Genomic DNA, 115,205 nt, shown 5'->3' on the forward strand with positions numbered 1-115,205 from the left:
AATAATCCTATCAAAAGACAGGCAAAAGATTTGAATAAATACTTCTCAAATGAAGACATACCAATGGCAAACAGGCATATGAAAGGATGTTCAACATCATTTACCATCAGAGAAATGCAAATCAAAGCTACAGTGAGATATCATCTCACCCTATTAAAATGGCTTATATCCCAAAGACAGGCAATAACAAATGCTTGTGAGGATGTGAACAAAACAGAACCCTTGTACTCTCTTGGTGGGAATGTGAATTAGCACAACCACCATGGAAAACAACTTGGGATTTCCTCAAAAAACTAAAAATTGAGCTGCCATGTGATCCAGCAATCTCACTGCTGGTATACATCCAAAGGAAAGGAAATCAGTATGTCAAAGAGATATCTGCACTTCTATATTTGTTGCAGCACTGTTTACAATAGCTAAGATTTGGAACCAACTTAAGTGTCCATCAACAGATGAATGGATAAAAAACATGGAACATATACACAATGGAGTGCTATTCAGCCATAAGAAAAGAATGAGATTCTGTCATCTGTAACAACCTGGAAGGAACTGGAGATCATTATGTTAAGTGAAATAAGCCAGGCACATAAAGACAAACATTGTATGTTCTTACTTGTTTGTGAAATTTAAAAATCAAAACAATTGAACTCATAGACATAGAGAACAGAAAGATGGTTACCAGAGGCTGGGAAGGATAATGGAGGTTGTGGCAGGGAAGATGGGGATGGTTAATGGGTACAAAAAAAATAGAATGAATAAGATCTATTATTTGATAGCACAACAGAGCAACTATAGCCAATAATAACTTAACTGTACATTTTTAAATAACCTAAAGAGTTTAATTGGATTGTTTGCAACTCAATGGATAAATGCTTGAGGGGATGGATACCCCATTCTTCATAATGTGCTCATTTCACATTGCATGCATGTATCAAAACATCTCATGTACCCCATAAATATATACACCACCTATGTACCCCCAGCAATTAAAAATTAAGTAAAAATTTTATAAAAGAATTGAGCTATCAAGACACAAAAAGACATGGGTTGAATCTTAAATGCACATTGCTAAGTGAGATAAGCCAGTCTGAAAAGGTGAACTACTGTGATTCTAATTATGTGACATTCTGGGAAAAGCAAAAATAATATAGCAATAATAAAAATATCAGTAGTTGCAAAGAGTTTGAAGAATTTTTGGAGAGTTGAACAAGTGAAGCACAAAGGTGTTTTAGGACAATGAAACTATTCTGATACTGTAATTGTAAATATATGGGGTTTTTTTAGTCCATATAACTTTACAGCTCAAAGAGTAGAACTTGACATAGGCAAACGTAAAGAAAAAAACAAAACCTAATTCAGGAGATGAAAGGAATCCCAAGATGAAATGCAAAATGTAATAAAACAATCTAACAATATGTATGAAACAATCTTATCGAATTGAACAAGGGAAGAAAAAACAGTGCTCACCTATTTTGGAAATGAGTGGAGTCTGTAAGAGTAAAGGCAAAATGAGCTGTACATAAGCACTGCACTCTAGTTGATAAAGTGCTTCCCATAGGGGTACAGGTTAACAATGTGGAAGCCACTACATATGTGCACTGAAAATGAACAATTATGTAAATGGATGACAAATGATAGGAGCCAGATTTCTCACAGTTGGCATGGGAGTTCACATGGGAGTTCCTGATAAGCAACAGGAAGAGGCTAAAGTGATCCACGTGGTAATGGATTAGATTGGAAACACCAGTATAAACTCATGTTTGGCTTAATATGGATACAAATGGTTTCATATAGAAACACACACACACACACACACACACACACACAATACACAATATCTTTGCTTGGTCTCCCAGTTAAAAGGGCTTAGATGCAACGATACCCCAGTTGCAATAAACACACCTAATACTCATATCTTGGGTTCTAATATTATCCTTCAATAAAAGGATCCTTGGAGAACGAACTGGTTCTAGGACTGGGGCAGGAAACATACAGGATGAGCCTGGAGCATTTTGTAATGACTAAAAGCAAGGAAGTGCTCAAACACACGCATGCGTGCTCACACACGCACACCCCCACACCTCACACAGGCACATGTGATGAGGACAGCTAAGAGACATGGGAGTCACTAAAAGAACCCTGAGTGGCCAAAGCTGGAACAATCTGAGTAACAAAATAAAGTAGTATTGGATTATAATCCAAAGTATTAAATAAATATCCATGAATCTATACTGATATAAATGATTGAATAAATAGGTAAGTGGCAGAGAAGAGGCAAATCTCTAGGTAGGATTCCAAATAATTCATGTGGAGTATCTACATGCACATTGCTAAGTGAGAGAACCCAGAATCCAGCTCCTTAAGGACCCGGAGCATAACTCTCCCCGTTCCTTAAAGGTGGGCTGGACATAGTGACTTCCTTCCAAAGAGTACAGTATGGAAAGGGGGGGAAAGAGTAGCTTCACAGTGGAGAAATCTGAATAATACCTTAGCTAAGTATCAAGTTTAACATTAGCAAAGATAAATCGCCCTTGATTTTAAATACCCTTGATATGATGTGAGGATAATGGCACTTTACCTCTGTGGTCTTTCTCCCAAAAAAACTATGACCCCAGTCTCACGATGAGAAAAACATCAGAAAAATCCCCATTAAGAAACATTCTACAAGATACCCAACCAGTATTTCTCAAGATCATTAAGGTCATCAAGAACAAGGAAAGTCTAAAAAACTGCCACAGCTAAGAAGAGACTAAGGGGCATGACAGCTAAAGGTAATATGGTATCTTGTGTAGGATCCTAGAACTGGAAATGAACCTTTTATAAATAAAAATGAAATTTGAATTAAGTGCAAACTTCAGTTAATAATAATCTATCAATATGGACTCATTAATTGTAACAAATGTACCAAATTATTGTCAAGTGTTAAGAAAACTGGTGTGGGATATGTCGGAATTCTCTGTGCCATCTTCTTAATTTTTCTATAAATCTAAAACTTATAAAAAATAAATTTTACCTAGAAAAACACAAACCTGATGATGTGCATACTATTACTACTCCCACTTTATAGGGGAGGAAACCAAATCATGGAGAAAATGATTACCTCCTCACAGCTGCCAGAGCTGGGATTTGAACGAGTCTGATTGCTGAATCTGTGTTCTCACCCACTATGCTCCACTGCCTCAAAAAGGAACTTGCTTCTTTCCCCATCTTTACTAAGGGCTGCAGTGACCTCAGGGAAAGGGATCTAGTGAGCGCTTTCTCCCTTTCTTTAGTGATATCCTCCCTACTGATTACCAGCTTTGGGCCAGGAAGGCTGAAGCAGAAAGGTTGCCGAAAGTACTGGAAGTTCCTGCTTGGCTGGCAACTGGGAACTACTGCAAGTTGGCATCAGACTCTCTGGGTCCAACATGCTTAAAGCTGAAGGTGTTTCCATGGGCTCTTTGGAGGCTACTTGTGTGGCTCCAACTAAGGTCCCAAGAAGTAGGTATTTTTCTCCATATCCCCTCAGCCCTGGCTCTTGGCAGTTTATGTCCTGCCAGGCTGTTCCCTAAGGCAGGACATAAACAACTCTACCCCACCAGCGTCAACAGCTGAAAGGTTCAGAGAAACACACAATACTAGACTCTCTACTCTCTCTTTCCTGCCATAGCTGCCTTAGATATCTGAGGTGTTCTCTACCTGCAAGGAGCACACAGTGTGTACTTTTAATCACCTGAAGCCCCTCTCCTCCCCCTCCCCTCCCCTCCAATTGGGCTGGCAGGGAGGAAGCAGGTGCATTCACACACACACACACACACTCTCTCTCTCTCTCTCTCTCTCTCTCTCTCTCTCTCACTGTCTCTCTCTCTCTCTCACTGTAGGGTCAAAGCTCAGTTTTCTCTAGTGAAATCCTGTGTGCAAAATGTAATCCTCACACTTTGCACTTGATCTGATTTGGGTGATCCAAGAATCGTGGAACCACTCTTTTTTCTTCTTTTTTTTTTCTTTTCTTTTCTTTTCTTTTCTTTTCTTTTCTTTTTTTTTTTTTTTTTTTGAGACAGGGTCATGTTCTGTCACCCAGGCTGGAGTGCAGTGGCGCTATCTTGGCTCACTGCAACCTCTTCCTCCCAGGCTCAAGCAAACTTCCCACCTCAGCCTCCCAAGTAGTTGGGACTATAGATGCCTGCTACCACACCCGACAAATTTTTGTACTTTTTCTAGAGACGGGATTTTGCCATGTTGCCCAGGCTGGTCTTGAACTCCCAGGCTCTCACCTTTGTCTCCCAAAGTGCTGGGATTACAGGCGTGAGCTGCCACACCCAGCCATGGAACTCTTCATAACCATTGCTTTTGAAACTCTTGTATTTTTTTTCCCCACATCTCATTTTGGCAAACCATATCTATTACCTCAGTTGAAACCTCAACTTTAGTGCCCTGGGCTTTTTTTTATTGTTATTGCTTTTTAACTGTTACTTTAGGTTCAGGAGTACAGGTGAAGGTTTGTTACATAGGTAAACTCATGTCATGGGGTTTGTTGTACACATTATTTCATCACCCAGGTATTAAAAACAGTACCCAATAGTTATCTTTTCTTCTCCTCTCCCTCCTTCCGCCCTCCACTCTCAAGTAGACGCCTCAAGTTGTTCCCTTTTTTGTATTCATAAGTTCTCATCATTTAGCTCCCACTCATAAGTGAGTGCATGTGGTATTTGGTTTTCTCTTCCTGCATTAGTTTGCTGAGGATGAGGGACTCCAGCTCCATTCATTTTCCCACAAAAGACATGATCTCATTCTTTCCTGAGTTAATGTCCTGTTATGTATGTATATAAGCACATATTCAGGGACCAAGAAATACTTGTGAGATAGCTTAGTCATTAGGGAATGCTAAAGATAAACCTATAACATCATATGTTACCTCCCTAACTAGATTATAACGTCCTCTAGTGTTATAATCACATCTTCTACATTTTTGCAGTGCATACACACATACACACACACAAACACACAGATACAGAAACATAATTCTCTCCTAAAATTGACTCAAGAAATCCTGGTAGTCATTTTGATGATGTATCTCTGTATACTTAATTCTACAAAAGCAATCAAGCAGGAATCTGAGGTTAGAAATACATACTTTGGAGCCAGAACTTGGACAGCTGGGTTTCCAGCTAAGTCACTAGTAACCACCTGCAAAGCTGGCTTGGTTTATCAGCCACAGATTCAGACTAGCCAACCCTGAATATTAAATCAATGGAATGCCAAATCTTGCATCCAGAGCAAACTGAACACCCAAATATACATCATAATACATCATCCAGGTCGAATATTATTTTTTACCTTGTAATTTATCTGAATCTGTAAAATAATATTATCAATTGGAAGATTAACCCCTCTAAAATTGGCAGCCACAGAGCTTAAAATTCAGGTGAAATGCATCATTTTCACCCACAAGCTAGAAAATCAGCTCTGTTCACTAAGTATGTAACAATGGGAGTATGCCCATGGCTTCCCTGGTTTAAAGAAAAATCTTTTGTTTCTGAGTGGTTCTGAACTGTTCTTCCTTGGACAGTGATGCAGTTTCCCTTTCATAGCTCCTCCCTTACACACGTGTCCCAAGTTTCTCAACTTCTATGTAGGGCCTTACAGGGATCCAGCACTGTAGGACAATAGGCTGCGCATGGACAATGGATGAATTGGTGGTAACTAAGGACCAACCACTTGCTCCATCCCAAGTCCTCACCGAGGCTAAGTTTTTTTCCCTCCTCATTTCAAACACTCCCATCTGCATTGTTCCTCCACCTCCTCTTCCTCCTCCCTATTCACTAGCTCCAGGCTTGCCTGCCTTTGGGGATGGAAAACTCTAGCTAAATATAGGCATGCATCAGAGTTTTCTTTTCTCCTGTTAGGCCAGTGGCTCATAAGTATGTTTCTGCTTCTGTATAGTTTGGAGAGGGGAAGACAGCCCCTAGGGCACCCATGAAAGCAGAGAAAGAAAGATATGCTGAACTTGCAAAACTCACAGATGAATACTTTGAGCTATAGCTGCACCATAAATGCTTTCCAATCAGTGTCATCTCCTCTTTGCAAAAACTGCTCTCCTTGTTCACCTCCCATGTTGTGTTCTTTAAAGGCAAAATGGTTTGAAAACAAAAAGTGGCACAATTTGAACATGTTTAACCAAGCTAGACACAGAGAATAATAAACAGAGCCAGGATCATGGCCAAACAAGAGAATTTCATGTGAAACTATGTTGAGACCATGGTCAGGGACAGTAGAAAAGGGAATCTTAGGCAGAGTTAAGACCACAGTTGGTGGCCAGTGACCAGGCAAGAAAGGAATCGTCAGGCAAGGGAAGCCATGCCTGGTGCCATTCACAAGGTGGTAATCCTCAACAGCTAGCTACATTTTTCCTGATTGAGAGAGGAAAAGGTACTAAAAGCTCTATAGGAATTCATTAGATCCAAAAGAATGAATTGGAGCTCCTCTAGGTTGAATATTTGAACCAAATCAGTTAAGATGGAAATAAATTCTAGAATAGCTTCATAGATGTTCCATTTCCTATGTCTGGTCTGAGAAGTTTTTAATAGACATGATTTTCTGGATTCTTGGTGGACTTTGAGTTTACTCTAAGAAGGCAATCAATGGCAGTATAGACCAATAATCCTACATCTTCATCTCTAACTCTCATCTCAAAGTGCATAATAATCTATGAAGACCTAACACCAGGATTTTTATTATTTGCTTCTGATTAAGATAGCACCTGATTAAGGTATTAGGAAAAATCTATGTTTTCATCCAGAAACTTTTACAATTTCTTACTGATAAAAGTAATTATGACTTATAATTATAAATATAAATATAAAGCTGATAAAACATAATTATAATTTTAACTGATAATTACTTTTGCCTTTACTCTCCTTGTTCACCTCCCATGTTGTGTTCTTTGATGGAAGAATGGTTTGAAGACAAAAAAATTGCACAATTTCAACATGTTCAAAGGGACACTTACATCCTTAAAAGAAAAGTTTATCGTATAAAAGTAATTACAACTGATAATTACTTTTATATCATATAAAAGTAAAATAAACTTTTCTTTTAAGGATATAAGTGTCCCTTTTGGAACAAATCATGTTCCAAAGGCTTGTAACCAGTATATTGCTCTGTCTCAACTCAATGGTGTATGAACACAAAGCAATTTCATTTTTCTCTAATTTAATTACTCCTTCACTGAAGCTCAATCAAATCTGCCCTTTGCATCCTTAATTGCATCCTAGGCAGATTTCAAAGCTTTATCCTTTATTTTCTATTATTAAAACTCAGTCCACCACAGCTAACATCTTACTGAAAGGGGAAACGCTGAAAGCCTGTTCTCTAAAAACTAGAACAAGACAAGGATGACCACTCTCACCACTCATTCAACGTAGGACTGGAAGTTCTATTCAGAACAATTAGGCAAGAGAAAGAAATAAAGAGCACCCAAATTAGATAGGAGGAAGTCAAATTGCCCTTGTTTGCAGATGACATAATTTTATAGACAGAAAAACCTAAATATTTGACTAAAGAACTCTTAGAACTGAAAACGAATTCAGTGAAGTTGCTGAATACAAAATTGATACACAAAAGTTAGTAGCATTTCTGTACATGAACAAATTCATGTAGCTGAAAAAGAAATCAAGAAGGCAATCCCATTTACAATAGCTACAAAATAATACCTAGGAATAAAGTTAACCAAAGAGGTAAAAGACCTTTGCAAGGAAAACTACAAAACACTGCTGAAAGAAACTGAAGAGGGTACAAACAAATAAAAAGACATCCTGTGCCTATGGGACAGAAGAATTAATATTGTTAAAATGGCAATACTACCCAAAGCCATCTACAAACTCAATGCAATCCCAATAAAAATACCAATGACGTTTTTCACAGAAATAGAAATAAAATGCTAACATTTATATGGAATCATAAAAACCCCAAATAGCCAAATCCATCCTGAGCAAAAAGCACAAAGCTAGAGTTATCACACTTCCAGACATCAAAATATACTACAAAGTTGTAGTAACCAAAATGGTGTGGTGCTGACATAAAAACAGGCACATAGACTGATGGAATAGAACAGAGAACTCAGAAAGTAATCCACATATCTGAAGCCAACTGATTTTTTACAAAGGTGCCAGGAACACTCAATGGGGAGAAGACAGTCTTTTCAATAAATTGCTGGGAAAACTGGATATCCATATCCAAAAGAATGAAACTAGACTCCCCATATGTCACCCTTTATACAAATCAACTCCAAATGGATCAAAGACTTAAATGTAAGACCTGAAACAATAAAGTTACTAGAAGAAAACATAGCAGAAATGGTTCAGTACTTTCATCTGAGAAAAGATTTTATGAATAAGACCTCAAAAGCACAGATAACAAAAGCAAAAATAAACAAATGGGATTATATCAAACTAAAAAGCTCTGCACAACAAAGGAAATAATCAACACAGTGAAAAGACCACCTTCAGAATGGTAGAAAATATTTGCAAACTACTTATCCAAAAGGGGATTAATCTCCAGAATCTATGAAGAACGGAAATATCTTCATAGCAAAAAAAAAAAAAATCCAATTAATAAATGGATCTGAAGAGACGTTTCTCAAAAGAAGACATACAAATAGCTAAAAAATACATGAAAAAAAATGTTCAACATCACTAATCATCCGGGAAATGCAGAGCAAAACCACAGTTATTGCTATTATCAAAAAGACAAAAACTAACAAATGCTGATGAGGATGCAGAGAAGGGGGAATTCTTATACACTGTTGGTGGGAATGCAAACTAGTACAGCCACTATGGAGAACAGGATGGAGGTTCCTAACTACAAATAGAACTACCATATGGTCTCACAATCGCACTGCTGGGAATTTATCCAAAGGAAAAGAAATCATTATATTGGAGAGACATCTGCACCCCCATGGCTATTGCAGCCCTATTCACAGTAGCTGAGACATGGAACCAAGCTTGGTGTCCAACAACAGATGTGTGAACAAAGAAAATGTGATATATGTACACCATAGAATGCTATCCGGCATTAGAAGACAATGAAATCCTGTCATTTGTGGCAATATGGATGGAATTAGAGGACATTATGTTAAGTGAAGTAAGCCAGAAACAGAAAATTAAACACCTCATGTTCTCACTGATGTGAAAGCAGAAAAAAGTTTATCTCCTAGAAGTAAAAAGTAGAACAGAGGATACTAGAGACTGGGAAGGGCAGGAGGAAGGAAGAGATAGGAGAGATTTTTTAAAGGATACAAAATTACAGCTAGATAGGAGGAAGCCGTTCTAGTTTTCTACACCACTGTAGGATAACTATAGTTAATAATAGAGAGTTTCAAAGAGCTAGAAGGAGGAAATTGAATATTCCCAGCACAAATAAATAATAAATGTTTAAGATGAACATGCTGACTACCTTGATCTGATCACATTATATGTATTGAAACATCAATATGTACTTTATGAATATGTAGAATTATTACTTGTTCATTAAAAATAAATAATTACATTTTTAAAAAGCAGGGTGGAAGAGAAATCAAGGCTTCAGATATTGTGAAGCAGAGGTAGGCTACACACCCCCACACCGGGGCTTGTCCAAATTTGTGAAGCACAGAATCTGTGAGCAAAGTAAGATGGTGTTTGTTTTACTCTACTAAGTTTACTCTGCTAAGACTTGGAGGTTGTTGTTTGTATATGACAGCTGGAACTGTGGTTGCCACCTGGGGACCATGAGGTAGTGAGAGTAAGAATCAGCCAACAGAATTGGAAAGGACCCTATTCCCAATGACATTATTGAATAAATTAATTGACCAATCCAAGAACTGCTCTGCCTACTGACCTTTTATTATATGTGATTATAAATTCATTTTTGTTTTGATCATTTGGGGGAAAAAACTACTCCAGTTAAAACTTTAATCTCAAACTTGATCTACACATCATGTCCTCTCCTCCTATGAGTACAATTGGTTTAAGCTAAGACTCGGTCATGAAGGCTCGGAGGTGCTTCCTCTACCCACTTTTCAAGGCCTGGTTTCTTCAGTTGGTCAGTAGGAAGGAGGCAGAGGGCTGGAAGGAGGTGTCTCTTATAATTGACTGCTGTGGTTCCTCTCCCCATAGGTTACTCTGCTTCTCAGGGCAGCATGGACTAGCTCTAAACACCCTCAATGTGGTTGGTGTTCAAATCCCTGCTCTTTCGAGGAGCCCATGTGAGAGTTCTCCTCAGGGCTCCCAGGCCCCAGCATAGCACACTTCCCTGACCCAGGAGACTTGGCTCTGGTCCTACCTCTCCGCTCCCCATAGCTTCCACTTCTAGGGGTACTTGTGACAGCACCATGGCAATTCATTGCCAGAGTTCCCTTCTCATCTGGAAGCTCTTTTTTTTTTTTTTCCTTTGAGATGGAGTCTCACTCTGTTGCCCAGGCTGGAGTGCAGTGGCACAACCTCAGTTCACTGCAACCTCTGCCTGCCAGGCTCAAGCAATTCTCCTGCCTCATTCTCCTGAATAGCTGGTACTACAGGTGCACGCCACCATGCCTGGCTAATTTTTTCTATTTTTAGTAAAGACAGGGTTTCACCATGCTGGTCAGGCTAGTCTCGAACTCCTGACCTTGTGATCCACCCACCTTGGCCTCCCAAAGTGCTGGGATTACAGATATAAGCCACTGCGCCCAGCCAGAAGCTCTCTTAAGTGGCTCAAGCTACCTTCCCCTATGACCTCTAGGCCCATGGGTGACATGTTCATACTTGCCTTGGTCACACCCCCACCCTGCCCTGCCATCTCTCAGTTCTCTTTCTCCTGCTTAGTGGGGCCCAGAGCAGATCAGCAAGTCATCCAACTGGGGACCAAGATGTCAGTCTCCCCTTCCAAGGCACCTCCAATTGCCACAAGTAATTTTCTTGGAACTTCACCTCATGGGGCTTGCTGGGTGTGAGAGAGTGGGGATATAACTTTCACCTCACCCAGGGGGAAGAGAAGAAATAATTTCTCAACATAAATGCCTCACACTCATGGCTTTCTTTCCCACTCCTCCTTCTTCACACACCCCCATCTTAGTTTATTCCTGCTGCTATAACAAACTTAGACTAGGTAATTTACAAAGAAATGTATTTCTTATAGTTCTGGAGGCTGGGAAGTCCAAAATCAAGGCACCAGCATTTGGTGTCTGGTGAGGGACTTCTTACTGCATCTTCACATGGCAGAAGGGGCAGTGTGTCCTCATATGGCATAAGGCAGAAGGGCAAAAAGGGCTGAGTTAGTTCCCTTGCACCCTTTCACAAAGGCAGTAATCTCATTTGTAAGAGTGGAGCCCTCATGGCTTAATCACCTCTGAGACCCACCGCTTGATACTATCACATTGGGCCTTAGGTTCCATCATAATGAATTTTGGGGGAACACATAGATTCAAACCATAGCACCCCCTTCCTAGTTTTCTTATGTAGACTTGCAGGAGGGATACAAGTGGCTGATGGTAGAAGGAGCTACTCATTACCTCCTAACCAGTCTGGGTGGGGGTGGCTTCCAGGGACCTCCAGGGCTTGGTGGGTCTCCTTACAGTGGAAGATAGTTCACACCTCTTCTTTCCAGCTATGGCCCTAGTGCCCATTTGGGGATATCAGGAGAAGTACCACTCAACATCCTTCAGCAGTCTTCAACAAAAAATTGCAAGCTTTAATAAAAGAAAAAAAGAAGACAAAATATTTTCACCACAGAATCCAAGGCACAAATCTGTTTGTCAGAGATGAGTGAGACTATGTGTATCCTTTGTGTGTAGGCACAGAAATCCTCTCCTAACCAAAAGGTTCATCTCCTGTGTGAGCTGATCAGGAAGGAAGGGCTAGTTCTCCAGCTAAGGAAACCAAACAGCTGTTAAGGGACAGGGAACAGATCCCAAGGCTTCAAGACCCTGACACCTGAGGTGAATCATCTCAAAAATCCTGAGCTCATGGAAGATTTTATTTTCCCCATTATCCAGTCCTCACTTACCCGCAACAGTCGGTTAAGAAGCCACTAACTGGAGGACAAATTGGAAGGACATAAAGCACAAACAATTCAGAGAAGTCGGAGAAGCCAAGAGTTGTTATCAATAAGAGTAGAGGTTATTCCCTCAGTGATTTTCAGAGTGAGCCCCTAAGAAGATGGGAATTTCATTTTAAACTTAATAAAGAATAGAGGACTACTGTATCCAGGGAACCAACTCTGTTCTCCCTTCACAGTTCCGTGCGTCCAATAGTTGGCCAGTGAACCAATGACTTTGCAGTCCCTACTGTTTGCAATATGGAGATAGAGAGGAGAGCCCGTTCCCACTCCTAGACTGCGGGGAGGAAAGACACACACTCCAGTGATGATGCCCAGAAGATACAAAGCATATTGGCACACTACCCGGCCATAAGAACCACTGAATAAATGCTTTTAAACCAAACTGATTTCAAAGGTTTTATACCAGAGTACCCAGAAATGTAAACCAGAACAAAAATGCTAAGTTTGATGCACAGTGGTTACAAGAGGAGGGAGTGCCGAGAGCAGGCTGATTGCGGGTGGGATGGGGGGTGGGGCAGCCAACTTTGAGTTGGAACGCTGGAGTCACGCTGTAGATATTCTGCCTCCCATGGAAAGAAGTTCAAGACCACGAGAGCAGGTTAACAATCTTGTGTCAGCTTTGTGGTCGGAAGTAGAAGTAGCATTCTCCCAGTCCTGGAAGGAGGAGGCATACCAAGGATCCTTCTTAGAGAAAAGACTAGAAAAGATGTGGACTCATATTTTGTCATGAGGGCCAGCAAGATGGCAAATGGAGCCTACCAAGGACCAAAGTTTGCTTGGTTTGATCTAGTGTCTCACTGGATCAAATAAATCTAGTGCTAATAAATAACAGCTACATCACGACAATGGAACAATCCTGAGACAGGCCAATGTCCTTCTTTACATTTCCCAGATGAAGAAACTGAGGCATAGAGAAACTGTGTGACTCGCCCATGTTTACAACATTTGTAAGTGGAATCGGGATTCAAACCTGGCCCTGTAGATCCAGAGCCTGTGCCCTTAACCACATGGCTCTCCCACCTGTGGTAAACTAGAGAGGTGGGCATGCCTAGACCACTCAGAGAAAGAGGCACCTCTTCTATGTGCCAATTAGTACATGCTACGTAGTGATCCACAGCAAAGGGTGGGGGAAGGAGTTGAAGGGATAGGCAGCGAAGGTCGGGAAATGGATTCCTTCTCTGCAACCAGTCATGGAAGGAGCATTTAGGTTGATGTCCGCTATTTTCAGGAAGAAAAGAGTACATTCCTTCCAGTTCACTGCAGTTTCCAAAAAATCCTCGCTCCTGCCCAGCTGTCGGAGCAAGCCCTTTTGGTGAGCTGCGGATAGGGTTGAGGCACCACCTAGCGGCTTAAACTGAAAATACTCCCAAATGAATGTCCCTGGTGAAAGGAGGCGAGGGAAATCGTGATCGCCCAAGGCTGGAAAAGGGAATCGAAAGCAAAAACTACTCATGCTCAAAGCCTCCTTTCTGTATTCCCTTCTAGCCTACAGCTACGCATCATTAAAAGATGTCCTTTTTATGCCAGCCTGGTCAAGAACTATTATGTTGTTGTTGGGGGTTTTTTTGGGGTTTTTTGGTTGCTGTTTTGAGACGGAGTTTCGCTCTTGTTGCCCAGGCTGGAGTGCAATGGCCCGATCTCGGCTCACTGCAACCTCCGTCTCCCGGGTTCAAGCAATTCTCCTGCCTCAGCTTCCCGAGTAGCTGGGACTATAGGCGCGTGCCACCACACCCGACCAATGTTTGTATTTTTAGTAGAGACGGGGTTTCACCTTGTTGGCCAGGGGTCTCGAACTCCCGATCTCAGGTGATCCGCCCACCTCGGCCTTTCAAAGTGCTGGGATTACAGGCGTGAGCCACAGCGCCCGCTGGGGTCAAGCACTTTTATGCGAGAGAGGTTGGTAGGTCAGGTCAATGGATTTCAAGACCCCCAAAAGAACTATAGTCTAGATTAGGCATGTGAATAAGGAGAGTTATGGGAAAGAAGGGCAGATGGGAGACTCAGTCTGAGGGAAAAGGTTTAAATCCAGCTTCTAGAACTCTGAGCAATGTTCATACATTGGCGTCAGGTGCAGATGAGGCTGTCAACTGGTGACATCAATTCGGGCTGGTTGATAAGAAGGGTTTGTGCCAGGGTCCATCCTCAGGAAACTAGGCAGCTGATTGGCTCCCTCACCCCACCTCTAGGAACCTGGGGAGATGGGGAAATTTCAAACGTTCAAAGGATCACACAGGAGAGGTCAAAAACAGACAAAATCAGATTCAGGAAGTGGCCAAATTTAGTGTCAATTTGTGCCAGGTTGAATAATAGTCCCTCTGTACAGATTTGGTCCCAAGTCTGTTTAGGTTAGCAGCGTGCAAGGTGTGATGGAACCCTTGACCCTGCAGGCATCGATATTCTGTTATGTTTTCTAAGAATGATACTCTAGATGTTTCTCTCTGTCCTGGGCTTTGTTACATCTGCTCTCCAGGCACCCCAGCCCCTGAAACCCCTCAGTATTCAGACCAAGGCAGAGGAAGGTATTTCTTCTATTTGGTCATCAAGAACTTGCCCTTCGGGCATAACAGGACTGACATTGCAACTCACTCCTTCACCTTTCCTTTAGCCTCTGTAACTCAGGTCCCTCAAGTTTCAGGCTCCCCTGCCCCTGTTCTCCCTTTTCTATTTTGACTCACCTTTATTTTCACTTTTTAATGTTGGCTCTATCCTTGAAAGTGTGACTTCGCCTGTTGTTCTAAGCTGAGCTCAGGGCTCAGTCTCTCTAGCATCAGATGGTTTTGCTGGTCAGAGTCACGTCAGGAGCCTCTTCACTTTATCTCAGATTCCTGCCACAGCTGCCAGACTGCTGTTTCTCCTTACTGCAAAGGCTCAGACCATTGAAGAGCTCCCTAAACGTATGTAGGCTAAAGGGATCTCCCTTGGGTCTTTATTTATTTATCATACAGAACTGATCATCCCCAGAGATCAATGAATGAATGAGCCTTCCTCTGTCTATGTTAGTGGTGTATTTATGTGATAACATACTTAATATGGTTGTGTTTCCCATTGTATTTGCTTGAAAGGCTAAACTGCTGTAACAGAGGCCCTGAATTACAGTGTCTTCACAATAAAGTTTATTTATCTCTCATGTACAGTTCAGATAAATATCAAGCTATTTTTCGGGGCACAGTCATTCAGTGACTTCCATTTTATTTCCTCACCACCTTTTAGAGAGTTTTCCTATGTTCAGTAAATATTCGAGCACTTACTGTTTAAAAGGTCCTGGGTCACATTTTACAGGAGATCCGTAGTTCAGCCTTCTCAGAACTCATGATCTAATGGGAACACAAAGCAAGAAAAGGAATAAGTATAGGTCAAAGAAGAAAAACAAGTACAATAGAGAGATCTGCAGGGATCAAATGAGGAAAGAATCACCTTCAGTTCAGGGACAACAGGAAAGTCTTCACAGAGGACATGTGTATACGATAAGATTTGAAGGATAAATAAAATTTTAGTAAAGAACAAAAGAAAATGTTACCAGTAGAGAAAACAGTATGAACCAAAGTTTGAGGATTAAAATATATATAGAAATGCTCCTAAATGCCCATCAATGATAAATTGGATAAAGAAAATGTGGTACATTGGTTTCACCGTGTCGGCCAGGACGGTTTCTATCTCTTGGCCTCGTGGTCTGCCCGCCTTGGCCTTCCAAGGTGCTGCGATTGTAGGCGTGAACCACCATGCCTGGCCTTCATTTTTTCTTTGAGTCAGGATCTCACTCTGTCACCCAGTCTGGTGTGCAGTGGTGCAATCATGGTTCACTGCAGCCTCAAACTCCCAGGCTCAGGGCATCCTCCTGCCTCAGCCTCCCAAGTAGCTGGGACTACAGGCACATGCCACCACACCTGGCTAATTGGTTTTTATTTTTTATAGAAATGGGGTCTCACTTGTTGTCTGGGCTGGTCTCAAAATTAAATAATGCTCCTTCCTCTGCCTCCTGAGTTGCTTGGATTACAGGCGTGAGCCACTACACATAGATATGGTTGTTATCTTTATTATACTGATGCATTCATGGGTATATGTCAAAACTTAGCAAATTGTACACTTTAAGTGTGCAAGTAATTGTATGTCAACTATACCTCAATAAAGGTATTCAAAAAACTGCACACACAAAAAAAGAAAATATGGTACATATACACCATGGAGTACTATGCAGCCATGAAAAGGAACAAGACCATGTCCTTTGCAGGGACATGGGTGGAGCTGGAAGCCATTATCTTCAACAAACTAAAGCAGCAACAGAAAACCACACACCACATGTTCTCACTCATAAGTGGAAGCAGAATGATGAGAACACATGGGCACATAGTGGGAACAACACACACTGGGGCCTGTCGGAGGGAGTGGGAGCAGGGAGAGCATCAGAAAGAATAGCTAACGGATGCTGGACTCAATACCTAGGTGATGGGATGAGCTGTGCGGCAAACCACCATGGCACGCGTTTACCTGTCTAACAAACCTGCACATCCTGCACATGAACCCCTGAATTTAAAATAAAAGTTGGAAATCTAATAAATACATAAAAAATTTTACCAAAAAAAATTAGGAAGAAATGAGGATAACAGAATAAGGCATATGGAGAATACAGCTTTGAGAGAAGTTAGAGCCTCATTGTGGAGGACTTGGATGACAGGTGAGGAACCAGTTCTTCACTGGTGGGCCAGGGGCAGTCACTTGAGATTTCTAGTTGGGGAGGAAATGATCAGAGCTCTAAGTTAATTGAGATGGACTAAAATGGAGACATTGAGCATGGGAAAACTAACGGAAAACTACCATAAGTCAAGGAGGAGACAGCACAGACTGGATTCAGGTCACAGGTTCAGAGAAGGGGCCTGAAGAGAAACCCACGGTGAAGTCAAGACCGACAGCTGTGGAATGCTGGAAATGAAAGGGGGAAATAAAGCATAACTCAGAGTTTTCAAGGTTTACACACTCAAAAAATGGTGATGCTGCTAACTGAGATATGGAAATCAGAGCGTGATCTGAGGTTGGGTAAGGGTGGGAGGGTGAAGAGTTCAGTTCCAAACATTAAGTTTAAATTCCTAGCAGACTCAAATACAGCTTTCTAGAAGCAGCTCAAAATGTATATCTGAAGCTGAGAAGATAAAGTTGTTTCTTGTATAAGATATGGATTTAAAAGTAGTCTGTAGGAAAAGAGACATGAAGAGGAAAGAGGGCACCAAGAAAGAGAATACAGAGCAAGGGGCTGGCGGTACATTAGAAAACTCACATGGGTTAATTGTAGGGGAAGAAGCTTCAGGGAAAGAAGAAGAAAGAAAACAGATCTGAAAAGCTAAAAAATCAGGAGTGTGCAGTGTCTTGGGAGGCAAAAAGAATTCTCAATGAGGTTCAGCTATGTCAGAAACAAAGAGAGGGAGGAAAAAATATTGAATTTGATAACTAGTTTGTAAGTTACAACTTTTAGGATGGTAGTTTGGTAAGCTGAGAGGGATAAAAATGAACAAATTCAACAGTGGTTTGGGAAGTTAGGAAACAAATATGGAAAGTTAGGAAAGGAACAACAAAATAAACCAAAAGGAAGTAGAAGTGAAGGATTAATAAAGCCAAGATTAATGAATTAGAAAATAACACTAATAAATACAAAAACTGTATTTTAAAAAAATGAACTATTAGCTAACCTAGTTTTAAAAACAAAGCACAACATACATAAACAGAAATAAGTGACCAGGCAAGGTGGCTCATGCCTATAACAACAGCACTTTGGGAGGCTGAGGCAAGTGGATCACCTGAGGTCAGGAGTTCGAGACCAGCCTGGCCAACTTGGTGAAACCCCATCTCTACTAAAAATACAAAATTAGCCAGGTGTGGTGGTGTACACCTGTAGTCCCAGCTACTCAGAAGGCTGAGATAAGAGAATCTCTTGAACCCAGGAGGCAGAGGGTGCAGTGAGCTGAGATCGCACCACTGCACTCCAGCCTAAGCGAGACAGAGTGAGACTCCATCTAAAAAAATAAAAGGAAGGAAGGAAGGAAGGAAGGAAGGAAGGAAGGAAGGAAGGAAGGAAGGAAGGAAGGAAGGAAGGAAGGAAGGAAGGGGAGAGAAATAAGTGAGACACTCCAATACATAAATAAGAAATTAAAAGAATCATAATAGGCTACTTTGTTCAACTCTACACAAATGAATCTGAAAATCCAGATTAAAAGGATAATTTTCTATGGCTATATAATCACCAATAATAACCTCAGATGGTATAACATATATTTTGAAAACACAATATAAATTACTATAAAACCACTAGAAACAACAAGATATTCTGTACCATAAAGGAATGACAAACTAATATATAGAAATCAACCACTTTCATACACACAAACAATGAGTGAGAGTATAATGGAAGAAAAGACTCCATTTTTAATATAAACAAAATAGATAAAATCACTATAATTAATAAGATGAGTAAAACATATAAATAAAATTTTAAAACTATAAAAATATGCAAAATAATACTGGAACATATTAAAAATCACTAATTTGCAAATATAACATATACCCAATTAATAAATATACCAGAAGAGTTGTTTTCTTGTTGTTTCTTTTCTCTATCCTTCTTTTTCCTTTCTTTTTTTATTTTTTTGACTAGACAGCTTAATTCTAAAGTTCATATGAATAATTAAATAAATTATTGGAATAGTTAGGAAAACTCTGGGAAGGGGAATAGCTAGGAAACAGGAAGGAGAACATCATACACTGGGGCCTGTTGTGGGGTGGGGGTAGGGGGAGGGATAGCATTAGGAGATACACGTAACGTAAATGACGAGTTCATGGGTGCAGCACACCAACATGGCACATGTATACATATGTAACAAACCTGCACGTTGTGCACATGTACCCTAGAACTTAAAGTATAATAATAAAAAATAAATAAATAAATAAATAGAATAATGAAGAATAGTGACTAGCCCTACCAGATATTAAAATATTAAATATCAGTGATTCAGTAATGTCATTTTGGTCCATAAGTAGACTAATCGAACAGACACCTAAGTCAAGATATACACTGAAATATATGTGTGAATTCGGGTTATGATATAAGCGACATCTCAATCAGTGTGAGAAAGATAAAGTATTCAAAACATAGTTTTGTTGTTTGGGTTCCAATTGGATGTAAGAGTTAAATATGTTTTAGAATAACAATAAAAATACTAAAGGAAAACAAAGAAGAATTCCTTTATAAACCTGGCATGAAAAAGACTTTACTTACTTCGACCCCATAAAGCCCTGGAGAAAAGATGATATATTCAGCTAAGTGAAAAATAAAAGCTTCTGTACAAAATAAAAAACTACAACTATTAGACATAAGCAACATCAAAAGAGAAATGGCAAACTAGGGGGAGTTATTTGCAGCTCCTATTACAGTGCCTTAATTTATAACATACTCCTAGAATTTGATAAGACAAAAACCAGTCAACCCAATATAAAAGTAGACAGGTCACAGGAAAGGAGATAAATGTATGAAAAGATGTTTGATCTCACTCCTAATAGGAGAAATGCAAAGTAAAACTACACTGAGAGCATTACTTTTAGATTGGCAAAGGTCTTTAAGTTTGATAACATGATGTATAGTTTTCAGTTGCTGCTATAACAAATTACCACCGACTTAAAGGCTTTTACATTGACAACACAAATGTATATCTTACAGTTTTGTAGGTTAGAGCCCAGCTTGGGTCTCGCTGGGCTAAAATCAAGGTGTCAGCTGGGCTGTGCTCCCTCTGGAGGCTCCAGGAGAGACTGTGTCCTTTTGCTCTTTCCAGCCTCTACATGCCGCCCGTGTTGCTTTGCTCATGGTCCCCTTCTTCAATTTGCAAAGGCAGCAGCATTGCTCCTCGCTGTCTTTCTTCTATCATCACATCTTCCTCTGACTGACTCCTCTGCTGCCTCCCTCTTCCACATTTAAGGACCTTTGTGATTACACTGGGCCCATCTGGATAACGTAGAAAAAAGTCTTATCTTTTTGATAAGTCTTATCTTTTTGATTAAAGTCTTATCTTTTTGACTATCTTTTTTGATAAGTCAGCTGATTATCAAACTTAATGCCTCTTTGCCGTGTGAACTAACGTATTCACAGGTTCCAGGGGTTAGGATTTGGACATCTTTGGGGGCCACTGTTCTCCCTACCATGCAGACTGTCAGTGAGGTTGTGGGAAACAGACACTCTCATCATTCCTACTGGGAGGGAATATCCCCTACAAGGACTATGTAGGGTAATTTGGCAATATCTATCAAGATTTAAAATCCACATAACTTTTGATCCAACATTCCATCCTGAGAACCTAGTCTACAGATATACTTACTTGCACTAGATGAAATGATGAATGTCCAAGATTATTTACTATAGCAATGTTTGCAATAGCAGAATAGCATAGTAATGTTTGTAATAGCAATTTGAGATGTAATAAACAACTCAAATGTTTATAAGTAGGAAACTGATAAGATTAATGATCATGCATCCATACAAAAGAATGCTACGCAGAAATTTAGAAGAATATTCTCCAAGGTAATTAAGTGAGGAAGAATAAAAGGAAGGGGGAATAGGATAGTATATAGTGTGCTAACTTGCTTGTAGAAGCTGGGAACCAGATGAGAATTTATATTTGTATTTACTAGTAAGTACGTAAAGAAACCCTTGAAAAAATACACAAGAAACTAAAAATAATGACCATCTATGGCAGAAAGAATGAATACGTAGGAGACTTTTAATTATATCTCAAAACACGGGTTCACACATGTATGCACACACGTACACGCATCTTGCAAGACTCAGCTGAAATGCCAACTTCTCTAAAAGACCTTCCTCCTTTCTGAACCCCTTTTCTAGGCCATTTATAACTCCCTGGACATTTGTGCCATATTAGGGCTCCTGCACTCTTTGTATTACCTTAATTTGTGCAAAACCAGAACAGTGATTTGAAGAAGGACAAAGAGAAGGAGACAAGAAAACATAAAGAGGAAGAAGCCACTTTCTGAATCTTTAGGAGGAGGAGATTTAAATGTTTATCAAAAAGAAACATGAATTTTCAAATGATTGAGAAATACTACACTGACATAAACACTTGGGGGGCTGGGATAATAGTCTCCAAATGGCACTCCTCACACTGCATTCTGATCATTCATTTATGTCTGTCTTCCCCACTAAATCATCAGCCCCTTCAGAGAATGGATTTTGCAATTTCCTCACACACCATACATGATCTATTTGAAAGACTGAATGAGAATTGACTTCTATTCCTTAATAGAGGAAAGGGATGGCAGCTTGAGAAAAATGAACTCTCAGGCACATCAATGTTAGAAAAGTTCTTCCGTATCCTATGGACTGAAATATAGCTATGTTTTCACATGGGTATCTTTTACTACATTCAGTGTCTCTGAACTGGAATTGTATCCACAGTGGCTGTTGTTCAGGCAATGGTTGTGGTGCAGTTGTCACTGCCCACATCACGACAACTTGACAGAGCTGTTTATGCTGTCACGTCCAATGAGGTCTGTGCAAGACGACCACATAATTTTATCCTCCAAACTCACTCTTTTGAGAATGAAAAGGGACACTAACCAGATGGGTCACCATGACAAGAGCAAACCTAGATCGTTGCAGGCAAATGTGGACAGATGAGGTGCCGTGTTAGTACTGCCTACGATGGATTTAAATGTCATTCAAAATGTCTTCAAAAAGAGTGCACTATGATAATCATTTAAATTGGAAATGACCACATCCACAAAAAGCACAGAAACGACCATGAACATAAATTTGGTAATCGTAAAACAAATATTCATTTTTGAAGGAATGAGCATAGTTCCGTGTTTTCTTACAAAGCAAACACCTAGTATTCATGAAACCTTAAGTAAATACTTACAGGTATCCAAAGCTGTGTTACATCATTTTGATGGGAAATATGCAAAAGGGTTGCCTTTTAAATGACAGACAAGGCAACTGAAAGCAGGAGAATTTGCCAAGTCCCTCAAAATTGATTAAAAAATTTAAAAAATTAGAAAAAATCCTCCAAAGTAACGAGAGGCTCTGTGACTAATCTATGTTTCAGGGCTATTGCTAGGCATTATGGCATAGGCTAAAGCAGCTTTTTCCTTCTTTCTCAGTGACACATGAAGTCACGGTGTATCTAACAATCAATGGCACCTTAGCTTCAACGAGATACCATATTTTGTCTAGATCAATGAGAAAGAACCCTTCTCATCAATGCATACCCGCTGTATCTGGATAGAGACGATTTCTGAAGGTGGTTTTATCACATCCCCTCGGTTCTTCCTGGGGATGTGCTCAAGCCAGACTTCAAGCGAAGCCTCCAGCCAGAAAGCAAGAATCCTTGAATGGACTTGGCTAGCTCTTTTACCCAGATATGTCTGCTAAAACTCTAGCAGAATTAAAAGATTGTAAAAGCTGTCTTTAGCAAGCCATAACATTTGAATCTAACATCTGGGACCTTGGTACTATTTCATGTTACACCACCAGTACCATTGCCCATAGGTTACATAATAATGACACTAACAAACACAGTCACTCTGCAATTGTGGAGTGATGAGAAGTTTGTGGACACAAGGGGTCAGCTATTTACAATGTCACATTGTTGGAGAGTGGGTGAGCACAACACATCTGGCCAGGGTCTCCTATCCTTTGGCCAGCTTGCTGCCTTGCACCTCATATGAGCTAGTCCTGGATTATCAAAAATGCACCTCATATGTGAAAGAAAATCCCTACTTTGTTTGTTTTGTCGTTGTTGTTGTTGTTGTTGTTGTTGCTGTTTTATTGTTGTTGTTGCTTTGAGACAGAGTCTCACTCTGTCACCCAGGCTGGAATGCAGTGGTGTGATCTCGGCTCACTGCAACCTCCACCACCTAGGTTCAAGCTATTCTCCTGCCTCAGCCTCCTGAGTAGCTGGGACTACAGGTGTGCACCACCACGCCCAGCTAATTTTTGTATTTTTAGCAGAGACAGGGTTTCACCATGTTGGTCAGGCTGGTCTCAACTCCTGGCTCAAGTGATCCGCCCGTCTTGGTCTCTCAAAGTGCTGGGATTACAGACATGAGCCACCATGCCCAGCCCAAAATCTCTATTTCAATAAAACTACTTAAACCTGTTTCTTGACTTACATAGTCAAAATCTTCAACTGTTATATTAAATTATACATATATACACATATACATGTGTGTATGTATGTACACTATGTATATTATATAGAGTTATACATATATACACATACACATATATAACACATATGTTCTATATACATTTATGTGTGTATACATACGTGTATGTGTATATATGTATGTATAACTGAATATATAGGAAAATTATGATTCTAAAATCCTGGCATTTTTGATAATCCAGGACTAACTCATAGTTGGAAAGAGGGTTTATTTTTGTCCCTAGTATCTCTACTTCTTTCTCTCATGACACCATAGTTAAAGGACCCAGAGGCAGAGCCTTTACCAAAGGAAGAAATATTAGAGTCAAGATAGAAATGACCAGTCAGGCATTCACCTTTAAGACCACTAGCCCAGCTCACTCAGCTTTTTTACCAATCTCTAAAATTCCTTCTCTCCTGAATTCTGGGAATAGGCTTGGGGAACTGACTGATTTCTCTAAGTGTGAGGCTGATGGACCAAGGCCCTACACACTGCTCAGAAATAAATCCAGCCTTCTTCCCTGTCCCAAATAAATAGTTTCAGCACTCTCATTGCTTTCTGGAGGGCACATTGGGTGTCACAAAATGGTGCAGCCTGAGAAGTAGAATAACTGCATCCCAAAGGCTTCCCCAGCCCATTTCATCTGTCCTCACCCATGGTTATAGGCCAGCCACTCCCTGCAGCATGTCTTACCACCAAAGCCATACCCCTCAGGTGGGGCCTCTAGACCCCTGAATGTCTGTAGCTCCAATGTAACCAAACAAAATGACGGGGTCAATTTAACCATTTCCCCAGTGTTGGTGATTTACTCTGATCCAGCAGAACTAGGACTGGGTTTTCTCCCATGTAAATCGAGGAATATAAGTTGTCGGATCTCGAGTGCCCCTTCCAGTGGAAATAGTCTCTCATCCACATTATATTCTCCAACTGAGCTTCCATATGCCCAAATGACATAGTATTTGCAAGACAGCTGTTTCCAGATTCAAGGGAAAGCTTGTGGCCACAAAACTGACCACACGTAGAAAGATCCAGATGGTAAGTGACCAGATCATCCCATTCCAAATCCCAGGGTAGGTCCCTTTAAGTAACAGTTTAGTTGGCCTGGAGTAACCTCTCTGGCACCTTTCCTGCCCTTTGCTGTACCCCAGGTCAGCCAGTGGCTCTGTCCTCAAGCCATCTTCACTTTTGCATGCAAACCGTGGTGGACAAGCCTATTCTCTCTGCTCATGCTTCACCAGAGGTCACTGTGCACCCCCCAAAGAAGCATGTGGTCCACAGAGCAGACCCAGAAACTTGAGTTTGTGTCACTGGAGCAGACACAGCAACCTCTTTGGGGATGCCTGAGTCAAACAACTCTTCACATCTCTCCAGTGTAGGGAGGAGAGAAAATTGCATCTGCATGTGAGGAGCCCACTGGGCCCGGTGCGCATGCACTTGTTCATGCCCATTCTGTTCTCCATTTGGGAGCATCTCTTGTGTCACCAGTACATTTCTCCTCTGCCTCCTCATGGATCCTGCCTCACCTGTACCTGGGCTCCCATGCACTCTGCCAATGGAGCATAGCATCAGCCCACACCACTGAGCAGCCCTACCTCCTTCCACTGCCCGTATAGATAGGCCTGGGAAATAGGGAAGCCTTAGAACAAAGGCAGGATAAGGGAAACAGAAGGTGCCTTGGTTGCCACCTTGGTGTGCCTGCTTCAGGGTCCCTCACACCTGCCCTCCACACTTTTACCTTCATTATATCTGCCTTTTAGCAAACTTGTCGACAAAACCCCTGCCAAGTCATCAGGAGCTACCCAACCCACAGAGCAGGTGCCCAGTCCTGGAATGAATAAGGAGGCTGATACAGAAACGTTGTGGTTTGGAGTATCTGAGGGGTGTTCCCAATACAAGATAAAGGGGAAACTACCAGTCATTTCTCTGCTCTGTAGATCTGTGTTTATTCTACCCAAACTTACCCTCGTTTTCCCTCCTTCTTAACAGGGTGCCCCAGACCATCATCAGACCTTGCTATGACCCGGCAACCCACCTGATAACACAGGTACCAGGCTTTTGAATCCTTCAGCAACTGAAGTAAACAGCCAAAGCCACATGCATCCAGCAGAAACCATCCCGCCAGTTCTGTGGAAGACTTGTGTCCTTGGTATAAGAAAACAATCTTTAAGAAATATATTTAATTGTGTGTAATCAATTTGGAGTAAGTAATTGCATCTAAGCAAATGTAGCACATGTATTAGAGGGTATTTTGAGGAACAGGCAAGTGTTTATTGCAAATCAATTTCTCAGTTTCAATGCACTTCAGCTCTTCCAATGACATCTCATCTCTCAAATGCTTCTACGGGGCACTAAATATTTCTACATCAAACTTCATTACATCTTTGAATTTCAGACATAGTCCACCCACAGGGAGATGGGTATAAACCCTTCGGTGCTCCGTTTGGTTTGTGGAAAGACAAATATTATGCAGTAATTCCCCCTTATCCACAGTTTCGCTTTCCAAGATTTCAGTTACCCGTAGTCAACTGCAGTCCAAAAATATTATATTTTGAAAGAGAGATGGAGACCACATTCATATAACTCTTATTACAGTACATTGCTATAATGAGTTATTATTGTTAATCTCTTACTGTGCCTAATTTGTCAATTCAACTTCACCATAGACATATACGTATAAGAAAAAAAAATAGTGTATATGGGATTTGGTACCATCTATGGTTTCAGGAATCCACTGGGGGTCTTGGAACATATTCCCTGTGGATAAGGTGGGCCTATTGTTCTCATGGTCGTGTTTCTTTACCATGAAAAATAATAGACTCCCCCTTGATATACTTTATCATTTATATATTGCTGCTTACCCAGAAACCATCCTCTCTGATGCATTCTGCGGAGGGTTCAGCGTGGCTGGCCCTCACTGGGGTCCTACTATGAGCACAGCACCATAAACATATTGAAGTGCTGTGGGACTATAGAGAAGAAAAGAGAGAAAGGGACAATACAGTTGGAGCTGGGGAATGGATATGCAAACCACTGACAAGAATGGGAAGCAGCATGAAATCAGTTCCATTACAGAGAGTCATCCAAGGAGCACCGTGAAATGGGCTATTAACTCAATCTTGGTGAATATACAAGCAAATTACAATCTACATGGAGAAGGTAGTTGTGCTGAATCTTGAAAGATGTGTAGTACTTTAATCTTGCCACTAATCTGACTTGCTTCAAACACATTATCTGGCATGATAACCAGATATTCTGATTCAGTCAATCTGGGATAGACTGAATTTTATAAGCATTGCAGGTGATTCTGAGGCAGGTGGCCCAAGACCACACTATGAAAAACCTGCACCAGGGCACAGGCTGCCTGGAAGGAAGCAAGCACAGATGAGGTAGAAAGGTAGGATGGGACCAGGTCACAGAGAGCCTTAGGTGCCATGCTGTGAAGGTTCGTCTTTATTCTATCAGCAAGGGGGAGTCATATCTGTTTTTAAATGGTTTCCTTTGCTGCTTGAAAGGTTTAAAAAGTTCTAACCTCTTTTAAAAGCACAGTGTTTAGAAGAATCCACATGCTTCCTAGGTATCTACAAAGCAATTGTAACTACTTCACTTAATAATGTTATGTTTCATTTGAATACAGAGCTTTTGGTATGAAGAGTTAGCAAGAATAGATTGGGATGACTCTTGGGGCTCCCCTGCTTGGAAAAAAATACAAATCTTGGTGGCTGCCGGGTCAGCGTGACCACGCTTTCCTTTTCTTCTCATTTGCTTAAAGGAGTGAGGGAAACAGGTACAGGAAGCTGGGAAATTGAGACAAATGTATTTTGGTATTCTTGTATAAATGCGGAAACCACAAGTGCAGACACCTTCAGGTTTGTGCATTAGAAAGAGAAGTGCAGACACCTTCAGATTTGTGCATTAGAATGCCCTAGAAGTTCATTTAAACTACAGGTGTTCTTCTTGAGAAGCAGTTCTCAAACATTCCTGTTTCAGGACTCCTTTATTCTCCTATAAATTATTGAGGACCCCAAGAGCTTTTTTACTTAATATGAGTTATAGCCACATTATGTATTAAAAATTAAAACTAAGAATTTTAAAACGATTCATTTAAAAACAATAATAAATCATTACACGTTAACATAAATAAACTTCTATTTTAAAAATATATTTTACCAAACCAAAACAAAGATTGAATGAGAAGAGTTGAACTGCTTTGCATTTTTGCAAACTTTCTTAATGACTAACTTCATAGGAAACAGCTGGATTTTCATATCTGCTTCTCCAATATCAGATATCAAAATCTGTTACGATATCGCTGAGTTTTCTCTAGAAAACTCCCCTGTGCCTTCATGAGAGAATGGGAGAATAGAAGGCAAATGACCGACTAGTTTTATTGTGAAAATAGTTTGGACTTTTGCAAAACCCCTCAACCAGTCTCCAAGACTCTAGAGTCTCTAGAACATATTTTGATTCTAGAGTCCATTGCTCTGACATAGGGCAAGAGTACCAGAGGCACAGCTAAGCTTGAGAACCACTAGATGATACCCACTGGAAGTCCTGAAATGCCACGTGTTGTACAAATCTAGAATGCCTAGGAAGATGTCCAGGAACTCTAACTCTATTTAGGACTGGGAAGTAGAACCAAAATTAGGTTAAGCAGCAATTGTGAGTAGTTGAAAATGAATGAGAGGAATGTCAGAAAGTATCTAAAAATTGGTTTTTAAAAATTTTTTGCTCCAGGAGAGCTGACAACACTGACTGTGTATCAAAAAGACTCTTTTTTTAAAAATGAGAAAGCTTGTTTTAAAACATAACCATTCACGTCCTACTTCAAAAGATTCTGAATTCCACAGCAGCGAGAGCTGGACAAAGGTATTATTAACCACTTTTACAATTGATTCTGACGTACTAATAGGATTAGGGACCTCAGCTATACATCATGTATTTATGTTTTAGACATAATAAAAAGGCAAACCAATTGTATTAAAGTGACATTAATAGTGATTCCTATTCCTAATTGAAAACATTTTCCTAGAATTTTCATCTCCACCTGAAAGATAAAAATCATGTGCCCATAACCTAAGTATTACAGGCATAGTACCTACTGGCAAATATAGGCTTTTGCATACATACATATACACATATATATTATTTTTAAAATCTAACTCTAAATTTAAAAGGATGGAAAATTCCACTGTTAATCATAAAAGAAATAAGAGATTCCTTGTTTTCATAATAAACTTTTAAGAGAGTTTGTTCCTAATGGAAACTCATTCGTGGGGAATCAAAATCTTCATGGAAGGGGAAAAGTACCTTCATATATCATCTACATTGAGGATGCAAATTGTAGAGAAACACACACCAAAGGATTTGCATTTAATCAAATCTAGAGCAAGACATTTCAGAAGCATCACTACCGTGTGTAGAAGGCTTTCCCACCAGGGTCAGGCTGAGCTTTCTAGGAGACCAGGACCCCTTACCAAGGAGTAAACACCACTCACAAGAAATTGTGCACTGCTGTTAAGAAGAAAATCCACCAGAAACATCCAGAATGGAAAGTGGTAAGTCAATGTCAAATTATCATAATTTTAAAAAACTTTAATCCTAATTTTTATTTTTGATAACACAAAGCCGTACCATAAAACAAAGATTAAGGAGAAATCTCCTAACTCTGGCCTAGAACATATAAAAATATAAAACACAGATCAAGGACTAGCTATTTAGAACTCTTGGTAACATTTCCTCATTCTAGTTACATTTAATTACTAACTGTTAGATTTTGTTTTGCTTCATAGAGTTTACAGAGATATTCTGAAAGATCAACTCAATTGAACATTATTTTCATAAAATGAGGACTTGAATATCAAAGCATTCTTTTCAATATATAGTGAAATTTTATGTTAACAATTTTCAGTAAGCTCTCAACTATAAAGTGCAGAAGAAGAATTCACATTCATATAGAACCTGAAACATCTTTTATTCATGCATCTTGCTTTAGACTTTTAAGACTAAGAAGCAAGGTCATTCTATTTACATATGCTAAGGAAGAGTCTGAGCTGTTATTTCATGAATTCAGACTGCATATAGATCTTTCCCCGGTTGTTCATTCTGGGATACAAATGTGAATGGTCAACAGAGAGCAAAGCCCACCTGTTCAGGAACAAATTTAAAATTGAAAAAGTCAGCACTTTAAATGTTAACAAATGATGACAGTGGGAACATTTCAAATATGCCTTGTAAAGTACTTTAAAAGAAAAATTAATATTTTTTAAATGCCATAATTCTTCAAAGTCTGAACTCAAAAGATAAGAAGATAGAAAGAGCCCTAAGAGCATCTATCTTCTGCAGCATAAAATTGGTTATTAGTTGTGGCAATTTTTAAAAATAAATAAATTGTATTGTGTATACTTGAGATTCACAGCATGTTATCATATACACACAGATAGTAAAGATGGCTACTATAGTGAAACAGATGAATACATCTATCATGTCACTTATTTACTTTTTTGTGACAAGAGCATCTAAAATCTACTTACTTACAAAAATCCCTAATGCACTGCAATGTGCTTAACGATAGTCCTTATGTTGTACATTATATCTCTAGACTTTCATCCTACATATTGGCTACTTTGTATTTTCTGATCTACATCTCATTTCCTCCCCCACCCCAATCCTACCTATGGTGACCAGTTTTATTCTTTATATATTTGATCTTTTTTTTCCCCCTAGATTCCACATGCAATATTTTTCTTTCCGTGTCTGGCTTGTTTCACTTAGCATAATGTCCTCCACTTCCAACCAAGTTGTGGCACATGGCAGGATCTCCTTCTTTTTAAGTCTGAATTTTATATATTCATACACACACACACACACACACACATACACACACACACACACACAGAGACATCATATTTCTTTATTCATCCATCAACAGATGGCTGTTTAGGTTGTCTCCGTATCTTGGTTATTGTGAATAATGCTGCAACGAACATTGGAGTACAACTTTTTTTACAAGATGTTAATCACACCTTCTTTGGGTATTGGATTCAGCTATGAAGGTACATTAGGAGGGGTTTGTGGATACCTATGGTGTGGGCAAATCAAACGTCAAAAAATCCTAATATGTTAACTGATTTGACCTTGCATCTTTAAAAGTTAGTCTTTATTTAAGTTTAAGACTTCATAAATAGGCCGGGTGTGGTGGCTCATGCCTGTAATCTCAGCACTTTGGGAGGCTGAGGTGGGCGGATCATGAGGTCAAGAGAGTGAAAACATCCTGGCCAGCATGGTGAAATGCCGTCTCTACTAAAAACACAAAAATTAGGTGTGGTGGCACACACCTGTAGTCCCAGCTACTTGGGAGGCTGAGGCAGGAGAATCACTTGAACCCAGGAGGTGGAGGTTGCAGTGAGCTGAGATAGTGCCATTGCACTCCAGCCTGGTGACAGAGCAAGACTCCATCTCAAAACAAAACAAAAACAAAAACAAACAAAAAGATTTCATAATGTGTATTATTTTCTGCTTAATAAGGGATGCCCCCAGTACCTGAGCCAGACGCTGACCCAACACACTATATTGCCATTGCACTGTCCAGGGCCTGATTCTTGGCATTTCCCTGACAGGCAGAGAATGGTCAAACATAGATCCATCCACCAATGACCCATTCAGGATTTTAATTCTACTCTGTCTTGAATGACAGTGTAGCTACATTCCAGTGTCACGAGGGACTATAATTCAGAGAGGTATTCTCTACCATCTTAATTGTGTCGTTGTCCATCACGTAACTCAGAATATAAATTTTTTATTTCTAAAGTTATGGGATGTTTTTGCTTTTTCTTTCTTTTTCTTTGTTTGAACTATCTCTTTATTCCCTTACATAAAGTCACAAACTCCTGCTTAAAAATATTAAATAATTTAAAAACAGTAACAGGTACCTCAGAGAATGTCATCAAAAATAGTAAAATAAGAAGGTGCCTTAAGTGCCATAAGTGTATTTGATAATTAATAACTAAAACAGATTAAAAATCACCTGCATTTTAAATGACAAATTGATGTCAGAATATGTGTTTGATTTGATGGAGAAAATGTTTAATTTTGAAAAACAATCTTAAGGTAACATCACCATTAAATCTACTATGGACCAAATTCTTCATCATTAAAGTAAATGAGAAGAAGGAGATGACGTGACTGAGACAATTTGTTGCATGGACACAAACACAGTCCTACACTGCAAAAAAACAAAAACAAAAACATCTTTTTCCAAATTCTGAAGGATGAGTTGAGTCCTATTAAATTTGCCTGTGCTTTCTTTCCGGAAGCACATGTCTTTGTTTTCTTAACAACTAACCTGAATGTAAGTTTGTATCTAGAGTATTTGAATAAAAACTCTTAAGCTCTCCTGGTGTATGCAGGTGTGGATTCTTTAAATAGACACAATGCAGAAGGGAAAAAAATGTTTCGAAGTAGGCATCCTGGTAAAATTTTTAAACTCTAAATATCATTCCTCTCCAAAAAAAAAAAAAAAAAGGTGGGAGGTAGGATAGATTATGAAACTTTCAGAATTCTCAAAAACATGAAGAATACTCAGCATGATATTTTAAAGAATTTGTACCAGTTTCCATTGCTTTGTTCAAATTTACTTTAATTCACCTTTTGTGCTTTTGCAAAATGTAAGCACTCACTTACCTACACCCCTGCTTCAGAGCTCAGTTATCCCATCAGTCCTGGTTTGTTACTACCCAAACTCCCATGAAACCCCAAAGAAAGATTTCACCCTCACCTCTTAGGAAACTGCTCTTTCCCATTTTTCTAAAGACCTTCACCTTTCCAGACTCCACGGTCTTTCTTACCTTCGTTTTCCTCAACTTCTCTAAGGCATTTCCTTTATTTCGTAAGTATTTATTGAGCACCTACTAAATACCAGATACTTGACACCACTGATTATTCCTTTCTCTCTAACGCTCTTTCTTTCATTTTCCTGATGCTACTACTCTGGTACATTCCCACATTTCTGGTCTCTCCTCCCTGCATGCCTCCCCCTTGAAGTATTTCTCTGTCCCCTCCCTTCCCCTGGGTAGCAGAATGGTAGCATTTCCTAAGGCTTGAGGCTTGAATTTCTACTCTTCTCTTGCTACAAAGTCTTCCTTTGAGAACTTTACTTTCTTAGCTTCAATTACCATAATTCTAAAGATGCTTCTTAGATGTACAGTTTTACCAGGTCCAGGTTCTCATATCTCCAGGATATTTTTACTTTTTATTTTTTCATGTCACCACAACCTCAAAGTCAACATATTAAAAACTGCATTCTTCTTCCCCCGTCAAAACCGACTCTTTCCCCGACCTTCTTGACTTCTCTTATTCATCATAGCGCTGTTTTTTGGTGTGTATGTGCATATGCGTGCATGTGTGCACGTGTGTGCACATATGTGTGTGCATGTGTGTGCACGTGTGTGCATGCGCGTTTGCACACGTGTGTGCATGTGTGTGCATATGTGCGTGCACGTGTGCGTGCGTGCGTGCGTGCGTGTGCACGTGTGTGCACGTACACGTGTGTACATGCATGTGTGTGCACGTGCATGTGCGTGTTTGTGTGGGTGTGTGTGCATGTGTGTGCACAAGCGTGTGTGCATGTGTGTGTATGTGTGTGTTCGTGTGTGTGGTGTGTGGGGTATGTGCACATGCGTGTGTGTGTGCATATGTGTGTTTGCGTGGATGTGTGTGTGCGTGTGTGTGCATGTGAGTGTGTGTTCGTGTGTGTGCATGTGTGGTGTGTGTGGTGTGTGCACGTGCGTGCGTGTGTGTGTGTGGTGTGTGTGCGTGCGTGTGTGTTTGCATGCGTGGTGTGTGTGCATGTGTGTGGTGTGTGTGCATGTGTTTGCGTGCGTGGTGTGTGTGGTGCGTGTGCGTGTGCGTGTGTCTTTTCCCTTGAAAGGTCTCTTAAATATGTCCTTTCCTTGTCATTTCCAGTGTTTCCGGCTAGCCTCCGTTTTACCATTTCCCACCCTCTCAGTTTTCTCATCGCCAGCCCATTCTAGAATCTACCCTCAGACTGAACTTCCAAAAAATATAAGAGCCATAATACTCTTCTGTCCAAAAAATTCAGTGGTTTCCGTACCTTACAACATAAACTGTAAATTTTTGCAGCCAACTTTTTAGACCTTTAAGATGTCCATTATTTTCAACCAAAAACAAACGTTTTCAAGAAATATTTACAGAAAGCTTCCTGTGTTCCAGGCACTAGCACTTGGGATGCATCCATGAGTAAAAACAGGCAAAGCCCCCACTTCGTGGAGCTTCCATTCTAGCAAGAAGCAGACAGACAATAATAAATGTGCTCCATAAGGAAACGACATAGGACATAATAGAGTGGCAAGTGCAGCATAGACAGAAAAACTAGAGTAAGGGGATCAGTAATATTTTCTGGGGAGGATGCAATTTCAAGTATGTTCTCCTTGAGAAGATGACATTTGAGCCAAGACTTGAAGGAGACAAAAGCATTTAACCATGTGGATAATGGGGAATAGAGTACTCCAGACAGTAGAGACAGCCAGTGCAGAAGTCTTAAGGCAGAAGTGTGCTTGGGGCACTTCAGAAACACTGGGGTACAGTAAGCAAGGAGATGAGTCTTCGGAGATGAAACCCTGTTTCAGGGAACAGGGTCATGTAAAGTCATTATGAGGACTTTGGTTCTTCCTGTGAATGTCATGGTGGACCACTGTAGGGTTTACAGCAGAGCAGTGACACAATTGAACTTGCTTTTTCCAAGGATCACCCTGTCTACTGTGTTGCAAATAGACCAGGGCAGGGTGGAGGTGGAAGCAGGAAAACCAGTTGGAAGGCTGCTGCATTATTATAGAAATTGCAGTGGGTGGAGCCTGGATATTAGCAGAGGAGTAAATAAAAGTCAGCAGACTCTGGATGTATTTTGTAGGTAGCACCATCAGGAATTGCTAAAGAATAGACTGTGAAAGATGAGAGAGAGGAGCCTAGAATGACTCTATAGCTTTGGGACTGAGTGACTCCAAAGACGGGCTGCCATCAACTGAGATAGGAAAAGTTTCAGATAAAACAAATGTGGAAAGGAAGAATGCAGTTCATATTTGGACATGTGGAGTTTGAGATGTCTACTAGACATCCAAGAATAGTTGGATATCCAAGACTAAAGTCCATGTCTGGGCTGGAGATACCCATTTGAAATGCAATTACATCTATATGGCACTTAAATCTAGTATCTCCAACTGTACTCATTCCTTACCCCTGCACACATCTTTTCTGCTTTCTGCCTCTTTGTTCTTGCTCACCGATGCCTGCTGTCTACCAGGCTGTTCTCCTTCCTCCTAACCTGTCCACATGCTTCTCAATCCAGCCTAAGTCGCATCCCTTCCCACAAAACTTTCATCAACAATCCAAAGTGTACTCTTCCCCCTCCCCTGCTCTTTCACACGTGAATGTCTGATTTCTCTCACTAAAATAATATCTCTTTGAGGACATCTGCTATATGTTCTAAAGTTATTTTGCATCCCCTGTGGCATATAGCCCCATGCTTTGCACTAAGTCGGTGCCAACTGGTACATAAGACTGATTGTTTTATGACAAAACTTCAGAAGTTTTCATCTGGATATTTGCCATCTCATGAACTTTATTCCTCTATTAATCACCATGTGGTTATTTGTTAAACTTATTTAGAATAGGTGTATTTCCCCTAGGCTTTTTGGCATACACATAAAGTATAGATTGCTAATTCAGATTAAAATCATCAATTAAAAAGCACTTTAAAAAAAAAAAACCAAAGCAGAGACAGTCTGCAAATACACAAAGGATCCAGCCTGGACCTCCTCAACTCCCAGGCCCTCCTCCTTCCCAGAGCTGTCTAAGTCCACACCGACCTCAGTAAGTCAGATACTCCCCCTCTTGCTCAGCCAGGACTGTATACATTAGAGTTGACCACCCCACCTCCACAGGAACCTTCTAAAGGCCTAACTCATATGTATATCTGTGGTTCTCCAACGTCAGAGAGCATCAGAATCACCTAGAAGGCTAGGCCCCACCCTAGGGTTTCTGATTCGGTACATTTGGAGTAGGGTCTGAGAATTTGCATTTCTAGCTAGTTCCTAGTCAATGCTGATGCTGCTGGTCCAGGGATCACATTTGAGAATGACCAATGTATATTCTTTGACTTGTCTGTCTGGCTTTGACCCCTGCCTGGTTCTGCCTGGTTTGGAGTTGCTCTCCTACACCAGCCTGCTTGATGTGCACTAGAGCTGTCGTAGTCACTGGCCGTACCACTATCCCACCCACACCCTTACTTTCTGTACTTCAGTCTCAGAAGTTGAGGGTCAATTTGTGCCCTTGGCCTTAATTTCTTTCTGCCTTTTCAAGACCTCTTTCCATCATTCTGTCTCTCTTTTCTAAGCCATTAGTCTTCCCTCTGTCCTGTTTAAATATTTTCAACTCTCTCTCACTCATAAATGCATAAATAGATATAAGAACATAAGCAAACCTCTCCTTGACACCCTAATTCTCTCTAATTATCACTCAATCTCTTGTTTCCCTTTCTCATTCAAACTTCAAGAAGAAATAGTCTCCCTTTCCTGTGTCTACCTCCTCCATTGACATTATTATCTGCCTTCCAGCCACCCCACACTTCTGAATTACTCTTGGTAAGCTCAATGCCAACCACTGAATTGAAAGCAAGAGATGTTTTTCTGTCCTTATCTTCCTGAACTACTCTGTTGCCTCTGACTTTTTTTTTTTGTTTCTTTCTTGAAATCTCTTCCCCAGATTTCTAGGATGCCTTATTCCCCTGGTTTTTCCTGTTTCTTCTCCAATTAGTCTTCCCATATCTTCTTCATAGGGTTCTCCTCCCTTCCTCTGACAACCATTCAAATGTGACTGTTCCCCAGGCTTCCATCTTGAATCATTTAGTCCAGAGCTTCCAAACCTGTGTGTTGGAAATCAGTGTTAGAGGCATTACAAAGATACTGATCCTCTCAGCTCTTGGAATTAGACTGGCCTGTTTACCCCAGTATGCCAGGTGCTCATTATTCTTTTCTATGTGTGCCACCATGTGACTTTATCTTTCAATCACTCCCCCAACGGATTTCATCCTCTTTCTTGGTTTCATTACCATCCACATCACGATGGTTCTGAAACTTACGTACTGAGAGCAATTCCATGGTGCAAACTTGAGCTTCACCTTTGAATCTTCTTCTCTCTCATGTTTAAATAATGTTCAAACCTGTCTGATCCTTGCCCTCCCATCCACCACTACTCAGACCCCATTAGCTCTTGCCTGGATTATTCTAGAACATTCCTGACTGATCTTCCTGCAGCTTTGTGATTCTCAAAACCACCTTCCTCTCAGCTGCCAGAAAAGTTGATCTAAAATGCAAATGAAACCAACGTCACTCTCTTAAAAGCCCCCAATGGCACATTGCCTACAGGATGCATTCCAAACTTTTCCCTATACCAGAAACATCATAATTGACCCCAGCCTGACTTCCTGCCACTTCCTCTTTCTGTCCTTGCCTCCAGGACTTTGCCCGTGCTGTCTTCCTGCCTATTTTGCCATCACCACACACACCCTACCTTGCTTTAAACCCCAACTCAAGTATCACCTTGCCTTCGCTGAGTCTCTCTCCCCCCTACAAGGAAATGATGCATTCTGGGTTTCTCTGACTATCCTAGGTATATTTCTGTTCTTGCAGTTAGCACGTTTGCCTCACAATTATTTTATTTTAAAGTATTTCTCTCCCCACTAGACAGCCATGTTCTTTTGTATCCCCAGTTCTGACACACCGAAAACACTCAATCAATAATCGATAAATCAATGTGGCCTTAGGCTTTTCCAAAAGTAGAGCATCACACACAATTCTAGAAGCAACATTTAGATTCCTTTGGAACAATCATAAGGTCAGTAAGCTTTAAATTTGAAGCTGATTTCAAAAAAGTATTTCAAGCTTCTTTAATTATAACATATATAGACCATATTCCATCAAAATTAGACCCAAATGATGATTCAAATAACTTTGTTTTGCTGAAATAAGGTTGTATGTGCTTTACTTGAATTAAATAATACATTGTCTTGAAACCTGGATTTGTTTTTCTTCTTCATTTTGTATCAGTGTTTTATATGAAGCTTGTTAGTTTTCAAGGAATTTTCACATGTATGTCCTATTTTTGCCTTCTGATCCTCTGAAGACAGCTAAGAAGAGGTGATCATACCCATTTTACACATGAGGAAAATGGAACTGAGAGATTATTATTGTTCCAAGTTAGTGACTAATGTGTAGTTGTGATTACCAGCAACCTCTTTTCTCCAATGCACCATACTACCTCTGGTTGTAGCTTTCATTTCTTCCTTTCTTCCTTCCTTCCTTCCTTCCTTCCTTCCTTTCATCCTTTTTACAATGCAATTTGACTCATAAATGAAATATATTCTAGACTATCTACAAATTCAGCCAGATTAGAGATTAATTTAGGTTATGTGGCTCATACATACATTTGTTTTTATATTCTGCCACACACACTGATGCTGAATTCTGTACCAGCTGAATTTGCCAGTAAGCCAGCAACACCTCAACTATAATGGATTTAATTTTAATTAAATGGAAGTTATTTAACCTACTACAGAACAACAATTATAGAGTTAGAAAACATCTTAGAATTCCTCTAGTAGAACCACTAATTTGGTGCATAAATGCTTTCTAGAATAGGCCAAACAAAAGATTCTCTTATTATTTCCTCACCATCCTCAGTAATAAGGTTCTCACTATGCCTAGAAGAAATGTTGTCAATTTTAGAACTTTGGGGAAATGCTTTTCTCTATAGTCTGTTATCTGTCTGTAATTCCCCCATGATGAAAACAGCAAATTTTTCTGGTTGTTGATACTACAAACTGACCTAAGTCTGGATTCCAGTTCCATTGCTTATAAGCAGCTATGAGACCTTCCAAATAATTTAGTCCCAGACCTCAGTTTCCCCATCTGTAAAACAGATCAAATGAAGTAATACATGTAAATTGCCAAGCACCTACAACGTCTTCAGTAAGTGAATATAGTAAGTGCTCAATAAATATCTGTTAAATGAATGAATGATTCCTTATTTATCCTCTGCCTTATTTCAAAGCAGTAACTCCTCAGGTTGAATCACCGATTTTCAAAAACAAAACATATTTATTTCGTGCAGTAAACCAATAACAAACAACTTTCTTCTTAAGAACATAATCTTCTTAAAACTCCTGTTGACCTGCTCACTCCCATCAGATATAATAGGGCAGGAATACTGTTATGCTGTAACCTGAATCATACAAATCTAACTTCTACCTCATGCATTTAGAAGCATCATTCCAAGTTGCAGCCAATCCTTGGTCTTGTGATTAAAGCATAAATTGTAAACCTTGACAGAGTAAATCTTGACAAATCAGAGTACAAGGAAGGGACTTTGACGAGCTGTTGTGTAGATGATGGAACGGTGTGTCTGTCACTTGTAGAGCTTAGATGAGTCTCTATCAAAGACCAGGAGACAGGGCTCTATTGAAGCGACTCTATCAAAGCCACTTCAAATCCAAGAATTCTAGCATTCTATCAAGAAAATGACATCACAATGATCAGCCCCTAAATATGTCCTATGGGAGGTTAACCTAATGATTCCATCCACATTTGTTGTGACTATTCCATTTGCTTAAGTCCCAGGAGACCACAGCAAACGAGTGTATCAAGGCGTGAGAGTGAAGCATACAGTCAAAGATCTCCTGGCTGAAAAACGATCCAGGCAAACAAGTAACTCAAGACTTAATGTAAGTCCCAATTTAACACATTCTGAGATGCTTGCAGGTTCTCTCTCCTCTCCCTTTATCCACACACCAATCCCCCACTTTCTGGGTCTGATATTCTCAAAGCAAAGCCTTCCTTTAACTGGTACGCAGTACACAATCAACCCATGACTGATGATCTCTCTCTCACTTAGTGGTGCCAACATTTACACCTTAACTTACACTCCCTTTACTTCAATCTCATCCTAGTCTACTTTATGCTGGTTTTCATGCCCTTTTTGAAAGAGTTTTCATGTCTTTATTCATCTGCTATTGACTATATGCCCTTAGAAACAGAATTCCTATTCCCTTGTAACTGGATGTCACATAAATCACAGTCAATAAATGCTGGTGCTCCTCCTGACTGAGAAGCCTGTGGAGTGGAGGAACACCAGTAGAGAGGGGCCCTGGCCCTTGCCAGGAACCAGTCATGTGGCCCTGGGAAAGTCACTTTACTCTTCTGGGCCCAATATGAAATGAGTTAGGCAAAATGACCTCCGGGGTCCCCTCCAGCTATAAATATCTCTAACTGTTATTAAAATTATGGCATATCTGTTAGCAGCCAGCAGGAGCACCAGGAGCTCTGTGATCTTACTGGCTGGCTACTGTGGTTCACAGCAATTGAAAGATGGTATGTCCTGACTTTTTCATTTCCCCAACCCATGGATTACCAACAAGGGCTTGGTTGGTGGGAATAATACTCACCTTCATCCACATAATTGTTATTCTAAACCCAACAGAGATAACTTAAAAAAAAAATCTCTGTAACATGCAAAATCAGATTTTAAAATCCTAGTAGGAGACGTTCTGAGTCTAAAATCTTTATCTGCCATCCGTGTCTTTATAAATAGTTCTACTGTATACCCCAAATGTTTAAGTAGTTACATCAGATCTCAGAAATGATTTTAGAATGGCAGTATCATTTGGTTACCAAGATCAACATATAAACACCTATTCTATCAAGTAAAATATAATCACGTGAATGTCAGGCATCTGTTGGCAACAGCTGGGTGCAGGGCATGAGAGCCGATGACCAGAAATAAATGAGGCAACCATGTCCAGTACTAGTGCAGGGGCTGATACACAGCAGATACTGGCTCTTCCAGCATGTCTGCTGAGAATGTTGGCACCATGTTCAACTCTGCTCCAAAATCAAACTCCTGGGACATGCTTCAAATGAACGTTCAATTTCCTCCCATCCAGGAACAGCTTTTATTGCATATTTTATGTTATCCTTTCATTTTTTTTTTTTTTTTGAGATGGAGTCTCACACTGTTGCCCAGGCTGGTGTGCCGTGGTGCGATCTCGGCTCACTGCAACCGCCGCCTTCCAGGGTCAAGTGATTCAAGCGATTCTCCTGCCTCAGCCTCCCAAGTAGCTGGGATTACAGGCGCCTGCCATCACGCCCGGCTAATTTTGTTTTTTTGTATTTTTAGTAGAGACAGGGTTTCACTATGTTGGCCAGGCTGGTATCAAACTCCTGACCTCGTGACCGCCTGCCTCAGCCTCTCAAAGTGCTGTGATTAGAGGCGTGACCCACCACGTCCGGCCATTATCCTTTCTTTTAAGTCACCACCTCTCTTCTAGTTAAACAAATGGAGCTTATCTGCCACAGAGAAATCTGAAAAATTGCCTCCTTGTCTGCTCCTAGTTCAGTGCTTCTCACAGTGCCTGCTCAGAATCACCTGGGGTGTGTGATAAAAATATCAATACAGCAGGGCACAGTGTCTCATGCCTGTAATCCCAGCGCTTCGGGAGATTGAGGCAGGCAGATCACTTGAGGTCAGGAGTTCCAGACCAGCCTGGCCAACATGGTGAAATCCCATCTCTACTAAAAATACAGAAATTAGCCGGGTGTAGTGGTTCGTGCCTGTAATGTCAGCTACTCAGGAGGCTGAGGTGGGAGAATCTTTTGAACCTGGGAGGCAGAGGTTGCAGTGAGCTGAGTTCATGTCACTGCACTCCAGCCTGGGCAACACAGTGAGACTCTGTCTCAAAACAGTAATGATAATAAAAATAAAATATCAATCCAAATCTAGTCTCTTAGACTAGAGAGAGAGAGCAGGAATTCAGAATCTACTTAAAATGAACCATAGCTTCAAGTGGAATCATATGGGTTACTTGACCACAGTAACTGCAACTAACATGAGACAGCAACTAAATTATGAAAGTTGATGAAAGTTTCGGGCAAACTATCAACTGGAAAGACAAGAGTTGCACATAAGGGTAATATCCATCATCAAGGAACAAACATGGTGTCTGCCCAGGGTGAATGAGTGTGTAATTCACACCTTGTATCATTATCAATGCCTATATACAAATGATAAGGCACTATACCAGAGGTAGAGAAAAAGGAAATTTCCATTAAAGGGCATGAAGGCATAGATCCAAATGGTGGACATACTTTTTTCTTTAAAATTTACCTAATATGACTTCTTGCTCAAGATCTGTGGCTATCAAGTCACAGGTTTTGTTTCCTTTCTTTATTTTTTGGTGAGTTCTTACTTTTTATAAAATGAGACACTCTAAACATAATTAATAATAAACCATATTATTTCATTTCATTTTAAAATACAGATCCCTGGACCTGTCCCATTTCTACTATTATTGGGTTGGAGCCAAGCCGTGGTCATTGTATCATTTTTTTATAAGCTGCTTGGGTGGTGTCTTTGCACATCATTGTTTGAGAACTTTGCCATAGAGCAAAGAGCAAGTGTCTAAGCCTCACATGTCACTGCCAAGGTTTTTATCTCTCTTCAGATAAGAACTTGCTGAGCTCTTGCTATTGACCCAGTGACACGGGGTCTCTTACAGAGAAAGTGGATACAAGAAACATATATAATACATAGTTCATACCACTGAACACCAAATAACCTGGTGGAAAGAAAAAATACTTACATATTTGAAAAATACAAGAACTTAGCAACCAAGCAGCCCTAGACTGAATGCTGAAGACAAAATACCAGGCAGCATAGCCATATAATATGATGACTATAATAACATTTATGTAAGGACAGTTTAAAGTGCACTTTCTCATGTGTTGTTGCATTTGACAGACACACTTAACCCTCGGATTGATATTTACACAGTTTCCCAGTTTACAGATGAGTGCTTTGAGAACAAGAGAAGGGAAGTAATTATTTCAAAGCTGCACAATTTACAAGTAACAGATGGCTCCTAATTCCACATTCCCTTTTTTTTTTTTTTTTTTTTTTTTTTTTTTCTGAGACAGAGTCTCGCTCTGTCGGCCAGGCTGGAGTGCAGTGGCACAATCTCAGCTCACTGTAACCTCCACCTCCTGGGCTCAAGCAATTCTCCTGCCTCAGCCTCCTGATTAGCTGGGATTACAGGCGTGTGCCACCACACCCGGCTAATTTTTGTATTTTCAGTAGAGACGGGGTTTCACCATGTTGGCCAAGCTGGTCTCGAACTCCTGACCTCAGGTAATCCACCCACCTAAGCCTCCCAAAGTGCTGGGATTACAGGCGTGAGCCACCGCACGCGGCCCACATTCCATATTTAAAGGGAACGGCCAATGGGGACTAGAGTAGAATAATCTCTGATACATGCAAACAAAGAGGTTTTTTGAAAAGAAAATATACCATGTGGAGACAACTTCTAGAACAACAAAAGTATGCACTGGCTCTAACCATGGTAGATATTCTCAGGCATCAAGTGCATAGATGGTATGAACTCACCCTTAACTTCCTGCCCCCATCATATTATCTAGCATCTCAACACTAGTAGCTTACACTCATCCTCACTTCACTGACTTTTTAAATTCAGATAATTAAATGCATAAAGTCCCAAAATGCGGTTATTTGGACTTTAGACATTTGCATGAATTGCCCTTACTGTCCACTTACTGATGTTTCATCCTCTCAACCACTACTCTAGAATATCTGTAAATCTCAAGGATATCATATACATTAGTCATCCACTCTCGAGGGCCTATTTCTGTCCCTGTTGCAAATGCAACCCAATAAGAAAGAATCATGGAACATCATGTTATGGGAGACACTGTGGGGCTCTGATTTGGTGGCTCATACTGAGACCACCTCCCCTCTTTCATACCAATGCACTAGGACACAATGATTCTCATATCTCGAGCAAGTTCAGTCAGAGAAGTTATTCATTAGACATGCTCAAAATTTGCAGCTAACAGCATGAGTAATGACCAGTCAGAGGCCCTACCATACGGTTTACCATAAGCACATCGTGGTAGGTTAAAAAATGGAGCCCCAAAGATCCCATGTCAAATCCCTGGGACCAGTGGGTTCTGCTTTATATGGCAGAATTTGTGGTTAAGTGAAGTATCTTTAGAAGAGGCCCTTACCTGGCATTATTTAAGTGAGTTCTCAGTATGATCACATGCATCCACAAGTATCCTCCCTCACAAGCGGGAGTTTTGAGAGAGAAGCACACACCAGGGAGAAGATACACAAAGGCAATGTGACCACTTAAGCAAAGATTGGAGTGATGAGGCCACAGTCAAGGAATATCTACCAGCAGCCACCAGAAGCTTGAAAAGGCAAAGGCAAATTCTCCTCTAGAGTCTGATGGGCTCACAGCCCTGCTAACACCTTGATTTTGGACAGAATTCCAGAATTATGAGAGAATCAATGCTGCTAGTTTTAACCCATCCTGATTGTGATAATTTGTTACAGCAGTCCTAGAAAACTAATACTCACATATTCTGAAAACTATGTCCCCCACCCCTCTGGATAGGCGTACTTCAGGAGGTATCTATTTGATGCCCCAGTTGCTGCTCTTTTATTTGTGACGACACTGATAAACTTATACAAGACTCTGTTGATCCATTTTTACCGCAGTTTCCCTCATGAACATCTGTTTTTGATACCATGAAATGTTTCTCACATCTTTGCAGTAGGAACAAGAAAAAAATATCCCTTGCATCAAAAGAGACTTTCACCAAAGACTAGAAATTAAAACCACTTCTATACATTTTAGCTATAATTCTGTGGTTTCACAACTATTGCTATGTATGTCTATTTTTAAATAATGGTTTTTCTTTTTTCTTTCTCAAATTTTTCTGTTATTCTTTACCACACTACTAGATCTTCTACTAAGATATATAAATGTGAGCCATTCGCCACCATCTAGTGCCAAATACACACACACACACACACACACACACACACACACACACACACACACAATTAAGTTCTGATTGTTGCATTTTTTCAACCACACCATTTCAGTTGAGTTCTATAAAAGCTAATCATTGAATTATTTTCAAATAACATCATAAAATTCAATAACCTCTTTATTATATGTAGAAAAAAAACCAATAAGCCTAATAGCCACAATTTTTCAGTTTTGTTTTGAAAGTTGTTGAGTGATTTTCAGACCATTGTTCCTTTTAATCAAGTTTTTCTTAAGCTATCTTATGGATTTATTTAAAATTGTTGAATATACATTAGCTGGCATGAGGGGAAAATACATAAAACCTGCTGTGTAGAAAAGGAAATCAGCTTGGAACTGAAACTGTTGGGGAGATGGGGAAGTGCCGTGTGGTATAGGAGATGTTAAGATTGAGCCTAGGAATCAGGGTTTGATGTTCCATTTATTTTGTTGATTTATGGACAAACTAACAGCTCTCTTGCTCTTCTCATTCATCAAAATGCTATAGCCAGGAACAATAAGAAAATAGACATGAAAGTTCCTTTAAGTTAATATCCTACATAAACCAAAGGAAAAATAAATGAAGATTTCTGGCTCTGTTTTTATAAGGTCTGAATTGAGGAGAATGTTAAGGAGAAATATCCCAAGTGAGAAATAGATTTGGATTATAACAGCCTTGATTTTTACATGCTCTACATATAGAAACCAAAAGTGAACTATTTCCACACAGCGTGACTCTTGCATGCCAATCTCAAGTTTTTGCTTTTCAAATCAGAATGACTTACAGTTATTTTCTTTCTGTACATTATCCTAAATTCTTACATTTAAATTTGCTTCTAAAATCTTGACATCAAGGGCATAGAGGATAAAGCAATATGGTCAGCTGGGTCTCTCAGTTACTAATCTTTCCTAATTATTTTGGAGGGTTAATATTACAAGCAATGGAAAGAAGTATGACAATAGTACGTATTTAATGGGAAATTTTGGAGGAACAGAAGGTGAATAGGCACCATTCGGCGTGTTTATGACATAGAGCAATTGCCATAAAGTTGGGCAGACTCTAACTGTACAACAGATGTGCATTGTCTGTCTTAGTCCCTAAAACCAGCTGTCCTTCCAGCAGGACTGCTAGTTGGACCTTTGTTTAGTTCCACATTCACCTGCTGCTTTGCTATACCAATCATGTGCACAATTCAGTTACCACCAAGTGTAAACATTGTGATGTCCAGATCTGGGATTTGCATTTGGACTTTTTGTGAAGTATTAGGAGGGAAAAATACATGCAATTGGAAGCTGTATATTCTATCATCTTAAAGTTTCTTTGATTTCCCTGAAACTTTGGGTAACACATCTCTCCTCTACCAAAAGAGAAGCTGCTACTTCTTTAGTCTGTTTGAACCCCTCCTTCTGCCTGCAAATAGTCTTGGGTAATTCCCTTCTCTTCTCTGAGCCTCAGTGTCTCTGTCTATAAAAGCGGAGAGTTGGGTCACGTGTCTAAGATTTCCCTAGTTTCTGTGTTTATTTTTTTCAAATAAATTTTACTGTGTATAACTGATGTTTGCAACATGACCCTTATGGAATACATATATGTAGCAAAATTGCCACTATAGTGAAGCAAATTAATATACCCCCTATCTCATCAGCCTTGATTTATATATACTATACAAGTACAGACCAAAATTTAACTATTCCCAAGCGATCTGTTGTTTTCATTCCAACCTCAAGTGTTCGCTTTTCGAATCATTATTACTTACTGTTACTTAGTTACTTTTTGTGGCAAAAGCTGCTAAAGTCTACTTATTTAACAAAAATCCCTAACAATTCAACTTTATTAACTGTAGTCCTCATGTTGTACCTTTTATCTCTAGACTTGTTCATCTTACATAGCAGCTACTTTGTAGCTTCTGAGCTACATCTCAGTATTCACTTTTGAGACTTAAATTTTTTAATGTTTATTCCATTTATTTATCTTTGTTATTTTCATTATTCATACTTCAAATATTTCCATTTCTTTAAATATTTAAATCCTAATCTCATTGTTTAGGATTTAAAATAGACCTGAGTCTCAGACAACTAGCTTTTACCCTATTTGAAGCACGTCTGAGCTGACGTTTCAGATTACTCTGTTGTCTGGGAACCTACAGCACTTAGGTTTACTGAAGTTATTTTTTTTTTTTTCTTTTTTGAGATAGAGTCTCATTCTGTCATCCAGGCTGGAGTGCAGAGGCGTGATCTTGGCTCACTGCAACCTCCGCCTCCTGGGTTCAAGCGATTGTTCTGCCCCCGCCTCCTGAGTAGCTGAGAATACAGGCGAGCGCCACCACGCCCAGCTAATTTTTGTATTTTTAGTAGAGACGGGATTTCACCATATTTGCCAGGCTGGTCTCGAACTCCTGACCTCGTGATCTGCCCACCTCGGCCTCCCAAAGTGCTGGGATTACAGGCGGAAGCCACAATGCCCAGCCTGAAGTTCATATTCTAAGACACAGAAAACACAGCATAGCGAAGAGTTTGGGCTCTAGATCCAGATGACCTGAATTCAAATCCCCGCTCTGCCATTTGCCAACTGTGTGGTAACAGTAAAGTTGTTTAACCTAGCTGCTAAAGGAAGATAATAACATCTACCTTGCAAGGTTATCCTAAGGATTACACTTAATATTTGCCAAGAGGTTGGCACATGGTAGGTGCTCAATCAATGCCATTGCTATTAAACACTCAACTGCATGTGAGGAGTGATGTTTGTTAGAATTCAAAACAATATAAGAAATTCATTGCCCTTAAGAAATATACTGTTTAGTTGGGGGTAAAAAATTATAAGTGATTAAAAATAAAAAGATGGCTTTGCTCCAAGTGCCAAACGAGTTGAGTGTGACCATCAGTAAACATGAGGGAGGTTCAGAGGAGGGAGAGCAAAGCATGAAGCAGGTAGGTAGAAAAAGACTTATTGGCCAGGTGCAGTGGCTCACGCCTGTAATCACAGCACTTTGAGAGGCCGAGGCGGGCAGATCACTTGAGGTCAGGAGTTTGACACCAGCCTGGCCAACATGGTGAAACCCCATCTCTACTAAAAATACAAAAAGTAGCCAGGCATGGTGGGGTGTGCCTGTAATCCCAGCTACTCAGGAGGCTGAGGCACAAGAATCGCTTGAACCTGGGAGGTGGAGTTTGCAGTGAGGCGAGATTGTACCACTGCACTCCAGACTGGGCGATAGAGCAAGACTCATGAAGGAAGGAAGGAAGGAAGGAAGGAAGGAAGGAAGGAAGGAAGGAAGGAAGGAAGGAAGGAGGGAGGGAGGGAGGGAGGGAGGGAGGGAGGGAGGGAGGCAAGAGAGAGAGGAAGGAAGGAAGGAAGGAAGGAAGGAAGGAAGGAAGGGAGGGAGGAAAGATGGAAGGAAGGAAGGAAAGAAGGAAGGAAAGAAGGAATGAAGAAAGGAAAGAGAAAGAAAGAAAAAAGAAAGAGAAAGAAAGGGAAAGAAAGAGAGAGAAGGAAGGAAAAGAAAAGAGAAGGAAGGAAGGAAAAGAAAGAGAAAGAAAGAAGAGAAAAGAAAGAAAGAAAAGAAAAGAAAAGAAAAAAGAAAAGAAAGAAAAGAAAAGAAAGAGAGAAAAGAGAAAAAGACTTCTTGGAGGAAAGTATGCCAGGAGCTAAGCTTTCAAGGAAGAAGATGACCCAGGTGAGCTGTAAGCAGGAGTGGAATCCAAGCAGAACACACGGAATGGGCAAAGGCACAGGGGAAGGAAGCATTCCCTGTGACATGCAGTGGGTGAACCAATTTTGTCTAGAGGACAGAGAAGTGAAAGAGGAGGTTGGGAGGCCCGCACAATCCTTCAAAATTCAGATCTCTTCTTGCCTGTTAAGATCTCCTAGACATTCCCCTCTGCTCCCAAAGCCTCCAGCATATTTTTCTGCTAAAATATTCTTACATTACACTGTCACTTCTTGTTTTCTTAAATCTCTCGCCCAACTGGCTAACATCTTGCTATTTCTGTTTGTTTCTTTCGGAGCCTCCAGCCCAGGAAGAATGACAGTGTGGTAAAGTACTTAAGTGCCTGAATATCAGAGTCAGACAGACCGCGGTTCTGACTCTTGTGTGTGAAATTAATCTCACTTCTCTGGGCCTCAGTTTCTTCCTCTGTAAATGGGAACAGTGCTAGCTACCACGGAAGGTGTTGTGAGAGTGAAATTTGATAATGTCTACAAAGCACCTGGTACAGCACATGGCATGCTGTAAATGCTCAGCCAATGGCAACTTTTATGGTTTTTACAGTATCTGGTACACAGCGGTACTTGATCAATGTTTCAGCAAAGGTGTGCCACACTAAGGTAGATAGGCCCTGCATTATGAGGAGCTCTGGATAGCAGCCTTGAAAGTTAGATCCTCACGTCATCACTACTACTACTTCTAATATAATATAAATAAGTGAAATCATTAGAAAGGCTGCTGGGTAACTTTTGTAGGTTTGAAAACTTCATTCCTAGGAATGAAAAAAAAAAAAAAAAAAAAAAAAAACAGTGGAAGCAATAGTTACCCACCTTCATGACATGCTGACTGAGCTATGCCACTGTCCTCCATTCTTCCAGTCAAGAAGGCTAGAGTTGAAACTCCAACCTGGTGCATTTTATTAAGATAATTTCAACTGCTCCCATTCTGTAGTCCTAAATGTCCGAAAACTCAGTCAGTCTAGGATAACAAACCTATCATTATGCTTATCCGTCTCGAACTGCCATTTGAAAAAAACAGCTTCAAATGACAAGAAGGAAGAAATGAAAGTCTGAATATTTTGATCAGGATTTGCCACCGATTTGCTGACCTAACAAAGGATGTGACTTTCTGAAGCCTACATTTCCTGAATTTAAAAGAATCTTCTGAGTGGTGCAGATGGGAAAGGGTCAGTATTCAGTGTTCTCCGTGTGTTTCCCCCACTGGGTACAGCTGTTTCTCCTCCTGACTCAGTAGATTTTCCCAGAGCTCTGAATATGTCCCACCCACTGGCACCCCTACCCCCAACCCCCAAGGCCAACCTGAACCCCCTCTGCAATCTGAAAAAGATAAATTCCCTTTTCTCTAGTTCGACTGAAGTTTTGCAATCTGAGTTAGCCAGGAATACAGAGAATAGAAAAACACATAAAGCAGAAGAATGATTGTGTAGCCTCCGAAAGTTCTGATGCTAACATTAATATTGGGTCAAAGATGGGCATGGGGGGGAGGTACAATTGAGTTGATGTTTATTACTGAGTTCCCTTCCCACCTGTTCAGTTCTCTCTGGGATAAATAATAATGAATAATAACAATAACTATTACTTACCACTGGGCTATGAAATAGGAACTTTACAAATAATTTCATTGATCTATTTTAAAATATATTTCATTTATCAACACAAGCACGACAGCTTTCAGAGGGTGGTACCCATATCTATTTTTGAGATCAGAAAAATAAGAATCAGGTAGAAAGTAGTGGGGCTTAGATTTGGAACTAGGTTTGTGGGACTCCAGGTCTTCACTTCACCCACCCTACTGCCCTCTTACATTATGATTCCAGCCCAAGGATGGGCGAGCTTTGGAGTGGTCACTCTGCTTCAGGCCCTCCTGCTCAGCTCTCAAGTCATCCTCCAGATTTCGTGTGTGATGTGTGGCTCCAGTTATGACTTTTGCTCCCTCTCAGGAACACATTTGTCTTCCCAGTCAGCCCTACAATGTGCCTGCAGACTGTTCAAGAGATGAGGCCATACCCAGCCCAAACGAGCACCAGGACCTTCCTTTCCTATGATACTCAGACATCTTAGAAGACACTAGACCCAAGAAGTTTTCAATTTCCTTATAGAATTTACCTCCAGTTCTGTTCCAGAACCTGCTTTCTGTCCCAGAAACAGCTGCACCTAGCGGGGGGATCACACGGAGAACACTGAATATAGTCCCTCTTGGTCATTGCCCATCACTCCTGGACCCCCTGGCCTCATGGGGCTCTATGTAGCACCTGGCCCTCTCTGTATGAGAGGAAATCGCTTCCTGAACCAGAGTCAGACTGGGCCATCCTGACCTTGCAGAAGCCTCTTTTCTGTTCTCCAGAACCTCTGGGGTCTACTCTCGCGACCCATTTCTCTCTGAGTTTTTCTTCTTACCTGAAGCTTACTCCCCTGGCATGTCTTTGGATTTCTTTTCTGAATATCGCCAAGGTATTTGAGAGGCTGGCATCCATGGCTCACTCATGGGACTGGATGCAGAATGCCACTTCTTCCACCTTAGAAGGCAGAGACAATATCAGCCCCCTTTTGTGGGCTGGAAGAGGTTCCTGAACCCAGTGAAAAATAGAGTTTACCAGCTCAATTCACCTGCTGTCTCTGGTGAGCCATCCCTTCAGTGCTCTCCTAGCTCCCGTGGTGTCTGGAATTCTCTCATAGTCGTACACACTATGGAACCTTACATATATTCTCAATAAATATAACAGCTGATAAGGAAAGATGAGAATAATTTCCTTAAGGCTTTACCTTCTTATGAAAGTTTGAGAAAAGATGGGGAGAGGAAGCCCAGCAATGCTCTCATTTCCTAGATACTAAGCCAACTTTTAGTATTCCATGCTAGAAACAGATAGAACCCTTTACTAATGTAGAAATCTAATACCATACTACTTCTCTTTGGCATTCTAATGGTGGTGCTAAACAACAGTGAAAATGCCAGAAGAAGTCAAATACAAGTAAAAGCAAAAAGTGATACACAGGCCTTAAAATTAAGGAGTTGATCATACATAAATGCAAGGAAGAAATCACAGCCTCCGCAGCCATCAGCATGTTGTCACATCTGAGAACATAACACATGGATAGTATATGGAATCTGTGGTTGGACAAAGGATAAGCTTTGGACCGAGGCATCCCGAGCTCTGCAGGCATGAGTGCAAAACAGTTGGCACAACTGCAATTACAGGAAATACTCACGGTCTTCTCTGATTTCTTAAAATTTACCGTAGAAATTATTTTTCACCTCTTCAACTCATAACCTGAACCCACCCTACAACATGTTTTGATTTTAGTAAGATTGTCGTGTTTGCCTGGGCATAGCAAATGGGCATCAGGTGGCCCAATGTGTATTTTCTTGGTTAGTGCTATATTTTTCTTTTTTTTTTCTTTTTTTTTTTTTTTTTTCTTTTTTTTTTGAGACAGAGTCTTGCTCTGTCACCCAGGCTGGAGTGCAGTGGCGCGATCTCGGCCCACTGCAACCTCCACCTCCTGGGTTCAAGTAATTCTCCTGTCTCAGGCTCCCAAGTAGCTGGGATTACAGGCACATGCCACCACGCCTGGCTATGTTTTTTTGTTTGTTTGTTTGTTTGTTTGTTTGTTTGTTGTATTTTTAGTAGAGACGGGGTTTTGCTGTATTGGTCAGGCTGGTCTTGAACTCCCGACCTCAGGTGATCCACCCGCCTCAGCCTCCCAAAGTGCTGGGATTACAGGCATGAGCCACCATACCCGGCCTGCTTTATTTTTCTTATCTTCTCTTAGCTTTTTATTTCTTTCCATATTATCTCTATTTTTCTTAAATTTTTAGAAACACCTGTTGTTCTCTTTGTTTGACTGCTAAGGCTCCTAAGAAACCTGCAATTTTTCTTTAATAAATATATCTTATTTATCCTTGCTACTTTTTCATGAATGCCAGCAGAATAATCTATTTCTGATTTGAAATTTTGCAAGGTTATTGATAAACGGAATCAGTGTTCGCCCTGGGAACATCTCCCCGTATCTTTTACTCCATCTCCTAGCACAGTGCTTTGCATATTGCTTGTTAACATGGCCAGCTAACCCCCTCCACAAGCCTACAAATAATGTAAAAAGGAAAAAAAGAAACATTTTCTGAGCAGGCAGTGTCTAGTAAACTCAAAACACCAATGTTTGAATACAGAGGTACACACTATATTCTTGGCATTCATTTGAATGAATGCTTTACTAAGGCTTTCTAAATGGCCCATTGTCTGACTTTAATTAGCCCACTGTCCTGCCCTGTTTAGAGATCTGAACCACATTCCCAGTGCTTTCTGTGTTCCCCACCCAACCACCTGCTCCTTCACAATCACAGAAATTTTAAAAATAATAATAAAGGCAAACCTTTTGCAAGCAACTTATTTTTTCAGCTGCTGTATTGGTTCTGCAGGCTTTTTTTTTTTAATGTCATAAAATTTAAAATAATTCCTGGTGGTGAATTCTTTCATGCAGCTTGCAAAAATAATCAGTTTTTGCAGCGGAACAGCCGCGGCAAGTCCATCTGGCAGGGCTGAAGTTCTGCAGATTCTGTTCTGACCAAAGTGCCTCTCAGTGACTCTTGTTGTTCCAACTTAGCTACATAAATACAAATAGCATTCCAAAGGCATGCCAAGATCCAGGGTAAAAAAATGTGTTTCATTTTGTAACTTAGGCAACAGAAATCACTTTCTCATAGAGACAGCCTGGACATTATTTTGTGCCAAGCAGGAGAGTTTTAACAGTAAAACTTTAAGAAACTATATGAAAATGGGAATTCTGCAACCATCTGACCTTTCCAAATGACATAAAATAGTTTATATCCCCGCAATTGAAGACACTTGACATCACAGTTTTCAAAAGGTTTGAGATTTACAATAAATATATGACCTAAAGTCTATTTATTAATTTTTGTTAAATAGTTGCCTTAATTACAAAAGAAATTCAATGTAAAATTTCAGGCAGAACAAGAGTTAAAGTGAAAAGCAGAAGCTCACTAAAGTCTTCCCTGTCCCTAGTTCTCTTGTTCTACATCCCAAGGGCCACCCCAGTGAGTTTCACGTAAATTCTTCCAGAAAATTTGCTATGGCATTTTATTAAAGAGAAATTAAGTTGTCGCACCAACAAATTAATGAATATCAAAATTTGTTAGATAATTACATGCACTATTCCAAAAATGCATAAATTAATGTTTTTGTGGCAAAATCCCTTCCTGGGAGAGAATTTAAACATGGTTTTCAGTCTTCATTTTACCCCTATACATTTGAAAACCTTGAGCAAATCACTTAATCTTTTTATGTCAGTAACAGCCCCTACTGTCACCTGAGGCTGGTGATAATGGAGACAGGGTGCACAAAACCAGATGAACTCTTTCTTTGTAAGATAAATCCCCTATAACCTAGGCTTTGTAGACACAGGTAAATGCTTTTGAGGATATATATTTCAATATTCCCTCCTCAGTCAAAAATTCTTCTTGGCCTTAGAATTAGGCCCATACCATGTCCCATTAAATTAAATCATATAAAACGTAGAGTTTTTTCCTTTGTAAATATGTCAGTATGAGGAAGACCTGCCAGCCACCTCTCATACAGGTATCAGCAGGAAGGTTGGTGATAACAAAGAAAAGAGGAAGAGAGCCCCGGAAATTGTGCAGCATCCAGGACAGGTGGCCAGCAGTCCTTAGCACCTATGGGAACGTAGCAGCCCTTGTTGATAATCCTCTAAAAGGATGCCAAATAGAGGTGAATAGAAATGGCACCTGCTGGCCTTTTGAAATCCCAGCCCTACTGAGGGCCATCAGACCCTCATCACTGGGCTCTATTCACCTACAATAGCCCATACGCTCACCCCACCAGTCATTTCCAACCTGTCATTTTAGCACCAGATTAAATTCCCTCGAGCATCATTTTCACCATGTCTATACTGCTAAGAAAGTTCTGGGCCGGGCGCGGTGGCTCACGCCTGTAATCTCAACACTTTGGGAGGCCGAGGCGGGTGGATCAGGAGTTTGAGACCAGCCTGGCCAACATGGTGAAACCCCATCTCTACTAAAAATATGAAAATTAGTTGAACATAGTGGTGGGTGCCTGTAATTCCAGCTACTCAAGAGGTTGCGGCGGGGGAATCACTTGAACCCGGGAGGCAGAGGTTGCAGTGAGCCAGGATCGTGCCTCGAGCTGGGCTCAAGGGATCCTCCTGCCTCCACCTCCCAAAGTGCTGGGATTACAAGCATGAACCACTGTGCCCAGCACAGAAAAGGCCTGGCGCGATGGCTCACACCTGTAATCCCAACCCTTTGGGAGGCCAAGGTGGGTGGATCACCTAGGATCAGGAGTTCTAGACCAGCCTGACCAACATGGTGAAACCCCGTCTCTGCTAAATACAAAAAAAAATTAGCCGGGCATGGTTAATGGTGCCTATAATCCCAGCTACTTGGGAGGCTGAGGCCAGAGAATCACTTGAACCCAGGAGGCGGTGGTTGCAGTGAGCCGAGATTGTGCCATTGCACTCCAGCCTGGGCAACAAGAGTGAAACTCCGTCTAAAAAAAAGAAGAAGAAGAAGAAGAAGAACTTTATAAACTGGTTCCTGCATCTTCCTCCAGCTTCTCTTCAGCTTTCTTGTCGTCACACTTCCTGCCCGCATTTCCAGGTATGTGACATGCAGCTCCTCACATTTGAGCCTTTGTTTCTCTCTCCAGCAACAATACCCCTTAAACTAATTTCCTTTTATCTAGCCTTCAAACCCAGGCTCAGATATCACCTATGTTTTGATGTACTAAATCACATTCCCCCAAGACAGTAAATCACCCCATCACCTCCCAACCTTCCTCCCTGCCCCCACCCCCATACCTGCACTAAATCACATTTAGAATTCAGGCTATGTCACTTAGCAGTCTTGTGAGCTTGGACAAGTCCTTCAGAAGTATCTATTAATTTTCTAATCAATAAGCTAGGAATTATAACTTATAACAATCTATCTCATTGGTTAATGGTGATGATCTAATGAAATAATGCATGTAAATCATCTCACACTCTGCAGAATACATAAAGAACCCAGACATTAGTTGTCACTAAAAATTATCACACAGACAAACTAACATATGTAAAGTGCCTGACACGGAGTCCGGCGGGAAGTAGGCACCAGGAAATGCTAGTCTTCTCAACCACAACCCTTATTTCTATTATTGCACTAATTACATATATATTTATGCACCTGTTTTTGCTATGAAACTGTGTGCAGTCAAGAATAGAATCTATGTCTTACTCCTCTTTGTATTTCTGGAAACTACCACAATCCTGGTGCAGAGTAGGCACAGAATAAATTTTAATAGAATGAATGAAATGAAACTTCTGCTCTAGACAAGCCAGCTTGCTTATTATTTCCTGAAGAAGAGCTGTGCTTTCCCACCTTGTGCTTGGTTCACAAAATTCCTCCTTCCTGAGAGCTTCCCTTCTCCTCTCTGCATCCTCTCATCCTTCAGCACCTAATTCAAATCCTCCACACATTGACTTGCCCCTTTTCTGACACATAGTAGAGGCTTACATCTGTAGTTGATATTGATTATAGATTATTTTTCTTCTTTACAATTATAGATTATTTTTCTTATTTACAATATATAACTCAGGTAAGTGGCCTATAAATCAAAACCTGTTTCAAACTTTGCCAACGTAATAAGATTTATAAGAATACGTTTGAGATAGTTTAGCCAACACACAATATTTCACACCAACCGAAATGCCCCTGGTTCTACCATACACTTTTCCTGTTAACTAAGACATGTAAATCTCTATATCCATATTTTTTTCCTGGCAAGATGTTCCAACATAACATCAGTGCCCATTTAAAGACTAACTGTGTTAACATCCGGCATTAACCTTCCTTTAATTCCAAAGTTGGAGGAAAACCATATGACCTGTGATGGATCTAAATGTAGATATTAAAATGTGGTGTCAGAATGTTGAATATAGTATCATCAGCTCCACCTGTCTCACAACCATAGAAATGATGACAATGAAAATGTAAATGTATAAAATACTGTGAATGTCTCAAAGAGAGATATCACCTATTCACAAGTGGCTATGATTATTATTACTTAAGCATGAGTAGCAATATCTTTAAGTTTGAAGACTCATTTTCTAAACTAAATTTTATCTCAATTTGAATTAAGAAATAAAAGTATACGTGTAGTCCCAGCTACTCGGGAGGCTGAGGCAGGAGAATGGCGTAAACCCGGGAGGCGGAGCTTGCAGTGAGCTGAGATCCGGCCACTGTACTCCAGCCTGGACGATAGAGCCAGACTCCGTCTCAAAAAAAAAAAAAAAAAAAGTATACGGCAGTATGAACATGGCATGCTAGTCAGACATCACCTCCTTAGTACATTTCAATATGTCCTTCAACTAGGTTGACACCTAAAAATATTATAGGATCATAAAATGACTATAAATGTACTCAAGGGAAACTCCTAATCTTATCGCTTTATTACCTTGGTGACCTATTAGTTCAAATTAACTCATTTTCATGGAGGGGCTTTGGGGGCAGCTGTGAGGCTGCCGTGTTAGCTGCAGGAAGTTGCAGGCTGGCAAATTTCATTCAAATATAAACCTCTAAATTTGGCTAGCTGGCATTGCAGGATCCTGTTGTTTGCAGTATGCAAAATCAAAATTATATACCATCTCGCTTGGTCAAAAGTTATGGGCTCTTCAATAGTAATTTCAATGTTACTTCTGGAGGATTTGCAGGATAAGAGACAACTGTGTGAATACAATATATTGAACCAAGAAAAAAAATGGAATATTTCCCATCACATAGGAAATGACAATGACTGCACATGCTGAAAGACCCTGTTTTAGGCTTTTCTCTCCTGACTGGTGAAATCTGGAAATGGGATGGAGAAGCAAGTGGCAGCTCTGATATCTTCCCAGTGACCTTCTTCCCAACCCCATGCAGGCCCTTTAGGAGTCTTCTAGGGTCTGTGATACCAACTGAAGAGGTCCATTATCATTGACTTTTGTGTTTATCCATCAAAATATTTCCCAGGTCACCACAGAGCGGGCAGCACTAATTATAGCTATAAACTGACTAGTCTGATGAGAATGTTTTACATCATGATTGCGGTGGTAGGTCACAAGTGTTCATCAAATTTTGCCAAAATTCATCAAATTGTATCCCTTAAATTTTGTGAATTTTATTATATGTAAATTATATCTCAATAAAGCTGACCCCTTCAAAAGTAGAATGTCACTCAAAGGATTAAGGATGTGTGTGTGTGTGTGTGTGCGTGTGTGTGTGTGTGAAAAAAAGAGAGAGAGACAGATAGACAGACAGGAAAGTATCCCACCCAATCCTCCTTGTGAGCTTTTATATAATTATATGATCTCTCTGGATGTCTGTAAGTCTCCATTATACTAAATTTTTTCAAACTAGGATGCTTTTCTATTTTTAACTGTTGAATTACTAAAATGCTTCCAAAGCAGACTGGTGTGGTGGTTAAGAAACAGGCTCTGATATCAGAAAGGCTCTTGTCTAATTCCACCCACTACTACCATCGCCACAACCAATCCTCTCCTAGAAGGGAAATCAGGTTATTCTCTCTATGCTTAGCTTCCCTCATTGGCAAAATGAGAATAATATTACTGATCTTCTGGGGTGGTCATGAGAATTAAATGAGATGATACAGATAGCACAGTTGACCATAGCAATGGCTCACAGTGTGTTTATGAAATTACTATAAGTAAGTGCTTATGAATTACTTCTGTTATAATTTAGATCTCTGCTGGAAAATGTTGGAAGTCATGGAAAAATGAAAGCTTTTGTTCTGTGTTAAAACCAGGACGGTATCTACATCTGGGCTCAATATTTACAGATTCAATTCTGGTATGGGGGTGAGAAGAGCTCTCCCACAACAAAACTGTATCTTGCATAATACAAATTTTAGTGAGTTGTTGAGCTAGCAGAAAGTAAGAGAAATCTCCAATGGGGGTAGGGGCAGGAGTTGGCATAGGAGATTGAAAAAGGGTTTGAGCAGAAAGTAAAGCACTGAATGATGAGAAGGTGATCCTGCCAAAAAGACAGGTTTCGTGAGGACAGGTGTCCAATTGGCTTTAACTGTGAAGACTGGTCCTTGATCTGTTGCCAAGATTGGGAGGCTGAACCTTGGACTCCAGGATTAATGTGGGGAACCTGGTAGGCAGCCGGTTCCCCATAGATATAAACATAAATCTTCTAGAGGAAAGCAGCCTCAACTCAGGACCCCAGATCTCCACAGATTAGGTCAATAAGATGTGAGTTTCAATCAAAGATCACCCATGCATAAGAAAATAAACCACTGTGAATGAGTCCACACAAACAATAGACAATAAATTTAAATTCCCAGAACTTTCATGTGTTAGAATTACCGAATACAAAATACATAATACTTAATACTTAATGAGCACTCAACAAGAGGCTATCAAAAATTACCAAATAGATTCTAAAAATCAAATGGAATTTATAGAAATGAAAAAATATAAAATCATGGATATAAAAACTCAATGTGTGAGTTAAACAACAAATTAACTATAGTTGAATAAAGAATTAGTGAACTGAAAACACATCTGAAGAAATCTATGCCAATCTCTACCAAAATATAGAACAAAGAATCACAGACACAGAAAAAATAAATAGAGGTTAAGGGATTTTGAGGATAATAGTAAAAGTTCTAACGTATATCTAAACAGAGTCCCAGGAGGAGAGAACAGTCATAATAAAGACAAGACAATATTTGAAGAGATGATGGTTGACCTTTTTTCAGAATTTATGAAAGATATGAATCCCTAGATACATAAAGCCCATTCTATATCAAGCAAGATAAATAAAAAGAAATCTACCTCTAGATAAAATGAGGTGAACTTGAAGAACCTCGAAGACCAAGGGAGTATATTGGGAACAGTCAGAAATAAAGAAAAGATTGTCACAAAGAATAACTAAAAGACCAATAGCAGACACTGGCCAGGCATGGTGGCTCACGCCTGCAATCCCAGCACTTTGGGAGGCCAAGGCGGCTGGATCACAAGGTCAAGAGATTGAGACCATCCTGGCCAACATGGTGAAACCCCATCTCTACTCAAAAAAAAAAAAAAAATTACAAAAATTAGCTGGATATGGTGGCACATGTCTGTAGTACTCAGGGGGCTGAGGCAGGAGAATCGCTTGAACCCGGAAGGTGGAGGTTGCTGTGAGCCGAGATCGCACCACTGCACTCCAGCCCAGGTGACAGTGAGAGATTCCATCACACACACACACACACTATATACATATATACACACACTTTGTGTGTGTATATAAATGTGTGTGTATATATGTATATAGTGTGTGTGTGTGTGTGTGAGTGTGTGTGTGTATATACATATAGTGTGTGTGTGTGTATATATATATATGACCAATAGCAGACACGCAATTGTGGAAGCCAAAAGATAGTGGAATGAGATCTTCAAAGTGCTAAGAAAAAAAAAAAGAAAAACCTATAAAGTTAAAATCATAAATCCAGCGGTATTATCTTTCAAGTACAAGGTCAAAAGAAATAATATTTTCAGATAAATAGAAATTGAAACAGTTTACTTTCAACACCACTGACGCTTAAGGGATTTTTCAAAAAAATTACTTCAGAAGAAGGAAATGAACCTAGAAAGAAAGTCTGGGAAAGAAATAAGCAAAGCAAACGGTAGACATTTGAACCTTAATTCAAATTAGTAAATCTAATACAGAATTACTGAATTAAATGATGATATTGATGTCTAATTTGTGGCAGCTTAATAACAAGAAACAAGCTAAAAGAAAAGAGAATAGCACACACGTAAATTAGAAGAGGGACAGTTCTTATCTCTCAATTGCAGGGTTAAGATATTGTTTGCAGGTTTGTTAAATATGTATGGTAAAATTGTAAGGGTAATCATAAAGAATGAAGATAGAGTGTACAATTTCCACAGCAGGTAGAGAACAAAATCATACAGGAGACAAGAGTACAAAAAGCTTCATCAAGTAATAAATAAAATCAACTAGACCTTTAATTGTGAAATCTTTGTAGAGTCTACTGGTATAAAAATTGGGCTGGGGAGGAGTCGGTACTGTCAGTTCCACAGTAATAATTAAGCCTGGGCAGAAGATGGAGAAGGCATCATAGAAGATGCTGGAGATTGTGGGCAGTGGAGGAGAAAGACAGAAAAACTTTTAGAGCAGAGATGTCAAAAGGTGAAGGGGTTTTGTCAGCCACAATGACATAGACTGGGCTCTCTCCCTTCCTGGGGCAGAGGTGGGAGGCAGAGCCATTCCAGCTGATAGATAAATGGCTAACATACTGAGGGCAAATAGGGTGCTGATGCCGATGCTCATTAGATTGGGCGGGTGTGCAGCTGTGTCTCACAGGGGCCTTGATACTGGCCCCAGCCTTGGCCAGAGCAGTTTAAGGGAAGCAGGCAGGAAGAGAAGGTAGGAGAAGAACAATGGGACATCTCTGTGGGCAGTACCCAGGACAGCTACCACCCCCTTGCCACATCCTACTTAACCTGGAAGGAGGCTGAGGCTGAAGCCAGAAGGCATATGTGTTGGCACAGGTCTTCAAGGAAAGACCCAGCCACACCACAGAGCTGAAAACGGGAGGGTAACACTGGATAACATGGGCGCCTGCAACATGGGAATATGTGCCCAAATACAAATGCATGTATGGTTTAATCACTGCCCCTTTCCTTCTCAGAGAAATATTAGGGGACCCACTTCTGACCATTACATGCCCAAGAGTTCCCTTCTGCCACTTAAAAGTGTTAAAGTATTAATCAGGAAAACCCAGAAATCAAAAGGTTTGGAGAAACATACCACAGATTTGAAGGAACCAAAAAATGCATAATAGTAATAATAACTAAGGCATGTATGCTGTTTACCCTGTGGCAGACACTATTCTAAGTGCTCGATGTAATCATCTCATTTAATCTTCAGGTGCCCAAGATCCCACAGCTAATAAGAGGTAGAGCTGGGATTCAAACGTAGTCATTCTGGTTCCAGAGGCTTTACTCTTAATTAGCAGGCTGCTTCTGAGTTGTTGGAGGATATTTTGCCTGGAGAAGTTTGAATTCGAGGTTGATACTACAGATTGCAATTGCATGTTTGCATTCCCCTAAAATTCAAATGTTGAGGTGCTAATCCCCAATGTGATGGCATTTGGAGGAGGGGCCTTTGGGAGGTAATTAGGTAATTAGATCTTGCAGGTGAATCTCTCTAATGGGATTAGTGTCCTTATAAGAAGAGACATCAGAGAGATTATCTCTCTCTCTCTTTCTCTTCCTCTTCTCTTCTCTTCTCTTCTCTTCTCTTTCCCTTTCCCTTTCCCTTTCTCTTTCTCTTTCTCTTTCTCTTCTCTTTCTCTTTCTCTTTCTCTTCTCTTTCTCTCTTTCTCTTTCTCTCCCTGCCATGTGAACACACAGTGAGAAGCCAGCTTTCTGCAAAGCAGAAAGAGGGCCCTCACTGAAAACTACACCATGATCTCAGACTTCCAGTCTCGTGAACTGTGAGAAATAATTAATTGTTGTTTAAGCCACCCAGTATGGTATTTTTCATAGGCTTGTCTTCAAATATTTGAAGGGCTGTGTATGCAAAAAGTGTTCTACTTATTCTATAAGGACCAAAGGGATTAGAACTAGGAAAACAATTCTTTCCAGCCAACTTTGTAATTGGTAAAGGTTCCTAAAGAAGAAATGGGTTTCCTCAGAAGGTGCTAAGTTCTCTGTGCCTGGATATTAGATGCACTTGGTGTTGGTAATATGGAGAGAATTCAATCATTAAATGAGACTCTATAAAATTTCTTCCAACTCTTGAAAGTCTATAGAATCATTAGAGTCTCTGCAAAAGAACTCAGATTCAACGAACTGGGTGTTGAGGATTCTTAACTTCCATAGAAGCTACACCCTCTTCCCTTACTTTGCTCCAGGACATCTTGGAGCCATTATTTGAATATTTTAAGACTCTACACACCTAGATACTCTTCCTTCAGAGGTCCGCTTAGGCACTGTGTCCTGCAAGATGTGTATCCCACCCCATTCCTAACACCAGTTTAGGTGCCCCCATCACCCCATCTTTCCCTGGCCCTGCCACTTTTCATACTACACCAAATATTCTGTTTTGTCATCAGTCACCCCTGTATTGGTTTCTTAGGGCTGCAATAACAAGTTACCACAAATGGGATGACTTACAGCAACAGAAATGTATCATCTCATAGCTCTAGAGGCTAGAAGTCCAAAATCAAGGTGTCAGCAGGATCATGCTCTCTCTGGAGCCTCTGGGGAGAATCCTTCCTTGCCTCTTCCTACCTGGCAATTGTGGCTGGTGATCCTCGATGTTCCTTGGCTTGAGGTTGTATTACTCAAACTGCTGCCTTTGTCTTCACATGACCTTGTCCCATCTGCATCTGTGTCTTTGTGTGTCCCTCTCCTCTTCCTTTAAGGACATCAGTCACATGAGATTTAGGACACACCCTAATTTAGTATGACCTCTTAATTTAAGTAGTTACATCTTTAATAGCCCTATTAGCAAATACCGTCACATTCACAGATATCAAGGATTAATATATCAATATATCTTTGGGTGGATCATGCCTGAAATTCCAGCACTTTGGGAGGCCGAAACAGGTAGATCACCTGAGGTCAGGAGTTCAAGACCAGCCCGGCCAACATGGTGAAACCCATCTCTACTAAAAATGCAAAAATTAGCCAGGTGTGGTGGCTCATGCCTGCAATGCCAGATACTCAGGAGACTGAGGCAGGAGAAACACTTGAATCCGGGAGGTGGAGGTTGCAGTGAGCTGAGATCATGCCATGGGTGACAGAGTGAGATTCCATCTCAAAAAAGTATAGATACATATCTTTTGGAGAGGGCACATAATTCGACCCACCACGTTCCCCAACCTCCCCTACTCTCTAGCCTGTGGGTTCTTTGAAGATTGTGTCTTCATTCCACATATTTTTCTTAAGTCTATTATGACCTACACCCTGTTCTAGGAACTGAGGGCACATCCCAGTCAAGGTGCTTACACTTAGTGGAGCTTCCTTCTCCACATGGATTCAGACAGTAAAAGGTGGCCCTTCAGTGCTGAAGCCCAACACTAAGTGCATGTGTGTATGCACATACACACATACAGTAGGCGCCCCTTAGCCATGGTTTCCCTTTCTGAGGTTTCAGCTACTCATGGTTAACTGCAGTCTGAACACACTAAATGCAGACCTCTAGAAATAAACAATTCCTAAATCTTAAATGGCATGCCTTTCTCAGTGGTGTGATGAAATTTCATTCAGTCCCACTCCATGCTGCCCAGGACTTGAATCCTACCTTTGTCCAGCCAATCCACACTGTCTACACCACCTGCCCATTAGTGTCTCAGTAGCCAACTCAATGATTGGATCACCTGTCACTGTATGGCAGTGCTTGTGTTCAAGTCACCCTTATTGTATTGCATGATGGCCCTAAAGCACAAGAGTAGCGATGCTGGCAATTTAGATATGCCAAGAAGCCAGAATGTGCTCCCTTTAAATGAAAAGGTAAACGTTCTCAACTTAATAAGGAAAGAAAAACAAATGTATGCTGAGGTCAGACATCGGTAAGGTAAGAACAAATCTTCTGTCTATGAAATTGTGAAGAACGAAAAAGAAATTCATGATAGTTTTGCTGTTGCACCTCGAACTGCAAAACTGTGGCCACAGTGCATGATAAATTCTTAGCTAAGATGGAAAAGGCATTGAGTTTTGGGTGGAGGACATGAACAGAAACGTGTTCCGACTGATGGCAATCAGGTGTGGTACTATCCTCAGTTTTAGGAACCCACTGAGGAGTCTTGGAATATATCCCTCGTGGGTAAGGGGAGGCTACTGCATATGCATATATATAGTCACTTAATATATATTTAATGAGGGAATGTTAACTGGAACAGTAGAAAATGGAGGATAAATTATTCCATTTTATCCAGTCAGTGCTTTCTGGCATGTTTATCAAAATGTAAAAGTGTGGTTTCTCTTTGTCCCTTGTAAAACTTTGTTCTACAGTACTTGAATTCTTATTCTCAGTTGACCTAAGGGTCAACCCAACTCCCCAGATAATATTTCTGAATATCATAAAACCAAGTTTATAAGGGGTAGTCCTAATTTTTATTAAAGTCAAACTTACAACTAAAGAAAACATGTGAATTCTGTTTACCTTCCAGGGCAGCGTCAGCTCCTCTCAATCTCCATTTGTGCAGATGCCAGGTGAGTACTTCAATTCAATAAGCAATTATTCCCTTTGGAATTTAAATCAAGCATCTGGGCTTCCATTCTTCCATAACGACCTTACAGCACTTCCAAAACTCTGCTCCTTTAAAATAGTTTTGTCTAAAATACAAAATCAGCGAAGAACAGAACTCATTCAGTCATTTCTGAATTTAAAATTCATTTTGTCTTGAAAGCAGCCCTTTGATCCCAAGCTTTTGGGGCAAAGGCAATATAAATTATGCCCTTGCTACAGTTTTAAAATGTCTAAAGTTCTGACACCACGATCTGAGAGATGAGGCATCTGCTTTCAAACAGAAAGAGGAAAGCGGCCTGCGAGCAGAGGGAGCCAGGCACTTGGTTCAGCATTTTGAATTCATTTCAATGCCTGTGTCTCATTAAATACTCCTGTGGGGATGTAAAAAGGGAATTCCTAATAATAGGGTTGGACATTCTTATATACACACACACACAGGCAAAGACAATCTCATCTAGTTCAACTCAGAAGCGGCACAGTCCCTAATAGTTTTATCACCTTCAAAGCTGGAGAAGGGAAAGGAATAAGAGCAATGGAGGATCCCGAATATTTAAATGCCTGTATGTTGTTTCCCAATCATATATACTGCCATTGAAATTTGGTTGCATCTCCTGCCTTCTACAGAAAAAAAAAAAAAAAAAAAAAAAAAAAACACAATTCTATAGCTTCTCTTTATCTAGAAATTATCCTTTCTCTTTGTACAGAGAAAATCCATGCTAAGAGAGCAGATGCTTTTTTCTTTGTGGTTGTTTTGATTTGGAAATTGGGAGTATAGATGAGAGCCTGGAAACCTTGTTTTCATATTCTCAACCTTAACCACTCTCATAAACATAAATTCATTGTATGAAACAGAACCTTATATTAAGGTTCAGTTGCACAGATTTTTTTTCCCAGGGAAGTATGCTTATAATGAAAACCCTAACTGCAGTTTTCAAATGCATGAGCAGGTTAGAAGTTATAGAAGGTAAGAGGAAAGTGAAGTGAGTAGAATCGTGCTATAGGTTTTGATGGGGAATTTTGATTTCTTCTTCTGGATGAATAAATTCACATGCCATTCTTGAACACAATGTTATACTACTAGGTTTAAAGAAAATGTATAAGGCATGAGCTCTGCCCCCTTGGGCCTGCAGGTTGGCTGGAAAGATCATTGTGACTCAGGTGAAAGAGGAATGAACATAATATAAAGTTCCACGTCCTGTGGAATGGGCTGGAATTCTGGGTCTATAGAGTCAGAAGCTCAGAAGTGGTCTGCTGTGGTTGGGGTAAGGTAAGAAAGACAGGCACTTACATCTTCTGCCAAGCTCAGCCTTTTTGTGACCTGTGACCTAACGGTGTTAGTGTTTGCATTAGATCACACCCAAGGCCAGCTGGAACAATTAAACCATAAGTTTTATAGACCTCAAGTCTATGCCCTCAAACATGTTCTGAATGATCATGTGTTTTCTGCTACAACTGAGCTATTGTTGAGCAAACACATCTTTTTCTTTGGAAACCATTTCACTGCTGCGTTTACCTTAAATGAAGCTCTTATCAGTTTCTGTCCCTCCCTCTCTCCACCAAGGGAAAATTTTATTTATTTATTTTTTTGAGACGGACTCTCGTTCTGTCACCCAGACTGAAGTGCAGTGGTGCCATCCCGGTTCACTGCGACCTCCACCTACCTCCCGGTTCAAGCGACTCTCCTGCCTCAGCCTCCCGAGTAGCCGGAACTCCAGTAGCTGGGATAACAGGCACGGTGGCCCAGCTGATAAGTATTGTTTTTAGTAGAGACACGGTTTCACCATGTTGACCAGGATGGTCTCAATCTCTTGACCTCGTGATCCGCCAGCCTCGGCCTCCCAAAGTGCCGGGATTACTGGCGTGAGCCACCGCTCCTGGCCCACCAACAGAAACTTCCTGTACCAGGCACTGTCTTCCTAAACTTGCAGGGCCCTGGTGAGTTGAGGGAAGGAATCCGTGAGGCCACAAGAGGGCAGCAAATAACATGAAACTCATCAAAGCCCTGCAACCACAGGCCTCTAAAACTGGCTTCTGTGTAGCCATCTAACCCTTTTAAAGCAAGTCATTTATTGATGTCTGCCAGGTGTGCGACCCAGTGTAAGGTCAATGTGCGAAGAATTAGAAGATAGAGTACAGCCTGCCTCTGATTTGAGGTGGGGTTATATGTGTCACCTTATCCTGAGATAGTGATCTCAGACAACAGGCCAGGAGCAGCCTCTTGTTAACAGTTCTATGTATATGGAGAGGTAGCTCCGATGTTGTGAAAAAGATGCTTCCTTGGTTAAAATGTGAATGCCAAGAGATTCTTTTGTTTCTCTCTTCCTAGCACAGCCCCGGGGCACCTGGAAGGTACTAAGTGTGAATGAACGAACAGATACCGTACTGTCTAAAATGAACTCACCCCTAAAGGCGATAATGTTTTCAAACATCAGTTATTTGGGCTAATGCAGGAATATTTCACGCTTTTCAAGACATTTCTCTATTTCCATGTTAGCGCTGGACTCAGGCACGCGTTAGTAACATCATTTTCCAGGCAGAGACTCAGCTGCAACTGAGGCCTTGACTGCCCTGGGTGGGAGGAACTTTCTGCCCATGTGTTTTTCATTTGGAAACAGGTTCGCCGGTCACGTCAGGTTACTACGGTGTCAGAAGATCTTTCTTATCTGACTCAGACTTCCACAACAGTAAACAGTTTTCAAATGACGTCTACACCTCCAGCGTGGGGAAGCCGTTTCCCTGTGAGTCCTCCGCAGGGCAGAGCCATGCGGCCCTCCTGGAGCCCTATTTCCCCCCGGAGCCCTATGGAGACTACCGGCCTCCGGCGCTGACGCCCAACGCGGGCTCTCTGTTCAGCGCCTCGACCCTGCCGCCCCTCCTGCCGCCGCCCTTCCCCGGAGACCCCACTCACTTCCTGTTTGTGAGTATGCAGAGGCCTCCTGTGAGGGAGTAAAAGAGGGGCGAGGCTCACCCTCTGGCCCAGCCGCTGTGCTTGGCATCCGGGTTGAAGCCAATTCTGGCTCACCCTGGAGACTCCTGAGGCTGCTTTGCAGCTGCCTGGAGATGCCAGGACACCCTCTGAGGGAGCCTTGTTCAAGGATCCCTGTTAGCCATGACAGCCAGGAGGGTCTAAGCAGGGCTTGGAACCGGGAGGAATGTACAGCGGGATTTATATCCATTTTGTTAATGCTCTGCGGATACTGTCTGATGTTCCCCCACCCTGTTAGTGCCAGTCATCATCATTCCTGCAGCCCCTAAGGAAGGAACACTGAAGCTGCATCTCAGACCTGCTAGGCAGTAATGAGATGGGTGCTAATCTCCCAAGGAGGGTACATAGGACTCCTCTTTCTTTCCAAGTCCCCTGCCTCCCCTTCCCCACATTTTTAGCCTAAAAATCCTTGTTCTCTCTCAATCCTTCCAAACAGGTGAGTTCATAAAGATCTGAAGAATGCTAATGCTCATAGAGAATCGTAAAGGTTTCTACCACAAAGGAATGAATCTCTAAAGACAGCATTTTAGACAAAAGGGAGAGAATGAGAATTCACATTATTAAGTATATTCTGTGCCAGAAAATGTGATGTGTTCATTCAATACTTGCAACAACTCAGGATATATTTATGAAAGCCCCATTTTACAGATGAGCAATGTTGGGCTCAGAGTCAAGAGGAGCCATGAATGAATCCAAATCTTTCTAGCTCCAAACTTAAGGGATTCCTACCTCTTTCCTCCTGCCTTACTGAGGACAGAGTGGGCTTCTTAGTCCCCTCCAAAGCTCACCATGGAGTTGAAGGTCTACTGCAAGGAGTGGGCCAAGCGCTGACCTTCCCCACTGTATAAACGGCATTCTAGGACCCAGACTAATGGGAGACTCAAAAATAATCCAAGCAGCGTGCATTGTACACAGTAAAATGTTGCACGGATGTGCATTTTATTAGTCTCACATTTCACTCATTTAATGTTGTCTTCTGGGAAAAGGAATCTCAATATCTATAGCAAATCTAATTCTAGAGTAGGAAGGGAGGAAAACTTTACTGCTAGTGCCAAAAGCCAGAGAGAAGAGCAGCCTGAGAGCCAGGCTTCAGACAGCAGAGAGAGGGGATGAAGGCTGCCCTGAAGTCACAGTCTGGCAGCACGCAATGTATCATCAGAGTGTCACCTAGTGAATAACCTCTGTGGCCTTTCCATTCTCCTCAGAGGGACTCATGGGAGCAGACGTTGCCTGACGGTCTCAGCCAGCCCGACCCTGTGTCTGCCGATGCCCTGCAGACCTTGCCACCCAGCACGAGTTGCCTCTCCCAGCTTGAGTCTGGGAGCACCGCCCAGCACAGGGGCTCCAGCTGGGGGACCTCCCTGGCTGGGGCTCAGTCCTACTCGCTGCATGCTCTGGAAGATCTGCACCACACTCCGGGGTACCCCACCCCACCTCCTTACCCCTTCACCCCTTTCATGACGGTGTCAAACGACCTACCACCCAAGGTGGGGCCACTCTCCCCAGATGAGGAAGCAGACACCTGTTCCCTCCATGACCCTTCCCCTTGGGCGAAAGAAGATGGGAGCATCCCCTGGGGGTCATATGAATGCCGCAGAGCTTATTGAGGGGGAGGGCCAAAGGACTTCTGGGCTTTTCTTCAACTTGAGGTGTATTTCGAAGATTGTTTTAGGTGTGTCAGTTCATTCAGGACTGGATCTTCAGAATAAGCCACAATGCCGCCCTTTGTTAGTGGACGAGGGCATTTATTTGTAATCTTCTCCACCGTAGCCCCACTGAAATAAAACAGAACGTTAATTAAATGTATCACAGACCGTATTCTAGTAAGATAATCTTACAATGTGGTCTTTTTGGAACTGTTGTAACCCATTATGTTCTGAATCTTCTGTTATCTTTGAAGTGTCATTTTTGGCACTGATTTTTTTCCTAAATTACATTAAAAAGTTTATGCAGATCATAAAAAATACCGATTTTCCTGTCAAATGTTTCTTAGTTATAAACTATGTGTATTCTTCAGTAAAAGACACTAAATAGGATATAATATAGATATGACCACTAAAACAAAACTCATTTTATAGCATGTGACTTGAAAGAGAGTTTTATATACATATATTTATGCCTTATTTTAGTGATTTGTAAAAGCCCAGTTAAAAAAAAAAAAAGGCACAATCTATAAATATGTTATTGTCCATAAAAGAGGATGAGATCAGGAGACTACGGCTTTGTAAATAACAAAGTTATTTTTTGAGTCTATCCTAAAGCCCAGGATGTCCCCAAATTAGTTCAATCCACAAAAGTCCAAAAATTTTCTTTGATCAATGATGGCCTTAATTAAACCAGACATTGTCTCTCTGATGGAGTAAACCTACAGTTATCAGCATGAATGAGTAAAATAGGCATTCTGTAATCAAATGGAAATTTATGCTTTTTTTTAATTTTTGAGACAGGGTCTCACTGTCACCCAGACTGGAGTGTGGTGGTGTAATCATGGCTCACTGCAGCCTCAACCTCCTGGGCTCAAGCAATCCTCCTACCTCAGCCTCCCAAGTAGCTGGGACCCAGGTGTATGCCACCATGCCCAGCTAGTGTTTTCATTTTTTTTACTTTTTACTTTTTTTTTTTTTTTAGTTTTTGTAGAGACAATGTCTTACTATGTTGCCCAGGCTGGTCTCGAATTCTTGACTTCAATCTATCCACCCACCGTAACCTCCCAAAGTGTTAGGATTACAGGCGTGAGCCACCACAACCAACCAAACTCATACCTTTTAAAGAAAATACAGAAAATAGGACTAAACTGTTTGCAAGAAACAGACCACAAAACACCAAGAAGCAAAGGGGCTTTGGAGAAGGACATATCATGCCAATAGCTTGACAAACAGCCAATAGCTTGACAAACAGCACCTCCTATTTGGTGGCTTACTGGTCGGAAATGTACAGCTCTTACTATGTGTCAATGAAGATATTGACATCTGAAGCATGAATCTGTCCACATTTGATTGGTGTGGGTGCCTTTACTAATTGGGTTCCCAGCATAATTCCAGCATGCCTATCTGTGGCCAAGCTCATCATACATGCCGGCTATACACTGAGACTTTGCAGATGCATGAGTGGAGGCTCCCGGGTTGTACCTGCACCCTTCTTCCAAGGTTCCTACCACCTGTCTTTCTGCACTTCATTCTCACATCTTTTCCACCCTCTGGTCCCTCCTGATCCAATGCCATTTCTCTCCATCTTCTGGAGGCCAAGGCCTTCATTTTCCCTCTCGTTGCCCAAAGCCCCTGAACACAATGTCCATCACATCCTCTGTGACTGTCCCATACTCTACCTCAGCAAGGTAGAAGCCCAGACATTCCAATAAGGGGATTAATTCACACTTACAAGCAAATAATTTATATTCCTTTTTTTCCAGGCCTTCAGGGTATTTTCTGGTTAAGCAAACACTCTTCTAGTTTATGGAGTGCCACCAGAAATGCTTGGGTAGTGAGCTTTCCTTCACCTCATCCTTTCGGCTCCCTCCAGGCAGAGCATTCTTCAGGGAACAGATCAAGAGTGAACGCGTGGGGCCCTCTGCTCCTAGGCAGCACTGCCAGGACCCCTGCCCCACTTCCTTCCCCTCCACCAGCTCCTTTGGGCAGCCTGAACTTTGCTTTGCTTAGTGCTTGCTCTTCAGTGAAAAGTGGCAACGTTCACTGTGCAAGAAAGGAACTGTTCTTTCCTAAATCCAGCATGACTGCAACCTCAGTCGTGGTTCCCAATATGGCTGGCAGAACCATCTGTCACTCAGCAGTTACTGATACCTGAAGAGCAGACCTGTGCATCAGAAAGAAGACATGTGGCCCTCTCTGCAAGTATAGAGGTCTTCACAAGGGCCTCAGAGTCATTTTCCTAGATTGGCGTCATAAAGTTTAAAATAATTTGTCCTCTACTGCTTACCATTTGTTACTGGGTATCAATAACATGGTAATGGATGTGTAAATCATAAATATGGGTCCACATGACTTTAACTTTCATGTGGTTTATGACACTGAATATTTTGCTTGTTCATGCGTTCCTTCATCTCACAACTTGAGATGCACTGGCTCTCAGACAAAGACAGCTCAACAACCAGACCTTGGAACAGAGGGAAATACAGGGAGCATGATGATGTTTACATTCTTCTTAAAACTTCCAATCCCTTTCATAGCATTTGACTAAATTAACTTATAAAAAAGAGACACACCCAGGCCCACGTATGCCTGCTAGTGTCCACTTCAGTTATCTAGTCTAAAAGGGGTCGGGGGAGTAGAGCTGGTGCTAATAATTCCAAATAATAAATGATCTTTAAGAATTCTGCTTAGTTTGACATGTGTCTCTGTATTACATATATTTTAATTTGATTCTGTTTTATTGTTCAAGGAATACTTTGTTAAAAGGTGAAATCAAGCTACAAAATTATGACAGGAAAATTAATTCTATTTCCTTATCCCATCCCATTTTTCTTTCAAGTACTCTGTTTTCTTTCCTTTCGTTCTTTCTTTCTTTCCCTTTTTTTTTTTTTTTTTTTTTTTTTTTGAGACAGTCTCACTCTGTCACCCAGGCTGGAGGGTGGAGACCAGTGACACAATCTTGGCTCACTGCAACCTCCACCTCCCAGGTTCAAGCGATTCTCCTGCTTCAGCCACCTGAATAGCTGGGATTACAGGCATGTACCACCACACCTGGCTATTTTTTGTATTTTTAGTAGAGATGGGGTTTCGTCATGTTGGCCAGGCTGGTCTGGAACTCCGAGCCTCAAGTGGTCCGCCTATGTTGGCCTCCCAAAGTGCTGGGATTACAGGCGTGAGCCACCACACCCAGCCAATTTTCTACAACATGTGGGGACTAACCGCACCTTTTCATAACAATGCGTCATGCCAACATACAAAAATAGGTGCATTCTTCTCTCCCTCACCTTCCTTAAACCTGCTCTTCACTGACTTACAACCTTCCCGAGAAAGTCAGAGAAAATTAAAGAGCTCCGGTTCAACACTCCATCTCTTTCAGGTCTTGTAAGGACACAGAATATATTTCAGATTTAAAGTAATCAGAGATGGTATGTCAAATTCAAACCACTAAAGAAAGCTGACTAGATGGTAATGCCAAAAAGAAATCGAGCACAATTGGCCCATGCAAAAGCTGCAATATAGACAATCATGCCATGAACCACACGCAGTATGTAGTTGAAGGCATTTGCATTCCTCTTACAATATTATACAAACCCCAAAAAAGGAGAGAAGAAAACTACATCTTTACCTCATTTATTTAATAAATGATTTCAAGTGATCATTATGACTTGCTATAGCTCAGTTAATAATACAATATCACGGTACTATTGGGGTAGGGGGAAAAGACAGAAGTACTCTAAAAGAAATTGCACAAAGGGAAAATAATTACTAATGCCAATAGTAAAATATACATTGACATACATATATACATATGTATACACATGTATAAAAGTATTATAGTATCTTTGTGATCAGTTTTTCAATATTTAAATATCTAAATAGTATAGTCATAGGAATAAAACATCAGTTATATTTAAAGTACCAAAATAACGATTGATGTCTGAGGTTTAAGTCACATTACATTATAGTGATTCTACCAACCACACCCAAATTATACTCTTTACTTAAGGCTCCATCATTGGGTTCTGTCTACAGTATCCTCTCTATGCAAAACAATGTTACACTGTTCATCTCACACACCATAGACTCTAGAGAGGTTAAGTGCAAAATCACATACTCTAGACAAAGAGTGGTTCTCCAGCTAAAGAGACTCATGGGGAGGACTAATGAATGGCTCACCTCTGTCCCAGCACCTGGCTCAGGGCCTAGAACATTGTAGATGCTCAGTAAATTTTTTTTAGATTGAACTAAAATTATACCATAAAGATGAATAACTTTCTAGCCCTTAGTTCTATGGGTGACAGCTATCTGAAACCAGTGTCTGAGAGGATTCTCACAATGTTTAGCATCTAACATTAGACATACTCTCTCCAAATTCAGACAGTAGGTGGATATTGGGCTTCAGTGGCAATATATTTAAGATGACTGGTTTAGTATTTTTAGATTCCTTTATGAAGTAAAATTACTGAAACTTTGAAATAGCGCAGAAAAAATGTTGATATATTCATTTACTATATACATGTACTATGATCTGTTGCTAAGAAATTTTATAAATAAAAGTTATTCAATGTTTGATCATTATCCCTGGTGTGATTAAAACAAGTATGATAAATAAATCAGGAACTAGAATCCTCAAAGGTCAAGCTAAATAAACATTAAAATCTTCTATAGTTATTTGCAAATGATGACATTATATTATATTTGATTTTTGATACGGAAGTATCCTCTGACAAGGTGTGGCAGTTCATGATGCCTGTAATCCCAGCACTTTGGGAGGCCGAGGCGGGAGGTTTGCTCAAGCCCAGGAGGTCAAGGCTGCAGTGCACCACTGCACTCCAGCCTGGGAGACAGAGTGAGACCCTGTCTCAAAAAAGAAAAAAAAAAAGAAGTATCCTCTAATTATAACCTCTGATAAATTACATATGTGGATTTGCAATATGAATGTCTTTGTTAGTACAATTTAAAAAAAAGAAGAACAGTAAAAAATGTTAGAAGTTCCAAGAGGAAAAAAATGTGGACCAAACATACAATATCTAGGAATTAGCTCTTTTGGATTAGGAAAATTGATAGATGTTCCTGCTAAACTTCCTCCTAAGAAAATATCTTAAGAGGAATAATCCAAAAGTTTTAATGGTTTTAATAAGTTAATTTAGTCATAAATGAAAGATGACTCAACTGTTTTATTTCTTAAGCTTGATAATATAGTCATAGACTTTCATCATGGTATTCTTTATATGTTTTTGTGTGCCTTAAATGTTGCACAGTAAAAACATTTTAAGTAATAGAAGAGGAATTCTTCAAGCCGTGTATGATGGTGTTTTTCTTAGTTAAAGGATGAATTATCAAATGCTTGCTCCCCATGGAATCCTCTTAAGGAAAAGTTAAAACTTTGAATATGTCTTATGGGAAGAGACTAATGTAGCACAAATCATTAAAAAACCTTCACCTAATAGTCTTCCTGGTCATTGTCATATGGACCAAATGTTCACTCTAGGGCCCAAAAAGCATTTGTTTCCTGAATGTATTCAATCTTCTGGAACTTGGTATTTCCCACAAAGTTCAGTAACAGTGTCCTAAAGTCAAGGCGACAAAAGAACTTTGCATTAATAAAGACAATTTTGAGCTGTAGTCAAATTTGGAGGGAATAAACTATCCCTTTTCCTTATACTAAAAGTCTTTTAGTATGCATGTGCCTAAGTTGAATAAAATCTCCTACATTGTGGGGGGGAACAATGCTCTGCAGTGTCATTTGCATACAAAAGACTGCCAAAATTTTTCAGTCAAAATATTCAGTTTAAAACTTTGAAAAGAAATCTAATCTATTCCCATCACTTTGAGTGCCAACTGGGTATAAGAAGGTCGAGGTCAAATACAGGATTTCTGAGGTCAAAGGCAAGGATAGTCAGAGATCTGAAAAACAGTGATATGTGAAGAGCTAGAGAAACTGAATGAGGAGTCTCAAAAAGAGAAGGCTTGGGTTGGAGATGGGATCAGCATAACTTCTTCAGGCTTAGTACTGGACCTGGTCAGAGTAGCTCATCAATTTATGGTTGTTGAATGAATGAATGAATGAATGAATGAACCAATTAATGAACTAAACAAACTCACAATAGAAAAGCAGTAGTACAAAAGTAGGAGAAAAGAATAACTGATAGCAGAAATCAAGGCTTACTTATTTTTGTACTCCTGGTACTTGATAACTATGCCTAGGACATAGTTGGTGCCCAATTAATACATGATTGGATTATAGCGTAATCAGTGACCACTACATTTAAAGCAGTCCAATAGTGGAACAGGCTGCCTCACAAATAGTGAGCTCTCATTTCCTCTACACAGATTCTACTATGGGCCAGGATCTCAGCCAAGCAATGGAGCCAGAGGCTGGACAGACACAAGCAGAGATTTTGGAAAAAGACTCTGAGTCCCTCTCAGCACTTCAAAGATCCCTTCCAACACCCAAACATCAAAACCTTATGTTATATTGCCAAGCGAGGGTGCCTATGAATGCCTGTTGAAACCCCACAACAATTCAGTCATTTATTAAAACCCCAAAGAGACTACCAGGACTTCAGGGCAAACATCCTAGGGGTAGCAATGCCCCCAGCAAGAGGGAAGAGTTCTCAGTCTAAGAGGCACAAACTGTAATCAGTGTAATTAACAGCTTACCCTCACCTCTAGTCAGGCGTTTCTTCAAGGTTCTAGAGTTTCCAGTCCTTACAGAACATTCTCAAGTCAGCAAGCTACACTGTCTTAGTCTCCTCGTACAAACTGATGGTAAAACAGATAGCACCCCAAAATATTTCCACATGTACAAACAACCTTGAAACGTGTGTTCGCATATCTTACAAGCAGGTATTTTTCCAATGCCACTCACAGCCTATTAGTGGGTCATTAAATTAACTTAGTGACTCCCAGCCAACATATATTTTCCATAAATAGGATGAAATGGAAAAGGTGGACTAGAATAGAAAATATCAGACTGCCTCACATACATAGGTATACATTGTTTCATGAACAGTTTGTTTTAGAAATACAAATGTTGTTATAGATACACATGAACATGTAAAATGGATTTCTTATTGTAGGTTAAAGTCCAAAAAGTTTAAAAGCTTCTGGTAGGAAAGATCAGGAAGACAACATCAATAGTTAAGAGCAAAGGCCGGGCGTGGTGGCTCACGCCTATAATCCCAGTACTTTGGGAGACCGAGGCAGGCAGATCACGAGGTCAAGAGATCGAGACCATCCTGGCCAACATGGGGAAACCTCCTCTCTACTAAAAATACAAAAATTAGCTCGGCGTGGTGGCACACACCTGTAGTCCCAGCTACTCAGGAGGCTGAGGCAGGGGAATCACTTGAACCTGGGAGGCAGAGGTTGCAGTGAGCTGAGATCATGCCACTGCACTCCAGCCTGGTGACAGAGTGAGATTCTGTCTCCAAAAAAGCCAGGGCTTCGGAGTTAGACCCATCAAAGTCTGAATCCTAATTCTGCTACTGATATGTTCAATGATCTTGGCATGCCACTTATTCCTCTGAGCCTGTCCTCACCTGTGGAATGCGAATGCTATACAATATAGCACCTGATGTCCAGTAAACAATAATGGGTCTCCTGTGAAGTCTCCTATGAAGAACAGCCAATGCCGTGGGAACCTGGGGTCTCAGGGTTGCTCTGGGCCTGATTATCCACTCAGATCTGTTAGGAGGATTCTCAGGATCCATTTAGAAAGATTCTCCCTTACTTCCACAAGCATGGCCTTTGGCTCTTAAATACCTGTGCTGGAGTTTTGTAATTATAGAAACAACAGGAACCAAAACTCATTAATGTCGGGCTACAAACCAGAGGGAAGCTTCTTTCTCAAACAGGGCTCAGGCCTAGACAAATCCAGTTTTCCGAAATTGCTAGCCCGCAACAGCACTGAGATGGCCATCCCAGAAACAAGGTCAACACAGAAGCACCCAGACAGGCTGCTGGAGGTTGGGACAAAGAGATCCTTGCTGTCCCTACAGATCTCCTGACTTCCAAGGAGCTCCCCTCATACCCAGCCTGGCCTGCCTTCTCTACAGGGTAGCCGATCGTCAGCATCATCTTCAATGGTGTTGCCAAGAGCACTCAATGCTCCTGCCATCCCTGTCCATCTCCACATGAGAGGAGAGGTTAGGAAGGAGATGAAGCCTGAAAGCCTTGGGAGGACAGACCAGCACAGGGGAACACAGACACACGTGAAGCCAGGGAGTAAACCAGTAGGGCAGACAAGAAATGGAAGAAAGCAGCGACAGGAAGAGAGACAAAGAAATACGGAAAGAAATAAACAATAATGCAACAAAAAAAAAGAGAAGGTTTTTAAAAGCAAACCAAAAAATAAGAGTATAACAAAAAAGAGGAGAGCAGCAAAGAAAAGAAGTAATGGAAGAAGCTATGAGGACAAGAGACCATCCCTAGATTCCAAGCTGCTTGGTTCACTGTTCCTTCAGAGGGGGTGATGCCCAGGCACAGTGGGGAAGAAGGTATGCAGGGAGGCGAGGTGCTATCTCCATTCCCACTGTCCTTCCCCTCCTCAGGACTGGTCCATCAGGGAAACCAAGGACACAGGCTCAGGGGCATTTGTAGAAAGAAGCTCCGGAAGTTGTCAGATTTCAATACATCCATCCTGCCCTCTACTGCCAGGTGCCACCTCAGGTGTTCCCAGGCCTGCTCCTCTCCCCTAGAGATGTGGCTTCAGCTGCCAAGCAATTCCTATCAGTCTCGTCATTCTCAGTTGTCTTTTCCCTAAGCTCTGTGTGCTTCCCTCTGTACTTGACACTTTTGGGGGCACCCCAATCTTTTTCTAGAGGCATTTGGGGCTAAACTACACTTATTGCATTTCTGAGAACTCAGAGAACAAAGAGCAGAGGCCTAAAAACCATGGCCTGGTCTGGAATCCTGGAAATATCTTGGTTATTTGCAAAGGGAACCCCACCGTGCCTCTCTGTCTTTTCTTGCTGTCCCCTTCTGCGGAGGGGGTGGGTGGCTATGAGAGGACTTGGCCTGGCACCCTCTCCCTCTGTGGAGCATTCCTGTCTCCTCACCTTCCAAATCACATGGAAGAGGCACAGTAAGTACTCACAGAAGGTGACCCAGTAGAATCCCAAGACATTAGTAAGGGGCTTAGGCCTGGACCAAGGGGAAGCTTGATTCCAAGTCCCTCCCCCTTCTCACACGAAGGGAAGAAGGCTTGAACCCAAGTCCACATCCTTTCAGTTAAAATGAGCAGGAGCCAAACCTGTCACTGTTTCCTAACATGTGCTCCCACAGCGAAAAAGCAGGGGTGGCTCTAGAGGGAGAAAAAGCAAAGAGGGCACTTCACAGTGCAGTAGTGAAACCCAGAGTCACAAAGTCTCCAGAGGATGAGGCTTCTGGCATCCCCAGCTCTGTGTGGAGGAGCAAAGGGTCTTAATGGGCAGTCATTCTGAGCTGAAACCCCAGAGTGTCGGGCCCAGAAAGAGCGGGATGAAAGGGGTAGGGAAGCCCCCTGGTAGCCAGAAGGAGTCAGAAAAATAGGAGATGCAGAGCGAAGGCCTCTGCTAGGCCGCTGGCCTCCCACCTGGGCCCAGAGCGACCTCTTGCTGTGCCACACCCACTAGCTGCCATGTTCACTCCCCAAAACCTGGGATTTTCCCTCAAAACACAGATAGGGGATGCGGGCATCAGTCTGGTCAGCCAGTCTGGCTCTGGTTTTCATGGCCGGGGCAGCCTAAGTCACTCTTGGCTCCCTAGCTGCCCTGAAGGCTGAAATACAGAGCATCTTTGAGGACATCTGCTCTATCTGTGGGAAGGAGGACAAAATGCTCAAAATGTAATAAAAGGAAGGGCCAGGACCCAAAGGGGTCTCACTCCCTGTTTCTCTGGACTCTCTGTGGGGTGCCTGTGTGCAGGATTTCTGCAGAAGATAGTCCATTTTGTTAAGCCTTTGAATATTCAAATTGAAAGTATCGCGCAATCATTGATTGTCAAATCATGGGTTTCTAGAGGTTTTAAATACTTGGCATGAGGGGGAAAAAACTCAAACCTATACCCGAAGGTATAAAACATTAATTCTGTTTGTCTCCTGCTCCAGGGACCTGGGTGCAGCCGGATGCTTTGTGAAACTTTAAAAATGTTGCATCTCTGCTTCTCTCCCTGCCCAGGAGCCCTCCCAGGCGCTGAGTCCCTGCAGCTGCAGCATCCAGCCACCGACCCAGCTCCTGCTGACCACGATGTCGGGTAACTCGGCTGCTTCTCCTGGGGTTGGGTCAGGCGGGCCAGGGGCATTTCAATCCGGGTGTGTTTCCACAGCTTTTCCTACATAGAACACAGAGGCACAAAGTCAAGGCATGCGAGTAAAGGCCGGGGATCCGGAGAGGGCGCGGGCCACGCTGTGGCTGCTCCCACTCAGCGCCTGTCCCGGAGGGCAGAGGCCCAGAGGCCGAGTTGGCCGCTCCGGACGTCCGCGTACCCCAGGCCCCCGCCCGCCCTACCACGTATCCACTGTTGTGTCCTGGGACATCGCGGCGCGGACCCTGCGCGCCCAGAAGCGGCGACGGGGGGAGCTAGAGGCTCACAGTGAACCTGGGACGGGGATAGAGCGCGCTGGCTGCAATGAGCCTAGCAGTGGCGGTCCCTGCACGGACCCGAGGGACGCCAGCCCGCGGAGTCCGGAGCCGATCGAGGAACGGGGTGGTGGGGCTGCGGTAGGCTGCAGCGCGGAGAGAGCGCGGCGCTTGGCCCCTGCGGGCTGGGCACGGGATTCCCTGGGTCCGGGCTAGGAAGAGCGCAATCCCCTTTCCTAGGGAGACCCTGGCTCCTGGAATCCGGCTTGAGGGGGAACCCTGCTGTCCAGCTGCGGTCCCTGCAGTGACCAGGCGAGGCGTTGGCATCCTGGCACTATCGCCAGGCCTCCAGGCTGAACGCGCGACCACCCTCGGCCGCCGCACCCAGCTCCTCCCCGCGGATTCCTGGACGCTTACTGCAGGGTCGTGGTCAGGGCCGGAGCCACCCAGGACTCCTGCGGCCACCTCCACCTTGAAAGCTCGCCCGGCCGGCTTGGCCAAACAGCTGGTCCCCAACCTACTCACTGCGGCTCTTCGGGACCCGGGGCCGAGGCTGCCCCTGCACCCAGCGCGCAGGGGTCCCTCCCAGCGAACCCCTCTGGCGCGCGCCCGCCAGCTCCCGCAAGCTGGGGCAGTCCGACAGGGCCCCGCCAGCCCGGGGGCGGCCCCTAGCGAAGGGTGGCCTCCAGGCGGAGTGCAGGGTCATCGGGAGCCCCGGACGGCTTTTCCCAGCTCGCGCTGCGCGGACTCGCCCCGGAGCCTCAGTGCGCCTCGGAGAAACGCCTGCCCCAGAAAGGGAGGGGGTGGGGAGAGAAGGGAAGAAGGGTAGAGCACGAGCGGGGGCGAAGGAGGGAGGAGGGCAAGATGGAGCGCGAAAAAGGCGGAGAAAAGGGGAGAGGGAGAGCGCGCAGAAGGAAAAGACAGAAGGGAGAGAGGGAGGGAGTTCCTCGTGCCTGGCCCCTTTACTAGGGTCCGTCTGGCAGGTCCCTCGCCGGCCGAGGACTGGGCTGGCCAAACCTCACCGCTTGCTCCAGGGCTGGCTTCCAGACCAAGGGCACACAGAGGTCGGAGACTGTACAGAAGCCATACCTGGCCAGGTGGAGAAGGAGGGGACTCGGGACTTCCACGCTAGTGGGAACAGCACAGTGGGGAGGGCTACATCAGACGCCATAATCGGAGAAAGCCCCCTGCCCCAGGCCTGGCCCCTCCCCAGGTCCATAATAAACTCTCTCAGCAGGCTGGGTCTGAAAGCCTAGGTTCCCCTGGCCTAGCCAGAGTGGTGGGCTCCACTGCACTGGTCTCCACATTCCAGAGCAGAAAAACCTGTATGCTATTGGCCTAGGACTGAGGCCCAGCCAGGGGTGGGTGGCCTCACAAATTTCCATGGGTTCTGTTCCCACCGGGGCCCTGAAACCTGTTCAGCCACTCTTCGTTCTTTCAAGTCTGAGATGTTTGGGTTTTTACCATCCTTTGACATTTTGTGTGTGTGTTCTCCGAACTTAGAAACTTGACTTTGGGTGCCATTGCCTATAAAAGGGTCCCCCACTCTGCACCCTGGCACCCAGACCTTGGACTCGACCACTGACTCAGTTGCCTTTCTCCAGAAAAACCGAAGGTGTATCAAGGTGTCCGAGTGAAGATCACAGTGAAGGAGCTGCTGCAGCAAAGACGGGCACACCAGGCGGCCTCCGGGGGAACCGTAAGCATAAGCCCTTCCCTCACTCGGCAGCCCATGCCAGGCCTCTTTCAACCCTGTGTCTGCAAGGTGTGGAGGCCACCCAAGGCCCCACGCACTCACCATCCCCAGACCTGGCCTTTCTCTGCTGTTCCTATGACTTCTGTAGCCAGATGCATCCCAATCGGAAAGCTACAGAGGACAGCTGGGGCATGTCGTGGGTCTTAGGATTTGGGGGAGCCCATCCATCCCCCATGGATGCAAGTAAAGTATAAAAAGTGTGTTGGTCCTCTGCAGGGGGAGGAGCAGCCAGCAGGTAAGTAGACATCGTTTTGTTAGGAAGACAGTGTATGGGAATGTACAGCCCTTGCAGACCCATAGAAAATCTCTCCCAGAAATTCACCTCATTTTAGGGGCCCCTTCCAGGATAGCAACTGTGTAGAACATCCTCCCTTCCCTCCTCATTGTTCTGGAACTCACCCTCTGAGATCATTTATCTGTAAATCATCAGTCACCCAAAGTATCTAGCAGAAAAGGGCCCTGTCTCTGCAGAAAAGACAGCTGGAGTACAGGACCACTTCCTTAAAATGTATCAACACCTTAAGCAGTTCCAGGTTATTACAAAATTGAACTGAACAATGACTGCTCAGTTATGAACTGACACTTTATACACCATCCTTTGGTGTATCCTTACTGCCAAAGGCACTCAGGGCAGCAGCAGAACTAAATAAACTAGATGAGATTATTGCCCAAGAGAGGGCAGCTCATCCCTAAAAAGCCTCCATCATACAATTGCTTGGGGGTTGGTTTGGGTGTGAACGTAGGATCTGACAGCTGGGGCTCGTATTGCCTGTTAGGATTGGTCCTTCTCCAGCCCATTGGTATTGGCCCCACAACAGTTTTTGTGCCTGATACTGTTCATGTGCAATACATGACTTCATGAAATAGGCCTTTGACAGTTGGACTTCATGAAATGGGAGGGGGCAAATGATGTAGGGGAGGTAAACACAGTTTCCAGAACCAGATGGACTGGGCTCAGGTCTCTGCTCCTCCATGGTGTGTATCCTCAAGCAAATTACCCAGTCTCTCTTGCCTCTGTTTATTCGTCTTCAAATTGGGGATGATAGGATTTTGTGAGGGTTAATCGAGTTATTGCATACAAAGCCCTTAGAAGAATGCTTTCCACATAGTGAGTGCTCAATAAATGTTAGTGGTCATTATTTGAGAAATAATAATATTATTTGAGGAAAGCAACTAAAATAAAATTCCAACCAAGGATTGAAAGCCAGCTCTTTGGTAATGTTCAATCATACCCTTTGCTCAGAGTTTAGAGTTCAGATGTGAGCCAGCTGCAATTTGGCATATACAGCACATGCAGCTGGAAAAGCTAGGACCTCCATGTGCAGAATTTCAGGTAACACATTAACACTCCCTTATGTTTCTAGAGGACTTCACAGTGGTTCTTCTTTTAAAGCACTTTGGCACGGCCACTATTTCATTTAGTTTTTATAACAACCAGCAGAGGTAAGTAGATCAGAGATCTGTCCTTCGATTACAGGTAAAATTCAAAACCTTGAAGTTGCTCGTGGCGACGCTAAAAGTAAGACTAAGGCCTTATTCTTAGTGTAATATAAAAACCCTTCCGTTGGCTCTTTACTCTCTAAATTCATCATTCTGCAGATCTGACCATACTAAGCAGGAGTCTGACAGCCTCAACCCCTTCAGTTCAGAGATGGTTATCTAATTAATAAAACCAGGTACAAGGGAACTGGAAAATGCTTCTGGAGAAAAACGTCATCGAGACATTCATAATAAAATGTAATGTTTCCCTAAGGAGCTTTGGTCCTTGGTAGAGTTCTGCTCTAAAATGTAATGTTTCCTTAAGGAGCTTTGCTACTTGGTAGAGTTCTGCTCAGCTGCACCTGGAGAGCCCCTTGTGAGTGTGGCACTTGCTGCTGGGCCCTTACAGATGGGTCTGGCCACTGTTCCCTTCTTAGCTCACTACAGGAGCTAAAGCAAGGGTAAGATATTTCACTTGTGTATCTGACCGGTTTCTTATTTAAATTTTTCTGAATTCCCTCCTGAGAAATAAAGCAGGATTTCTGAACCAGTGTCTTATAGGAACAGCAGAGTAAAGCCTGCATCAACCCATGGCCTCGCAAGCAAGTAGGAGTAACACGCATATAATTTAATTACAACAGCCAGATGTAAAATCCCTCACTGGAAGCCATCGGAAGGATCTGGGATTCTAAGGAAGCTGTGAGAGCGCACTTAGTAGGCAAGGGTAGCAGATACCAGGGGATGATGTATGCCTGCTCCTTAGTGTAGGCCTTTCTGGTATAACAGAGATGATCCCCAGTTTGTTCATTTGTTGAAGGATGCCTCTGGGGAACTTTAAGCCAAGGAAAGAGTTAATTATATCAAATACTACAAAGCAGCAAGAAATCTATCTTAATTTGTTATAAAGTCAGAGTAGTATCCACAATTTGAAATTTTAAGAAGGCAATCATGAATGGAAGTTATAGGTTGAGACAGATATTCAGTAAAGAACTCAAATATTCTTCAAGCAGTGCCAGAAGAAACTGTGTGTATGCCGGATTGGAACACTTGATTTTAAAAAACTTATTTCAGCCAGATCAATTTGCAAACATGTGCATGTGCACACACACACAGACACACACACACTTGCCTTCGGGGTAAAAGGAAACTTGAGTTAGTCATTATCAAAAGATATCATTTACCTTTCTTTTTTTAAATCATTAATTTTTTAAGCAGTCTTGATGTGTTTTTATAAATTGTAGATTGTGAAGATTGTGAATTTTTGTGCTGTTTGAAATCTAAGACAGAGTTGCCTTTCTTTGTATTCTTGGAGCAAAGTAGAAAGCGAACCCATGACTCAAAAGATAATATCAAGTAGGATATTGTAAACACACCTCAGGGAGATAACATGGGGAGGAGGCAGACAAACAGGCCAATCCGGGGGAGAAATGGGGTTAAGGAAAGCTCTACAATGAGGCAGATTTTTTAATACACACTCCTTCCAAGTCCTTCAGCTCAAGCTGCAGCCAAATATTTGCATAAAGAGCTGGTAAAGGATTCCAGCTTCCTGGTTCATGACATTACAGCACAGATCATTTTCAAAATTAATGCTGCCTCCTGTTTCAGCAGTGGCTGCCTGCACAGCTCTCCCTGTGGCTCACGGTATGGGAGTGAGTATGCCCTGTAACCCAAAAGAGGTGTGGTGAGCTTGGCTTCCCAGCACAGAATCACAGAGCAACGCAGGTCCCTTTAAACTTTAAAGCCACCACCTGAAATTAAAAAAAAAAAAAAAAAAAAAAAAAAAACTAAATTACTCAGTCTAATTATCAATTCAACTGAAAAATGCAGGCTGCTTTACTTTACATAGTTAAAAAGAGCAGTCTCATAAACTTTCAAGTATTTAAATACAGTAGTTTAAATAAAAGCAACTTTTATAGAAAATAGCACAAAACATACAAAGTACTGGAATAATTCCTGACCATTAACTAGAATGTAAGTAGATTCCAACTCACCAACTATAGCTTTAAGAAAATATTTTCTATTTTAATGTTTCGTGTATACTAAGAACATGTGAATATTTTTAGCTACTCAGGATTAAAATTAGGAATTGTGTTCTTTGGGGAAACGAATCCCTAAGGCTAAGTAGCCAGATGATATACAAAAATGTTGAGAAAAATAATTGACTAAGCCGTAGACAGTTGGGGTTAAATAAATGTTAGTCCTTATTAATTTTAAATCAAATAGTTTAATAGGAAGCCTTTTGCTGCATTTTCTCAAACTGTTACATTTTTGCCACATAAAATTATTTCCATTAATGTTTTAGTCAAAATTAATCACTTTTAAAATTTAAGTTGAAGAATCTGATATCAGGGAAAAACTCCCCAAACAAGCAAACATAAATACTGAATCTAAATAAAACATAACATTGGTTGTATTTAAAAAGGCAACTTTTTCTGAGAAGGAGGAATCTGGCTTACCTTATAGCAGAAACATAGTTCTCATCAAAATGTCTTAGCTTACCCTTGAGAACTTTTCTTTCAGCCTGCTTCACGGTGATATTCTTGCTTTGACAGCGGTCCGGAGGCAGCAGTGTCCACCTTTCAGATCCAGTTGCACCATCTTCTGCAGGTCAGTACAGCCAGCATTACAGTTCCCTCAAACACTCTTTCAAAAGTCCATCTCGAAAGTCTTTCAGTGCTTGATTCAGGGGTTAAGATAGGCACCACTATTTAATTGGAATCCAACCAATCAGAAGGTGAAAAAGGCCACAGTCACTCCACATGCAAGCCCAGCAAGAAAACAAGCACAAATGTTGTCTTCATTTCTGAACTCTCTACTCTCTGCTATATTGTCCCAAGAGTTTGTTCTTCACATTTATTCCAGTTCCTCATCGCCAAGTAACTAAACTGAACTGCAAAATCAGAATTGTTCTCAGGAACTTATCTTTTTTTAGTGCACTGTTAGATGGCATACAGAACATCTCGAGGCACTCAAATAATGCCTTTGCTCTGTTCCTTTAGTTTCCAGCCGACAGGGGCTTCCCTCCCCTTCTCTCTTCCCAGAAAGCAGTTCAAACAAGTGTAGGTTTTCTCAGCCCAATAAGAATAACTCAATTACATAAACACTCCTACCTCTGCTACTCAACAGCTAAGAGTGTAAGGAGGTCGTATTCAAGGAAACCTCTGCCTATGGCCGCTCCCCACTAAATGTGTCACTGTAGCTTCACTCTAAAGAACTTGAGACCTCAAGAAGAACCCAGTGTCCTTTAGTCCCTTTGATGAGAACACTCTAATCCTCTCTTCTTCCAGCATTTACAGATAATTATCACAAATTGGGCCTATTAATAATAAAATGGAAAAGGAGTAATGTTTGCTGATTATTCTTGTTTGACATTTAACAACTTACTTTGATCACATTATGATGTTAGCGTGTCCACTGAGAAAACATTTTTGCTTTTTGTAATTTCAAGCCAGTAGTGCTAATTGGTACTCTATGCTCCTGGTTTCCATGATTATCATTTGCATTATCATTTAAATCACTTCTCAAAATTCTCTCCTCCAAACTTAAGTTACTGAGTAAGACTGAAAAGTTCAGAAAAGCAATCACCCTAAGTCAAGAGAATTATTTCCCATAGCATCAGAATTTTTCTCAAAGCCTCAACAACTCTGTCAGTTACTTCTGAGAGGTTTACGTGAACTGCCGGTAGGGGCTGGATGTCCACGGCTTTATAGTCCAAGAAAGGGGAAGCTTGAGCAATTATTTGACTGTGACACTTGGACACAGATTGGGTCACCATCCTTTTATTTTTGCCCTAACCACTTTTACAGCCAATTTCCACATTATTAACCACATTCATTTCCCTAGAGCTTGAATTAGCTAGGACAACTAAAAAGTCAAAATTGCATTCCTGTTTACTTTTCTGGCTTCGTTAAGCCCTTTTCCCCCTAGACATAGTAAATATTCAGAGTATAGATCTCCATTCAAATCTGTGTTTTGCAATTTTTATGCAAAAACCTGTCTTTTTCCTTTCTCTTCTAGGACTGTATTTTGAGCCTGAACCAATTTCTTCCACGCCCACTTATTTTCAACGGGGAGAATTTTCCAGTTGTGTTTCATGTGAAGAAAACTCAAGCTGCCTCGACCAGATCTTTGATTCCTACTTTCAGACAGAGATGCACCCGGAGCCTTTGCTCAATTCCACACAAAGTGCTCCACACCATTTCCCAGACAGCTTCCAGGCCACCCCTTTCTGCTTTAACCAGAGCCTGGTAATTTATCTCAGTTTTTTATATACCTGATTGTTGCTAACTATGGGGTAATAGTGCTTTATGAGTTTGCACCGCCTCGTGGGAAATCATACAAAAACTATCAGCAAGGAAATCATCCAAGGAAACAGGCAGAGAAGAATTTAAAAGTCAATGTATAGAAGTAGCCACACACTGCAGGGCATAAACCTTTGGATACACACATAATTCAGATTTCCCAAGATTTAGATTTTTAGGCCACCAAGTAAGTTGGTGTGTAGCAATAAAAAGAGGTTCCTGGCAATATTCATTTAATGTTTTTGAAACTGTGAAATCAAGACACCTACTAATTGGAAGTCAGTGGTTTAAACAATGGCTCTTAGATTTTTTGATGGAATTTTGAGTTCTTGGAAATGGAATTAAGGCTGTGTATATATGGTACCAAACTTCATTTCGTTAGGGGGAGGTTTTGCTTTGTTTTGTCGTTGAACTGGCTCTACTAAGTGATTGTTTTAGTCTGCTATAAGCACAATAACTCATTTGGGTCTGAGATGGTTAGTAAAAATGAAGCCGTAATCTTTGAAAAAAATTAAATTGGTTGTTCTTGGTGGATCTCAAATGTTTGAAAATGTGTTATCCTGCAAAATGAAGTAAAGTTTCTATTAGTAGAAACTAGTTATTTTAGTTGTCTTTTAGAGACTCACAGGTTTTTTTTTTGTAAACCTTAAGTTATAAGGTTTTCTTTTTTAAGGAATGTAAATACTTTTTGCTTTTGGGTTGTCAAAAGTCTGTGTGGGCATCAGACTAAATTTCAGAGGGGATAGGAAATTAACTCTGTAGAATATGCGCGTTGTCACGGGGAAAATATGGGGCCCCAGTGAGCCAGTTCCTTCCCAGCCTCCAAGTTAGGTTTTCTCAGTAACAATTGCAGACTTGCTTAAGAGAAAACAGACAGTAGCTCTCATTCCAGGGAACAAGACTTTAGTGGCGGGACAGGTAGTGACTCATCTTGGCGTGTCCCGGGGATACTCTAAGATCCTTGAGGATCCAAGTTATGCCTTTGTATGATCACCTGATTCTCCAGGGTGAGGGTAAGGAGAAACATCCAGGGTGCCACCTGCATCTTAGACTGTGGCCTACAGCCGGATTTGATGTGCAGGTGACTTGAAGCACAGTGGGATTTTGTGGTTTCAGAACAGAGCACCCTCTAAAGTAGGATTATAACAAAGGAAGCCAGCGAAGCAAGGCAATTTATTGTTGGGAAAGAAATAGGTAACTATAGATTGTGGTGTCATGACATCGTGTAGTCAGCAAATAAAATTACTTCTGCAGACTTGGGTTGGGTGTTGTTTGCTTTGGTTTGGTTTTTTACCGCTCATTTTCTCACTCTGCATTGGTAAACCCACACTGTTCAGTTCTTTCGATCCCGTCTAAGTTATTAAGCTTTTTGTTTCTTGGTTGTCATTTCTCTAGATCCCAGGATCACCTTCAAATTCCTCCACGCTCTCTGGCTCCTTAGACTACAGTTACTCACCAGCTCAGCTGCATTCATATGCTCCAGAGAATTACAATTCCCCTGCTTCTCTGGACACCGGAACCTGTGGCTACCCCCCAGAAGACCATTCCTACCACCACTTGCCCTCACACGCCCAGTACAGCTGCTTCTCCTCAGCCACCGCCTCCATCTGCTACTGCGCATCGTGTGAGGCAGAGGACTTGGATGCTCTCCAGGCGGCAGAGTACTTCTACCCGAGCACACACTGTGTGGACTTTGCCCCCTCAGCAGCCGCCACCAGTGATTTCTATAAGAGGGAAACAAACTGTGACATCTGCTATAGTTAATAGAAATTATAGTAATTCAGAACATGGCACGAGTATATCTATTTTTCTACCACATCTAGATGACAGTGCAAAATATGCAACTTGGTGACACAATATCCGAAGCACAGTTTACATGTCACTATTTCCAATTTTCTGATGCTAGGCATTCATATGAAGTCCTCAAACCCGGTCATTGTGCCACTCCTACTTTGTATGCTCATAGTTTAAATTTTTATAGGAAACTTTCAATTGTTTTACCTGTTTGTGTAATGAACAAATGCTCTCTCCTTCTTTTTTTACTAATAAATAATTTTGTATTACTAACTGTTGGGTTTTTTTAATTGATTTGAACATTATCCATTAATTCTGGAAATTGCTAATTACTCTCAAATGGTTTAATCTTATGGATTCATGAATTCAAAATTATTTTTATTTGGGCCAGGCGCAGTGGCTCACACCTGTAATCCCAACACTTTGGGAGGCTAAAGAGAGAGGGTCACCTGAGATCAGGAGTTCGAGACCAGCCTAGCCAACATGGAGAAATCCTGTCTCTACTAAAAATACAAAAAAAAAAAAAAAATTAGCCAGGTGTGGTGGTGCATTCCTGTAATCCCAGCTACTCAGGAGTCTGAAACAGGAGAATCACTTGAACCCGGGCGGCAGAGGTTGCAGTGAGCCGAGATCGCGCCACTTCACTCCAGGCTGGACGACAGAGCAAGACTCCATATATATATATTCATTTAAAACACCGTGGGATACCTTGACTTCCATGGCATGGAGGGTAGGCACAGCTAGGATGGTGGAAAAGGAAAACCCTGCCTCACCTCCAGATGAGGGGCACATCTTAGAGCAACATCAGGAAAATACATTTATGAACCATTAGTTTCTCTTATCTAACATTAGTCAATGAAGTATTAGGATAACCAAAAAGCACATGCTGCCTACAGCTATGTTAGCCTGTAGATCATTCTTTTTCCTTTCTAAAGCAATGCTTTGAGTTGCTTTCTGAGCAAATAGATCATCTTCTTTTTCTTGACAGATGCCATATAGTTAATGCAGCCCAAAGTTGAGAAGTCATTATTTTCTATTTCTGAACTTTTGGCTTTAGGTTCTTAAAAATACATCACTCATGCTTACACATTGATTTATAGGATTGACTACGTTGTTTACACTTGAATTTTAGCATTTACTTCCTCTGATTAATCTATTTGAAGAAGCCCAGCTGTCTTTCAAGGTAAAGAGGAGTTATTAATCTACCTATGCTGGACTAGACTGTTGAATTTTGTTTGCTGAGGGCATTAAGGCACAGGACTTAATCCCTGAAGTGAAGTCTGAAGAGCCTTTGCCATGTCTCAAGTTCCAGAACAATGGCAGCAATACTGGTACCTTCAGCACTGGCCACAGGTACCATTTTCTGAGCACGTCCTATGTGCCAGAATTATCTATGAGTATTCTCACTCATTATCTAATTTAATCTTCACAACACTGACAGCAAAATGAGGAGTCTAAAGTTCAGAGAAGTTAGTTCACCTGTCCAGTGTCACCCAGCCGGTAGGCACCCAAGCTTGGGTCGGAAAGATAGCAAAGCCCTGTTTCTTCTCCTCCAGGGCTGAGAAGTTTGAGTCACCATTCGTCAAAGACCATTCAGCAACCCGGGGCACCATTAAATGCCAACTTCCTCAAATACACAGAGGTGTATCCCAAAACCAATTGAGTCAGACCTTGCCAAAAGGGCCGGATTGTCCATAGGACACAGAGATGCCCGGCACAAGAGCTCTCAGACTATAGGTTCTATACTTTGGGGACTCAGGAAGAAGCTGACTCACTGCCACTTCAGTGGGTTTCTTCCTATCTGGAGACAAATATGCTTTGGAAATGTCACCATCTGACCGTCCTCCCTGGGGAACTCAACCAAGGCTTGGGCAAATAGGACAAGTTGCAGCCTGCCTCATGGGATAATCGTGCCAGGGAAATAGAACAATTGCTGCCTTTCTGAGATGCCAGTAAAACTAGATTTTTAATGGCTTGAAACTAGCCTCTTGTCAACAAGTATCTACTCACACAGACCAAAGACCCTTCATACTGTCCACCCACCACCTCACCCCCAGCGGGTGTTCCCAAGATATAGAGAGCAGAAAATCCAAAGATGTCCAGTGGTTGGCACCAACATACCCCTTTTCTAGATGCCATTCTTTTTTTATTCGCCATGTCAGTCCTCTGGCGCCTGAATCAATTCTCTTGCAGCTTAAACAGAGAGCATTTTTCTACCTCCTTAGGACTTACTCTTTCCTCGCACGCTCCTAGTTTTTCCCTAAATCTAATGCAGAAAAGGATTCATAGAGGCATGTGGGTCAAGGGCGAGCGAGCACAGCTCCTGTGCATCACGATGTGTAACTCCACCTTAAAACTGTTGTTAAGAACTTGCTAGAAATTTGGGCCAATGGGTCACCAAGTGCATTCCCAAGTGGGTGGACACTGCTCACTCAGTCTCTAGCTGCTGCAGCTGACACAGAACAGCTCAGGAGCCCCGTAGCCCCAGGCCACACATCCATCAGCAGCACACTTCATCAACATATACTGTGGCATCTGGTAAAACCCGGGTGCTTATACCTCTGCGTGAGAAAGAGCAATTCAGTAAATCTGGGGTGGTCCCAGGCATCTGCATGTTCTAAATGTACCTAAGTTGATACTTTTTGTTTTTTTGTTTGTTTGGGGTGTGTGTGCACGCACACGTGTGCGTGCATGCGTATGTATGTATGTGTGTGATGGAGTCTCACTCGGTCACCCAGGCTGGAGTACAGTGGCCCAATCTCGGCTCACTGCAACCCCCACCTCGTGGGTTGAAGCAATTTTCCTGCCTCAGCCTCTCCAGTAACTGGGATTACAGGTGCACACCTGGCTAATTTTTGTGTTTTTAGTAGAGATGGGGTATCACCATGTTGGCCAGGCTGGTCTCGAACTTCCGACCTCAGGTGATCCACCTGCCTCGGCCTCCCAAAGTGCTGGGATTACAGACATGAGCCACTGTGCCTGGCCTAAACATACATAAGCTGATGCTAATAGAGATGACCTTCTGTTTACACTTGAAAAACACTGACGTAGTCAATGTCCGAATTATTTACTTGAAGGACCAGTAGCACAATAATAATAGCTTTACATGGATTAAGCTCTTTCTATGGGCCAGTGCTGTAGAGATTATCTCACTTAATCCTCAAAAAAATCACACGAGATGTATGTTATTATTGTTCTCATTTTTATAGATGATGAAGCTGAAGTTTGGAGAGATATGATAACTTGCCCAATGTCACAGTACTGATACACCAGGGGAAGAGTTCTCTGACTCAGGTGATCCAATGTTACTGTCTGAACTTCCAATAGCTTCAGTATACTTTCCATGCATTATACACGGAAGAATAATCTTCTCGAGAATTTTATCTTTTGCCTTAAATGTCACAGGTATATCTACAGCCAGTTCCTCATACCACAGATGCATTTGATAATATTATAAATGGAAGTTTACACAAAGGAATATATTTTGTTATTCAGAACCATTATCGAAATCAATAATCCAAAATGTGAATTTATTGCTTACTGTATGCAAGACTGATTACATGTTACATGCCTTCAAAATGCAAAGCCAAAGGTTAAAAGGGGATGTGATTTTTAAAATTTTAAAATTATGAGGACTTCAGGTAGGATGGGCATGGACTGATTTTAAAATTCTTAGAAAACTTTAGTTAAGAGTCAACTCTTGAAGCTCGAGAGAGAGGAGACAAAGCTGAAGGTAGTAAACATTTGGAAACTGTTATCTCAAGCAATTGCCAGAGCATGACACCTTGGCAGCTGGCCTAAACCAGCAGGTGAACACTTGGGAGCAAGGTATAGACAGATAAGGATAACTGAAATGATGGAATCAGGGAGGGGAGGCTACCCATGGATAAAAAATGGTTTTAAAAATCACTCTTTAAAAGACTCTAGAACGATGAAGGTTGAAAAGGATTAGGATCAAAGCCAATGAAACTGTGAATAATTAGATGAAAGTAAACATGAACCTACCATTATTTCCCAATCCTCACAACCTGCATAACTAACCCCATAGCAACCCACTGGTGAGGCTTTTCTGAGAAGCTCCCCGTATAGCTCTCCTCTCCTCCTACAGGTGACAGTATGGAGATGCCCTACTAATAGCATTATTTGGTCAGTGGGGTATCTCAGAACCCTGGGAGCTAGATTTCAGGGTGGCCAGAGGGTGGCCACCCAGTGCCAGGTGGCTCTGTGCTTTAAGGCAGAGTAATTGACCTCATTTTTTATGCTTCTATAGGCCTCTGGGAAAGATGTAAAGGCTGGAAGATGAACAAACCTGAGACAACACAGCTTTGCATGGTAATAAAGCACCAAACTCATTGAAGACAGGAACCTGTGTCCATTGGGTCACACTTCAGAAAAGTTTATTTTGCTTAATATGAATAGAGAACATACAGTCGTTATTGGAGAAATATGGAAGCATGTGTGTGTGTGTGATCTTTTTCAGTCTTTTTCAGACAAACAAATGCTGAGAGAATTTGCCACTACCAAGCCAGCACTACAAGAACTGCTAAAAGGAGCTCTAAATCTGGAAACAAATCCTGGAAACACACCAAAACAGAACCTCTTTAAAGCATAAATCTCACAGGACCTATGAAACGAAAGTACAATAAAAAAAAATCTAGGTATATAGGTAACAAAATCACAGTAAATGGAATGGTACTTCACATCTCAATACTAACATTGAATGTAAATGGCCTATATGCTCCACCTAAAAGATAGAGAATTACAGAATGGATAAGAATTAACCAACCAACTATCTGCTGCCTTCAAGAGACTCACCTAACACATAAGAACTCACATAAACTTAAGGAAAAGGGGTGGAAAAAACATTCCATGCAAATGGACACCAAAAGTGAGCAGGAGTAGCTATTCTTATGACAGACAAAACAAATTTTAAAGCAGCAGCAGTTAAAAAAAGACCAAGAGGGACATTATATAATGAAAACAGATCTTGTCCAACAGGAAAATATCACAATCCTAAATATATATATACAGCTAACACTGGAGCTCCCAAATTTATAAAACAATTACTAATAGACATAAGATATGAGATAGACAGCAACACAATAATAGTAGGACTTCAATACTCCACTTACAGCACTAGACAGGCCATCAAGACAGAAAGTCAACAAAGAAACAATGTATTTAAACTATACCCTGAAAGAAACGGACTTAACAGATACTTACAGACCATTCTACCCAACAATTGCATAATATACATTCAATTCAACAGTGCATAGAACTTTCTCCAAGATAGACCATATGATAGACCACAAAACAAGCCTCAATAAATTTAAGAAAATTTAAATTATATCAAGCACTCTCTCAGATCACAGTGGAATAAAACTGGAAATCAACTTCAGAAGGAACCTTCAAAACCATGTAAATCCATGGAAATTAAATAACCTGATACTGAATGATTATTAGGTCAAAAATGAAAATAAGATGGAAATTTTAAAATTCTTTGAAGTAAACCACAATAGTGACACAACCTATCAAAACCTCTGGGATACAGCGAAAGCAGTGCTAAGAGGAAAGTTCGTAGCCCTAAACACCTAAATCAAAAAGTCTGAGAGAGCACCAAAAATCTAAGGTCACACCTCAAGGAACTAGAGAAACAAGAACAAACCAAACCCAAACCCAGCAGAAGAAAGAAAATAACCAAGATCAGAGCAGAACTAAATGAAGTTGAAACAAGCAAACAAAAAAATACAAACGATAAATGAAACAAAAACTGGTTCTTCGAGAAGATAAATAAAATTAATAGATCATTAGCAAGATTAACCAAGAAAAGAAGAGAGAAAATCCAAATAAGTTCAATTAGAAATGAAGCAGGGGCCGGGCACGGTGGCTCAAGCCTGTAATCCCAGCACTTTGGGAGGCCGAGACGGGTGGATCACGAGGTCAGAAGATCGAGACCATCCTGGCGAACACGGTGAAACCCCGTCTCTACTAAAAAATACAAAAAACTAGCCGGGCGAGATGGCGGGCGCCTGTAGTCCCAGTTACTTGGGAGGCTGAGGCAGGAGAATGGCGTAAACCCGGGAGGCGGAGCTTGCAGTGAGCTGAGATCCGGCCACTGCACTCCAGCCCGGGCGACAGAGCGAGACTCCGTCTCAAAAAAAAAAAAAAAAGAAATGAAGCAGGAAATATTACAAATGACACCACAGAAATACAAAACATCATTCAAGGCTACTATGAACACCTTTATGCACATAAACTAGAAAACCTAGAGAAGATGGATAAATTCCTGGAAATATACACCCTTCCTAGCTTAAATCAGGAAGAATAAGATACCTTGAGCAGATCAATAGCAAGCAGAGAGATTGAAATGGAAATTTAAAACTTACCAACAAAAAAAAGTCCAGGACCAGAAGGATTCACAGCAGAATTCTACCAGACATTCAAAGAAGAATTGGGAGCAATCCTATTGACACTATTCCACAAGATAGAGAAGAGGGAACCCTCCCTAAATCATTCTATGAAACCAGTGTCACTCTAATACCAAAACTAGGAAAGGGCATAACCAAAAAAGAAAACTACAGAGCAATATCCCTGATGAACACAGATGCTAAAATCTTTAACAAAATACTAGCTAATCAAATCTAACTACATATTGAAAAGGTAATCCACCATGATTAAGTGGGTTTCATAACAGGGATGCAGGGATGATTTTAATATATGTAAGTCAATAAATGTGATACAACACATAAACAAAATCAAAAACAAAAACCGCATAATTATCTCAATAGATGCAGAAAAAGCATTTGACAAAATCCACCATCATTTTATGAATAAAACTCTCAGCAAAATCATCATACAAGAGAGATACCTCAATGTAATAAAAGCCATCTATGACAAATCCACAGCCAACATAAGACTGCATGGGGAAAACTTGAAAGCATTCCCTCTGAGAACTGGAACAAGGCAAGGATGCCCACTCTCATCACTCCTTTTCAGCATAGTACTGGAAGTCCTGACCAGAGCAATCAGACAAGAGAAAGAAATAAACGGCATCCAAATAAGTGAAGAGGAGGTCAAACTGTTGCTGTTTCCTGGTGATATGATTGTTTACTTAGAAAACCCTAAAGACTCCTCCAGAAAGTTCATAGAACTGATAAAAGAATTCAGCAAAGTTTCTAAATACAAAGTTAATGTCTACAAATCAGTAGCTCTTTTATACACCAACAGTGACCAAGCTGAGAATCAAATCAAGAACTCAATACCTTTTATAATAGCTGCAAAAATAAACTAAAATACTTAGGAATATACCCAACCAAGGAGGTGAAAGAACTCTGCAAGGAAAACTACAAAACGCTGCAGAAAGAAATCATAGATGACACAAACAAACGGAAACACATTCCATATTCATGGATGGTAGAATCCATATTGTGAAAATGATTATACTGCAAAAGCAATCTATAAATTCAATGCAATTCCCATTAAAATAACATCACCATTCTTCACAGACTTAGAAAAAACAACACTAAAATTCATATGGAACCAAAAAAGAGCCCACATAGCCAAAGTAAGACTAAGCAAAAAGAACAAATCTGGAATCATCACACTACCTGATTTCAAACTATACTATGAGGCCATAGTCACAAAAACAGCATGGTACTGGTATAAAAATAGGCACGTAGACCAATGAAACAGAATAGAGAACCCAGAAATAAATGCAAATACAGTCAACTGATCTTCGACAAAGCAAACAAAAACATAAAGTGGAGAAAGGACACCCTACTCAACAAACAGTGCTGGGATAATTGGCAAGCCACATGTAGGAGACTGAAACTGGTTCCTCATCTCTCACCTTTTACAAAAATCAACTCTAGATCAATCAAGGACTTAAATCTAAGACCTGAAATGATAAAAATTCCAGAAGATAACATTGGAAAATCCCATCTAGACTTTGGCTTGCACGAGGATTTCACGACCAAGAACCCAAAAACAAAGGCAATAAAAACAAAGATAAATAGCTGGGACTTAGTTAAACTAAAGAGCTTTTGTACAGCAGAAGAAACAGTCAGCAGAGTAAACAAACAACCCACAGAGTGGGAGAAAATCTTCACAATGTACACATCTGACAAAGGACTAATATCCAGAATCCACAATGAACTCAAACAAATTAGCAAGAAAAAACAAACAACCCCATCAAAAAGTGGGCTAAGGACATGAATAGCCAAAAAATGGGCTAAGATATACAAATAGCCAATAAACATGAAAATATGCTCAACATCAGTAATGATCAAGGAAATGCAAATCAAAACCACAATGTGATACCACCTTAATCCTGCAAAAATGGTCATAATAAAAAATAATAGATGTTGGCATGGATGCGGTGAACAAGGAACACTTATACACTGCTGGTGGGAATGTGAACTAGTACAACCACTATGGAAAACAGTGTGGAGATTCCTTAAAGAACTAAAAGTAGAACCACCATTTTATCCAGCAATCCCACCTCTGGGTATCTACTCAGAGAAAAATAACTCATTATACGAAAAAGATACTTGCATACGAAATGTTTACAGCAGCACAATTCGCAATTGCAAAAATGTGAAACCAACCCAGATCAATCAAGTGGATAAAGAAACTGTGGGGTGTGTGTGTGTGTGTGTGTGTATATATATATATATATATATATATATATATATATATATGATGAAATAATACTTAGCCATAAAAAGTAATGAATTAATGGCATTCGCAGCTACCTGGATGAGATTGGAGGCTATTATTCTAAGTGAAGTAACTCAGGAATGGAAAACTAAACATAGTATGTTCTCACGCATAAGTGGGAGCTAAACTATGAGGATGCAAAGTCATAAGAATAACACAATGGACTTGGAGAACTAAGGGGAAAGGATGGGAAGGGGATGAGGGCTGAAAGAATGCAAATTGGGTGCAGTGTATACTGCTTGGGTGATGGGTGCACCAAAATCTCACAAATCACCCCTAAAGAACTTACACATGTAACCAAACACCACCTGTTCCCCAATAACCTATGGAAATAAAAACTAATTTTAAAAAAAGAAAAGAAAAATTTCTTTTTCTTAACATGGATAGAGAACATACAATTGTTATTTGAGAAATATGGATGTGTGTGTGTGTGTGTGTGTGTGTGTGTGTGTGTGTGTGTGTGTTCCACTAGTTACCACCTGGATAATCAGGAGGAAAGAGGAGACATCAGCTCCTTAACCTGTCACAACAGGATCTGGAATGCCAAAGCTCACCTGGGACAGTCCTAGTGAAGCCACTACTTTCCCTCCTCCATTGTGTAATTCTTGGTTGATTATCTCAGATTTTGAGAGGAGTTCCTTTGTGGGTTACTGAAATTCTAGGATTATCCTGATGAACGAAAGGGGTGAATCCTGGAAAGAAATCAATTTGGGGATAGACATCACTTTCCCTAAAGGGGGATGGGGTAAAGAATTTCACTGTGGCTGTACAAAGAAAGGAGTTCTCTGAAAGGAAATCAGAGGACATGGAGCTGAATGAGGAATTGGAGTGCATCCTCAAATGGGCTCGCTGTGATTCTGGTATACCATAATGCTTTCGGTGGAAGTATAGAGAATAAAGTGAAGAAACTGCAAAGGGGAGCATGGCCTGGCCAGTTCCTCCCTCTCTGCTGAGAATCATATGGAGCTGGTAGCATCTTATTGCAGGGAGTTGCAATCGAGGGATCATAGGAAGTGGTTGGCAGCCAGTGAGGGGTGGGTGGCCCATGGAGAAGGTCAGAGTCATGGCAAAGAGCATCCATTGAGAAGATGAACCTCCAGGACACAGCTAGAGGATAACACTGCTTGGGAGTGAAAGAGGCTAGAGCTTGGATCACTCAAACAAAGAAGGGGTAACTGTAGGACAAATTCAAGAAAGTTTTTATACAGCAGGTAATAAACTTAACATCTTACCCCTGCACACTGAACATGTAAATAGTTTCAAGAAGGGTTTAGATAAATTTGACTGATAATATTTTAGGGCTGGAAAGGGATCTAGAGATCGCCTAGTTCAGTAGTTATCAACCATGGCTGCACATTGCAATCACTTGAGGAGGTTTTAAAAACATTGACGTCCAAGTCCCAGACCAATGAATCACAACCTTTGGGATGGAACTTGGGCATTAGGGTTTTTTTTAACTTTTTATTCTAAAATTGTAGGAAGTTGCAAAAATCATACATACAGTCTCATGTACCCTTCACCTAACTTCCCCCAGTGGTGATTATCATCTTAAATATATGGAAGACAATACCAAAATCAGGAAGTTGACGTTGGTACAATGCTATTAACTAGACTACAGACTATTCATTTTTCACCATTTTTACATGCATGCATTTATGTGTTGTGGGGGTATGTGTCTCTATGCAATAAAAATTAGTATTTTTCCCAAACTCTGCAGAAGATCCTAATTCACAGTAAAGGTTGAGGACTAGGGGTCTAGTCCAGCCAATCCTCAGTTCACAGGTGAGGAAACTGAGTCCAGAGTGGCAAAGTGACCTGCCCAAGGACACAATCATCTTTTGGAGGGAAGGCAGTGGACTTTCTTAGTCCAGTGCTCTTTGCTATATATTAAGTTACCTCTGCTCCTTTATGGGTTACAGGTCACTAATGTGCTACTGAAGAAGAGCTGATTTCTTGGGGCAGAGTCAGGAGGTGGAAGGGGAGTGTGCCAATTTTTTAGGTTGCTTTAATTAAAAGACAAACACAAAAACACAACTTTTGGTAGTCTTCTAACATTATTAGATTATTGAAAGACATTTCTAAAATAAATTCATAAAAAGCATGGGCTCTGGTCAATAGTAAGCACCCTCCTCCCCAACTCCCACAACAATATTCATTAGTATTATCAGAGAATTCTGGCCTAGAGGGATCACGTGTTGGGCATCCTGTCGAAATTATTTTATTCTTTGTCTTTCTCCCCCTGCGGCTCCTTTTATTTGCTCCATGTTGCAAAGGGACTTCTAGCAGCTGAGGTCAGCCCCCTGATCGTCACTCCACGGAACAAGGAGCCACGGTCAGGCTTGTTAATATGACCTCCTGCCATGCTGGTCCTGGGCATATTCCTCCCTCTCCACTGACAGCATGCAGCCAGGCAAGTGTGAGAACTGACTTACTCTCTGTAGGACTTAATGTCTTCATTTGATGTGCTTTCCCAGCCTGAACAAGACACGGAAATGTTTCTTCTTTCTACAACAGCCCTCTGTTGAAAGCAGCACATCCAGGGAAGTATGTGGAAGGGCTCAATGGCTCCAGCCCAACCCCATCTCAGCCTAAATACTTCACCTGTCTCTGGAAATCCTTCTGTCTGCGGCATTTGAACCAGAGCAACTCCATCTTGAATAGGATCTAGATAAAATGAGGCTGAGACCTACTGGGCTGCCTTCCCAGCCAGTTAGGCATTCTAAGTCACGGGATGAGATAGGAAGTCAGCACAAGATATAGGTCATGAAGACCTTGCTGATAAAACAGCTTGCAGTAAAGAAGTCAGCCAACTAACATGGTGGAACCCCATCTCTACTAAAAATACAAAAAAAAAACCACAAAAAACCTTAGCCAGGCATGGTGGCAGGCGACTGTAATCCCAGCTACTCGGGAGGCTGAAGCAGGAGAATGCTGTGAACCCAAGAGGCGGAGTTTACGGTGAGCCAAGATCACACCACTGCACTCCTGCCTGGGCGACAAAGAGAAGACTCCGTCTAAAAAAAAAAAAAAAAAAAAAAAAAAAAAAAAAAAAAAAAACAAGCCTGCCAAAATCCACCAAAACCAAGATCATGATGAGAATGACCTCTGGTCATCTTCACTGCTACAGTCCCACCAGTGCCATGACAGTTTACAAATGCCATGTCGATGTCAGGAAGTTACCCTATATAGTCTGAAAAGGGGAGGCATGAATAATCCACCCCTTGTTTAGTATATCATCAAGAAATAACCATATAAATGGGCAACCAACAGCCCTCAGGGCTGCTCTATCTATGGAGTAACCATTCTTTTATTCCTTTACTCTCCTAATAAACTTGCTTCATTTTACTCTACGGACTCACCCTGAATTCTTTCTTACCCTTGATCTAAGAACACTCGCTTGGGGTCTGGATCCAGACCCCTTTCCGCTAACACTTCTATGTAGCATGTTTGTCTGAGACAGAAGAACAAAGCAAGGACATCCATCTAAACTTTGTCTGGAATCTGGGCCCAGGGGAGCTGCAGTGCATGGAGGATCTCTGGAGGGGGTGTGGCAGATTAGAACTCTGCAGCACCTAAGCTCAGCTGGCTTTCCTCCTCTGCCTCTGTTCCTGGGACTTGCTCACGGCTCACAAGGCAGCTTCCCACTGTCAGTCCATTAGCAACAGCCAGTTAGAGTTGGTTGGGTGTGAGGAGTGAGACTACTCATGAGCAACCTGTCCCCTGTGCCACTGGCTTATTAAGCAGAACTAGGCATAGACAGCTGGGAACTCTCTGGGCGGCTCCTTTAAATTTCTCTTTGGAGAATGTTAAGCATTCACCAGGAGCAAAGGTTGCAAAGGCTGAAGTTTTCTCTCCATCCCCAGCATTTCCCAAGGGGGTAAAAGGAAGGATCAAAGCTACAATGGGCTTCGCTGCGCTTCTCCAGGAATGGCTGGAGGACGACTTCTGCTTGGTGAGCAGCCATTTATGCCACCCCAGTGCTGGTAGGTCACCTCTCCTGGGCTGAGGAGCAGGAGCTCAATGATTAACTAGAGGAGGCCATCTCTGGAGGACAGAAAGAGCCTTCTGATCCGGTTAGCCATGCAGACCTGAGCCTGGATTTTCCTTCCCACTCCACTTTGAGAGAAGGGTGGGTTTATTTCCTCAGTTCTCCTTCCTGTAGCAGGAAGAGAGAGTAGAAACCCAACTTCCCAGACACCAACTCCATTTCCACACAAAGCGGTGCAGCCCAGACCTAAGGGTTCTGGAGCCACACAGACCTGGTTTGAGTCCTGGTTCCATCACTTATCTGTTCTGGGACACTGGGCAAGTGCCTTAACCTTCCTGGGCTACAACTTAGTGATGGAAATTAATGGAGTAAAACCTCATTCAGAACATTTTTTCAAAACTGATGCCATCCTGGGAACAACTTGCAGAATGCTATTTTTCTTGCACTGATCAAAAAAAGGTTAGTTACACTAGGTGTCATCCCGGGGAATCAGGTCTCATCACATGGCCCACACCATCTGAGACCTTTTCAGATCCTCTAAGATGCTGAGATACGAAGCCATCTGGTCTTGGAGGGAATGGAGATGGGCATTGTCAATGACACGGAAGTCTGAGAAGTGTCCTATTCATGCCTTTGGAAAAGACTTCTCTGCCTGTCTGGTTTTTAGGCTCTCCCCACACTTTAAGAGAAAATAGTGGTTTTGCTGACTTCATCTGGTCACCTCTGCAAATCCCCCCAACCCCCTGTTATTTTGTGTCTGCTGTGTACCAGATCCTCTGCTGGACTACCTACATACACTATCTCATTTTGTCTCCATAACCAAACCAATGGAATAGGTATTATTATCCCATTTTATACATGAGAAAACCGAGATTCAGATAGATTGAGTCAACTGCCCAAGCCAGTAAGTTAGAGCACCATAATTCAAACCTAAATCCGTGTAATTCCACAGCCTATTCCATAGCCTGTGTCTTCTTCCCCTAGGAAAGTGCCTGGATACTTCTGGAACAGAATTCTCCTAGGGTGGGTGGTTCACGCAACTGACCCACTTCATCCCCACTCAGCAAAATGAGAGTGCCATTGACTCTGACGACAAAATGCTGAACTGGAAAGCTCTGCAGTAAAACGTGGTGCAGAACAGAGAAAGAACTAAGACATTCTGCACAGACGGTATCATGCCCTCTATAAGGAAACTACTCCAGCTTATCTGTGTTTCAAATGATGTCTTTGAACTATTTATTTTAAATGCCCTAAAAAAAATGGAAAGGCTTCTTTGGAGAGGAAAGGGCTTGGAGTTGCTAGGCTGTTCTACATTCAGTAGGCATTTATTGTGCAGCTACAAAATGCTGCATCAAGCATCCAGCAGTGGAAAGGTGATTCAGACACAGTTCCTTTGACAAAACCTCAAAATCCCATGTGAAGTTCTCTTTTATAAAGTAAATCAGAAAAGATGCAAAAGTTGAAGTACAAAAACAAAATAATATAAATGCAAGTAGTAAAGCGCTATTGACTGTAAATAGAAGCACTTAATAAGTGGTTGTTGTTTCTGTTCTTCTCTCTAATAAGTGTATACAGGTGGCTAAATGTTTTTGTTGAGCTATGAGGACCTCATTCTGTGGAGTGACTCAGAAAGTCTCTCAGTGTTAGACTGGAAACAGGTGATGTTCAGTGCATGCAATGCTTGAAGTGTTCCCAGGTATTTAGTTCCAGGTAAATTTTACTGTTTAAAAAAATTGTTTTTACTTGCTATTAAGTATGTTGACCTTGGACAATTTATTTAATACCTGTATGCCTTGCTTCCTTTTCTGCAAAATGAGAGTAAGAAAGGTGCTTACCCCATTGGCTTTTTGTGAACATTAAATGAGATAATATGTGGGAGGAAAGATGTTTTTAAATAATCAGTTCTTAGCAGTTGGTCATTGTTGTGAGTTACATCATGCATAGTTAAATATTTTTTAAATAATCAAAATTTATTTTCTTACAGGAAAAAGGAGGGACTGAATTGTGAATCCATTTTCTCTGCTTTCAGTTATTTCTACTCCTGAGAAAATGCCTAAGTGCTTAGGGTCCAGAACCACATCCCGAGACTGTGAGTTCTTCCCACATTTTCACATGCGCATGAAACATCTGTGAGTCTCCTTCAAGCGGAGCTTCTCACTCGGGAGGTCTGGGGTCAGGCCTGAGACCTTGCATTTCTAACAAACTCCCAATTGATGCTGGTGCCACTGGTTCTGAATTAAGATGCTTGTTTACCTAGTGACAGCAATAAAAATTGTAGCAATGGTGTCCAGAGGTAAACAGCATACTTTTATAGGGCTAGTCGAATGAACCCAAAATACAAAATGAAAGCAAACCTCACAATCTTCTTGCAATGATTGATTACTCTGAGAGCTCATTTTAGGTGGGATTGTCTCCCTCCGGAGCCTGATTCCTAAAAGTTTTCTATGACTTTGAAATTATCATTTTCCTTTTGAAGGTAGCACAATGTAAGAGCTAAGAAGAGAATGAGAACCAGAGTCCCTCCCAGGTGCGTCTCTAGGTACGTAAGCTAAGGTAAACTACTTAGCCTTTCTTAAGCCTCAGTTTTCTCATTACAAATAGGCATGTACAGAACACTGGCTTGCCTCCTACAGTTGTTTGAGGACTCAATGAAAATGTACGTGAAGCAGTTATCCTGGTGCTGGTGCCTGGTACGTATCAAGGGCACCAGAAACATTAGCTATTTAACCTTGAGGTTTCGAATCCACCCTTTCCTGGAGACTTCTTGTTCCCTACTCTCATGCATCTCTGCATCATGGTCATAACCCATAGCAATGAAAAGCCAAAGTTTCACTCTTTGAAATTTGGATCATGGTGTTTGTCTGCAATAATATCCCAGGAGTAGAGCTACAGAATTTGTTTTGGGTTTGGTTTGTTTTTGTTCATTTTTCAGACACGGTGAGTCAGAAACGTAAGGCTCAGAGATATTTTTAGTTTTTCAAGCCACTAAAAATTCTGGTTGCCAGCAGGGGAATAAAGAAATGCAGAGAAGGGGGAGTGCTAGACTTGCCTGCTTGTTATCCAAAACCACTTGTTTCGTTTGAAAAAGGGTCTGTGCAGCCAAAACAAGCAGCTGTGACTGCTAACACTGGGCTGAGAGTAGGCACCGGCCATCCAGGAAAGAGACAAGGCAACCATCATCTACCAAAGCTGCTTCAACAGCAGACAGATCAAAGAATCAAAAAATGCATCCCAGGAAGGCTGGGTGAGGAAAGACAGTGCTCTTGCCTTGGTATTTGCAACAAAGTCACAGATCAGGAAGGTCAAAACCTCGCTGAGATGCATGTGGACAGATGTCCAGGACACGGTCGCTGGCCTCAGGGAGCCCACAATTTTATTAAAAAAGCAAGATTGTCAGAAGTAAGGACCAAAACTAGTGTATACAGAGAAAGGAGAAAGATTGAGAGGAAAGAAGAGGAGAATCAAGGAGGCAGAGGTTAAAGGAAGGAAGGGATAGAAAAGAAAGAGAAAGAGGGAAGGAGAGAAGGGGGGAAAGTACGGACTCTATTTCATGACTGCATCACAAGCATTGATGAAAAGAAGAGAAATCTGTGAAGACGTGAAAGCAGGCACTGTGTCTTGCATCCTGACACCCCGGGAAAAAGGAAACAACTCACTTTAAAAGCCACGAAGAAGAAACGCTCACTCAGAGAGAGACATGATGGGTTTTGGCAGCTTGTCATACTGGGAAGGGCAGAATTGGGTTATGCTGTGGTTTAAATGTGTCCCATCCAAAAGTCAGCCAATGTGATAGTATTAAGAGATGAAGCTTTTAAGAGGTGATTAGGCCATGAGAGCTCCTCCCTCGGGTTTGGAATTAAGTTCCCTTATACAGAGGTTTGGCACAAGGAGTTGGCCCCCACTTGTCCTTCCGTGTTCAGCCATGAGGACACAGTGTTCCTCTCTCTGGAGGATGCAGTGTGAGGGCGCCATCTTGGAAGCACAGAGCAGCCATCACCAGACACCAAACCTGCTGGTGCCCTGGTCTTCCCAACCTCCAGAACTGTGAGAAATCTCTGTTCTTTACAAATTACCTAGTCTCAGGAATTCTGTTGTAGCAGAACAAAAGGACTAAGATAAGTTACCTTTTTTTAAAGGAAAACTTTGATAAATATTCTTTGTCCTCTATTCCTTTCACCTATACCCCATGAAGCTGAGGGGATAGGGGGAGTAAGAGGAGGAGCTGAAACGAAGAGGTCAGCAGCCCCTAAGCCCCAGTCAGAAGCCTCCAAAACTGTCAATCAAACCACTGTGTCTCCAGCCCTGGACCTGACTCAGGCAACCATCACCTGCCTCTTCTCCAGCCTCCTCTCTCCATCCTTGCTTGTGATGTAGTCATGGAATACACTCCATACTCTTTTTCCCCCTCTTTCCTTCCCTCTTTTTCTTTTGTTTTCTCTCCCTTCCTTCTTTTATCCTCTTCTGCCTCCTTGATTTTCCTCTTCATGTTTCCTCTCAACCTTTCTCCTTTCTTTTTATACACTAGTTTTAGTCCTTACCTCTGACAATCTTGCTTCTTTCACAAAACATTAAACTGAGATATCAGACTGGCATGCAACCTGATTAGTAGAAACCTGCTCTTCCTGGCCTAGTGCAGTTCATTACGCAGCCTCTCTTCCTCTTCCCCCAGAACCTTACAGCTGTCAGCATCCACGTGCGCCTGCTAACAAGTGCAAGGCCAAATGAAGAAAACACTAAGAATGCATTCACAAAAGTGACAGCATCTCCTCTAGCTACCTTGAATTTTCCCCTCATTTACTGAGGAAAATGAAATCCCCATTTGATCTACAGGTCTGCCACCCCTAAGGAGTCGTTTTCCATTTTCTGAAACCCGGAATTAACCAGAACTACCGTCCCCACTGTCACCCACTGTCACCCACTGTCACCCACTGTCACCCGCTGTCACCCACTGTCACCCACTGTCACCCAATTCTGTGTCGTGTTCATCAGAGCTGTTGGCTGGTCAGCCAGGTTTTTGAGAATAAAGTTGACTTCAGGCTGAAATAGTCAAAATCAAAACCTCAGACCCTTTTGATGATTCCCTAGTGACTCTTCATATATAAGCCCAGTAAAGGTCTCCACAGAAACACCTTGCAGCCCATTTATGAGCTTTTATAGCAATGGCTCTCCAGAAAATTTTTACAGCCCCCGAAATAGTCAATCTACCCCATCTGCTCCACGGCAACAGACCAATGGTGCCTCGTATCATTAGCCAGTGTCTCATAGCACATCAGGGTTTTGGCCTGAGATTGTTCTCTGAGATCCACTATGCAAATATCCAGTTGGTATCACCAAGCAACAGGAATTTAGTTGGGAAAAGCACAGGGATTGGGAAGTCTGAGGAAGGGCTCAAGGTCTCCAACTGGACAGCCAGCTCAGGACTCCTTTGTCAGGGTCCCTGGGGACCTGACTGAGGTTTTCAACAGGTAGGGTTTGATCCTAGTGCAACACCTTGTTCTTACCCTGGGTCTCTTAGATGAGTGATCATGGCCAAATCACTTAAGTGATCTGAGATTGTTTGCTGATCATGATAATGATCATAATATTGCCAACCCCACACGGCTGTTGCCAGTGCCCAGAGAAAGAAAAGGTAAAGGAATGTGACCCTCTTGACATGAGAAAGGAGGCTAAGAGAAATTCAGGAGCTTACCCAAGTTCTTACAGGAGGCAAGCTGTGGTTTAAATCTAAGTGTGTCTGACACATATTGTGTTCTGTTTCCACAAAGCCCTGGATATAAGATGAGAAATATTATGTTTATTTGCATACTGCTATGCGTAATGTCCAAATGTATGCTTCATTTGCACATATGATTGCTACGGTCTCTCATCTGGGATACACATTTGAGCTAAACTCTCCTCAAGCCCAGCTTCAGCCCAGCAGAGAATTTTAGGGGCAAAGTCTCATCACAACACACAGCCCTTCTGAGCTATCAGGTGAAGCATAGAGTTTCAAAAAGCCCACACTTCACTCAAATGTCCTCTCATAGCTCAGGATGGGAAGCTGGGGCTCTTCCAAGGGTAAGCAAGCCAGGAATCACGGCGGCTTCACACCACATTTTTGTATTCATCCTTGCCCACTCCCCACCATCCCCAACCCTGCTGCCTGTGCCCTATTCTAAAGCTCAGGACTCTCAATATTCCAGAAATAGCTAATGCCATTAAAAATAGTAATTAATTTTATGGAACACCTACCAAGGTAGGTCAGCCTCCTTATGATATTTAATACTCAACATGAAACTAGAAGTAGGTTTGTTTTTTTTTTTTTTACCATTCCCATTTTATGGTCAAGGAAATGGAGGCCTGGAGAGAAGAGGTGGCCCACTCAGGGTCATACAACTAAGAAAGGTAGGAGAGGATTCAAATCTAGGTCCTCTTACACCAGATCCAGTGCCTGTCCCAGGGTGCTGTCAGTCTCATTGCTGCTGAAGGGCAGCGTGGGTAGCACACCATCCTGCCAGCCCCCATGTAGCCAGGCCAGACTCTCAAAATGCAAAACTTGCCAGACAGGCAGGAATGCAAATGCGCACACAGCCTGAAGTAGATCTGCTCTGACAAAAGTCACCCAGGTGGCCACTTGGCCATGGAATGTGCCCAGCTTGATAAGAAGGCAAATGCCTGGCGTCTTGTGGGGCCAGGGTGCATATCAACTTTCATTTCTGGGCTGTGGCAAGGCAGAAGCCGTATGTGGTCTTTGCCTGCCAGGACTGGCTGGCCCTGATGCCCACAGCCTGCCAGGCATGACAAGCCCGGCAGTCTTCCCGAAGGGGGCCTTCTCTTGCCTCAAGCAACAGTCATAATGTCTTCCCAGTTGGGCACAGTTCCACAGCCCCATAAAGCAGCAAGCCAAGGAATGCAGCTCCCTTTTACCTCTGCCTTTCTGAACTCTACCCTTCTTTCAAGGTCAGCTCAAGCCTGCCCCCCATGTTACAGGTTAGGTTCAAATGCCAATTCTAGCTGTATGGCCTTGGATGACTTATTTCACATCTCTTAGTGCCCTTTTGTGAATAAAATGGGGGTTAAAATGTCCACTCCCCAGGGCTATGGTGAGGATTGAGAGGCCTAGTGAAACCTGGCACCAGTAAATGCCAGGCAGCCCCCACTTCTCATAGTGACCTCTCTTCCCTGCGTTTCAGTTCCTCTTATCACCCACCTAATTCAACTTAGCATTTTATTAAACACTGACTCGCATCTGTTTAGCTCATCATTTTGCATTCATGTGTAACTCTCGTCTCTCTCTGATCTCCTTAGAACCAAGACCCAGGCTGTTCTTTCTCTCGTTTCTCCATAGACCACTAAGCACAGTTTGAAATACATCATATGACTCATCAGTTGCTACTGGTAGGTCAGAGCTTCTAAGTGTATTGATAATACAGATTGAATATCCTTAACCCAAAAATCCAAAATCCACAGTTCTCCAAAATCTGAAACTTTTTTGAGCACCAACATGATACCCAAAGAAAATGCTCATTATCGCATTTCAAATTTTAGATTTTTGGATTAGGAATGCTCAAAAGGTAAGTATAATGCCAATGCTCCAAAATCTGGAAAAATCTGAAATTTAGAACATAGCTTATCCCAAGTATTTTGGATAAAGGATACTCAACCTGTACTACTAAACATTCTGTAAGAGTTTTTAAGTGTTGTTGCCGTTCTGTGTGATTTACATAATTATGTTTTTAATCCTGGCAAAGTGAAGCAGGTGCTGTTTTTATATCCATCCTAGAAGTAACCAAGTCTTAAGGTGGTGAAATGAAGTGCCATAGTCACAAGGACTGAAAATGGAAAAAGTCAGAATTTAAATCCACATTAGTCCAGCTCTAAAGATCATGCTTTTAACCATTATCTTAATCCCAGTAAAGTAGTCAGGGCCATTCCCCTATTGGAACAGAGTGTCCCACAGAAAAAGAAAAGCACACAAAAAGTTAGAGAAACAAAGGAAAATTAGACAAGGAAACACCAAAACAAGCCCCAGGGAAGGACCAGAGTTGGCTGGCAGCTTCCTCTCTGATCTAAGACTGACCCAACTATCACCCAAGCCACAGCCCCCAGTTTGTTCCTGCTACCCACAGTCACAGAAAACATTATGTCATATTCAAAAGCAGGAAAATAAAGTTTCTTCTTAGAATGTTCTTAAATGCTACCCTCTTCAGCACCACAGCCTAGAAAAACCACCAGATGAAAGAGACCTAAATGATTTCTATAGGAAAAGGATCATCTTGCTTTTGAGTTACCTGCTTCACGGCGGGAACTACCAAGAAAGTGCTGGCTTCAGAGTGCTAATTCCATCTGTCTGTTACACCTCAAATTAAGACCATTTGCATATTGCTAAAGGGCTTTGAAATTTAGAAATCCATGTGCCATAACTTGAAAGCCAAAAAAAATCTATCAAAGCAAGCCAGGACTGGTTCCCAGGAGATATAACTGAAATTTACAAGAATCTACCCCAGTGGTTCTGGGTACTTTCCCTGCAGAGACTGTTGCTGCCATCTGGGTCTCAGCCCAGTCTGGCCTCGCCTCTCAAGGCTACTTGGAAGGTGAGCCTGGCTAGGCTTTGTCCGTCACTCCGGCCCCAAGCATGGGGCCAGCTCCAGGGTGCTTTGGGTCCTTCCTGATGCTTTTAGACTCAAGGAAGACAAAGTAGACTATCAGAGAAGGTGGCCTCAGGACCAATGTCTTCATTAGACAAGGAGCAATTCCAAAGAGAGGTAAAAAAGAAAAAGAGCTCCTGTTCTATGCCAAGCCCTTTGACAAATGTGAGCACCTTTAACTGAACCACCCACAAGCTCTGAGACCAGTACTATTATCCTCATTTTACAGATGAAGAAACAGAGGTGTAGAGAGGTAAAGTGACTTGACCAGGATCATCAGGATAGTAAAAGGAGTCAGGGTTTGAGCTCAGGTCGGCTGGGCCAGAGTTCGCTTCATGGCACTTGGCCACTTTCCCTCAAATGCCATCAGAAGCCAGAGCACACCACATTCAGGCCTGAACAGAAGCATTGCCTGCATAGACTTCAGCCTGGCAGCTCAATTGCTTTATCTGGGGTCTGAGGACAGATGAGACCATAACTGGGGCAGAGGGCCAGGTCTGAAGGCCTCAGGGATCACCATCTGACTGGTTCCATGCCCTTATGATGATGCCTGGTATCTGCCAGCCCAGACAGGGGCTGGGCACATTCCAAGGTCACAGTCCGGGGCAAAGTGCACACTTAGAAAGGCCTCTGAAGCCACCTGTCCCCTGGCTCCCTGCAGGCTGCAGGAACCTGAACTTGACAGGCCAGCCCTGGGCCCTGTTATCTCTCTCCAGGCTCCTAAAGCTGTTTAGGGCTTGGCCCCTATCTGGTCTGGAGACAACAAAGAGGAATGCAGGTGTCCGCCCATCTTCCCCACCACCACCACCAGCCTTCCCCATCACAAACACATACAGCACAGGCCCCTTTACTAAACATCCACCCCTCCGTGGTGTGGAGGAATCTGAGTCTAGTAAATAATAGTAACCAGGACTCTCTATGGCCAGGTGCCTCCATTTTAAAAACAGAAGAGAAGAGGGAGAAGGGAATGAACCAGTGTTGACTGTCAACTTTTTCCCAGTCACCAGTCACGAATATTTTATCCTTCCCAAGAACTCAGTAAAATACAGAGATAGTCATTGTAGCCCCATTTTACAAAGGCCATTCACTATAGTGGTTCAGGGCATAGGCTCTGAAGAAAAGATTACTCAGGTTCAAATTTTGGCACCTCTTCTTACTGCTATGCGCCTTTGAGCAAGGAACTTCACCCCTGTGTGCCTCAGTTTCCACACTCATCAGATATTCCCCGATCCCTCCTCCTGCCCCTCCCCCCTACACCTCCTGCCCTCTCCATCTCCCTCTCCCTCTCCCTCTTCCTCTTCCTCTCCCTCTTCCTCTACCTTCCCTTCTCTTTCTATGGCACCATGCTTAGGCCTGCCTCCTGGGACAAGTCTCCAAAGCACTCTGCCATGAAAACTTACCTCTCTTTGTGTCCCGTTCTCTTACTTCCATTCTTAGAATTCCCATCTTACAGACCTCTTGTAAGGAAAGCAGACCTGAGGAGCTCCAAGAAGCCAAGGAGAGGCTGTTGTGCTTCCCTTCCTGGGTAACTTTTGCCCTGGGTTTCAGCAGGGTTTACAAGCTGGAGGAAGAGGGATTAGGCCTTGGGCAATCCTTTGGCACAGTGGAGTTGAGCATGGAGAGGGATGGAAGTGGGGAGATTGTGGTTTTAAGAAGCCGTGGATAAGTCCCACCATGAAGATTTCCAAGAAGCAGGCCTGGAAGGCAGGGTCTCCATTGCTTCCTGTTCAGCCAAGGATTGCCAACAATGGCCTCATTTACCAGGCCCAGGAGAAGGTCATGACTCCTCAGGAGAGATGGGCTCAGCTCTGGTATTTGGGAACTATAAATGCTCTCAGGATTACCTTTGCTTGGATTTTCACAAGGACCTTTGCCCCACCCCTGACCTCCAGGTCAACTTCTGTCCCATAATCAGAGTGGCACTTGGAGTGGGGAATCCTTCACAGGTCTGCCTGGTACTTGCTGCTTCCCATTATGGTCAGGGAGGGGCCCTCTCCTGCTGAGAGCCCATGGGCTAATTCTGGAGTCTTGTGTATCAGTCTCTTAAACTTCCCAACAAAACTGCCTGAGCCACAGAGAAACATGGACACTTGCCCAAGGCCATGCTGCGAATAGATTTGAACTCAGATTCACCTCCAGGAACCATCATCCATCCACTTCTATTAATTATGAGCAGTAAATTAGATAATAACAAAATAATGCAGCTAAAATGTAATTAGCCCAATGTCTGGAACACTTTCAGTGCTCCATAAGCATTAGCTTTTCTTATAGATAAAATTATCATTCAATTTTTACAAAGGACTGAGACTTTGAGAGCTTCCACAATTTTCTCAAGGTTACTCATACCAAATGAAAGTCAGAGCCAAGATGACTATGCCATGCTGATAGCAGGAAAATAAATGTACCAGATGAAAGCATTATTCCTTTCCTGGCATTGCCTTAATGGCCTAAAACCCTGCGCATTTGCCACACAGAATGTTAAAGGAGTTCGGGTTTAAAAGTTAGAGTAGTTCAAAAGCAAAAACATAAAAAGCATTTCTTGTGAATTTATAATTTTCATAAAAAGGTAATGAATATCCATGCTGTCCATGTCTTCTACCTCCCCTAGGCTGGACTGAAGAGAACTCAAGGTCAAGGTCACGGCTTGTGGCTTATGGTTCTGCTCTGAATTTGGCTAGGTATCAAAGCCCTGTTATCCAGCCCTCCCTCCAGAGGAGAACACCTGAGTCTAGCCCAGGTGTAGGCTTGCTGTCCCTAAAGATTTTCCAGGGAAGACAGCCCAACCCTTCACTGTCTTCATTTTCTCCCCGCCTAGCTAAGTATTGTTGTTGTCAAGTGCTTTGTATGAACACGGCTATATGCTATAAGCTGCTCACCAGTCATCTCAGTTAATCCTCATAATGGCCCTCTGAGTTATTGAGATTGTGGTCTCTATTTTGCAGGTGTAAACAATGAGGCCCATAGAGGTTATCACCTGCCCAACTGGACAGCTGTGAAGCCACAGCTCACACCATTTGCTGCCTATGTGCACATACCCCCGCAATGCAGCGCGCTTTCTCTTGTGCTGCTCTCCCTGGAGAGATGGTGCTTTTCCCCAACACGTATGTAACAATTCTTACAAAGTTATTGATTAGTGCAGCCACTTTAGAGGATCATTTGTCAACGTCTATTAAAATTTAAAATTTGCATACTCTATCACACAGCAATTCCACCGGCATCGCCCTAGAAAAATACTCACAAAAGTACACAAGGAGCTATGTCCAAGGATCTTCAGTGCAGTATCGTTATAATGGACATTTAGTTACAACTTAAATGTTCACTGACTGGGGAACGACCAGAAACAGAAAACAGAGAACTATGCTGTATAACCATCACATGAAATTCTGGGCAGTGATAGAAAGGAATGAATGAATCTGCTAGTGCTTACACGAAAAGAGACATATTGTGAAGGGAAGGAAGTTTCAGAATGAAGTTTACAAGTAGGATTCCACATGTTAAAGAACAACAAGAGATTTGGGCGTTTTGTATGCAGACATATACATGTATGTAAACATATAGGAAAAGGTCTGAAATGACACAAGCCAAACTGATAACAAAAATTACCCATCGAGAAGAGGAAAGTGATAGAAAAGACAGAATATTGATCAAGGGGATTCTAGCCTTATCTGAGCCGTTTGAATTTTTTTCACAAGAATAATGTATTCATGTGTTACGCGTATGCTTACAATAAATCTAAAATAAGGTTGTCCTAATTCTTTACAGTAGAGAAACGGTGGCATGTGGTGATCAAGGATGCAGCATGGACTCAGACAGGCGTTAGCTTCCATCCCAGCTTGGCTACTTAAGAGCTGTGTGACTATACATAAGCTACCTAAACTCTCTGTATCTCTTTAGCCTCTTCCATAAAATGAAGTTCATGATAGTACCTCAGAAGATGTACTGAGGAATTAAATGAGGTAATGCGTAAAGCTCTTATCCCTATGCCTAGAGCATAATAAGCAATCAATCATTATTGGGAGATCTCATGGCTCCCAAAGCCCTGTGAGGAACTGTGATTTGGGTGATGGTGCTGGGGAGATCTGTCAGGAAGTACTAAATAGTCCGTTACACCTCCAGGACTTCTATCAGGGGATATCAGGAGCTCATTCCTGCCCAGTACCCCACACACACACCCAAGGGGAGAAATGGAAGAGCAAGTGACATCCAGTAGGAAAGCTGGGTGGGAAGCAAGGGCGATGTGCTTGTGTGCTGAGGTCAGAGGACGCTATAGAGCAGGCCAGAGAAGCCAGGACTCAGCTGCTCAGGGTCCACCATCCTGTTCCCAGTGCAGCAGAGCCCAGGAGTCCCCTCAGATCTGAGGGCAGATCAGCCCTAGGGAAACCAAATCCCTAGGATGAGTCATTGGGAAATAGAAAGGGGCAAGACCCCTGCTTGGTTGAGCCTGCTGAGCGCTGGCTGAGCAGAGAAGGTGGACAGAGCAGCAGGGGCGATAAGAAAGGACCTGGGAATGTCCAATTCAGAAAATTGGGTCTTTTCCCAGAGAATAAGGGCTAGAGCTCCCATCTTTGTCCCTTCCAGCCAAGCACAGACACAAAGCCCCGGCATTGCTATGAAAGATGCGGGAGCCTGGGAGGTGCCATCCAGCATGGCATATGCATCCGAATTCCTGGGATTGACTGTGGGACAAATAACTCTGTCATGTTGCCCTTACAGCATGGGCCAGGGGCTGAACACTTTCCTTGGCACTCCTCCAGAGCCTGCAAACACAGGCCTGAGTGCTGCCTTTACAGAGCCGAATCCTGTGCATCCTGATTAAATATTGACAATAGCTCTACCTGCCTTATCTTGATTCAGTGGAAACCCAGTCCCTGGGGAGCTGTGCAGGGCAGGATTTACCTCCCACACCACAGCCACAGATGTCCTCCTGAACCAGCTCAGCGAAAACACTGCTCTGAGGCACAAAATCCACATCTGTGCTCCTTGGCAAAATACGTTTTATGACTAGTTAGACCCTAAAATAAAAGTCTTCTGTAGGCATCTGGGTTTGGGTTGGGAGGGTTTGGGTTAGGAGGTGATATTCCTGTGGAACTTAATAAATCACTCATTAACTTTCTGCCAGCTGGCTAACTT

The 115,205-nt window shown here is 41.9% G+C and overlaps 2 protein-coding genes and 1 long non-coding RNA gene across 5 annotated transcripts; 2 read left to right on the top strand and 1 right to left on the bottom strand.

The window, feature by feature from the left end:
- The first annotated feature begins 38,935 nt into the window (after positions 1-38,935).
- C14H11orf53 (chromosome 14 C11orf53 homolog) lies at positions 38,936-69,161 on the top strand. The gene is made up of 4 exons (XM_025357832.1): positions 38,936-39,040; positions 64,139-64,181; positions 66,834-67,135; positions 68,410-69,161. The coding sequence occupies exons 2-4, from the start codon at positions 64,175-64,177 to the stop codon at positions 68,809-68,811; spliced, it is 711 nt and encodes a 236-aa protein (XP_025213617.1). The 5' UTR covers positions 38,936-39,040; positions 64,139-64,174; the 3' UTR covers positions 68,812-69,161.
- Positions 69,162-78,841: 9,680 nt separating this feature from the next.
- Positions 78,842-80,501, bottom strand: LOC112606515. The gene is made up of 2 exons (XR_003115645.1): positions 80,435-80,501; positions 78,842-79,164 (listed from the first exon to the last, which is right to left on the bottom strand). It is a non-coding gene; the product is annotated as an uncharacterized LOC112606515 (long non-coding RNA).
- Positions 78,848-89,015, top strand: COLCA2 (colorectal cancer associated 2). 3 transcript variants are annotated; one of them, XM_025357076.1, is made up of 6 exons: positions 78,848-79,086; positions 80,277-80,509; positions 81,017-81,111; positions 85,200-85,254; positions 86,665-86,894; positions 88,344-89,015. In XM_025357076.1, exons 1-6 carry the CDS (start codon positions 78,959-78,961, stop codon positions 88,710-88,712), a joined length of 1,110 nt encoding a protein of 369 aa, XP_025212861.1. In that variant the 5' UTR covers positions 78,848-78,958; the 3' UTR covers positions 88,713-89,015. The 3 variants fall into 3 exon arrangements, with proteins under 3 accessions (XP_025212861.1, XP_025212862.1, XP_025212863.1); XM_025357077.1 differs by lacking the exon at positions 80,277-80,509 and having other exon boundaries at positions 79,050-79,086; XM_025357078.1 differs by lacking the exons at positions 78,848-79,086; positions 80,277-80,509 and adding an exon at positions 79,340-79,553.
- The last annotated feature ends 26,190 nt before the right edge of the window (positions 89,016-115,205 follow it).

The sequence above is a fragment of the Theropithecus gelada genome, chromosome 14, assembly GCF_003255815.1.
Source record: "Theropithecus gelada isolate Dixy chromosome 14, Tgel_1.0, whole genome shotgun sequence".
Lineage (NCBI taxonomy): Eukaryota > Metazoa > Chordata > Mammalia > Primates > Cercopithecidae > Theropithecus > Theropithecus gelada.

What these genes read in the sequence shown, in the direction of transcription:
- C14H11orf53 (XM_025357832.1), top strand. An exon ending in ACCCCACTCACTTCCTGTTT is followed by an intron (nt 67,136 to 68,409) that starts GTGAGTATGCAG and finishes CATTCTCCTCAG; the next exon opens with AGGGACTCATGGGAGCAGAC.
- COLCA2 (XM_025357076.1), top strand. Translation starts at nt 78,959, where the DNA reads ATGCTTTGTGAAACTTTAAAAATGTTGCATCTCTGCTTCTCTCCCTGC. An exon ending in CCTGCTGACCACGATGTCGG is followed by an intron (nt 79,087 to 80,276) that starts GTAACTCGGCTG and finishes GAGGAGGGCAAG; the next exon opens with ATGGAGCGCGAAAAAGGCGG. An exon ending in AGTTGCACCATCTTCTGCAG is followed by an intron (nt 85,255 to 86,664) that starts GTCAGTACAGCC and finishes TTTCTCTTCTAG; the next exon opens with GACTGTATTTTGAGCCTGAA.